The sequence below is a fragment of the Vitis riparia genome, chromosome 9, assembly GCF_004353265.1.
Source record: "Vitis riparia cultivar Riparia Gloire de Montpellier isolate 1030 chromosome 9, EGFV_Vit.rip_1.0, whole genome shotgun sequence".
Taxonomy (NCBI): Eukaryota; Viridiplantae; Streptophyta; class Magnoliopsida; order Vitales; family Vitaceae; genus Vitis; species Vitis riparia.
The window spans coordinates 7,493,714-7,637,892 of NC_048439.1; the positions used below are offsets into that span (position 1 = coordinate 7,493,714).

General features: G+C 32.7%; 6 protein-coding genes across 10 annotated transcripts; 2 read left to right on the forward strand and 4 right to left on the reverse strand.

The window, feature by feature from the left end:
- The first annotated feature begins 13,655 nt into the window (after window positions 1-13,655).
- On the forward strand, window positions 13,656-38,386 carry LOC117922171 (cis-3-alkyl-4-alkyloxetan-2-one decarboxylase). 2 transcript variants are annotated; one of them, XM_034840206.1, is made up of 12 exons: window positions 13,656-13,965; window positions 16,246-16,321; window positions 16,426-16,511; window positions 18,004-18,097; window positions 18,201-18,277; window positions 18,471-18,598; window positions 31,335-31,406; window positions 34,291-34,361; window positions 35,413-35,488; window positions 36,951-37,094; window positions 37,176-37,295; window positions 38,015-38,386. In XM_034840206.1, exons 1-11 carry the CDS (start codon window positions 13,678-13,680, stop codon window positions 37,213-37,215), a joined length of 1,152 nt encoding a protein of 383 aa, XP_034696097.1. In that variant the 5' UTR covers window positions 13,656-13,677; the 3' UTR covers window positions 37,216-37,295; window positions 38,015-38,386. The 2 variants fall into 2 exon arrangements, with proteins under 2 accessions (XP_034696097.1, XP_034696098.1); XM_034840207.1 differs by lacking the exons at window positions 16,246-16,321; window positions 16,426-16,511.
- Window positions 38,387-39,092: 706 nt separating this feature from the next.
- On the reverse strand, window positions 39,093-42,359 carry LOC117921752 (pentatricopeptide repeat-containing protein At4g14050, mitochondrial-like). The gene has a single exon (XM_034839713.1). The coding sequence runs from the start codon at window positions 42,357-42,359 to the stop codon at window positions 39,093-39,095; it is 3,267 nt and encodes a 1,088-aa protein (XP_034695604.1).
- An 800-nt stretch (window positions 42,360-43,159) lies between these two features.
- Window positions 43,160-68,700, reverse strand: LOC117922115 (formamidopyrimidine-DNA glycosylase-like). 3 transcript variants are annotated; one of them, XM_034840142.1, is made up of 10 exons: window positions 68,107-68,687; window positions 67,700-67,751; window positions 65,694-65,751; window positions 52,481-52,549; window positions 52,254-52,379; window positions 46,645-46,695; window positions 45,657-45,734; window positions 45,452-45,551; window positions 43,980-44,014; window positions 43,160-43,891 (listed from the first exon to the last, which is right to left on the reverse strand). In XM_034840142.1, exons 1-10 carry the CDS (start codon window positions 68,333-68,335, stop codon window positions 43,448-43,450), a joined length of 1,242 nt encoding a protein of 413 aa, XP_034696033.1. In that variant the 5' UTR covers window positions 68,336-68,687; the 3' UTR covers window positions 43,160-43,447. The 3 variants fall into 3 exon arrangements, with proteins under 3 accessions (XP_034696033.1, XP_034696032.1, XP_034696034.1); XM_034840141.1 differs by lacking the exon at window positions 45,452-45,551 and adding an exon at window positions 45,295-45,397 and having other exon boundaries at window positions 68,107-68,683; XM_034840143.1 differs by lacking the exons at window positions 43,160-43,891; window positions 43,980-44,014 and having other exon boundaries at window positions 45,305-45,551; window positions 68,107-68,700.
- Window positions 68,701-77,638: 8,938 nt separating this feature from the next.
- On the reverse strand, window positions 77,639-92,306 carry LOC117922116 (formamidopyrimidine-DNA glycosylase-like). Of its 2 annotated transcripts, none has more exons than XM_034840144.1 (4): window positions 91,759-92,306; window positions 91,357-91,408; window positions 89,353-89,410; window positions 77,639-77,828 (listed from the first exon to the last, which is right to left on the reverse strand). In XM_034840144.1, the coding sequence occupies exons 1-4, from the start codon at window positions 91,985-91,987 to the stop codon at window positions 77,817-77,819; spliced, it is 351 nt and encodes a 116-aa protein (XP_034696035.1). In that variant the 5' UTR covers window positions 91,988-92,306; the 3' UTR covers window positions 77,639-77,816. The 2 variants fall into 2 exon arrangements, with proteins under 2 accessions (XP_034696035.1, XP_034696036.1); XM_034840145.1 differs by lacking the exon at window positions 77,639-77,828 and adding an exon at window positions 87,502-87,530 and having other exon boundaries at window positions 91,759-92,305.
- A 25,158-nt stretch (window positions 92,307-117,464) lies between these two features.
- LOC117921549 (protein TSS) lies at window positions 117,465-130,308 on the forward strand. Its single transcript, XM_034839460.1, has 23 exons — window positions 117,465-118,040; window positions 118,142-118,203; window positions 118,318-118,410; window positions 118,534-118,606; window positions 119,825-120,115; window positions 120,215-120,279; window positions 120,736-120,867; window positions 120,979-121,020; window positions 121,118-121,651; window positions 122,018-122,172; window positions 123,812-124,304; window positions 124,542-124,604; window positions 124,697-124,798; window positions 125,030-125,347; window positions 125,422-125,521; window positions 125,664-125,758; window positions 125,850-125,954; window positions 126,422-126,555; window positions 126,786-126,969; window positions 127,066-127,197; window positions 127,586-127,698; window positions 127,787-127,868; window positions 128,358-130,308. The coding sequence occupies exons 1-23, from the start codon at window positions 117,971-117,973 to the stop codon at window positions 130,032-130,034; spliced, it is 5,115 nt and encodes a 1,704-aa protein (XP_034695351.1). The 5' UTR covers window positions 117,465-117,970; the 3' UTR covers window positions 130,035-130,308.
- Window positions 130,309-139,545: 9,237 nt separating this feature from the next.
- Window positions 139,546-140,389, reverse strand: LOC117922383 (VQ motif-containing protein 11-like). The gene has a single exon (XM_034840522.1). The coding sequence runs from the start codon at window positions 140,220-140,222 to the stop codon at window positions 139,662-139,664; it is 561 nt and encodes a 186-aa protein (XP_034696413.1). The 5' UTR covers window positions 140,223-140,389; the 3' UTR covers window positions 139,546-139,661.
- Between the last annotated feature and the right edge of the window lie 3,790 nt (window positions 140,390-144,179).

Below are 144,179 nucleotides of genomic sequence, written 5' to 3' on the forward strand. Positions count from 1 at the left end.
AATACCATGTTGAAAGAGAGAAAGAGAAAGAGAAAAGCTTAATTCTCATTCATATATTTAACTTCTTACAATAGAGAAATATACATACAAGGCTAGGTTGAACTAACTACCATATATGTGACCTATATTAAGAAAAGAAAGAAAGATTGTACACTATAAATACATTATATTCAACATAACCATTTACTAAAATAGAAAATTTCACAATAGAGATGTACAATTTTATCCATTTAATCCATTTCTACCCAAAGCCCATCTTTCTAAGCACTGCAAACAAGAACTTCCAATTCACATGATCATACGCCTTCTCTATATCCAACTTGCACAATACACCACCTTCATTGCTTTTCAACCTTGAGTCCATGGCCTCATTTGCAATCAAAATTGTGTCTAAAATCTGTCTACCCTCCACAAAGGCATTTTGGGACTCTAAAATCACTTTACCCATTACCTTTTTAAGTCTATTAGTCAACTCCTTGGCCAACAACTTATAAAGGCCGCCCACAAGACTAATCGGCCTAAAATCTTTCAGGTTTTCTGCACCTCCCTTCTTAGGAACAAGAACCAAGAAAGTAGCATTCAAAGACTTTACAAATCTACCCCCCTCATGGAAGTCTCTAAAAAAACCCAAAACCTCTACCTTCACAACTTTCCAACAAAAAAGCCAAAATGTCATGGTAAAGCCATCCGGACCTGGAGCTTTGTCCTTGCCTAGATCTGAGAGAGTTGCAAACACCTCTTCTTCCAAAAAATGAAGCTCCACCCTCTCAGCCTCACTACTATCTAGCCCCACAAAAGTCAACCCGTCAATACAAGGACGCCACCCCCCTTCTTTTGAATAGAGGTTATGAAACGTCCCAACCACACAAGCTTTTAAATCATTCTCCTTGGTATGCCAACTGTAGGACCTCAAGCGTTACCAACTCTCTTAAAAGCAATTGTTGTTAAGAAAGGCGCATACCCTAACCTTATAGTGTATTCACCCAAGCACCCATGGCGAACACAAGGGGAGTTGATGGACGCGCTCAACCCTCCGATCTGCCAACAATCTCCCCCCCAGCGACACCCCTGGGGTTTGAACCCGTGACCTCGGCTCTGATACCACTTGTAGGACCTCAAGCGCTACCAACTCTCCTAAAAGCAATTGTTGTTAGGAAAGGTGCATACCCTAGCCTTATAATGCATTCACCCAAGCGCCCACGGCGAACACAAGGGGAGTTGATGGACGCGGCCAACCCTCCAATCTGCCAACACCAACAACCATTCACTTTCACCTTGGACAACCAATTTCTTCTACTATGAGCATTCGCCATCCTGTGGAAGAATTTGGTGTTATTATCTCCCTCCTTCAACCACACTTTCCTTGACTTTTGTCTCCTAGAGATTTCTTCCCTCAAAACCCAAGTCTTATAAGACTCCCTAGCCTCATTTTTGGCTTCACATTCTTCCAGATTTAGGGCTAAAATTTTCTCCTTCTCGTCCCAATACACAACCTGGCTGAAAGCTTCTCCCTTTTTAGCCTCAATGAAACCGAACACTTCTTTATTCCAAATCTTCAAGGCAGCTTTTAAGGCTCTCAATTTTGCGTCTAAAAAAAAGTTGAGAGCCCTAGTAAAATTAAAGCTCCTCCACCAATTCTTTACCTGATCTTTGAACCCCTCCTCCTCCAACCACATGTTCTCAAATCTGAAAAGAGAGGGTCCCCTCCTCATACCTCTTCCATCTAGTAGAATGGGAAAGTGATCAAAAACCAATCTGGGTAAAACACCCTGCACAGACCCATTAAACAGGTTGTCCTAGTTATCTATCAGTAGAAACCGATCAAGCCTGGATTGGGATTGGTTATTCAGCCCACCCCTCCAAGTAAATGGACCCCCCTACAAAGGAATGTCTCTCAGCTCCAAATCCTCTAACACTTCTGAAAATCTCCTCATTGTTGCAGATAACCCTCCTCTCCTACTACATTCCCCTGGAAATCTTATCCTATTGAAATCCCCACCTACACAACAAGGGTCGCTCCATAAACCTCTTATTGCCCCAAGCTCTTCCCAAAAGTCCTCTCTTTCCCTTTTGCACACCGGACCATACACACCAGTATACACCCACACAACCCCATCCTCACAGTTCTTGAAACGGCACGAAATTGAGCATTCCCCTTCTTCCAAGTCAACCAACTCAAACACCCTATTATCCCAAAACACCAAAATGCCACCAATTGCACCCCTTGAATTGACTGCACTCCAATCTAAATGTCTTCCCACCCCAAGGCTACGCACAAGCCTAGTAGTCATTTCTTTAATTTTGGTTTCCTACAAACAAACCACGTCCACCATTCGAGATTTTATCACTGACTTTATTATCTTCCTTTTATCTCTGTCATTTACCCCTCTCACATTCCAGGATAATATTCTTAGCTTCATTTGCACTCCAACATAGAAGCCCTTGTAGAATTACCCAATCCGGTATCAACCCTAGTTTTTTATAGCTCACTGTCCACTCCAACTTCTTGAGTTCCCTAACAGATTTTGAAGACAATGATTTCGTCTTTCTAGACGCTCCATCATGCCCTTTCTGATCAATTCTCCCCTTCATCCTCCTCAAAAGGTACAAAATTTCCTCTTCAAAACCTTTCGTCGGCATACCAAGGCATCGACTGAACTTCGTGAGACAGCTAGAGTTCCACCCTTCGTCCTACCCCCCTTTTCCAGTTGAAAATCAGTCATCTCCACCAATGGCCTCGCAAAAACCGACCTAACCGAGACAATCGCAAGCTCAGTCGCACCATCGATGCCTACCGAACCACAAGGAAGCTCTTTCCGACCATGGAGGACCAAATTATCTTCAAAAGGCACTACTCGTAGAGGATCCCAGTCCATAGCCACTGCCATTGCACCTTCCAACCCATTAGAAGCCCCTTACGGCACCAACAAAGCTTCATCAAGCCCCAAGAAAAGAGTAGAAGAAGAATCTCCCCAAAACCCCAAAGAAAAAAGAGAAGGAGTGAGAAACAGGGTACTTGAAGGCTTCATCCATCAACACCTTGTCGATGAGCATCGGTCAACCTAAGAGCGACCCCCCGGCGATGAAGTCTTCATCGGCCAGCACCACCTGGTCCATTCCCATTGCTCCCACGACGGTCTCTGGGGGAGCCCTAAGGCAAAAGAGCCGCCCAAAAAGGAAAACAGGGGGATGGGCCCCTTTTAACTTGGGCCCAATAGGCCCCTTAAAGCTCTTAGCCAAGCCCATACCCACAAGACTAAAGGGGTTAGAGCCCACAGCCCAGCCCGCTCCACCCGTGGGCTTTTCTTGAACCCACTCACTTGAGCCCAAAACCTCTTCACCCTTTTTCTCCGCACTACCAGTTGTCCTAAACCTAGGCTTAAGAAAATCTGAGTCCAAAAACAGTACCCTTAGCCGACCTACATGCTGCACCAACTGCACTCCTATTCCTTCTTCCGTACTCAAACTGCTCCTCTGACCCCAAATTTTGAACCACAGGTTGAGTCTCCCACACGCTTTCACCAGCGCATGAGCCACCCACAACTTCGTCCCTAATCTCTCGCCCTGCACTTTTACAAAACTCAAACCGAGGCACTACCTGAGAAACCCATGGAGGGGTTTCCCACTAAAGATGAAACATAAAACAAGTGAGACTGGTCACCACCTGCGATGACCTTGGCAGATCCTTCTCGGTGGCTCTCACCAAGATACGTGTCCATTGCAGCTAAGAAAAAAGAGTTGTTTCCTCATCTACAGCCATAAAACCCCCACATCTCTCCTTAATCCTTTTGAAAACCTCTTTGCTCCAAAAATGAAGAGGGAGTCCTACAATCCTCACCCAAACTTCCTTGGTTTGAACTATCACCAAAACAACCAACCAAGGAGCAACTTAACTGCTCTTCCATGCAAAGAAGTTCTTGATCCCTTACATGCACCCATAAAGACTCTCCTAGTTCCCCTGTCCTCACCCTCATGACATTTGCATAAGTTCCTTTCACTTTCTCTTTGAAACTACCCCTAACCTTTTCAAAGTTGGGATCACTAGGAAAACTTTGCTCATTCCTAGAGTGGATACTCCTAGGGCCCTCAACTTCTTAGCCAACAAGAACCACCCCTCAACTAAACCTTTGCCCTCTGGAAAAACAAGACAACACTTTTTAGCTTCCACATCTCGCACAGAGCAGAGTAAAAACCTACCAACTTCATTTGATCAACACTCCAGCCTGAACTTTCTTCCCCCATCTTCCCAAACTTTTAGACACCTCAAACTTGACTCTCCTCTACACCAAGCTTCCACACCTTCCAACAGGTTGCTCAAACTCCTTTCTCCAAACCTTATCCAAGAGGAAAAGCCTTTGCTCCTTTCTAGAATAATCCCTCTAGGTTTGCCTTGAACTACTTTAATGGAGATATCAAAGGTCTTGGATTCCACTGCAAACCAACATTTACCACATCTCCAAACTTGTAGTGTTTTCTAGAGAAACACTTAGAGGTGATTCTTCTAAAAACACTTCCAGAGAAAATCTTCTACTAAAAACACTTCAAATAAAAATACTGTCAAATGCACTCTTAATACTATAATGTAGAACAACCTATGCTTGCTTAGGAATTGGAAGTTATGTTATTTATGGATCTTCAACTCATCATTTACGCAAAGCTCAAATTTCCCAATGGAAATGAAGCAATCTGATATATTCATGGCAACTGAAGGCACAAATCCATTCTGTAAGATGGAAGCTTACTGAACAAATTGGAGTGATTGCCAAAGATTGGAAACAACACAAATGGTTAAAAATGTGAATTTTTTTTTTTTCCTAAATCCTAAAATCCTAAAAATGTATCTATGCATAAAATGAAGCCATTCAAATGGGCAAAAACATGAAATGGATTTGGTTTAAAACATGATAGCATTCTTCAACTTCAATTCGTTGTTACATTTTCTCAAATGTCCTTGTTGTAACTTTTATTCTAATAGACCTCTCTCTCTATCTTTTCCTTTTTATTCTGCAGCATGGGTCTTTTATATGAACACTTGACAATAATGTATTGGAAGAAATTCGCAACTTCAAGAAGTGCTTAATAATGATGTTTGCGAAACAAGAGAAGGATCCAATGTCTCTTGAAAGAGTGATGGGTCTCGCATAACAACGCCATCATTGTTTGGTTGAATGCATCCCCTTGCCCCAAGAAACAGCAAAACAAGCTCCTCTTTATTTTAAAAATGTTAGTTTTATGTTAATCTCCTTTAATATGTCAATTAGTCAATTATTCTGCTTGCCTGTTGATTTGTGATGTCCTTTATAATCATAATATCCAACAAGTGTTGAAATTTTCCGAGTTCATTCATTTGAAAACCCCTTATTTTGGTGAAACAACAAAGATTACATTAAGAATGTAAATTGCATACAACAAAATATGTGGGAGATTCCATATGGGCCAGCAAGAGTTATATGATTAGGGTAAGCCTTCTATGGTTTAGTATGTTTATTAAATTTTGTTTTGCCTTGACAATTCTAAGGCACATTCTCATTTCCTATGCTCATGTAGATCCCCTTCTACAGAAAATAGGATAATTAATATCACTGTTACTAATAATTTAGTGCTTCTTATTATAAGGTGGCCTTGGGTGAACTTGATATCAAAGTTAAAGAGATGTTTGAAACCATTGTTAACTTGTTTATTGCTATTGTCTTTACTCCTCGATTTAGTCATTTCTTCATCCTAGCAAGTCTCTAGTATATATTTGATTTAGTCTTGTGTGTGCGTGTGTGTGTTTATCTTTTATTTTTTTCTTATTTTTTTATTTGGCTTTGTACAAGTTTCTGACAGAAGTTCACTCCAGACAATTGATGAAGCTAAAGAGTGGAGCCAGCATAATGCAAAGAAGCTTATTGATACAAGTGAGAAGAGATAGCGTGGTTCAATCCCAAAAGACTTCCATACTTTCATGTAGAGTTTGGTCTAAACAAGGGATTTGTTCATGTTATTGATGATAAAAAAAAACACTTCAAAAGCAACCTTGGCCTTGATGTTATAAGAGGTATGCTACGTTTACCAGAGGAAGACATGTACTGTCATCAGAGGCATGAATCAGTGGAGGCACAAAAGTAAGCTGTCACAAATTTTGCCCAGGATTGGGAGCCTTTTGACTGGACCAAACAGCTTGATTGAGAACATGAGCCATACATGGTTCTGGGAATCATGGCTTTGCAGTGGGGAAATGATTTTGCATATGTACAAGTGCTTTTATAAATGTTTGAGGTAATTTTTTTATTTTGTTTCTGGTTTTCAGTTGATGAAGGGAAATTTGGATGAAACAAAGTATAAATTTATATTGTAGATTTTCCCAATTACTATTATTCAAAAATAGGGAATTTAGGATTCAAATAGTAAGGTGTTGTTTGTTTTGCATTTCTAAAAACAAAAAATGATGGTAATTTTTATATAAAATACGAGAACTCTTTGAGACTTAGCTTATAAAGATGACTTTTAAATAACATATCAATAATAATTATAATTATTTTTATACATTGAATTTAGTATATAAATTTAATTAATATTATAATACTTTTATTATTTAAATATATTATTAGTTAAAATATTATTAAAAAATAAGAAAACATGTAGTATCAATTTTTTTGGGGAAAACAATTTTCCCAAGATTCATCATCTCTTCAAGAAAAAAATTTTGCTTGAATTTTCTTTATTTTTTAAAATTTTTAGAAATCACCTTTTCAAGAAACCATTTAGGCTTCTTTTTTTCTTTTTTTTTTAAAGGTGGCTTTATTTTTAAATTTTTTGAAATCGTCTTTTGAAGAGATGATTTTTGCCTATAATTTTTAAAAAAAAAACGCCTTTTCAAGAGATGATTTTTGCTTTAATCAAGTTATGTGACAACTTTTTTTTCTTAGTTGGCAAAAATTATGGTAGATTTGGAAATATTTTTTCTACTGCCGTATTTAACAAATTATTTATCATATAATTTTCAAAACCCCGGAATAAGGGCTTAACATGATAATATTTCGCATCTTAAAATTAATCAAAAGTGAAAGAAAAAAAAAAGGAAACAATGGGATTTGAACAAAATGGGAAGCAGTTTAAGACTTAAGAGAACATGAAATAAAGACCAGAGAGGTAAAGAGAGCGAGAGAGAAAGAGAGAGTGAGCGGATGTGCGTGTCAGAGAGTTCCAAGTTCCAACATGGTGTAGTTGGAATTTCAGTCCCACAAGACTCACAAAACCCATGGTACACAACACTGAAAAACACACAATGCTCTTCATATAAAACGACTTTTATAACTGCCTTCTCCATTTAAAGCTCACGCATTCCCAAACATACGCTCTTTCTTCGCATCTAACCCCTTGGTCTTTGGCCACATCATGCCATCCAAGGTGATTTCCATTTTATTTATCAAATTTTTATTGTTTATTTGATCTCTTTATTGTTTCATGATTTCAATTCGCCTTTTCAGTATTTGGTGATTAGCCCAAATCTGTAAGCCATGTTTGTTTTGCTTGGTTGAAGTTGAATTTTGTGTTTATTTTTAGCTTTGGGTACAAATTTAGGAAAAATAATGTGTATATATATTTGTGTGATTTTTTGGGTGTTTTGGTGTAGAAGAAATAGAATAGAGAAAATGAGACGGCTAGGGTTTTTGGAGATGTCTTTTTTCAGGAGTTTGCTTGGCTTTTCTTTAGCCTAGCTCCTCTAGGATTCAAGGTTACGTTGGGCGGCATAATTGGTGGCAAGTCTTCAGGGTTGATTTTTTAAGGTAGTATTTTATTTTAATGTTCCTTTCCATTCTTAGGTAATCCATGCTTATGTGATCTTGTTAAGTTTGTTTTATTTCCTTTGTGTTGTTCTTCAATGGTTTCATTAAGCATTTTGCAAGGAGCAACACTATGTTTTTTAAAATTATAGACCATGCCCTTATATTGGATGGAGGGACCATTTGAAGATTCTATGGAAGCATAAGAATCAAACTAGAAGTTGATGAGACAAATGATTAAAGTACTAGCAATATATAAAAATTAGATATAATCTTTTAGGAATTGTTATATAAACAATAATGCATCTGAGTTAAAACCTTATTAAAAGAAAATAATCTTAATAAGTAGATGATGTGTGGGCAAAAATCTTTGGAAGGATCATATATTTGAAAATTAGGTGTCATAAATTCATTTCTTGAAATGCAAATTACTTTTGCACATTATAAGAAGAGAACTGTAAATCAAATTTACTAACTTTAGAAATTTCTTTAATTTATCCCATAAAAAGTTGGTAGATGAGATACTATAAGAACATTAGAAATATTTATAATACCAAGACAATGTTAAATATCAAAGATATTATAGAAAAAGATGTTTCCCACATTTTTTTTTTTTGGTGATAACTAAATGAGATGTTTTGAAATGAGCACCTTTTCTGACAAGTAAATGAGCTGTTTTGAGGCGAGCACCAAAAGGGTATGCAACCCATGTACTCGAGATGTATATAAGAAATAAAGAAATGACCAAAAAAAACAAAAGGATTTGTAACACCTCAAAGACCATCCAAAACATCAATAAGTTATTAGTTTTTATTTCTAATTAGTTTCTATTTAGTGTAAGGAATAAAGGATCCTTAGGATTAGTTTCTATTTTATTTAGTATCTATTTAGTGGCCTGTATAAAATATGGAGAGTGTAATGGGAAAGACATGAAAAAATAAAACAATAAGAACAATTTATTCTCTCAATTTTGCATCTTCTCTTTGGGTCATAAGAATTGGTACCAAAGCACGGTCTTGGCACCGATCATGGTGAAAGGGACTAGAGTGCAAGAATAATGTAAACTTGGAGATACTGTTAAATAATTCAAGGACTCATCAAGTAAACAAGTAGTCACCTTATCAAAACAATTGAAGATGATGACAGCCATAAACTTGAAATTCAAAAACATGACTCCCAGAATAGAGGAGTCAAGTAATGGGGACAGTGTTTCAATCAATAGAAGCAGGACAAACTACCACTCACATGGTACAAACTACTTTCAAACTAGGTTTTCCAAACTCAATTTTCCAAATTTTGAAAGTGAGAGTCCTACTGGATGGATTTACAAATGTGATAAATTTTTTAAAATTAATGGAATCGAGGATCATGAGAAGGTAGGATTCATTTCCTTACATTTAGAAGGAAAGACCTTGGAATGGTTTCAAGGAACAAGGCTAGTAACAAGAAAATCAATTGGACACGGTTTTCTATAGATGTTGTTTCTAGGTTTGGCCCTAGTGTTTATAGCAACCCTATTGGGCAAATAACCAAATTGAAATAGGTTTCTATGGTCAAGCATACCAAGAGCAGTTTGAAACTTTGATGGCCAGAACTAGTAAGTTGTCAAAGGAATTTTTGTTTAGTGTTTCATTAGTGGCTTGAAAGAGGCAATTAAAAATCAAGTCATCATGTTTCGACTTAACACACTAAGCCAAACCACTGGGTTAGCCTTGTTGCAGAAAGGGACAATGAAGGTAATTCTCAAGGAAGTCAAGAACTCTAATGGAAGTGGGGGGAGTATAGTGAACTCTACGAGAATATTTGTTTCAATATCTCATGAGACCATGAGGATACGTGGCAACATCAAGAAGAAGGTCGTCACCATACTAATTGACTCAGGAAGCACTCATAACTTCCTTGATCTCATAGCAGCCAAAAGAAAAGGATGCTCAATATAAACTACCAACCCCATGAAGTTGGTAGTGGTGGATGGAACTAGAATTAGTAGTGATGCAATTTGTAGGCAATTGACATGGAACATGAAAGAGAAGGAATTTCAGGCAAAATTGAGGCTCACACCTTTGGGTGGGTGTGATGTGGCATTGGGAATTTAATGGCTAGCTGAATTGGGACCCATATTGTGGGATTTCAAGAATTTTATAATGGAATTTATTATTGATGGAAGGAAATTCATGTTGAGAGGTGCAACTACAGTTCCCACCAAGTTAGTTTCAACAAATCAGATTCAAAAGGATTTAAGGTGTGTGTCTCGAGCATCTATAGTTCAAATTTTATCTATGCAAGGGGATGAGGAAAATATAGTTGAAGAGGAACAACAGGGCAGTTGTTCAATGGCCCATACACTAGTCCAACTCATTTCCAGAGAACGCAACATAGAAAGATGCTTACAAGATTCAACAAAAGTTTCCACGGTCTCAACCTTGAGGACAAGGCTTCTTTTGATGGCGAAGGGAGTGTTATGACCTGATTGAGCGATTCTTAAGATCCCTCAACCTTTAGTTTTTATTTCTAATTAGTTTCTATTTAGTTTAGGGAATAAAGGATCATTATGATTAGTCTCTATTTCTATTTAGTAACCTATATAAAATAGGGAGAGTGTAATGGAAGAGACATGGAAAAATAATCTCAATAAAAACAATTTATTCTCGCAATTTTGCATATTCTTCTTGGGTCATAAGATTCAAACAGAGAATTTGTACAAAAAAATTTTAGTAATGATTATGACTAATCGAAACCACTGAAGATTCTATCATTGTGTCATTCCAAATACACCAGTATAAGCATTGTGGAACTTACTCACGATTCTTTTATTGTGGCCATTCCAGATACACCAAAATAAGCAAGTAGGTCTTCAAGTTAATTTCTCTCTTTAAATTATGTAAGAAAGTGTAAAAATGCAGATAGTGTGATCTGGATTGAAAACTATCAGTTTTGTTTTTTACAGACATATTTTTCTCATCAGAACTCTAATGCACCCTTTGGTTGCTGAGAAAGCATAGGAAAAAGAAAGAAAATTAAAATTTGAATTTTAAATTGTTCAAAATGAGCCCAATGCAGGTGTTAGAGCTTAATTTAGTCAATTTGTTAATTATCTTGGAAACTAAACCAACGTATAAATAAAACATAAAAAGTTCAAACTTTCTCATCTATTCTGTTTTCTTTTCTCTGCTTTTTCCAGCAACCAAACAGAGGGTAAGCACTTTTCTACTCATCAGAGTGTACCGAAATTGAAAATGGTATCAACAAGTAAACCCTAAAACAGAATGTACGGAGTAATTGTAGTCTTTCGCGCATAGAAACAGGAAATTTCGGAAACAGAAGGTAAAAACCAGGAGAGATGAGGAAGGGCTTACAGAGATTTCGAGATTAGGGTTTGGCGAAAGCGGATCGTTGCTCGGAGAAAAGGTGTTACCGTCGGTCATGGTGGCGTAGAGGTTCACGCGCCTTGTATTTTGTCATATTTACATAATGAGTTTTTAAGATTTTAAAAAGCCCAATCTAAGACTTTTTTTTCATTTTTTTTTTTTTTTTTTTTTTTACCGAATGAAAATAATTGAAATTTTTATATTAAAATTTTTCCATAAAAAAAAAATTAACGATAAATTTTGAATTTTTACATTCACATAAAATATTTGAAAATAATAATTAAATTAAATAATATTAAACACTCAAAATTTATTAAAACTTTGAATATAAAATACATACTACTCTAATTATATCATAATTTTCCCATATTATTAGGTGACATATGATAATTAAATGTAAATATATATATATATAATAAATAATTAACTTTTTCGCTTTTTTATCTCTTACGTGGAGAGGCGATTTGATGTATCAAGAGATGGTTAATATTAATAAAATGTAAATGCATAGTTAATATGAATTAAATGTAAATATATACTTTGGTTTGTCTAATTCATTTATAGTGACTTTATTTGATCGGTTTAATAAATTTGGCTTTGTAGGTTATTGAATGATTTAAAACCATCTCATTTGCTTTAAGGGTAACAATTCGTATTGGTGGATCATGTTTGTATCGTGTCAAAGTCTAGACATTTTATTATACAGCTCAACACAGATAATAATCGTGTCAAAAATATAAATTGAAATACTATTTGATTATTAGGCAGGTAACATTGATAGCCAAATAGAATACACTCAAACTTCAACTCTCCCAAACCAAACTATTCAAGAACTCAGCTCCCAATTAGTTACAACAACCCAAGGAAGTTAGAACGGCTGTATAGTAGAGTAGTTAGTGTAACAGTTGAATAAATTGATGTAAAAACCATGATGCTGCTATTATATTAAAGTGATGAAATGAAAAACGCAATTTCAGTTCAGTTTCTATCAAACATATCATGTAACCTATTTAATTTATTTAACAATCAAGTCTTCTTATTTAATAATTATGTTGAGTTGGTTTTTTTATATATCAAATTGATTAATGTTTTTACCAAATATGTTTTATGAATCTATTTATTTAAAAACAAAATTAGAATTAGTTAAATAGATTAAATATATAATTCAGTTGATAACAAGATGATTAAATATGTCAATTTAAGTCAAATTCGTATTATACAAATTGACTCAAAAATTACTTATTTATTAAACGAGTTATATAAGTCGAATTTGACCTAAACCTATTTATACCTAATCCAAATCCGTAAAAGACATGTTGGGTTTATGTTGTGTTGATCAATCGTATTAAACTTCGTTATCCTTAATTTAACATAAAGTACCGCATGTCTAGTAATTTATCATTACATACAAATTATAAGATTTTTTATTTAAGAGCACTGTACTATATTTCAATATTAATTCATTAGTAGGTAATGATTGATTGATCTTTGTTATAGGGTAAGATTATATGTCTTAATTATGAGAGTAGATTCAATATCAAGATTGTTTGATCACATTAGGAAGCTCGATTATTTCATTAGCATAACCTGTTGATCTCCTCTTGATTCGTGGTTATAGTATGACGTGTTTTGTATAGCTCAACAATCACGATATTTATGAAAAAAAAATAAAAATTTCCATCACCAACTCACCTATGAGATGGTAAAAAGGTTGAACATTTTCTTTTTCTTTGTGTTCCGTCATCAAATATATAATTGAATAAAAAAATGATGGTGAATAGGGGTGTAAGTAACATCAAAGAATTGATATATTGAGTTGAATCAACTAAAATCGATCAAGTTCGATTTTTTAAAACAAAAAGATCGATTCGGTTTGAGAATTTTAAAAATTGATTTTGTCGGTTCAAATTTTTTTTTATTTTTGTCTTATAGTGATAAAAATTGAATCAAACCGTTATTCTAAAATTAATATATAATTGTTTGATATCTGATATATATTTTTATATATTAGATTCTATTAAAATAATTTATTATTTTTCTATTATGATAAAAAGAATTCTAAATGTATTTAATATATTTTTAATATCAAATTCAAGTTGGTTTCAATTAATTTTAAAAACTGGTTAGACTTGGGCCTTAATATAAATTTAAATTAATCATATTTTATTTTAAAACAAATACAAATCTTAATATTAAAAAAGTTTATTAAGTTGAGTCAAAACCGATTGACAAAAATCGAATTAAATCGATATTAAAAGATTTGATTTGGTTAGATTTTTTCACTTCAAATTTGGTTGATTCGTTTTTTAGATTCGGTTAATTTTTCATTAAAAAACCGACTGAATCCACTTATTTACACCCGTATTGGTGAATGTGAAAAATTGAAACTCAAAAGACAACATATGCCACGGTGGAGAGTGGAAGACAGCATATGTAAGCTCCAAAACCCCCTCGTCCACAAACTCCCGAGTAATATAAATACAAATAAAATTAAAAGGAGTGAAATGTGGTGGTGTCCGTTCAGTTCAAACTCTCAGCCAATGGCTTCCTCTTTCCCCTCTCCTCTCCTCAATCTCCCACTCTCTTCTTCTTCTCTCTCAAATTCCACCGCCGTCGGCGCTATCACCACCAGCGTCTGCTGGAGAAGTGGTGGAAGAAGAAGTAGAGGGAGAACAGTGATAGCTAATGCCACGGAGAAGGAGGAAGAAGGCAAGGACTCGCCGGCTTTCAACCCATTTGGGTTCGTCACCGACAACCCCTCCAGCCGCTCCGCCATTCAGCTTCCCGAGAGTCCCGCCGAGGACGGCAATGTCGGCCAAATGCTCTACGTGAGACCACTTTACTTTCTATGACTTTGGGTGGTCTTCATTGTTTTTTTCTGATGTAAATTTTATAGGTTGTCCTGTTTCTTCATTTTTTTATGAATTCACTGGATTATCTACCTAAGATGTGTAATTCAGTTCTTCTACACCATCTTTTTAGATTTTCCTTTTTGCCCAATTTCCTGAATTGTTTGCTTAAGCTGTGCAATTCTGGCTTCCAAATGTGCTCTTTTGTTAATGTTAGAGGTTTCTTTATTCCATTATTGAATCCCCAAATCGTGTTCTTGAATTTAAGTCTCAACCTGTTTGGGAAGTATTCATTACTTTCTTTTTATATGCTGCTTGTGATAATTTGTAGGTGTTTTTTTTTTTTCTTTCTATTTTGGTTTGAATTTTTAGAGTAATTAATGAAAATTTAGTGTTCCATATTTTTTTTCTTCAGAATTTTAATATTAATTTCCCGTTTCCTTTTTACTTGATTTCTTTGCCAATTAATGCCTGTACCTTTTCTAAACCCAAGTTTGGTGGACTGATGACATCATACCAATGAATTAAGCATTAAAATGGTTCACAATTTGGTTGTTTTTAATGAAATTATCAGGAGTAACTTGAGGAAATCCAACATGAATTTGAGATAAGAAAAGCAATGCATGTTAAGAAAATAAGAAAGTTGCATTGTTATTCCATAATTATATGGGAATTTACTAAATAGCTTGGGATAGTCACTAATTGTTTACTTTCCCAGATAAATTCAGGTTTCATGCATTTGGTTAAACATTTCTGATAACTTTAGAAAATTTAGGAATAATTCAAGAATTTTGTTACTTCGACATGGTTTCTTATGAAATTCTATGTTTTCAGGGAGAAATTGATAAATCCCTAATGTCTCTTTTGTTTGATTTATAAATTTATGTAGTGAGAAAACTTTTCACTCCTTGGTAATTTGCTAGAATCATATTTGAAATTTTTTATTTTTAAAATTTTCAGGATTTTTTCTCCACTGAAAATTGAAATAAAAGCCAACAATCCAGTGCCATAAATTGATAAAATGTTGTATTCGTTGAACTACCAATTTTCCTAAAAGCTTAACTTTGCAGGATTTAGACTCAATATACATATCATTTTTCTTAACAGTCTTAATGACCAACTATACATCAAAATTTTATCTTCTTTGTTTTGATAATGGGTTTCGTTGAATTTAATTTGTTCTGGAAGTTTATTCATTAATTAGGAATACGGTTTTTCATATCTCAGAATCCCAAATATTTTTGTACATGACTTATTGTGCAACGATTCTTGGGCCCCTCACATTCTGCCCATTGGATTGAGAATAATGACCTTTATGCTTAATAGCAATTAGTCTATCTCAAAGGAATAAAGTTATCAAACAGATAACATAAAATATGAAATAATTAATTCAACATACTTTGAACATTAATGTATCATATAGTTGCATGAAATGTAAGTGCAAACACATATCATAGTGCCACCTCCATTGACTTGGATATACGACATATCCCTCATATTTTATTAACCTGGTCATGTATCATATTACTCCTAGTAAAGCTAGATTCAGTAAATCTATTTCTGGTTGGTTTTATTTCACGGATTTTTACATGTAACTTATTGCTTTTTCATCCATGATTTGCATTGTTTTCCTTTTTATGTTTCTTAGATCTTTGGACTAAAACTCGTGTTTGCTTTTTTAATTATAGTTTCCACTTATTTGTATGTGTAAAATTATAGGTAAACAAATCGTGGAGTTAATTTGAGAAGGAAAGTTTGAAGACATAACACTGACTAAACATCATTTATTCATGCAGTGGTACCATTGTTTGTCAAAATATTGTGTGAATGGCCGAAATACCTTGACCTTGAGTTTTGTATATTATATATAGACTCTACAAGGATGCTATACATGGAAAGCAAATAAAAGCAAATAAATTCCCGCATGATTCTAGCCCTATACATGTAAACTATAATCTGTCAAATAATGTATGCTAACTGTACAGAATAATAAATAGAGAAATAAGGAAAGAAGTGTGGGCTAAAATAAGAAAAGAAGTGTGAACAGCAAAGCTGTCCTTTGACATTGTCATGGTTGCTGCCATATGATAGTTATTTATTTTGAACCCCTCATATCATTCTTGATGAACATCATCATCAGTAGTGGTTCAGGAATATGTTACTGCAAATATATTTGTATTGTGTAATATCATGATTAAGAAATCAATCTTAATGTCTCCTATCACCAAAAATTAATAATATTCATGCATTCTATTCTAGAGGATAGAAGACAAGGGAAAAGAGTATGGTTCTTACATCAGGTCTGGGGAGTTTGTATGGTTTGTGAGGGAAACAGGTAAATGTTTTAATAACATTGTCAATTGCCTTTTTCTTTTCACCATAAATTTAAAAAGTAATTTTTTTCATTGAAGTTAGCTGACAAGTAAATTTGGCTTACAGGGTCTCCTGATAGCCGGAGAGGAACCATCGTATTCCTTCATGGGGCTCCAACACAGTCTTATAGCTATCGAGTTGTTATGTCCCAGGTTTTGTAGGGGGATGTTTGTTTACTATATCATATCATGGCTCTTGTTTTAATGACATCAAGGATTCTAAATAACATTTGCCTTTTATACATATAACATTTCTTTGTAGAAGCATAAATAATTCTATATGTTTAGTAAAGAAAAGGACATTGACTATATTTGAATTAATGAATAGCTAATTGCCAGCACCAAACAGACAATATTTGAGTTATGAGTAGCCAAGGGCCAACTGTCAATGTACTATTGTGTGAAGATCTGGGGGAATCTCTCTGTTTATCTTGTCTTCATAGCTTATATTTTTATTCACCGAGCATATATGCCCTTACATATAAAATAGACTATTCAATTAGACCATCCAGTTTTCTTATCTGACCACTTGTTGCTATTATGTACTCTGCTACTCTTGCATTTGAAAGCTAAAGCCTTGATGTAAATCATTAGCCACGTATTAGTTTTAGGTTTGCTTAAATTTTTGAGAACTGCACCCTAGCAGACTGTTTCATGATCATTTCAAACCCAGGACATGCACTTGTCAACCTTGTTCTATTCTCCTACTCAATGTTTTAGGATAGAAGTTTTATCACTGTGTCACCATATGCATGTCCTGTAGGCTTGCTGGAGCTCTCACTGTCTGCAGGATGTCAAACCCGAAACCTTCAAGGACTTATCCTCCTGGGGGGGTTTACTTTTTTTTGAGCCACAAAAGCAGAATGATGCCTGCACCTTTTTGCCTTGGGCTTTCGTCTTTTCTGCTGTTCAAAGATCTCTCTGAATCGCATTAATTTTTTTTTTTTTTTCGCGATTTGTTTTAGCCAGCCAGGAAATAAAAAGACAGGAATTAAGGATTGAATTAGGATAGGAATTCAATCTGTCAAAGCTTAACATGTTTGCTTGGAAGCTTTTTTACCATGCATTACCTTTGCAATTGCAATCTGTCCCCAACCTTGCCTCCCATTTATTCTATTCTGAGACGGAAAATGAGTAACTTCTCTTTTTCCGTCTGTGGGTTTACCAAATGAATTACCTGTCATTTCATCGAATTTATTATTCAGTTCTTTCAGAATTATTTGCATCTTTTTTGGAACCTATACTTACAGCATGTAACACTATAGATGTATTTAAAGACGAATTACATGAGGACTCTTGGTTTCCTTCTCCTTACACCAAGCAATACTGGTTTTTGATATTAGGATTCAAGCTTCCTTGAGGCTTGACATAGAAGGTAACCTATGATTACTTTTCTGAGTTCCTATATGGGTCTTTTGTGTAAAAGCTGAAATGGGAATGTATTCATTCCAAGAGAGGAGCAAAAATTAATTTCTCATGAAAAGCTATCAAATATGGTTGTTACAAATCCAACAATATGTACAGACCATTCAATCTAGGTATACAGGGATGCCTACTAGTATGCATAGTGGATTTACCTATTTCTGTTGTCCTTTATTAATTGTTGCTATCATGTCTAAATAAAACTGTTTTGTTTCTTGAATAGATGTCAGATGCTGGGTTTCACTGTTTTGCACCTGATTGGATAGGCTTTGGTTTCAGTGAGAAGCCATATTCAGGATATGGATTTGACTATACAGGTCTTTTATTTTTCATATGGTAATCTTAATTATGTTGTCAGTTGTATCATTTTTTGTTATATAATGCTCAACTTTATGAAGTTTTTTCTTCTTACTGTATCAGAAAAGGAGTTCCATGATGAATTCGATAAATTGCTTGATGTGTTGGAGGTCAAATCGCCATTTTTACTTGTAGTTCAGGTTAGAATGTAAGACTGGAGATTTATGAGTAGTGTTTACAATGCAATCTATATGTGAGCCATCTGTACAACTGGTTTTGCACTACATGGTTTGTTAAAAATTTAGATGCCATATAAAGTAGTGATTAAAACTATGTCACAAATATTATTTTAATGTAGATATCTGATATGTTCTGTTCACATTTGTCTTGCAGGGATTTCTTGTAGGCTCATTTGGATTGACTTGGGCCTTGAAAAATCCAAGCAGGATATCAAAGCTTGCTATTCTGAACAGTCCATTGACAGCTTCATCTCCGGTTCCAGGACTGTTTCAGCAGTTAAGGTTTGGTATTTATGATATCCACTGATGAAATGCTTATACTTTTTTTTTTTTTTGATAGGTAAATAAGAATTGTATTAAAAGAAAGAAAGTATACACGTCGTATACAAAGAAAAAAGGACAAAAAGGCGCGTAGACACAAAAACCTGCTACCGCTCCCTATCATGAGCCTACCCAATCCACAAAGTTTAACAATGATAAAGATCCACCCTCAATGTACAATCTAACCCAATCCCAAAATAGATACAAAAAATAACTTTTAATTGTTTGATCCGTGCTTTCAAAGTTGTCAAAAGCCCTCCTATTTCTCTCCCGCCATAAAGCCCAAAACTGATGAAATGCTTATACTTTGTCATCGGTGAATATTCTTTATACTACACAAAGTCAAACTCTTCTCCACGATGCCCAAGTTTTTGGCTAACTTACACATTATATATAAGGGATCCTCTGGTTAAAACTGCCAATGTATTTTAATATTCTTATCTCTGCTTTTTATTTTTAGAACGACTTATGTGAGATATTTGTGTGATGAGCCAAGTGAATTATCAGCTCCTGATCAGTCTTTCAGTTGAAAAACTGTTACTGCCACACAAGTGTGAACTATCAATCATTATGCAAAACCATATTCAGATTTGGGTTAATTAGAAAGTATAAATAGTAGAAAATTGACACAAGAGTATAGGAAAGAGACTGCAAGAATTTTATGTGGTTCACTCATTTATCAGTCTACTTCCATGGGCAAGTGGATAAGCAATCTTCATTACAAATGGAGATCACAGGAACATGATTTACCCCAAATCTAATTAGACAAATTTTGAAGCGATTTCTTGAAGGAACACCAACCTAAAACTCAAAGAAGCCCAAAAATTAAATAAAAATTTCAAAAATCTCACACCCAATGCTTGTAGTTGCAATCCCAAGTCCCAAGAAGGCAAGGTGTTGCTCCTTCAATTCCTACAGGAAACCTTTCCTGTTAATTGAAAAATAGAAGAAAACTTTATGAAAAGAAACTGAACTAGATTGGGACTTGAGATAAACCCTAATAAAAACAAGTGATACCTTATTGTTGCTACTAACTTATTTGGAAGTATAAACTTTTGATTAACCTAAATCCTTAATTGTGCTTTTTGCCTACTTACACTTGTTCGCATAAAATAATTACAATTTTTTTTCTTTCTTATCATGCTTATGATGATGGCATAAAGAACATCATAGAAAGCTTGAATATTGTGGATTAGTTGAAGAATCAACCTGTATCTGATTTCTTGGCATAATTTTTGCATTTAGATCTTGGAATTAAGTTGATATTGCTTTTTTTTAGGTAGTGCACACAAATTAACAAGTTCTTCTGAAAACTAGTTTTGATGGATATCCATCTTCACTTGTGTAGTAGACTTCATGGGTCTAATACGTTGTGGCTAAAATTGAAGTGAGCTTGAAATACATTGTTGGTTCACTACCTAACAACTTAAGCTTTTAGAAAAATTGGTAGCTTTAAACATGGTATAGAACCTTCCTTTAGAGGAAGGTCTAGAATAGGATAAAAAAATGTTGTATATTAATTGAATAAGGGAAACATGCTTCCTTTTATAGATAAGCTACAACAAGTCAAACTAAATCTACAGTTTTACACCCAGATTTCTAAGAACAAAATAAAATCTCTAAATTTAAAATATACAACAACTTATTCCTAAAAAACAACAACAAATTATCCCTAAAAATTAGGTAACAACTAGATCAGAATTTATTTGATTTGATTGAGATTCTCAACACTCCCTCTCAAGCTGGTTTGAAGATGTCATTCATGGCTAACTTGCTTACTAAATCATCAAACTGCTTTTTTGGCAATTTCTTAGTGAGTATATCTGCAACTTGTTCAACCGTAGGTATGTAGGGCATAACAATCAGTCCATTTTCTAATTTCTCTTTGATAAAATGTTTATCAATCTCAACATGTTTAATTCTATCATGGGGTACTGGATTATATGCAATGACAATGACAACTTTATTATCACAAAAGACCTTCATAGGTAAACTTCACAAAACTTCACAAATGCCATGAGCTATTGCTCTAAACTTAGCTTCAACACTACTTCTAGCCACAACATTCTGCTTTTTACTCCGCCAAGTCACAAGATTGCCTCCAACAAAAGAACAATACCCTGAAGTTGATCTCCTATCAATTACACTTCCTGCCCAATTTGCATCAGTAAACACATCCACTTGGAGATGTTCTCGGTTCTCATATAGAAGTCCTTCTCCTGGAGTCCCTTTTAAGTACCTTAAAATTTTGTACACAACATCAAAGTGTCCCTGATTGGGTGAGTGCATGAATTAACTCACCAGGCTTACCACAAATGCAATATCGGGACAAGTATGAGAGAGATAAATAAGTCTCCCAACTAGGCGTTGATATTTCTCTTTGTCAATCACCTCTATTGGACTTGCTGGTTGGAGTTTCGAATTCGGTTCTATAGGAGTTTTTGCACCCTTACACACAAGTAAACATGTTTCACTTAATGAGTTAAGTATATATTTTCTTTAAGAAATGAAAATACTTTTTTTGGATCTAGCAAACTCCATACCAAGAAAGTACTTTAGGGGACCCAAATCTTTTATCTCAAATTCACGAGTTCAAACTTTCTTCAATCTCTCAAGTTTTGGACTGTCATCACCAGTTAGAATAATGGCATCCCATAAACTATCAACACAACAATCTTTCCTTCTCTTGAGTGTTTATAAAACATTGTATGGTCAGTTTTACTTTGAATATATCCTTGAAGCTTGATTACGTTTCCAAATATCTCAAACCAAGCCTCAGGAGACTACTTAAGACCATACAAGGACTTCTTTAATCTATAAACCTTTTTTTTTCCTAGCTTTTCTTTGAAACCCGGTTGTAAATCCATAAACACTTTTTCCTCCAAATTGCCATTTAAGAAAGCGTTCTTCACATCTAATTGGTGTAAAGGCCAATTAAAATATACTGTAAGATAAAGTAAAATCCGAATGGAATTAATCTTTGCAACAGGTGCAAAGGTCTCTTAGTGGTCAATTCCATAGGTTTGTGTGAAACCTTTGGCTACTAACCTTGTTTTGTATCTTTCAATAATACCATCGGGCTTACACTTGACTGTGAAAACCCACTTGCATCCCACTGTCTTCTTCCCCTTAGGTAAATCAACAATTTCCCATGCTCTATTTTTCAGAAGAGCATTCATTTCTTCTTGAACTATTGACCTCCATTCCGAGTGTCCGAGTGCTTCCTGTATAGTTCTAGGAATAAACAAGTAAGAGACATTTGAAGTGAAAGCTCTCTATTTTTTTGAGAGTCTTTGATAAAACAGATATTTCGCAATGGGATATTTGATACAATTCCTAACTCATTTTCAGATTTCAATAGGGATATCAAGATCAGAAAGAGGTAAAAGAGTGGAGTCCATAGGAAGATTACCTGGATTTTGAGAACTAGGAGGTGATGATTGACCATGCTCAAGATTGACTTGATTATTCTCAGTATTAGAATTAATCATGCGCCTAGTATAAACACGGAGCTCAATGAACATAGGTTGTAGAGTTTCTCCTTCTGTTTGTGATGTAATTTCATTTGGCATAGATAAATCATTATTTCCCTCTTTTTCACTAATTAAAACATCTGTTTTTTGATTTATTTCAAGATGAAAAATACTGGGTTTTGGTTGTTCTTGTTGCTAAAACTGATCTTCATTCGAGCTCTCCCCTTGAAGAGTAGTTTTGCTATAAAAAGGAATATTTTCAATAAAGTTTACATCCATACTAATATAAATTATCTTAGTGGTAGGATTAAAACACCTATACCCTTTTTTATTAGGAGCATAACCTAGAAAAATATATTTTCCGATTCTTGGATCATGTTTGGATCAGAGATGAGTTGGCACATGGACGAACATTGTACAACAAAAATTTTTTGAGGGTAAATTTGAGGTGAGGCATGTGTTTGGAAAAGTATTCTTAAGAGTTTGTAAAGGTGTTTCATAGTTTAGAACCCTTGTAGGCATTCTATTAATCAAATAACAACTTTTTAAAATTGCATCCCCCCAAAGGTGTGTAGGAACATTCATATGAAATATAAGAGTTCTACCTACTTAAAGTCAATGTCTGTTTTTACGTTCTGCAATTCCATTTTGTTGAAGAGTGTCCCGACAAGTTGGTTAATGTAAAATACTTTTTTCTAGCAAAAAATCACCTAAACGATCATTATAAAATTCTGTTCCATTGTCACTTCGAAGAATACTTATTTTGGTTTGAAATTGGTTTTCAACGATAGAATAAGAATCCTTAAAAGAGTTTTGCAACCTCAAATTTAGAGTTTATTAGATAAAGCTAGCATAGGCGTGTGTGATCATCAATAAACATCACAAACAATTTTTTCTCAGTTAAAGTAGTAATCTTAGGACCCCAAACATCATTATGTATCAAATAAAAAGGATTTGAGGCACAATACGGTTTTATTTTATAAGAATTGCGATGACTTTTGACCAAAAAACAAGTTTCAGAATAAATAAAAAAGTACAATCCAATCCTTTAAATAAACATAGAAACAAATGTTTTAAATAGAAAAAATGAGGATGTCCTAATCTATTATGCCATAGTATTATTTGATCATGCACAAGGATTGAATGAACACTACCAATAAAACCTTGAGCTTGTTTATTCTCAAATCGGTTATCATCAAAATAGTAGAAATTGTCAATCAATCTAGCACTGCTAATCATCATCCCCAAGTTTAAATCCTGGAATTCACAAAGAGAGGCACAAAAGACAACACGACAATTAGAATCCTTAGATAAACGACTTACGGATAAGAGATTACAAAAGGGGGATATGTAAAATAGATTGTAAAACAATCTTATTGGATAAACGAATAGAGCCTTACCCAACAATAAAAGATAAGCTTCCATCTGCAATACGTACTTTTTTATTTCCAAAACAAGTTGTATAAGAGATAAACAAATGAGATACATTAGTCATGTGGTCAGAGGCACCTGAATCTATTGAGCAAAAAATTCTAGCAGGTTTAAGCAATGATTAGAGTTGCCTTGCTTGTTAGTCTTCCATTCAATAGGCTTTCAATCAGCTGGCTTCCCATATAATTTCTAGCAGGTTTCACGAGTGTGTTGTGGTTTATTACAATGATTACACCAAACTCTTGGCTTGTCATTTGGACGACGCTAGTTATTAGGATTGCGAGAAGTCGTTGCTACAGTGCCCAATAAGGCCGAGTTTTACACAGGTCCATAGAGCTTCTTCCCAATCATAACATTCCTTCGGCTTTCCTCACAACGCACTTTAGAGAACACTTCACCTAGAGAAGGAAGAGGTTGCCGACCAATGATACCTTGAACTTCATCAAACTCAACATTAAGTCCAACTAAAAATTTGAATATCCGTAAACTTTCTACCATCTTCTTAAAATAGTTACAATCAACCGGATTTTTTCACTTATAGTCATTGAATAAGTTAAGATCCTGTCATAAACCCCTAAGCATATTAAAATATTTGATAACCGAATTCTCACCTTGACGAATATCGCCCAGTTTGAGTTACAACTCATACATTTAAGATTAATTTCCAAGGTCCAAATACATTTGAATAATGTTGTCCCAAAGAGCTTTGGCAGTAGGATAGCATATATAATTCGAGCTAATCTCCTCCTCTATGGAATTTACCAGCCATGTCATGATCATGGAGTTTTCTGCATCCTGAGTGGCATAGGTAGGGTCAATCTTTGTTGGTTCTTTGGTGTCACCAGTCAAATAACCAATTTTGCCATGGCCCTTAATGTACATCTGAACATATTGTGACCACCTGAGAATGGAAGGAGTAGATTCGGAAATTTCTGACATGGTAAAGAAATAGCAACAGAAAGGGAAAAGGAAGAAGAACAAAATTGGAAAGAATGGGACAAAAAACAAAGGGAATGGCCAATTAAGTCAGCTTTGATATCATCTAGAATCAGGTAAAAAAATGTCGTATATTAATTGAATAAGGAAGAGAAACATGCTTTATTTTATATATAAGGTACAACAAATCAAACTAAATTTACAGTTGTACACCTAGATTTCTAGGAACAAAATAAAATCTCAAAGTTTAAAATATACAACAACTTATCCCTAAAAAATAATAACAAATTATCCTTAAAAAATAGGTAACAACCATATTAGAATTTCTCTTATTTGATTGAGATTCTTAACAGAAGGTCATTACAAGGTCATGAGTTTGAACCTCATCACATGTTTATTTCACTCAATTTATTGAGCCCTTATGTAAGCCTAAAGAAGGCTGCTCATGACACAAGGTGTTAGGGGCCTTCAGGCTAAAGCCTAAATTAACTTGATAGACAATGTTAGTCCACTATTTAACAATTTAAGCTCTTATGAAAATTGGTTAACTATATTAACTATCTAATGATAAATGATTACCTTATCACCTGTTTTATTTTACACATGATTTACTTAATCTATCTTATTACTTTGTATATTATTTTCTTAATATGTGTTTTAAAGATAAAACCAATTCACTTTTCTTTTATTCCCCTCTCTTTTCTATCCATGAATTAATGGTTATCTGTACTTTTGTATTATCGGCATGTTGAAGCTTATACCTTAATATCTCTCTCTCTGATGGATACTGTACTCTCTCCTCTTCCTCTTGCCTCTCATGCTATTACTAAATTACTCACATAAATCTTTCTTGGGTGCCTTCAATTCCATTTCCATCCATATTGATTGACATGACTCATGATTATTCAAGATGCTTTCTATATTCAAGGATTCTTCTTGTGTGGCAAAAGATAAGTTTGCTTTGTGTTGAGTAATCGATTTTCTTAAAAACTTAAGCTATTAGAATTTGAACCCATAGTATATATCATACTTTAACACCCCAATGTGCAACTCTATGTAGGAGGCATAAACATGGGTATCTACAGACTAATGTCAATTTGTGATTAATAGATAATTAGGCATATAAATAGATGGGGAGAATATTTTAACTTGAGATGTCTAGTTAATCAGTGCTTTAACATTGAAGAATTTCTGAACTCCTTTATCGATTTATTCGGTACACACCATACACATATATATACACAAATGACTGAATAAGAAAATATCTATCTAGCTTGATTCTCTCCTAAAAAATAGGAAACTGAATCCTAAGGAAATATTCTAAATGATCTCTCCTTTTTTATTCCTAAAATACTTTCCTAAGTTAAAACCCTAACTTTGAATGCCGAATTTCAACACTCCCCCTCAAGCTGGAGAATATATATCATATAATCTCAGCTTGCAAGTTAAGTCTTCTAAGTTAGGCCTAGGTAAAGCTTTGGTGAGGATGTCTGCGGTTTGGTGCTTGGTAGGAATGTAGTTCAATTTAACCGTCTCACTAGTCACCTTCTCTATGATGAAGTGTCTGTCAATCTCAACGTGCTTGGTCCTGTCATGATGCACGGGATTCTTTGCTATGCTTATAGCTGCCTGATTATCACACATCATCAGAATCGGAGATGAACTCGTTTGTCCCAGTTCACTAAGAACCCTTTTTATCCAAATCCCTTCACAGATTCCCTGTGCTAGAGCTCTGTACTCAGCTTCTGCACTACTTCTGACTACAACTAATTGCTTCTTACTCCTCCAGGTAACAAGATTTCCCCAGACAAAAGAACAGTATCCAGAAGTGGACTGCTTGTCAATGATGTTTCCTGCCCAATCCGCATTTGAGTATACTTCAGTGTCACGATTCTCTGTCTTTCTAAAGAATAGACCTTTCCCTGGTGTCATTTTTAAATATCTAAGAATCTTGTAGACTGCTTCCATGTGTTCCTCAGTGGGGCTGTGCATGAATTGACTTACAGCATTCACTGCAAAGCCAATATTTGGCCGAGTGTGTGAGAGATAAATCAAGCGCCCGATGAGTCGCTGATATCTCCTCCTGTCTACCAGTGTACTCTCTTTCTCGATACCAAGTTTCTTCTGACTATCCATAGGAGTATCAATTGGTTTGCATCCAAGCATACCGATCTCCTTAAGAAGGTCGAGTATGTATTTTCTTTGAGAGACTACAATTCCCTTCCTTGATCTAGCCACTTCCATACCAAGGAAATATTTCAAATTTCCAAGGTCTTTAACTTCAAACTCTTCTGACAAATACTTCTTCAAATTCTGTAATTCCTCCATATCATTCCCAGATAGAATAATATCATTGACATAGATTATCAATATGGCCATTTTCCCGGCATGAGACTTCTTGACAAATAGAGTATGATCAGTCTGACCTTGTTTGTAGCCCAGCTTCAAGACTGCCTTTGTGAATCTATCAAACCAGGCTTGGGGAGATTGTTTAAGGCCGTACAAGGATTTTTGGAGTTTGCAAACCTGATTCTTTGCCATACTTCCTTCGAAACCAGGTGGTATTTCCATGTAGACTTCCTTTTCTAGGTCACCATTTAGAAACGCATTTTTTATGTCCAGTTGTTGCAAGCACCAATCTTGATTGACAACCAATGAGAGAAGAATCCTGATAGTGTTCAGTTTTGCAACAGGAGCAAAAGTCTCCTGATAGTCTATCCCATAGGATTGTGTAAACCCTCTAGCTACCAAATGAGCCTTGAATCTCTCGACTGATCCATCTGCTTTGTATTTTATGGTGAAAATCCACTTGCACCCCACGGGCCTCTTCCCAACGGGCAAATCTGTGATAGTCCATGTCCCATTCTTCTCAAGTGCATCAATCTCATCTTGTACTGCCTTCTTCCATTCTGAAATTTTGAATGCCTCTTGTATTGTGTTGGGAACCTGAGTATCATCAAGAGAAGTAGCAAATGCTCTGTAAGATGGTGATAGCCCTTCATACGTAACATAATTCCCAATTGGATGATCTGTACATCTCCTAACACCCTTCCTCAATGCAATCGGCAGAGTAGAATCATCAATGCTGGGAGTTGACACCTCTCCAGCCCTATCCTCACCTATGTTCTCCTCAGGTAGACTTGAAATGGAGTCAATATATTGGCCACATGTTGGCTGTGATCCGTGCTCTAAGTCCTGTCTTTTTCTCCTCCTAATGTATACTTGTAAGTTCTCATTAGTAAGTTGTGGGGCTATAGGTTGAATAGGCGTGGGAGACTGGATGGTCACGGGAGAAGGAACATTTGTGGGCTGGGCTGACTGGACTGATGACGGCATGGGTGTGGACAACTCAGTGGGCGCGGATTGGGAAGGATTTGGTGACTCTGAGTGAGAAAAAGGTACAGCCTCAAGAAGAGACTCCCAAACTTGATGTTCATTCATGCTCTCCCCCTGAACATGAGATTTGGGATAGAAGAAGACATGTTCAAAGAAAGAGACGTCCATGGTGGTGTAAAATCTTTTGTTGGTTAGAGAATAGCATTTGTACCCTTTTTGGGTTGGAGAATACCCTAGGAAAATGCACTTATTGGCTCGAGGAGCAAATTTGCTACGATTTTGAGGATATACATGAACGAATGCCGTGCAACTAAATACTTTGAGTGGTAAATCAGAAGAGGCTGCACGGGTGTGAGGGAATTTTTTTAAGAGAAGTTGACGTGGGGATTGAAAGGTAAGCACTCTGGATGACATACGGTTAATCAAATAGGTAGTTGTGAGAATGGCTTCCCCCCAGAAATAGTTTAGAACATTAGAGGAAAACATAAGGCACCGGGCAATCTCCAAGAGACGTCTATTCTTGCATTCAGCCACCCCATTTTGTTGTGGGGTGTCAACGCAAGAACTTATGTGGATAATGTCGTGATTTTGAAGATAGGTACTGAGACTACTAGTAAAGTATTCCTTTACATTATCTGACTTGAGGACCTGAATTTTGGAATTGAATTGATTTTGAACCATAAGATTGAAGGTTTGAAAATGTGCCCGACCTCTGACTTTTCTTTCATAAGGAAAACCCATGTTACCCGTGTATGATCATCAATGAATGTCACAAACCATTGAGTGCCAGAAATATTTTTTATCCGTGAGGGACCCCACACATCACTATGTACTAAAGAGAAAACAGTCGAAGGTTTGTATGGGATTTGAGGATATACTATTCGAGTATGCTTTGCAAATTGACAAATTTCACAGTGATAAGATGCTGGATTTTTATTGATAAATAATTTGGGAAACAATTTTGCAAGGTAAACAAAGTTAGGATGACCAAGGCGATAGTGTAACATTATAATCTCACTATCTTTATTGACCTTAGAATTTGACACAGAATTGAAAGACTCTAACAGACTCTGAGACTGTACACAACTTGCTTGAGAGACTTGGTTTGAGAATTGGCCACATGGGAGGAGGTAGGGCCCGGAACACAGTTCAGCACTGCCAATCATCTTTCCCGATTTCAAGTCCTGAAAAACACATGAGTTTGGATAAAATTTAGTAACACATTGGAGATCACAGGCCAATTTGTTAATGGACAAAAGATTACAATCCAAGTTTGGAACATAGAGGACAGAGTCAAGATACAATTCTTTAGTAAGTTTTATGGAACCTGTCCCGACAATTTTTGACTTTGAACCATCAGCAATATGGATGGATGAATGACCATTACTTGGCTTGTAATTTTGGAGAATGGCAGCATCTCCTGTCATGTGATCAGAAGCACCTGTGTCCACTATCCACGACTTCATTCCTCCTCGATTAGCAGTGAAGGCTGTCCCGGTAGTACTGCCACTGCCAACTTGGCTTAATAGTTTCTGTAGCATCTCCATCTGCTCTTTGTTGAATGGACTCGGCTCGGGAACAGATGTGCTCTCAGAGTTGGCAGCCACGTGTGCTCTGCTATCTCTGTCAAACCGTGGCTTTGGTTTCCAATCAGCCGGTTTGCCATGAAGCTTCCAGCAAGCCTCCTTATAATGGCCTAGTTTCTTACAATAATCACACCAAGGCCTATCCCGTTTCTAACGATCTCCACCACTACTATTAAATGACCGAGCAACAAGGGCAGAGGCATCCAATGTTGGGGCAGGTTGCTCTTTAGATCCCATCATCACTTTCTTTCTACTTTCTTCACGCCTAACCTCTGAAAAAGCCTCCTTGAGACTTGGCAGGGGTTTAATGCCCATGATTCGGCCTCTAACATCATCCAATTCCCTGTTTAGTCCTAGGAAAAACTTGAACAGTCTCTTTTGTTCCACAATCTACCTGTATGTTGCTGCATGATCCGAACATTTCCATGAGTGAGTCTCGAATAAGTCAAGTTGCATCCAATACCTTGTGAGTGTGTTGTAATACTGAGTAACTGACTGCTCTCCTTGGCGGAAGTCATGTAGGGCTGATTCAACCCGAAAAAGTTCTGAAGTATTTTCAGAACTTGAGTAAGTTTCTTTGGCTGCATCCCATATGTCTTTTGCAGTCCCAAACAGTAAGAAATTTTCACCTATGTCATTGTTCATGGAATTGATAAGCCATGACATGATCATGCTGTTTTCAATCTTCCACTTCCTGAAACCCGGTTCTGTAGTTTCTGGCATGGCTGCTTCTCCAGTGAGGTACTCATCCTTTCCTTTACCGCAAATGAACAGCAACACAGATTGTGACCACTGTAAATAGTTATGGCCATTTAATTTGTGTCCTGTGATGAGAATAGGAGAGGGATCACTGCCACCAAGGTTTGGAATTTCAGAACTGCCCCCTGATTCTGGTGTCGTGATGCTGGATACTTGTGATGATGCCATTCCGTATTTTGTCATGGAGATGAGGAAGACAGCCGAATATGGTTGCTGGAAATAGGGAAGAGGAGAAAACCAGAGATACCGGCCTGAGAATAGGGACTGATGGCCGGAATGAGAGATGGCTAGAGAGAGAGATGGTCGGATTGAGAGATGGCCAGAGAGACTTGGCCAGAATGAGTGATGGCCAGAGAGAGAGATGGCCGAATTGAGAGATGGCCAGAGAGTTTTGGCTGGAATGAATGATGGCCTGAATAAGAGGCGGCCAGAAGGGATTAGGGTTTCAGAAAATTGGCTCTGATACCATGAAGAATTTCTGAACTCCTTTATTGATTTATTCGGTACACACCATACACATATATATACACAAATGACTGAATAAGAAAATATCTATCTAGCTTGATTCTCTCCTAAAAAATAGGAAACTGAATCCTAAGGAAATATCCTAAATGATCTCTCCTTTTTTATTCCTAAAATACTTTCCTAAATTAAAACCCTAACTTTGAATGCCGAATTTCAACAAACATCAAGTTGAGTAATTAATTTTCCTAAAAACTTAAGTTGTTATGATTTGGGTCCATAATGTATATCATGCTCTCACAATGTGTATAATGAAATAAGAAACAATTGATTGATAAATCTAGGCATAGGTTTTTATACCTTTTTCCATTAAAATTAGTGATTATCTTGATAGTATTTAGTTTAACCTTTTATTGGCATTATTGTGTTTGATTGTGAAACTATATAGAAGGCGTATAGTAGTCAAATCATACCTTTTTTTTTGTGAAATGATGTATAATGCAATATCTTTTCCTTTATCTTCTTTCATTTTAAAATTTTTTTTTAATTTCTTTGTTTTCTTTTATGCTTGACTAATACCCTTTCTTTCACTCTATATTATGAACATTAACTAAAAGCTTGCCTATGAACTTCTTTTTGGTTTAATTTTTTGAAACTTATCAACACTATCATGCTTCTTTATTTGATTGAATTAATTTTTCTTTGTATAATCAGAATTCCTCTTTACGGTGAATTTACATGCCAGAATGCTGTTATGGCAGAGCGTTTCATTGAAGCAGGTAGCGCGTATGTATCCACTTACATCTAGTACTTTGAGAAGTTTCTAGATTTAGGCTTGCATTTTAATCTTTGATCATAAAATAATTTATTATTGTTGGACTTTATGACTGTTTTGTTGCTAGCTATCTCAATCAATAATGGAAGCTTAGAATGTTCTACAAGGTTACATTAATTTAATCTTGTTCTCTTTTATAAAGTTATAAGGAAAGTACATTCTTGGTAGATTTCTAAATCAGAAATATCATCATCTTTTGTATGTTGCTTCTTATAATGGTGAAGATCACAATTAGGGATATCAATAGGGTGGGTTTGGAGTCTTATCCTTACCTTGACTTTGTCTTGATTATTTAAACCTATTTCTATTTTTGTCTAAAATAAAAACTTTAGACAAGACGAGATGGGTCAAGCAAGCATGGGAATTTCCATACCCACCCTGCCCTGTCCTATTTAATATTTTTATTAATTTTTAAAATTATAAATAAATAAATATTATAATTTTTTATAATTTATTTTTATAAGAAGTAGATTTATTTTTTATTTTGCATTTACCTAAACTCAACTTGTTTTTTATTTATTTTTTATTTTTTTATTTTAAATTCCTAAACCTGCCTCTAATCTGTTTAGATGTCTTCCAAACCCGTCCTATTAGGGGCGAGGTAGCGCGAATCCTTGAAAATACCCAATCCCATTGTCATCCCTAGTCACAATGTCCTTTATGCATTAGTGAAAAGTGTCGTACATAACTATCAAAGATAAAATGAGATGTTATTATTACCAGAGTTATTAACTCGAACAATGGATCATGCATCGGGCCTTTTTTTTTTCCGTCATATTATAGCATATTGTATCTTATACCAATACCATTCATATAAGTATATGTCTATCTAATTTTTCATTGTGAAGCATTAGTTAAAGTTGTATCCCATATTGCTTTAATAGTGCATCAAATATGGTTAAAAATATTCATAAAATATTATTAACAAAATAGTATGACACCAGTACAAAAAAATATGATACCAATACTAAACAATATGGTAATAGTTTATACATATGTAAAGTAATATATAACTAATTTCATAAAAGATAATAGGATTAAAGGACTAATCCATGTCTATGTCATACTATATCAAAACATTAAATACTAGAGTTTTGAAAAGTTGAATTTAACAAAATATGAGTTTGATGCATATGTTTATCATAAAGTCCACAAAAATAAACATTTTTGCAATTTCATATATGATTTTTAGTCTCAAATTCTAACTAGGTTTGTGTACTTATATGTGTTGTGGATATGCATGTCTTTGTGTCATCTTCAAAATTCCAACTTTTCATGTTTGTCATCATTTTTTTCCAATTGAAAAAAAAGTTAATATATTAAGTAAAAGTTTTTATTCATCAATTATCATCATTTTCAATGTCAATATTCTATTTTTTTATTTTTTTTGGGTAGACATCAACATTCAAATTATTCAAATAATATCTTCCCCAATAGTCTTTGACAACAAGAACGAAATTTGTCATATAGAATTATTTTACCTTTCTTTGCCTTTTATGATCAATTTCCAACTTTATAGTACATTTTAAACAATTAATATAACAATTCTTTTAAGACAAAATATTTTGAATTTGATTTTTCTTTAAAATTATTAAAAATAGTTGAAGGTGTATATATTTTTGTGTCGTGTATCACATCATGTATGTATCATAAGATACAATTAAGATAAAATATGGTTTGCGATATGCATTGATTTCGATTAAAAATGTATTGTATCGTAAGTTTTTAATCACTATGTTTGTTACTAGTTAGGACACAAGCCATAATGTTCTTGGGTTTGTAGTTTCTTGGGAGTGCACTTTTACTATTTCATGAACTGATAGTGCTATGGTCTATTTTTGAATGATTACATAGAAAACCAACATCCTGCACACATCACTCATCTCAGCTCCACTTGTTTTGTTTTCGTTTTTCTTTTAAAAGGAAATAGGATTCAGGCATATAATCATCATGACTGCTTTCACCTTTTTACCTACTAAAGAAACAAAAATGAGAAGGAAGTGATTGTCATCACCCTTTCTTCGTTTATGAATCTTACTGTTGTAGAAAAAGAAGAAATGTTGGGATTTTTGCAGGCTCTCTTATATATATATTGATGAGTGAAGGTAACAATGCACTTCATGCATTACAAGATCAATATGCATTTCATGCGTTAGAGGAAAAGCGTGTTACCTAACAATCATAGATAGACCAAGAGGTTAGTATTAATGGTTGGGGAACGGGCCATAATTTTCTTGAGTCAGCACTTTCTTGGATGTGCACTTTTACTGCATGAACTGAAAGTGCTAGGGTTCATTGTCACATGATTACATAGATAAAAACTAACACCATGCATACACCACCTGTCTCAGCTCAAATTGTCTTTTAAAAGGAAATAAGAATGAGGCATATAATCATCATGATTGTCATCACCTTTATCACCTGCCTAAAAAAAAAAAAAAAAAAAAGGAGTGATGTCATCGCCCTTGGTTTACAAAGTTCAGCATTGTCGAAACAGAAGGATGTTGGGAATTTAGCATATTATATATATTATATATGTTGTTGGAGTGTGTTTATCAATTGTTTTGTGAAATTATTGAACTTACTATAAAACATATCAGTCTTGGGCTGGAAAAATAATGTTTTGAGAGTTTTCTGGAGTGATTCCTCAATCTCCTCATCCATTGCACCAAATGCTTTCCCTTTCTGATCTCTTTTACTTCATTATGCGAATATATTGTCTTTACATTCTACTATTCTGTAGTTCTTTCTTTCAGTGGAGAAGACTTCTACCTACTAACTCACAGGTGCCATCTCTGCTCTTCTTTGTGGATAACCTCTCTTTTTTCTTGACAGTTATGTTCTAAAGCTGGAAAAGGCTGATGTGTATCGATTACCATATTTGTCAAGCAGTGGACCTGGATTTGGTTCGTATTTCACTTTTGCTTTAAGTACCCTAACATATGAAAGCCCTGGAGTTACTCACAAGGACCAAGGAACTGCATTATCAGCTCGTCATATAGTAGACGTTAAAAGAAATGGAACTAGATTCAGTTTTCATTAGCTCATTGTCAGCCTCTAATTATCTACTTATAATATCATGAGGAGGCTGTTTTTGAATCGGTCACTTTGCTCATCATTCAGGAAAGTCAAATCATATTATATTGCCAAGCACAAAAGAGGAAGTCTGTTAACATTACTAGAGGACCAAAAATTTTCCAGTAGGTTCAAGAGAGTGCTGGATTGTGGCAGCCAAATTAGCCTGCCACTTATCCAATTTAGAAGAGAAACAAGGGGGGTTGGCAGCATGGGTTGTAATATTAACATACGAACTTAAAAAAAGGAGAGGAGATGGTGTTTCTTGTTTTATAAATAGGAACTATCCCACTTAACCATTGGATACATGCAAGGATGATTCTCTGGGAAGTTTGCCCCTACCACTAACCTAGAATAAAGCAATCTTGATTTCTGAAATGCTTAATACAGGATTAAACTGTTTATGCATTTGCAAAAGCTTTGGGTACAGTTAGAAACTTTACTTGACAAGCTAGGCATGGTGAACCCAAGTTCACCAGATTGTTGACAAGTGTTTCTGAGGCACTTATTATTGGTTTCATGTAAAACTATTAGGTTTGCTAGTTTGATGGACAAAACTTACTACTTAAAGGGACAGTTTTAATTCTTTGGATTCTCATTGATTGGCAAAATGGCAGTGGAGGAAAGAGACTCTTGAAACCTAGAATTCCATACTTCTCTTTATCATTCAACAAATATCATCATCAAGAATTGCATGTGAGGACTTTGACTATTTTGTGCTTAAGAAAGCATTGGTTCTTAAAGCTGCATTTTAAATGAGTGAAAATATTGGAATAAAATAATGCCTTTCCTTGATTGAAAACTAATTAGATCATGCATAATGACAGATGGGAGAAAAACTAAGATTTGCATTATTAGAAAAAATTTTACATTGTATTTCAGCTCTGCTTGAAGCTGCAAGGAAAGCAAACTTCAAAGATATAGCAAGCCAAGTAGCTGTTGGATTTGCATCTGGAAGGTATATAATTTTAGTAAACTTGTGCCTATCAGAAAAAGAAAAATATTTTAATGAAATGGAAAATCGTCTTCTTACATGTTAGTACCAGTGTAAATGTTGTTAAACATATACATTCATTCTCTGTTGGATTAGCAATAAAGTGCTAAAATGGAAATTTCAGCCATTTAAGTTATTCTTGACACAATCATCACTCTTTGAATGGGCTGCTGGAATATAAATAAATTGCTTCTCTGACATAACCTTGAGTGATTATGGTATCTGCAGTAGATCTTGAGTTGGACAGAATTGTAGAGAATCTATGTCAACCTTGTGGGAGTTTTGGATTTCTATGGGCTGAAAAATAAGAGGTTGATAATCTGGACTATTTTTCATTTTTTTTTTCTTTTTAAGGCATACAGTAAGCATAAGAATTTCCTTAGGAAGTAAAATGAAGCTGGCGGGAGAACAGATGGCATAGTGTTTTATGAGGATTCCAGCACAATACAATCTTCTAGGGAAAAGAAAAATGTAAATAAAAAAAAAAAATACTAACTGCTAGGTGATATGGATTATTATTATTTTTTTTTCCAGAAGTTCACTCTGAATCATGGCATGGCAAAGTGTTCTTTTTTTTTCATCGTACAACAAAGATATGTATATGTTTGTATTATATGGTTCAGCTATTTGATTATTAACAATCTGTGTCCACCTTAATACTACATCTTGCTGCAGTGGTTTACTAGATAAAAAATTACAACCTTTCCATCATCATAAAAATTATAAAAGCAGTACACTTGAGATTTAAAGCTCCACAAAAATGCTTATGTATGAAGCAATTCATGTGGTTCAGTGTCATCTATGAGGTGTGAAAACATTTTTCCTTGTGGCTGAGTAATTATTAGTAAAATGCTGGTAGATGTTGCAAATTGGCAGGTATCTGCAATCGGTACCTTTGCTGAGGTCCATGCATCTTCTAGCTGCTGTTTTGAGTGTATTTGAATACCTGCCCAATTGTATATTATTTTGTTTTCTTTGGTTCTAATTTCCATTTATTTTGTATTGTAAATTCAAAACCTTATGCCTCCATTGCCATTCAATTCTGACGTTATTGTCATTGCATGATTCATGGAGTGGGATTTGGTATTTCTGTATTAGCTATTTTTTATTGGTTGAGCATATAATTTGGAGTGTGCTTCATGGGCTTGACCGAAGCTGAATTGCATGGCGATCCTAAGCCCATGACCAAGAAATGCATGTAATTTAATGCGGGATATATTGCAGTTGTGTAGATACAGCCATATAAATTGCTTTCAGTATCCATATGGAAGGGTTCACATTAGCTTGATGTTGATCAATTTCTGTTTCAAAGTTTGAACAGCATATTTTGTGTATTTTCAAAATTCACGTGTAAACTATTCTTCATGCTGCTGACCTTGCCTTTTATTTTACCATGAATTATGAACGAATGACTTCGGGAATTCAGGTGGGATAAACCAATACTAGTTGCATGGGGAATATCAGACAAGTATCTGCCTCAGTCAGTGGCAGAAGAGTTTCAAAAGGGAAACCCTGATTACATAAAACTTAAGTTGATAGAAGGTGCTGGTCATATGCCACAGGAGGACTGGTAATTCACTTCTGAACTGCATTTATGTTAGTTAAGCTTACTTTTGCCTTTTAACTTTTTAACAGTATACTGTTTTGGCAGGCCTGAGAAAGTTGTTGATGCTTTGAGAGCATTCTTTTAAATTCAATGCATGTCAACTGTGTTACCTCAATGTGGGTTATTCCATTGTTAGAATTGAAGCACAGAACTATTCTTGTGAAGGTAAGGAATGCTTACTCCCCATAAGTGTAAAACTGTCATTCCTATCATTCGTGCCTTGGTGCTTTATTTTAATCAACAGAATGCATCTCTTAATAAATAACTTTCAAATGTTTTTAGACTAAACTATGCGATCTTTAAGGAATACCTCTTTCAGGACTGGGGGGAAGGAATAAATCATCACTTCTGCCTGTTCCATCCATATCAAAAGTGTTGGTATGAATGTTCAATCTATACACACTAAAAGACACTAAGAGGAAGTTCTCTCTGATGATCCTAATTATTTGAATTCTTTCATTCCTTTATTTTTTTCCCATGGAAAACCCAGTCCTTCTATGATATTACTAATATATAATTGAAGAAAATGGATCAAGTAATGCACAGGCACATCATCACAGCTGCTATTCTCAGGGACACATCATATGTAAATGATGTAAAATAGGGACATTTTTGTGGGACCCAAAACAAAATTCCCCCTCAACCAAACTCCTCCCCATCCACACACGTATGTTGCACTAATACACACACCCCTGTGTCCTTTAAATCTCTTTATATTTCAGTAGTTATGTTAATACATATGGTGTAGTGGTAGTATTGATGCATTATCTTTTAATTCACACAAATTGGATTCATTTGAACAAATGAAGCTGTTTAATGCTTAAGGATTCTTCTGCAACAAGAGTTGCTAGATGTATAATTAGTTTGTTTTTGAATGCCTGCAGAACAAAGTAGCAGGATATACAACAGGCACTGCACAAAGGATCCTGGACTTGGTTTGGCAATACATGTGTAAAGTATGTGAAAGTTCTTGAAATAAGTTTCATCTGTATAAATCACATGGCTACCATTTTGAATCAAATTTAACATTTTTTTTGCCCATTTATCAAATTCTCATGTGTAAGCTGAGGTCTTAACAACCTCAGAATTGGATGAATGTAATTTCTAGCTTTGAGGTGCCCTAGAAGTTCCCATGTTGAAAACTTCTATTTCTTTTCAATTTCTTGATTAAGATGAACCTGGTTTTCAGTCACTGGGACTAGTGTAAACAAAACAGGAATTTGCTCTTTTCTAATTTGTAAATGTTCCCCACCTAATTGATTTGCATTCCCACCAATTGGGGGTCAACCAATTTTTTCAGTTTCTACAAGTTGGATACTCATAAGATGATTCAGATCTTTCAAGAACAGAAAGGTGGCTACATTATGAAGTATGAATGCCCAACACTGACTTTGTTCACAAACATCGGTAGAATGCTAATGCAGCTGTTGAACTGTAGAACTGTGTGAGTCTGAAATGCATTTTTCAATAATGCTTTGTATTTTACATGATTTTTCTGATATTTCGCTTCATAAAAGGTATATGCATCATCAACATTGTTATGATTTTCTACTCACGTTGAAGCTAAATGTAAGAGAGAATGCATATCTGAAGGGGCTTTCTCCAAGAGTTGATTTGTAAAGCTTCCTGACTCCAAGTAAACTCTTAGCAAATGCTACCCAAACTAATGAAAAGATGTTCAAAACCCCCTACAGCTTACTCTGAGTAAACCTTGTACACCAAATTCTAAGCCATTGACCTCTCCCAAAGCCTATACCCAAAGGGGAACAGGAAACATTTTCAGGTTTTCCCTTTTTCTTCTTCTCGAAATAAATGGTTAAATTGTCCTCTCAAAAACTGGCTGAAATACCATGAAAACAATTACTGAAGAGCACAATGGTATGTTCTATTATAATTTGCAGTCACATAATCCATTTATCAAAACTTTTCTTTCTGTAGTAATACACATTTTACAAGCATATACTACCAGTAATCCCCACAAGAACATTTTCCATTTTCAAAATGATGAAACCGGTTTGTATCCCTTACAATGATCCGGCGGCCTGTGATCTTGGAAATGAACTTGGTTGCAGTGTGACAATCACCACATATTCGAAGGTTTTTGAAAACTCGGATTGTGGATTTCTCAGGTAAGCTAATGAGGCCCAAACTAAGTGCCAATCGTTCACTGTGTTGCAGCAAATACTCTTCTTCTTCCACCTCCTTAATATCCTTGACATTTTGAAGAATAAAGCTAGTGTCTGGGATATATCCCAAACCCTTACTTTGCAAGGTCAAGTGTCTTAAATTATTGTAGATTTCCTCTGTTTTGGGATGTGTCTTTGATCCAGCATGAAAAATCTGAATCTCACTGTTAATCTCAATCCAGCTAACACCTGCGTCTTTCTTCACCCCTTTCATTTTCATCATTTGCCTTATATCTTCAACCTCCTTCCATCTTCCTGCTGCAGCATAGATGTTGGACATTATAACATAGGGCCCTGGATTTTGTGGGTCTAATTCAAAAAGGCGTTGAGCTGCCAGCCTCCCCATATCCATGTCCTTGTGTACTCTGCAAGCTCCCAATAGGGCACCCCATGTGGATACCTCTGGCTCAATTGGCATTTTCTCAACAAATTCCTTGGCATCTTCCAGTCGTCCAGCACGACCAAGAAGATCAACCATACAAGTGTAATGCTCTGCCTTTGCTTCAATGTTGTAATCCTCTTGCATGGAGGTGAAAATTCTCAAGCCTTCCTCTACCAATCCAGTGTGACTGCAAGCTGAAAGTATAGCCAGGAAGGTGATTTCATTTGGATACATCCCTTTTTTTTGCATTTCCTCATAAAGAATAAGGGCTTCTTTGCTGCATCCATGCTTTGAGTAACCACTAATCATTGCATTCCAAGAGACGATGTTTTTCCCATTCATATTGTCAAACACTGTTCTCGCTTTTGTTATGGCCCCACATTTTGAGTACATGTCAACCAAGGCAGTCTCAAGAACTACTGAACAGTTTATAAATCCCTTCTTGATAATAAGGCTGTGAAGTTGGTCCCCATGTTCAAGGGCTGGAAGGCTAGAACATAAGTTGACAATAGTCACCATTGTTAAGACATCATATTCAATATCACTTTCCAGCATTTCTAGAAAGTGATTGAAGCTTTCCTTTTTCAACCCTCTGTTTGCATAACCTGCAAGAATAGAATTCCATGAGGCCGTGTTTCTCTGTTCCATCTGATCAAACAAATTTTTGGCATCATTTACTCTCCCAGAGTTCACAAATGCAGAAACCATTACATTGTTGAGGATGACATCTTTCTTTATTGTCTGATCATAAACTTTCCATGCATAATCCATCGACCCACACTTTGCAAACATATCAACAAGCACTACTTGTAGGATCCCTTCCTCTTCCATGGTGTTTCTTACTATAAAATTGTGGAGCTCTCTCCCTTTTTGAGAGTCAGAAAGACTTACACATGAGGAGAGCATACTAGATAGAGAAAAACAATCTGGTTTTATTCCATTGAGCTGCATTTGTTTGAAAAGTCGCAAAGCTTCCTGAGTTTCGCCATTTTGCTCATACCCCTCAATCATCGAATTCCATGAGTAGGCATTCCTTTCTGCCATCCAATTGAAGATCTCCTTAGCATAGTTCAATCTTCCACACTCTGAATACATGTGAACCAATTCAGTTTCTACAATTATATTCTTTGTGATATTTGCTCTAATAAGGTGTGCATGGATTTGCCTCCCTTGATTATCGTTCCCTTGATTGGCACAAAGGGTCAATAGAGTAGTGAATGTAAATTGATCAGGTTGAATACCATCCTCTGATTGCATATCATGATAAAGTTCGAGTGCTTCTTCCGCTTTACCCTCTTGAACATACCCTGCAAGTAGAGCATTATATGAAACTTCATTCCTCTCCAACAAACTCCTAAAAACCTGGTGAGCTTCTTCTACCATCCCACATTTTGAGTACATATCCACTAATGCACTCCCCAGAAAGATGTCAGAATTGAGTAGATTCCTGACTAAATGGCCATGCAATTCACGACCCTTTCCAATGTCAGCCAAACCAGCAGAAGCCATGAGAATGCTTCCTAAGTTGAACCTATTGCTCTTATAACCCGACTCCTGCATTCTCAAGAACAACACCAGAGCATCATTAAAATGTCCAAACTGTGCTTCTGCTGATATAATCGAGTTCCAAGTAACTTGATTCCTCTCTCCCATTTCATCAAAAACCTTCAAACAACTCTCTTCATCACCACATTTTGCATACATATCAATAAGAGAATTACCCACAAAAGTGTCACCCTTAAATCCACAGGCAATCAACTTAGAATGCACTTGCTTCCCTCCGTCTCTAGATCTCAAGGCACCACAAACCCTTAATGCAGAAGCACAAGTGAAATTATCCGGGCACACACCAATCTTCAGCATCCTGTCAAAGATTCCCCAAGCCTCCTCCCAACTCAATATCTTAACATACCCTGCAATGACTGCATTCCAAGTAACTACACTGGTTCCCTCAATCTCATCCAATGAAGTGACTGCATCATCCATCCAACCAAACCTAGCATACCCATCAACCAGCGCCCCGCCCACGAAGAAATTACAATTCAAGCCTGCCTTAACAACCGAACTCTGCAGCTGCCGAACCCCACCCATGTCTTCCATGGCAATGCACGCCTTGATCACACTTGGAAACGTAAACTTATCTGAAAAATTCCCTGAACCTCGCATTCTACCATACAACCTCAACACTTCCATATAATCATCGACACGTGCATACGCAAGGATCATGGTATTCCAAGCCGTCAAGTTTCGTTCAGGCATTTCTTCAAACAGTTTCCGCGCGTAACACAAATCATCTAAACACCCACTTCTAGCATAAAGCATAAGAATTTTAGTCATTAAATAGGCATCTGGGTTATACCCATTAGAGATCATCTGGGTATGGATTGATTTTCCGCGCTGGAACGAGTTGGAATCAATGCAGTCCTGGATGAGGGAAGAGTAAGGTAATGGGTTGACGTCGGAGGCGGGTTTAGTGTGAATTGAACTGGGTTTTGGAGAATCTGGGCCATTGAATTTGAGTTTGATGGTGGTGGTAGTATGGCCGAAATGGGCTGAGAAGGACTTGGAGTTGGGGTTCGGAAGGAGAAAGAAATGGCGGGAATAGTGACAGTTAAAGTGGTTGAGAGATGGTTGAAAGAGGTAGTTAATGGATAGGTTCATGTTTGTTTGTTTTAAGACATTCGACTAAATGGAAGGTGGCGCGTTGTATTGGGACTCCTCTGATCTACCCATCAATATCTTACATTTTGGGCCATGATCCTGTGAGAAATGATTTAACACATGATTTTACAGGGTTTTGATGGATACCCCCCAAAAAGCTCAATATGTATTCAATTGAATATTAAGCATGTAAATTCAACCAATACCAATCTAAAAATATTAGACTTGCCTCTTTTAAAAGATGAACATCATATACGCTCACTGATTGAACATAAAAAAATACAGTGACAAGTGCAGGCAGACCTTTCAAAATAACACATCTTACACCTAATACACTTTCTTTTTCTTCTTTTTATCCAAAAGCTCTCAAATTAGTAAAAAAACTTCGCACTATTTTTGCATTTTTATTATTTTATATACTACCAAACAATTTAAAGTGAAACAAGGAAAAAGGCTTAAGGCTAAAGCAAGTGCAGTAAGAAATTGTTCAAAGAGATTTTAGAATGCAACACTCTTTTCTACACAAGCATTTCCTCCCCTAAAGAAGCAATTGCAATTGGGAAAAGTGTGTTTCTATGCACTCGAATGAAAAAAAATCATAAAATAAAAACTTAAGTTTATAAAATACAAATTTCAAGTAATTATAAAAAAAAAAAAATTAACATTTTATGCACTTTTTGATTACTACGTTTAACCAAAATGAATGCATAAAACTTAAATTACTTTTAGAGAAGTCCTATTTTATAATTATTTTCATATGAGTGTATGAAAACTCCTTAGAAATGCAGTAATCTCCATGACTCAATCCCCAAATATGAGCTCCTCAGAATAAGGCAAAATGGCAAAATGCACTTACATTCAAAGGAAAAAAAAGGAAAAGAAAAAATCAAACAGTTTGGTTCCAACCACATATTGCATTTATACAGGCCATCAGCGCCAAAAGATGGTTAAAACAAAAGCGGGATTCATGCAGTGTAGAATTCCAAAAGAAAAAAATAAGCTGTAATATGGCCAGGAGCTGAATAACCGAAAATATTACTTCCTTGTTCCATAACATGGAACAAGGGTGCAGGTATACAATTTGCAACCTACTTCACTTTTTTCTTCATCGGCTTACGTTTCTGACTCTTTTCCACTTTCTTCTTGGTTGTCTTCTCCACCTTGGTTTGCTTATTCTTGGTCACCCTCTTTGCCTTCTTTTGATCACCATCCTTGTCTTCATCATCATCATCATCATCATCATTGTTGTCATTGTTGTTATCATCACTATCATTGTCGCTTTCCTCAACCCTCCTTTTTGCTGGGGGCTTTTTACCTCCACCTTTGGGATTCTGCCCTTTCTTTGATTTAGCACTTTTAGTGTTTTTCTCTTCCTCACTGGCGGGTTCATCAAGAGCATCATCATCATCATCATCATCATCTTCATCATTCTCTTCCTTTTTTCTCATGGGTGTTTGTTTTCTTGGTTTAACAGATGCTTTTGCAGCTTGAGTTCCACTTAGCTTTTGCAGCTCTGGAACATAGGCTGTTGTCTAAGACCAAAAACACAGGCTGTTTGAAGCAACTACTTCATATAACAGTTTGAATCACATAAGAGACTGCATTTTTAGAAAGACATACCCTGCCACCGGCACTGATGAAATCAATTTTCTTCCCTGACATCAGATGAAAACCTGTTAGCTTTTTATATGGGTCAATTTATGACATCTAAAGAGAGATAGGAGGATTGGGCTTAGGAGAAAAATATAGAAGATAAGATCTGCTAATCCATGGCTCATGAATCCTACTGCTTATTTTTATCTATCATACATACTTGCATGGAATTTTGGAAACCACAAGCAACAAGAGGATCTTTGTGTGTGTGTGTGTGTGTGTGTGAGAGAGAGAGAGAGAGAGAGAGAGAGAGAGGCCACTGTTCACTGGAAGGTAAAAGTCTCCAGAGCAAATGTGCGGCTTTGACTCTTGAGAATAGACACAAAGCAAAAAGCTGGAGGTCCAGCTGTAGCCAACAAACTTATAGGTTGTTGCTAGCTGAGATAGAGAGTATAGAGGTAAAACTCTCAAGTGTACATATGCAGGCTCAACTCCTGAGAATGGACAGTTTGTGGAAAATGCTAGAGGTTAAGCCGCCTCCAACTCACTTCTCCTGAGATATATGTTATCAGTACTACACAAATGGGACGAACCATAGTCTTTGCCCCTGGGTGCTTATAAATCATGTCCACTTTCTCTATTTTCCATTTTATATTACAACCAATTCTGTTAATCCCTGCACTTAGCCGTCTCTCCTTGTTCACCTTTCGTAACATACCCATTTTCTTCCTTGCAACCTTACCATTGACCAATCCACCACCATTTCTCATTCCTAACTTCCCCAAACTATGCATCTATATTTCTGCATGATTATATGGTACTAAGGGCTGCACCTAGAACCTTCTGAGATGAATAAAAAACTCATGGTCATAGCTAGAACCAGATTCACTGAATGTCTGAAAACATGCGGATGATCTTTTTTATGAAAAATGAGGAAACCAGATGGGTAGCAGGATATATTGTGGATGCTTCAAATTTCACATTGGTCTCAAGATATCTCCAAACTAGCAGGCAAAAATCCACTCAAAACAACTGAAAAGGTATTCAAAATCATGCAACTAATAGCTGGCATCAAAGTGCATGCTGCAATGTGCAAGCCACTTTGTTCGAGTTTGCTGTGATCATTTCATCAAGGAAAATTGCATCAAGTTAATGAGCGGATAGCGATCTCCATCTTCAACAAAAATACATGAGAAATATCACAGATGGCATGATATATTCCTATCATGTTTGATGTTTCACACATCAACTCAGGCATGGCAACTAATATTAATTTGAAGTAAAAACAGATGAATCAAATGTTATGTTGTACAGGACTATCACATGAGGTCAGGAGCCAAACCATCGACAAAAGCCTTGCCAGGCTTCTTTTCGCGGGAATGGAAAATCCAATTACTAGGAAACTGACTACTATCTGCCCCAACTTCCATTGCTTTCTCAATGACCTGTAAAATCAATTGCTTTTGTTAAAATGATCACAAGTATAGTAACCATCTTACCATTTACTTTTCCAGGCTTTTTTCCCCAGCGAAAATGAAACAACCATTCAAGTGGAAATAAGCTGCATTCAGCATCAACTTCAACAGCATATTGAATAACCTACAAGTATTTTCCTCTATACTTTCCATAAAGCATGTTATTTTTAACAAAACAGAAGTTCAAGTCCCACAAGCAAATAGTCCATATAGAAAGAAACTCGCCTACCTGTTTGATGCACTGATGCAAAGTTTCACAGCTTTCTCTGGTTAAGCTAGAAGCTACTTGCAATGGATGAATTCTTGCCTGCAGGGATGGAAATAACCATTAGTTACTCCATCATTGAACATAGACAAGATCACCGATATGAAGCTCCAGAATCGATAATGATGTCAAACCTAAAATCTAGATTCACTTGAAACAGCATCCAATGAAGCAGAAATTTTTAGGTTGAAAGGAAAAGCTGAAAGAAAAAATGCAACCTAAAACCCAACTAATTTGGGCCAGCATGGCCAAATTATCTATTATAACAAATGCCTATAACTTATTTTCTTACTGCACTGTTTTTGCCTTCATCTTATACTTGTAACGTGACTAACGTCTTCATCCTGAAACAACCCAATCCTTACAGGTGCAGTAGTTGGTCTCTGTTTGACATGACTGAACTATCCAAAAAGAGTTCCCCTTCATAATGTCCTCAGTTGATGCTAATTCCTGCTTTCCAAAAATGCATCCACTTCTAATTCTACCTTTTCTTGTATTCTCTTTGAACTTTCCTAATAATATCTCAAATTCAGATATCCTAACCTTCCCCCTCATGCCCCCTGCATGAAAAGAAAAATTGAAAAGAAAATATTATACCAAATTGAGACTCTCACAAAGCTTCCCATCTCTATGGCATAAAACCCTGCAGATCCAATCCTCGTTCTAGGTAGCATCAAGCTAATCAAATACTAAAAGAGATCAAAACAGCTAACTCCAGCAATTTATGATCCATCCCTCATCTTTCTCAAAGTTTGATGAAAAGGAGAAAAAGGTACAGATTTTTTTTATTTTTGAATAGGCAAACAAAAAGATACAGAAATATGCACAGAGTTCTTTATAGAATAGAGATTCCACTAGGGAGTTGCCTTTGTCCATATGCAAATATCATCCTACAGTTCTAAACCATAAAAAATGTTAAAGGATAAGTTTGAGAAAAAAAAAGTAGACTGACATGGTAAAGCACTTCATCAGCTAACCAATTGCCAATGCCTGCAATATAACTCTGCAAAGTTGAAGCCAATTACAATGTTAATTTTTACACCAACGACAAGCAAATAGCGTTTGAAACAGTATTTGAATATAGAGTTAGATATTTATGATGACTACATATAGTTCATACTGCAAGGCAATCTAGAAATTAACTTCAAAAACCCGAAACACTTTTTAGTACACTAATGAGGTAAATGGCATTGGAAGGAAACATAAAGTAATATAATATAATCAGCATCTTAAGCCACATCCATTCCTTGAACTAAGGCAAGTAATGATGGAGGGTATCTTACAGGATCTACAGTACTTCCTTTTCTTTTTTGGTTTATCATGAATCCCCAAGACTTTTGAGTACTCTTTTAACAGGTGACAACAAATAAGCCAGTCACTATGTATATGAATGCTCCTTTTACAAGTAGTGGTAAACAAGTCTTTCCACCAAAAAGTTTAAAGGCGATCAACAGTGGCAGTTCGACTTCAATAAGTTGTGAGATTCTAATAATGCAATTTATTACCCTTCAAGGGAAGTCTCCTAGAATTTTGCTTGTTCTTTTACTATTGCAGTGTGAGTAGAAATACATAACTGAACTTAAGTAAAAGCACATCATAATTAATTGGGGTGGGGTACAAATTCAAAATAACCTATTTAACCTTTATCAAGGGAGAAAATTTTCCTGTTACTTAACATTTATTATTCTCACTGCCTCAACATACATGATATATCCTTTGGGGCCTTCCTCTGGTCACTGTAGAGCCTTCATCTTGGACCATTTTTCTGTTAGTTAATATTGACTCTTGTCATTACCTTTACACAGATGGATACATCCTTTTGGGCTTTGCCCTTGTTGGTCTAGAGCCTTCATCTCAGATCACAGTGTTCGTCAACTATGTACCACAGCTACTTTCAAATAGGACCTTATTCAATCAAACACAACAGTTGCTGGTATGCCAGAATACATGTCAGACACTTCCCTGACATGACCTAGAAATTTTAAAACAAATTTCTTTACATTGCACAAATGGCTGAAAAAGCTCAAACAAGCAAGTGAAACATCATTACATAGAGATAGACAGACATTCATTACAAACATGTAGTCAGAGAGTCATTGTGATTTGCGAAAAGCTCAGACACTATATTTGTGTTCTGCTGTGTCATGTCCATGTCCCACGTTTTTGTCCATGTAAAATAGTTGCAAATTATCAAATAAAAAGCCTTTATTCTTTGAGGTATATTTTTTTCTCTCTCTACTTCTCTCTCTCTCTTTTTTTTTTCTCTCTTGTTCTTTTTTTATTTTTTGGTGGGGTGGAGGGGAAGGGAATGCTTGGGTTGGGATTATATGAATCAAACAAGGTAACTTAGGCCCTTGGTCTTTTTGCCAAGAAAACATATGAACAACTTCTATTGCTATTAGCTTGATGATGGAGAGGAATTTTATTAATTTCAAAAAATAATATGAAAAATTCTTACTCTAATAAAACTTCATCACTAAATAATAAGAACTCTAAAATAAATAACGACATAAAAACATTATCACTTCCTGTATTTATGCCTAACATAAGTGCGTCATTTAACATCTTTATCTGTATCATTTACCCACAATTGAAAAAAACTCTACTCTAGTCAGTTATGTTGCAAATATTGCTCCAAAAGATCAAGATCAAGTTGATGGAACTCAATGACAATAATTCAATTATCATCAATAGAATGATGACCCTCCCATCGAACAAGGAGGCATTGACAACCCCCAGATGGAGAAATAACATACTGATATGCCAATACATCGACAATTACATCGGTTGGCACCAATGAAGTAGGAGCATGATGAACTGAATTACAGGATTGCCCTATAAAAACAGAAAAAGGCAAAACTAGGGGCTTGAATATGCCTTGGTAAGGAAATAGATCTGCCACTTTGAAAATTGGGCTTCTATTTATACATGATGGCAAATCAAGCAAATATGCATTAGATCTAAGCCTTCTAATGATAGGGAATGGGCTAAGCGGGTGGGCATGAAGTTTCTTGGTCAAATTTATAGGGTAATGTTCAGGACAAATATGAACTAGAGCATAATCACCCTCTTTGAACTCTTTATACTTGTGATATGCTGCATATGCATCAGTAGTAAGTTTATAATCTGCATTATTGAAAGCAATTTTCTATCATATCTCGGCATGTAAGTCACACATACGGTCATCAAAGGCCTAGGTGGAATAAGAAGGACAATAATCAGTATACAAAGGAACAAGATTAATGGGATGGCATGGTGAAGAATCATGTAATCCCACAATTTTATTCAAAAACAACTTTGACACATGGGAAATATCAGTAGCGCTCTTGGAACATTAGACAAAATGAACATCTTAAAATATCCGTCCACAACTACCAAAATGGAATCATGACTTCTAGTAGTCCTGGGACAAAGTCCATGTTAAGATGACACCAAGGTGTATGTGGCACACGTGGTGGAGTGTACAAACCTTTGTTTTGCTTCTTAGCCTTACCTAACTGACAGGTACGAAATTGGGCTACTATTCTAGCACATCCATTTTCAATGAAGGCCAATAAAACCTATCTTCAACTAGAGCTATGGACTAATCCTTACCAAAATCTCAAACTAGGCCCCCAATGGATAGTTTCTAACTAAGAACTCTCCAAGTGAAATACGAGTAATGCACAATTTTGAAAAGATAACCATCTCAAAGAAAAAAGTTGACATGATTTCTATTGTGGCTATCTAAGAGGTCCTTAAAAATAGGTATCAAAATTTGGACAAGTGGGGTTACCCATCCTTAATTTGTTCAAAATTCACTACTTTATTACTTAGAGTGGAGGATAGTGACAACACGGCTAAGGGCCTCAGCGACCTTATTTTCTATACTAGAACAATGTTTGAGAATGAATGTGTAGTCTTGAATGAAATCAACCCACTCAACATGTCTTTCACTCAACATATGTTAGGAACTAAGGTATCTAAGGGCTTGATGGTCAAAATAAAGGATAAACTCCTTTGGTAACATATGGTATCGTCAATGATGAAGAAACTGCACCACGACATCAAACTCCTTGTCATACGTAGAATACTATTGTTTTACCTCATTAAGTTTCTCACTAAAGTAGGCAACCTTATTTTCTGTCCTAGAACGATGTTTGAGAATGAGAGTGTAGTCTTGGAGGAATTCAACCCACTCAACATGTCTTTTACTCAAATTATGTTAGGAATTAAGGAATCTAAGGGCTTGATGGTCAGAATAAAAGATAAACTCCTCTGGTGACAAATAGTATCGCCAATGATGAAGAAACTGCACCACAACATAAAACTCCTTATCATATGTAGAATACTATTGTTTTGCCTCATTAAGTTTCTCACTAGAGTAGGCTAAAAGAGGACCATCTTGACTTAAAACATCATATGCCTACCGAGAAGCATGACAAACTATGCCAAAAACTAAAAGATCACAATGTTACAAAACATGAGTCTCAATCATCTTCTGTTTAATCGCAAAGAAAGCATTATGGGTTGCATAATCAAAGAGGGGGATTATTTTATGGTTTGCATTTGTCTTGAGCAATACCCTAAAAATTCTATCAAGAAATTCCTTGCCCACTCACTTGGCCCATTCCTTATCCTCAAAGGCTTGGATCTAATACATATTTGCTTGATTTGTCATTGCACATAACTATAAGTCCAATTCTCAATATGGCAAATTTATTTCCTTTTCAAGGTATATTTGAGCCTTCAATTTTGCTTTCTTTTGTTTCCACAGGGCAATCCTCTTGATGCCTTGTGCTCCTTCTACTTCATTGCCTTCAACTAATGTAATTGTGGATGTATCAACAGATCAATATGTTATTTCTCCATTTGGAGATGGTTAATGCTTCCTTGTTCAATGAAAAGATCATCCTTCTATTGATGATACTTGGATTACTAATGAGGAATTTCGTCAACTTGATCCTGATCTTTTAGAGCAATATCTACAACATAACACACCAAAGTCAAGTTATTTTCAATTGTGGGGAAATGATTGAGATATAGATATTAAATTACCCACTTATGTTAGACGTAGATATAAGAAGTAATGATATTTTTATTTTGTTATTTATTTTAAGGTTAATATTATTTAGTGACAATAAAAAGATCGTGGGGTTAAGGTGTCAAAGGGAGGGCAAAAATCCATGTCCTCTTCGCGTCTTGAGAAGGAAATTCGAAGGCTCGAGTACTCAATCAATTACAATAGTGATCCATCCACAATAAAAAGATTGGGGAGGGAGGTGGGGACTTAGCGATAGGGGTCTCTGTAGGCCACTGGTGGTAAATTTGTTCTACTAGGGGTTCTTTGTTTGTTTCGGGAAGGGTTTTATTCTCTTTTTTGGTTTTTGCTAAGGGGATTCCAGCCCTTCAGGGAGCTGGGTGTTAGTGGGAAGGTGGGTTTGAATCTTTCTCTTCTCTTTTCTTGCTTGCCTCTGGGCCATATTTGTATACCCCGTGTGTACTTTGTTGCGCCTTTAATATATTAAGCTTATTTACCTATAAATATATATATATATATATATATATATATATATATATATTATTTAGTGACAAATTTTTTATTAGAGTTAGAATTTTTTATATTGTTATTAGAATTATTTTCCTACTCAAGTTAGGATTGTCTATCTATATATAAGTCTAATGACATTAAATATTTTACACTTTTGATTAATAATATTTATAATTATTTACAATTTCTCTTTTCAATTTCTATTCCTCTCCTCTATATTTGCTTCTCTCTACTATTTTACATTAATCACTTATCACATGTACCTACATAATTTCTTAAAACCATTCTAATTTTACGTTTCTCCATATGAAAGTTTGAAGTCGACAACCATATTTGCTCAACCTTTTCCGCTCCGTAGAGATGAAACAAAGCATAATCTTAGGAAGCACCCAACAATAATATGATAGAGCTTAGTGGTCTTTTCTTTTGTTGGTCTTTTGGTTCTTCCCCTTTCTACATGTTAATTGTTATGTAGCATATGTGCCAAGTTGTGCCTCACTTTTGATGCCTTCGATATACTGGTTTTACTATTCAACCAAAAACCAAAAAAAGAAAAAAAAAAGAAAAAGAAAAAGAAAAAAGAAAAAGGTTTGTTGGCTTATTTTTCTGATGTTAAATATGCAGCATGTGTGTCTGTGCCCTCTCTTTATGTCTAAATAAATAAACAAGTCTTTCAAGAAATTAACTACCAAGATTTCCATCCAAATTCATTGATCATAGATGCCCATTTGCCAAAATCTCATAATATAATGGAGATCTAATGTAAATAGAAGTTAATCCACAATAAAAAAAAAAACACACAACATTATCACATGATAAAACATGATATTAAAGCACAAAATGCTGGTGCATCAACATTCACTTTTTTTTTAAAAAAAAAATGGTCAAGAAATAATTGGGACTATTAATCCAAGCATATATTTTTTGAGCTGCCATCTCTTAAATTAGACGGATCAACACCCTATCAACCACATTGGAGGATGTCTAAATCATTATAGAGTAAGGATAGAAATGAGAAAATTAGCTTTAACCTGATCAAGTAGTAAAGCCTTAATTGCAATCTTCTTCTTGCTCAAGGATTTGATAAATTCATCTATTGTCATTGGCTCCAATAGGGCATCCGGGCCAAGCTCTGATATTGGGGGCACAGAAGCTGGCTGTACCAACAAAATTGTTGTGACAAAATAAATTAGGGACATATAATTTGGAGTACAAAAATATGAAAATTTGTGTAAATAGACAAAAGATATTGCAGTACATCTTCGAGCAAGCGAACTTTAGCAAATCGCCTTTTATCTGTGAAAGATAGCTCCAAACCATCATCTAGCTGTAGAATTGAACATGCAATTTCGTTATAATCATTGATAAATAGACAAAAAAAAAAAAAAAGATATATCCGTTCATTATTGTCCCTTCCTATGTGTGGGGTACTGTATTGACATAGCTAGGGAAAAAAAGCAAGATTTCATTGAGACAAAGTTGATAATACACGACCCATAGATCATGTGCGGATGCTCCATAAATGCCATATTTGTGAACGAAACACATTCAGAAGCCCACCACCTAGTTACAAATTTCACTAAGAAAATAACCAAGAGTGTATGAATCCATATGCTCTATGAGACCTTATATTTGGATCTTTTATTTTTATAAATTGGGCTTTCCTACTTGCAGTTTTAGAGAAAATGGGTTTTGACCAAAAGTTGATCGGTTGGGATACAATTCGGTACTCAATCCTCATGAATGGTACTCCTATTAGCTTCTTTAAAAGTTCTAGGGATTTTGAAGTGCAGGGATGCTCTTTCTCTTTATTTATTCAATGTGGTGATGGAGGCTCTTAGTTGTCTTCTAAAGAGAGTGAGTGAGGGAGGGAGGTTTTCTTTGTGGGTTCTACAAGGAAAATCAATAAAGAGGGGTGCTGAACATAGGGTGGTGTGAATGGTCTAAAAGAGTAGCAATTTCTCAATTAAATCCTATTAATTTTGGATGGAGCATGAGAGATTAGACCTTTTCCAACGGATGTTATTTGAAATCCATGATTCAAATATAAGTGAGTTGTTTTTCCTAGGAAGCAATTTGGAAAGAAATTTTGACCATGGATAAGTTGAAGAGAGGATGGGCCTTGGTGAAAAATTCCTTATCCACAAGATTGTACAATCATACATATTGTACTCCACAACTTAAACATGTACAAATTGCCATAACCTTCTATCCAAAGGCAAAATTGAGTTAAAACCCTTTTCATGACAAACACAATTCAAAGAATAAACTATATAAACTTTGTCGCATAACAAAGTTCTTAAACTTCTATTCAAATGCCATATCCATGGATTGCACTCAACAACAATAATTCGGTTGCAGATGCGTCAGAACCCCAAATTATGCTTGAGCATTGAAGAGAAATGCCATGTTCCTCTGAAACTTCAGTTAACTAATTTGACTCCATCAAATATAACAAAGCCAAAAAGGAAATTTCATTTGAAAGAACAGATCCACATTATGCTGACAATATAGCATTAACATTCTCTACCAGCAAATTACATGGATAACTAATTTAAGGATACTTTGATAACTCAAACCTTGAAAAGTAAGACACTGCTATGGTGGGGACACAACATTAAATGAACAAAATAAAACATAAATTTTTCTCATAATCACATTATCTACAACAAATTAATTTTCAATTTATTAATTTAAACTAGATAATAATAGAATAAGCTTCTTACTAAATTTATCACCGAGTCTCAATTATCATTCTATGAGAGCTAATAAAAGAGAATGTTGCACATACACTGACAAGCAAAGTCAAAAGGCATGCACACGTTGTATAAGTCAAGAAGTAATAAGATGAACCAATGAAAAACATGTTAATTAACCATTATTGTTTATAATACAAGAAACTATATCTATAAATTAATATTTCCTTTTGCTCCATTGCCGACAACTAAAAGACCAATTCAAATATAAGAAATTATTATTATTTTCTATAGTATATGATAAAAGCTTGGATACACTTTTGTTATGACTGTTTTTTAACATTATTTTCTTTAAATGACTGTTTTTCAACCTTATTTTCTTTAGATATTTACTAAACTGTTATTCCTCTTAAAGCATTGTTCATTGATTGACCCATTAAGAATGACATTCCTATAATTTCACCCCAACTCTAACCCCTTTTCCTACAAAAAATAAAGCTGCTTTTTTGGGAATACAGAAGCATAGGCATTGGTGTAGGTGAAGTTGTAGAGGCCAGACAAGGAGATTGATGGAAGTGGTGGAAGCAGGCACCACGAGGGTTTTGGGGTTGAAGAGGAAGGGGTTGGTGATGGCTAGGTCTTGAGGGAAGAGGTAGAGGAGTGGGGATTGGTGGTTGTTTTGGCGGAGGAAGATTAGGGCTTTGGAAGCGGGCACCGCACTAGGGATTTGGGGCTAAAGAGAAAAGAGTTGGTGATGGCAAGGTCTTGAGGGAATAGGTAGAGGAGTTGGGATAGGTGGTTTTTTTTTTTTTATCAAAAACAAAACAAATATATTAAATAAGAAAAGAAACATGAGAAGGATGAGGAATCTTCCCCATGATTTTTTTTTTTTTTGATAAGTAAAAGTAATTGTATTAAGAAAGCCTGAAGTACACCTGAAAGTATACACGAAGTATACAAGGCAACAAGGCCAAAGGGAGAAGAAAAAAGCAAAAAAATCCCTTACTTACAACCCAATCAATCAATGAAATCGAAAATGGACCATGAAGTACAGTCTACATGCACCCTAACCCAATCCGAAAACATGTACAAAAAAAACCGTAAAATAGCTTAATCCGCTAATTTAGTATCTTCAAAGATTCTTCTATTTCTTTCCTTCCATAAAGTCCAAAATAAACATAAAAGGGGCTGCATTCCACACCTTTTTTCTTTTCTTTCCAACAAAGGTGTCGTTCCAACCAAGAATGGTTTCCTTGATAGAATTGGGCAAAACCCAATGAACACCAAAAAGAGCAAAAATAAGGTGCCAAATCATAGCTACCTTGGGACAATGAATAAGCACATGATTTGCTGATTCTTCATCCGCTTTACACAAATAGCACCTACTTGGTAAGACCCAACCCCTCCTTTTTAGTTGATCCATAGTTAGAATTCTTTCCCAAATAGCCTCCCAAGCAAAAAAGTTGACTCTCTTTGGAACCCAAGGATTCCAAATTAAGCTTGAACGGAACTCTCTACTGATGCATGGAACTAGGGATGAGAAGAAAGACTTAACTGTAAAGAACCTTTCTTTGAAACCCTCCAAAACATGACATCCTCATCACCCCTTCTAAGCGCATGACCATGTAACCTATTGCAAAAAGTTTCCACCTCTTCCATCTCCCAATCATTGTTAAGTCTTGTGAATACAAGGTTCCAATGACCCAAATTCCCGGACTGATCCCATAACTGAGCTACCCAAGCATCCCTGGAGGAGGCAAGAGAGTACAAACTTGGAAAAGCCTCTTCCAAAGAATCCTCTCCACACCACCTATCCTTCCAACACCGCACTCTTCTACCATCCCCCACCTTAAAAGCCACCCTTTTACTAAACTCCATCCACCCGTTCCTAATCGCCTTCCAAAGCCCTACTCCATGACTCACCCTTGAAGTGCTAGAACACCAACGTCCTTCTTCCTCTCCAAATTTCCTTACAATCATTTGTTTCCATAAAGAATCTTGCTCCGAAGCAAATCTCCAACACCATTTTCCAAGAAGAGCCTTATTCAGCCTAGAAAGGTTTCTGATACCTAAGCCCCCATCCTTTTTCTCCATGCAAATAATAGACCAATTCACCAAATGCGGCTTACTTTGAGAAGCTCCTCCCCCCCCCCCCCCCAAAAAGGAAGTCTCTTTGAATCTTTTCCAACCTTAGGCCCACCTTGCGAGGAATGATAAATAACGACATACAGTAAATTGGGAGGCTAGAAAGAGTGCTCTTTACCAATTTACCAAAGTCAACCTTCCTCCTTTGGACAAATACTGTCTCTTCCACAAAGCGAGCCGTTTTTGAAATCTCTCTTCCACTACATCCCAAACCCGAGATGATTTAAAAGCAGCTCCCAAAGGCAGACCCAAATAACAAGAGGGAAGAGAACCCACTTTGCAGCCCAACACCCTAGCCAAGTCCTCAAAATTAGGAACCACCCCCACTGGAAACAACTCGCTTTTCTGAAGATTGATTTTTAGCCCGGAAATTGCTTCAAACCACATAAAAGGCCAACTTAAGACCTCCACATGCTCCTTGCTTGCATCACAAAAAACTAGTGTGTCATTAACAAATAAAAGATGAGAAACAACCACACCCTCACCTCCTCTCCCACCAGCCATGAAACCCTCAAGAAAGCCTCCTTGTAAAGCCCTCTTCAATATAGAAGACAACACCTTCATTGCTAAAATGAAAAGGAAAGGATAAAGAGGATCTCTCTGTCTTAGGCCTCTAGAACTTTGGAAAAAGCCTACAGGAAAACCATTAAGCAAGATTGAGAAACAGGTTGGAGAAATACACCACCTCAACCAATTCACCCATTTAGTCCCAAACCCCATCTTATCCAAGATTGCTAATAAAAAACTCCAATTCATATGATCATACGTTTTTTCAATATCCATCTTGCAAATAATACCACCCTTTGCACTTTTTAGTCTTGAATCTAAGGCCTCATTTGCTATAAGGACAACATCCAAAATTTGTCTATCTTCCACAAAGGCATATTGGGAGTTCGAAATCACATTTCCCACCACTCTCTTCAATCTATTAGCCAGAACTTTAGCTAGAATCTTGTAAAGACTCCCTACCAGGCTTATAGGACGAAAATCCTTCAAATTATCTGTACCCCCTTTCTTAGGAATGAGAACAATAAAGGTGGAATTTAAGCTTCTCTCAAAACAGCCAAAACTGTGAAATTTAGCAAAAAAGCCCATTACTTTGTGTTAGACTATGTCCCAACAAAATTGCTAAAAAGCTAATGTAAACCCATCTGGTCCAAGGGCTTTATCCCCATTCAAACCAAAGACTGCAGTCTAGACCTCTTCCACAGAAAAGGCCTCCTCGAGGAGCCCCGCCTCAACACTATCCAAGGAAGAAAAAGGCAGTCCCGAAATACTTGGTCTCCAATCCCCTTTTTTTGACAAAATATTATGGAACGCATTAACCACCCCCTCCTTTTATCTCAGTCTCCTCAGTCAACTTCCTACCATCCACTGTAATAGAAGATAGAAAATTCTTTCTTCTTCAAGCATTAGCCATCTTGTGAAAAAACTTTGCCCCTTTTTCTACACTCTAAACTTCAAAACATAGTCAAGATTTCATTTTTGAAGCCATCCACCGACAACCCCACGAACCTACTGAACGATAGCAATCTTCCAAAAGTCTCATCAGAGAAGGCGTCCTCGATTGCACCTTCCTTGCTTTCGTTACCCCTGAAACACACAAGGTGAGAGGGCCACTGAACCTCCGAGCCATCTAGTTGGGCAATACACAAAGGCCTTGGCTCCAAAGCATCACCATCCATCGAAAAGCCACCCGAGTCCTCCCAACAAACCAAGGGTCCCAAGATTTTAGCGCCGTAGGGCAAAGAAGAAGGAGAGGGAGTAAAAGAGAATAACTTGTCCCCCCCGAGAGAAAGGACAAAGGGAATCTGACCTGGAAAGCGAGCGGCCTCCTCCATCAACGCGCCATTCATGGCGTCTAAACTCAAGGCATAAAAAACAAGAGGAGTTCGTTGCTCAAGAGCAAGCTTGACATCTTCCACAGAAAGTTGGGACTCACGAGGTTTGCCTTCATCTCCCTGTAACGAAACCACTCTCTGCGAGATCACAGAGGCCCTTTCAAAAAAGGGAAGGATGTGGGCCGGACCTTCCAACCTCCTAAATGAGCCCTCTGAGCCCACTAAGGCCCCTTGGGCTTTAGTCAAACAATCCATCTCATTCCTCCATCTTGACTTTGGAAAAAGGCCCATCCCAATAACTTGGCCCAAATCCTTGTTCTGGACAAAGGCCCCTAAAGACCTCTCCTTCACACTTGGGCCAACCCCAAGCTGTTGGGTCGTTTCCCCATCCGAAGATAGGCCCAACTCCGTCTTTTCAAACGGTGGCTCAGAACCACCCCTCTGCAGTGCAGGATCAGAAGACCAGAGCTATGTCACATCACCAGCTCCCCTACACTGCTCCAAATGCGACACACAGGCTAGACCTTTTTCCTTTGAGAAAGTGGCCAACTCCATTCTTGCCCTCGCGCGTGAAGCACACTTCAAGTCATCCCCAACCTTCAGCTTATGGCCACCTCTGCATGGTTCCACCACCGAAACCCGAGGGGACAACTCCCACCATAAAGGAATGGAAAAACAACACTCTTGCACCACAACCTGCAAGCTACTAGGAGTGTTCTCACCAACTATTCTCACCAAAATCCTCGCCCAGTTTAAATTCCAACACCCAATAGTGTCCTTATCAACCGCTACAAAACTCCCACAAGCATCGCCAAACTGTTTGAAAAAGGCATTGTCCCAGAGAAAGAGGGGAAGGCCTAACAATCTTACCCACACTTCACCCACCTCCACACCTTCTCTGACACAACCAGCCTCAGGGACCCATTTATCTAGCCAAAGCCTTTTCCTCCTGTAAAAGTAAGGTCCTTCTGAGAGAATCCGCTCCGTCTCCGAGCAAAGTTCAAACTCAAAGAGAATGAGAGTGTCTCCAATAAAAGCAAGGTGACTCTCCCCTTTCAATCTCCAGAAGGCCTTGGCCCAAATTCTTAGGGAAGACAAAGAAATGAGCTCCTCCTCTCCCCATTTCTCCACAAGATAGTCCCTTAAATCCTGTAGTTTGCTGAAAGAGTTTATCCCCCCAATTTGGAGCCACACTTTCTCTCCTACTCCCCTGCGACCAAGCTTGGTTGCTTCAGCATAAGACAAACCTCTAATAAGACTATTAGTCAAACCTGGAGAGGAGACGACCATTTCAGGTACTTCAGGGCTAACAAAAGGAGGCACAATCCTAAGACTTCTGAGTTTATTGGCTAGCAAGACCCACCCTCCCACCATCACTCTTCCTTCAGGGAACACAAGGGAAAACCTTCGTCCTTCCGTAGAGCGGACAGAGCAAAGTAAAAAGCGACCAGCTGAATACCTCCTTAGTGCCAAACAGAAACTTCTTCCTCCTTCTAACCACGTCTTAGAGACCTTCTTCCTTTCGGCAATGTTGCAAAAGTCCTCTACCCCTTCCAGTAACTAGGACAGGCTTTTAGCACCAAATTTAATCCACTCCACAAAGCCTCTTCCCCTCTCTGTGATCGTACCCACTAACCTCCATCCCGCTTGATCAATCGAAATCTCAAAGGATTTCGATTCTATCGCGAACCAACACCTACTTTCAGACACCTTCATCCTTCTGCTTCTTATCGTACCCACTAACCTCCCTCCCACTTTCACCAACTCAATATCCAGTCTTCGCATTCTATCCCCTCCCCATGATGTACAAACCTGATCAAAAGAATTAAGTAAACCTCCACTAACCAAGGAAGGCTATACAAAAGGTACAAAAGGCCTATACAAGCATAACATCTCTTGACCCTCTAGTCTCAACCCTAGTGTCACGGACTTAGTCGTTCACTAAGCTCGTGCAGCACTTAGGCAAGTCAAAACGCTTGATCTTGCTAAGTCAGCCTTGCTCCCAGTGCTTAGCTTGCTAGGCTAAGACGCTCACGACTCGAAAGCTTAAGAAGCTTAGTAGGCAACTCTTTAAAGAATGGAAGCTCTTATTAACTCAAGGAAGCTTTTACAAGTGCTTGGAAGCTCACTTGCTTGGTTAGGAAGTGATTTTGGGTGGTGCCTTGGCCAAATGAGGCCCTCACCTATTTATAGGCACCAATGGAACTCTCTGGAACCTTGGAGGGTTCCTTACAAATCAAGAATATTCTAGAACTCCCTACACTAATCTATGTACAACCCTATGTACAAGAATATGCAAGAGATCTTTAGAATCTTCTAGAAAGCCTTGGACTCCTCTCATGCCTTCCACCATAGTGTAGAGATGTGTGGACATCTCTAGGCATCTCTAGAACCTTCCACACTCTTCTCACCAATGGCTTAGTGTAGATGGCTCCAGGAGTCTCCAAAAGCTTCCCTCCTCCTATATAAGCCCATGAGGAGGGTCATTTGAAGCATCCTGTGACACTAGGGTGTACATATCGAAAGTCAATTAAGCTGAATTACACTCTAAGGATAGGGTTTAAAAATGTCTGTACAATGAGCCCAAAAAGAAACATAGAAACGAAGCTGATCTCGCATCATCTTCGGCGTCTTCCAAATGTCCTCGAAAATCCTAGCATTCCTCTCTTTCCACACAATCCACAACACAGAGAGGCACACGATCCTTCAAAGAGTTTTGCCTCTAATAGAATTCTTAAAACACTTGAAAGAAATCACCATCATATCACAAATATTGTTTGGCCAAACCCACTCCATCTAAGTGTGTGAAAAAATTCTATGTCACAATCCCAAAGTAATCAAACAATGCAAAAAGAGATGATCAATGGTCTCTATGCTCCTACAAAGGATGCACTAATCCGGGCTAAAGGTTTTGAAAGGCCTTCTCAACTGTAGCATGTCATTGGTATTTACTTTCTTATGTGCCACTAACCATGCAAAGGCCTTGACCTTAGAGGGGACTTTTGATTTCCACAAAAAATTAGCTGGGTAGAAAGGAACAAAATTTAAGACATTGGATAAGGTTGAAAAAAACGATTTTAAGGCCATGCAAACGATTTTACTGAGAAAAAACCCTAAGAGGATTGGTGGTTGTTTTAGCAAAGGGAAATTAAGGCCTTGGAGGGCAAGAATAGTTTCCATGATTTGTAGATGGATTTGAGGGAAGCAAGGCATGAGCATGGAATCATGGAGAGAATTATAGCCAACCCGTCATTCGAAAGCTTGGAATTAAGGTTACATTTAGGGTTAGGGCTAGGGTTTCATCAAGGGGTGGTGATGAAGATGAAAATATGTAACAAGTTGGGAGTAGTCTGAAAATTGCAAAAAAGAAAATATAATAAAAAAACAACAATACAATGATAAGTATTTTCTACTTAATAAATTTTATATAGAATGATAGTTTAATGGTATACTAAATTATTTATTATATTTTGAAAATAAAGTAAGCACTACCATAATAATTTCCAACAACATGGAGAAGAAAAACAATTAACAGAGAAGAAAATAGATAAATCATAGGGTATGAGATAATTACACTTATTTGAATAAAAATAATATATTTTTGAAAAATAGAAAATCCCATTCATATGCTCTATTCCATTTTTATTTTTTAAATAAAAATGAAAATCGATATTTATCAAATGCAAATATTAATAATTGTAAAATTAATATTTACCAAATATATAAGATTGAGATATAAACCTTTTCTAATCTAAAATCTTAATTTTATTTTAAATGAAAAGGTACATATGACATAATAAAATTTGTACACATAAATTTAAATTAAAGAATGAGAAAATATCAAGTTTATATTTAGTATACTCTTCTACCTTTTTTTTTTTGGTGTCAATAACTGCCTCCACTTCTATATCTAGCTTTGATACATTTTGTAGAAGATTGTGATTGAAATATAATTTCTTTTTATTTTAATTTTATAAGAGCTAGAAATCCCATCTAAATATGATTATTATTTTAATTTTCTAAAATTCTAGGAATTTTGTGTCCAAGAAATCCATTAAAATAGGATTAATAATTTTTTTATTTCTTGAAATTTTAGGAAAAAATCTTGTCAAACAAATCCTATGTAATTAAGTCGTACTCACCATCATACGCTCCAACGAGTAATAATGTATGCTTGTTTATTAAATAATAAAAAATTAATCATGTATATTTATATTAATTATGATTAAATACTTTAATAAAAAATTCAATTACTTTTTATTTGATATCTAGATTTTTTATTATAGAATAAACATACGCATAGAGTTGTCATGATGTTGTAATATATTTTTAAACATAAATACTTCACTACTTAAAAATTTAACAATTTTGTTTCATTTTTATTAAATTATATTTTTATTAAATAATTTTAAAAAATGATATAATATTAACTTTAGTGGCTAGGCTCCTTTCATTGATGGCTTAATCCTAGTGGTGTACATACCGAAAGCCAACTAAGTTGAATGATGTTTAAAGGAATGCCTTTAAAATCATCAGTACAAGAGGCCCACAAAGAAGTAAAGAAATGAAATAATTCTCATAATGTTTCAAATGTCCTCCATTTATCCTCAAAGATCCTAACATTTCTCTCTCGCCACACCATCCAAATCAAAGTGAGACAAGCAATCCTCAAAAGTGTCTTGCCTTTTAGTTGAATTCCCAAAACCCATAAAAGAAATATTCATCATATCACAACAACTCCTAGGCTAAACCCACATCATCCCTCCCTATATAAAAGGTCGATGCCACAAACCCAAAGTGAACGGACAATGTAGAGATAGGTGGTCACTCATCTCCCCACTCCCCCTTACATGGTATACACCAATCTGGACTAAGGGCTTTGGAAGGTCTTCTCAATTGAAGCATGTCATTGGTATTACCTTCTTGTGTGCCACCATCCAAACAAAGGCCTTGACCTTAGATAAGACTTTTGATTTCCAAATAAATTTAGTTGGATGGAAAGGAACTAAATTTGATAATTTTGAGGGTAATAATATTTGTACCCCTTCTTGTTGGTGAATAACCAGTGAATACACATTTAAACGCTCAAGGATCAAGTTTGCCACAACTTTGAGCATGAATATGGACAAAGGAGGCACACCTAACCACTTTAAGTGGGATCTAACTCATGAAAATGAGGAAAGAATTCAAAAAGAATATTTATTAGGACTTTTTTTCCCAATACTTTAGAAGATAACCAACTGATTAAGTAAGAAACAATTAATACTGCTTTCCCCAATAGGATTTAGGCACGTTTGTTTTCAAAACATAGGGCATGGGTTACCTTAGAAGATGGTGAATTTTTCTTTCTTCAACTCCATTTTGTTGTGTAGCATCTGTATACAATGACCCGTGTTTTATTCCTTCTCTCTCAAGGTAACAAGATAGAACTTGGTTAAAGAATTCATTCTTATTGTCAAATCCGATAGTCTTTATTTGAACACCAAATTGGGTACTAATTATCTTGTGAAAAGTAGATAAAACATAACTAACATCAAATTTGATTTTCAAAAAGTATAACCAAGTGACATGAGAACAATCATCAATAAAGGAAACAAACCAATGAGCTTCAATGATATTTATAATTTGAGAGGCTCCCCAAACATCAATATAAATAAATGTAAAGGGATATGATAATCTATTATTTCTCCAACGAAAAGGAACTCGATGATGTTTTTCCAATTGACAAACTTGACAATGAAAGTCAATTAACATCCAAATTCCAAAATAACAAATGAAGCATATACTTTAACAAAAGAAAAGATAGATGTCCTAAACGTAAATGATGTAGCCAAATTTAGACTTCATTGGATGAAAAACTTGAAAGATGATATAAAGATATGTGACCACTTCTGTTGTCACTTCCAACTTCAAGATAGTAGAGCCCTCCTATTCCCTCGCATGACTAATCATCCTCCCTATATCCAAGTCTTAAAAAACACAGTAGGATGAGAAAAATGTTACTTTGCAATTTATATCTATGATAACTTGATGAATTGACAAAAGATTTACTAAAAGTTTAGGAACATGTGATGCAGACTTTAAGGAAAGAGATGGGGTAATGGTAATAGTCCCTTGCTGGCCATAGTAGCTAAACTATCATCAGTTACTTTTATTTTTTGGTTTCTAGAATGTAGGTTCTAGGATGAGAAATGATGAGAGTTATAGATCATGTGGTTGGTAGCACTTGAGTCTATAACCTATTTTTCGTGCCAACAATCTTTTGAACATTAAAAGAACTAGTCATGGAGTACTTACCTGATTTGGACAATGAGCATGATGCATTGGGCTTGTCTAATAAAGTAAGGAAACTCCAAAGTCTTTCAATCTCTACCTTTTTGAGTCCCTCAAACTTAGAGCTGTTTGAATTCTCATGGCAGGGTTTCTCCTCCAAAAGTGTGGTGGTTGTTTGGCTTCCTTGCTGTTTGGATGTCTACTATTTCGGTTTCCACCATTCTTGTCAAGGAACTGTGGTTTACCATGCAATTTCTAGCACATCTCCTTTGTATGACTTGGTTTTATTGCAATGAATGTATGCCTACTACAGCTTTGAGAGCTCAAAATAGCAAGAGCAGACCTTTTACTTACTAAAGTGTCCAACACTACACTTCGCCTCCCTTCTTCAGGCCTTATAATTGAGAATGCCTCATTCAAGGATATCAATGATTCTTTCCCAAGTACTTGAACACATACTTGATCATATTCCATGTTAAGTTCAACTAAATATTTAAATATTCACTATCTTTCAATAAGCTTAAGAAACATAGCAACATCCTCAGTATCCTTCATTTTAAGATTGTAATAGTAGTCCGGTTTAAATCACAATCACTTCATAACATTATAGTAGTCAATTATAAATAAGGTACCGTACTTTGTAGAGTGAATCTTGGTCTTTATCTCGTAATTTGAACATCATACACTATCAAATAAGTCTGTTCCACTCTCCCCTAGATTTCCTTTGTCATAGTCAGGAACATACACATTCTGCTGATTTCAGATTGCATCATGTTCCATAGCCAAGGCATGACCATTGAGTCCTCATCCTAGATGGCAAACTTGGGATCATCTTCACTCAGTGTTGATACACTAAAGTGGTTGAACTTGCCTTTTTCCTTTGATAATGTGCACACATGCTGAGACCATATCAGATGGTTTCAGGCGATAAGCTTGAATGAGGGCTAAAGGTTTGGCATTGTCTGGTAGGTGGTTGCAACTAGAATGCAGGATTTGAGGTCGGATTTTCTTAGGTTTCGTTTTCTGAGCTTTTCAACATAGTGGGTAGCAAAATAGAGACAAAACTTAATAAATATTGGTGTGATTGCTGATGAAAAAACTGTTGAATTATAACAAAAATTTGGAAATTATCATCAATAAAGAAGGTTGCTAAGAGGAGAGGAAAAAAAATGGTAAAGGCAATGACGGCCGCTTTAGGCAGAGAATAATGGCAATGAAAGCCACTGGAAATCAGCGATAATGAAGATCGCAAGTTAAAAATTAGAAAAGAACCTATAGACCTTGAACAGACTTTGATACCATTTTTTTCAAGATCTATAACGTAAAATCCTACAAAATTAGGAAACTAAATTACACAAAATAACAAAGTTGACTAATAATCCTTTATCCTACAAATTAGGCAAATGAAACAGAAAAGGATATGACCATATAATCTTGAAAATCAGGAATTAATTTCCTAGTAATTTCAATCAGATTGTCAACACCATAGATTTAGGAAAAGAGTAACAATGCTTACTTCAATAAATAACTTGGAATATTTGGATGGCCACTCATCAGTATCCTTGACAGCAGACCTGTAATCAAGACTCTTTACATTATTATGACCCATAATTGCAAACTGTTTTATAGAGGAGAATACACTCAATAAGCATCAGATATGAAAAACTTAAATCCATCACAAGTCATATTTTGAATAACAAAGCAAAAGATTTTGATGAATCAAAATTCAGTAAAACAATAAAATTTACATTGAGCACTTCACGCCAATCATCTTCTTTTATTGATCTTATACTGCCAAGAAGAGACTACTATTTGCCATACCACAACTTTTCACTCCTTTGCTTTGTTTTTTGTTAGTTTCATGTTAATCATATCTAGTTATCAATCTTAACCATTTATCACTGCCTTCAACCTCTTGACAACCAATTACCTAACATTTCCACTGGAAAATTCTCCCTAGCAAGAACTTATCCTGCATCTCATTGCCAAAGATCACACACTAATCTCACAAAACATAATATTACCATTAGATGGTGGAACAATCAAGTTTCACCCATATTAATCTCCTTGTCACTTCTTTCTATCCTTTGTTCTATCATGCAAACTTTTCAACCCATGGCCAGCCTTCCATGATCCCAATTTTATCCCTAAACCGTACCCCTAATCACAAACCTTAGTATTACCTTTACTATCTTAGTGCAAAACCCTTATTTTCCCTTGCCTTCCAAGAATACTATCAAGCTTTTTCTTATTTTCAGCCCATAAAATTCTAAAAACATGGCCAATTTGGCCGTTACTAAAACCATATACCCTGCTTTCACCTTCTTATCCATTATAAACCCTAAAAATCACAGCAATAACCAACTGTAATTTATTAAAGGCAGCTTTACTTGATCTTTAAAGGGTTTGTCCTAATCAAGGATGTTTACAAAGAAATTAGAGCAGTGTGCAATCATAGATATATTTTATAGCATAGATCATAGAGTATTTACGATACAACATGTTGAGAACATAAGGTGAAATGAATAAATCAGAGAGAGGTATATTAGTAATTGACCTAACCTTCAAGATTATTGCAAGAAATGGTTGTACGTAGACTATAACCTACTTTTTTCTGCCTGGAAGTCTAAGAAGTTAGTGTTGCAACAACCAGTGGCCCAGATGGAATCTAAAAGAAATGCACTCGTGATAAGTTAAAGGTAGTAACCACTGACATTAGGATGGAGGAAAAGCTTGTCTAGGATGGTTTGACCATTAATAGCAAAGACCAATGAATTCACCAATATGAAGTGACTCAGTTCAAATGCAAGTCAGCAAAGCACAAAAGGACAACAAAAAAGAATTTCAGCTAAAGATGGCTTGAAAAGACATGATCACCAAGAATGCAAAAGAGGATAAGACCCTAAACCGACATGAATGTCAAAATTAAAATATAGACTTCTCCGATAAAAGTACTCAGGCTTAGGACTAAAAATTAATATGAGTAGCATAGATACTTTTTCCCTTTGGTGCAGATTTTTTCAAGCCCATTGAAAAAATGTTTTCAATGCAGGGAGGCTTCCTTCAATCCATAAGATTTTCTAGTGTCAAAAATCAACAACCATGAACAATCAAGCATGACATGAGGGGTGTGCAAAGATTATTAACCAATGGCAATAAAAGCATAAAAAAAAAAAGGGAGCAACCTAGAAGAGATTTTTTAAAAACTCCCATAATTCCAAGCAGGCAACAAGGGAAGTTGAAGCACAGTGATAATAGAATAAACTAAATCATTACCATTACACCTTACAACAATTTTTTAGATCATAAAGAGCAAGAAATTTATCAGAATTCTGAATAGAACTATTAATTCATACGATGATCAAATTAAACTACATTATATCACCTATCCATATTTCAAACCAATTTTTAGGGACACCCTCAAGATGCTAATTGGATGACAACAAGATAGCATCCAGAAATATCCATGGACGCATTTTGTTGAAATTCCATGAACATGCACAAGAACCCATGGAAACTCACCTCTTATATTTTGTAACTGCAACACCCTTTATATATACAGCACCCGCCATTCCTGAAACACATCAAAGATCATTTTCTACAAGTAATAATACACTATCTGGTACATTACACTTTAAAATCATAACATGGAAAATCAGTAAAATCGCATATTTCCATGAACGGTGGTCTGTCCCTCCATTGTCAGTCATGGAGTTTCAATCTTCACACCAGTTTCTAGAACCGTGAAATCAGCAAAACCACTTAAATAAAGCTAAATACATCTATATTTTTTTTAAAAAAAAATTTCGCATTTCGCAATAGAACTTCATTTAATGATCAAAGGCCCATATTCTCACATGGGTCCACTGTTCCACAATAAACCCTAAACTAAAAAACCCACATTTTCTCATCTAGGGTTGGAGCCGTACCGAACTGGAAGGAAGGAAAAGGAGGGGAATCGAGCTGGAGCCACATGTTTTTGCCCTTTCTGTGGGCAGAGACAATGGTTTTACCGAGAAGAGAGGCTTCAAAATCTGAAGGAGAGACTCCATCGATGACCTTTGAGTCATTAGCGATCACAGCTTTCGTGATCTTCTTGCCCACACAGTGCTCTTCGACGGCTCTTCTCGCGGCTTCTACCTCTGGAAGTTCAGGCATGGTGGTTTTTTTTTTTTGGCGCGCTTTTGTGGGCTCACTCTGAGAGCTGTCTGTCAGGTTTGCAGCGTTTGGAAGATAAGAAAATAGGGAGGAATTTGGGGTTTAACTTGGGTTTAACGCGGGGTTGGGCTTGGGTTTCTTGGGTTAGGTTGTGAATTGAGTCCAGAATCACATGAAATGGGCATCTGATTCTTTTAGAAAAAAATTCCATTTTAAAGATTTGAGCCCAACTGTTCTTGAACAGAAAACCTTTTTCTGATTAGACAGTTTTGCTCAGAGTTGTATTAACAATTCAAGAATTCTCAAGCTTTTCACAACCAGCTTCTTCCAAAGAGGATTTAGGCTACCAGCAATACTCTTTTCTTCCCCCTAAGTTCATCAAACAAACAATATCTACTAATGCTTGAATATTAGAACAGATGGCTTACCCATCTACCTTCTTATAAGCTACACACAACCTTCATCTTCCAAGAAATTTAAAATTTAGAAAACCTTTTTTTTTAAAATTAATTTTTATTTTCTATTTTTTCATTTTTTGAAAATGTATTTGGTTAAAAAAAAAAAGTGAAAATTAATTTAAAAAAATAATAGTTGTAAAATCATGTTTGGTTTTTTGTTTTCAACTTTTCACTAACCAAAAAATTGTGAAAAAAAATATGATTAATCAAATAAATTAATCTAATATAAAAATATATCCATTTATAATAATACATAATCTAGTAAATGAACAAAATTATACAATATTTAATTTTCAATATATATATATGAAATAATGGTTTATAATTATCATTCAAACATGTTTTCAAGTTTGATTTCTATTTTTATTTAGAAAATAATTGAAATAAATAAATATGACATAATCTTATCACCTAAAAAGACTCTGTGGCACTCACAATCTAGAAAGATTAGGGCAGATGGTTCATCCCCTCTACCTATTTGTAAGTTGAGTATCACTCACAACCTATAGAATTCCAGGAATATTATAGGATGCGGCCTTGACAAAAGTTCTCAAACAATTTTTTTAACACTAAGAAAGGAGAGAAGAAAAGAAAGTCAGAAGTTATATTTAAGAAACAATAGTTTTCTAACTTAAAACAATGCCTCTGACAAGTTTTGTGTTTGTTGAATATGAATTTTTGATTGATTATGAAAATGTATTATTTTCAACTATTTTTTTTATAGAATATTTTAAAAAAATTTACATCATACATCATCTTCACAAAAAATAATAATTTTTCATATTTGAATTCTCAAAATATTCATTATTAATATCATTTTGATGCATAATATAAAACGTGATTTTGTTACGCCTTTTTCAATTAAATGGGCCAACATAAAATAAGGTTTTTAACCTTAACGATAGGAATGACAATGAAATCGATTTTTTCAAGTACTCATCTCATCTTGCCCTTAATTGGACAAGTTTAAAATTTAAATAAATGAGTTTTGAGATTTTTTTTTTTCAAACACAGGATGGATTTCGGGTGGGTTCAAGTATTGTCTTATCTCGTCCAACCTCGATTATATATAAAATTAATTAATTTAATTTTTATTTTCTTATTTTTAATACATATATAATAAAAAAAATAATAATAAATATTTTTTAATAAAATAAGTTATAAAAAATATAATAATTTAATTATTTATAAAATACATTTTATTTTAATGTAATTTAAATTTTAAAAAATACTAAAAAAAAAAAAAAAGTTAAAGAAGGTGTTAGTGGATATGGGGATAAGGATGAGAATTATTTTCACTAAATGGGATGAGGTTGGGATTGAGGCAACCTGTCCCATTGCCAAAGTCTCTCTCTCATTTCTTTTCCTTATCGTTTTCTTAATTTTTAAATTATATAGGTACTTTTTGGTTTATTATTCTTATTAGAATTATAATTAATTAATTAAAGAAGACGAAACACTTTCAAATTTGTAAAGTAACATTGCAAGCGTTTGAAAAATAATTCATTTTTTATATAAATATCTTTTAATATTTGGATGATTTTGTGTAAGATTTTCAAGAGAATTTTACCTTTATAAGAAAATATGAAGGTTTTATATATATATATATATATATATATAAATGAGTTATTTTTTATAGTAAAATTTATGGAGGGTTGATTTGTAAATTTGGAATTATCCCTTTTAATCCAATAACCCTTGTTATTATAAGAATAAATAATTAGATAATTACATAATCAATTTCATAAGTGGGCTTTGTGCTTCCTACTCTCTTTTCTTCTTTCCCATATAGTTTGGGAGAATTCTATGATACCATGTGGATAGACACTGATGAATTATTTTGAACTCTCGAATGTGTTACATGGCATCCTGATAATTTGTATTCATGTCAATATCCCATTAGAAAATATACGGAGGTATGGTATCAATAAGTTGTTTTTTCATTGTGTGTTTTTTGTAATCTTATTAAAAATTTCTTATTATTCAAATTACAAGTAAAATATTGATTTTCGAAAAATACTAATAAAAGAAAAGAATTTCAAGAAAAATAATTTTCTCATGTTTAACTTTTTTATAAAAAAAAAATATGAAAAAAATTAAATATAATTAAATTTAATTAAAATTTTTAATATTTTAAAATTATTAAATTTCATATAATGAAAATAAATAAATAAAATAAAATTTTAAAAATAAATTAAATAATTTATTAATTTTAATTTTAATTTTTTTTCTTCCACTTTTCTTCTATCCTTTCTCTTAAATTTTCTATAACCAAACATAGTTATGACCTCCTCCATGTCTTTTTTTTTTTTTTTCTCTTTATTTTTTGTTTTTTTCAGGAGAAGGCACAAAATTTAATTTCGTTAGTTCCCAAAGTCATGGGATCAAATCACCTTTAAAAAAGACATTGAAAACTAAACCCCACATCACTTCCACACCTACCTCATTGAAGTCATTCTCAAATCCTATCATTTTAAAAGTCTTTCCTTATTATTATTATTATTTTATTAGGAGAATTATCTTTTAAGGGTAGTTGGAAAAACATATGATCGAAAATGATGGGTATATTTAATAATTCTTCTTAAAGGTAGGGTGAAATTATGATAATTCTTCTAAATGCCTTCTTTTGTTTAAATGCCAAGACTACCCTTAATAAGTGAAAAGCAATAGCAAAAAAGAAAAAGGAAAATTATGTTTTGGGGGTAGATGGGCCCCCAAATTAACAAAAAGTCCATGTAACTCTTCAAATTGAGCTCAAGACCCAATAAAAGTATGAAAATTGAGTTGAAGGATATCATCCTTCAGTATTTCCAAAAATGCCCTTTGTTGATTTTGAGAAAAAAAATTAATGTTTTTGAAAAATACTTTTATTTAATTTAATATTTTAAAAAAAATACTTTTATGTAATTTAATATTTTTTAAAATACTTTTATTTAATTTAATATTTTTTTTAAATAAATTTATTTAATTTAATATTTAAAAAAATTAATTTAATATTTTTTTAAATACTTTAATTTAATTTAATATTTTTGAAAAAAATTAATTTAATATTTTTGAAAAAAAAAATTATTTAATTTAATATTTTTGAAAACTACTTTTATTTAATTTAGTATTTTTGAAAAAAAAAATATTGAAAAAAAATTATTTAACTTAATTTTATAAAATATTTTATATGTGTTCTTAAAGGGTATATTTGTCCGTTACTATTTCATATCCTTCAACTCAATTTGAAGAGTTATATGGACCTTTTGTTAATTTGGGGGTCCATCTACCCCCAAAAGATAATTCTCCCAAAAGAAAAATATTCTTTAACCCAACTGCAGCTCGTCGATATTGAAGAAAAAAAAAAGGAAAAAACTCCAGCACTTCAGGTTATGATTTGAAACCGTCTTCACAAAGCTTGTATTTTTGTGTGAATCTAGTAAGAAATCCATTAAAGGTAAAAAAAAAAAAAAAAAAAAAAAAAAAAAAAAAAAAAAAAAAATTAAAATGTCAAAAAAACAAAAATACGTTAGTTTATGCAAATAAATAAATAATTTAAAATTAGGATTGAAGGAACGAACTGTTAATAATTTTAACAATGTAGCTCTAAAATATTAGATCTAAAATATTGAAAGAGGTTTTGATAAAGAAATTATATTTTTTGTGTAAAATGTTATTTAAATTTATTTTTTGAATTTTTTTATATTATTTTGGTCATATTGAAGATATGTTTTTATTTATAATTTATTTTCCGAGTGGGTTGTTTAATATGATTATTATTGATTTCCATTGAAAAGGTTTACACTTTAGTTTTTTTGTTGAGACTTGTTTGACATGGTAGAAGAACAAATTTTCTCAGTTGTTTCATGCTTGTTTGGAACCACTCTGTTTGAGTATTTATGAACATATTTGGATTTTTATTGAAAATTGAAAATTATAATCAATTGAGACATATTTTATATAATAAAGAATAATATTTATTGTATATTAGACATGTATATGCCAAAAAACCCACAACTACTCAGTTTCATAAAAAATTTAAAATTTTCAAAATTTTACCTTATCGTAATAATGTATCGTAATGTTATTGTATTTATATTATAATTGTAGTATATTTTTATATTTTTATATAAAAAAACCCACAACTGCCCAGTTTCATAAGAAATTTGAAATTTTCAAAATTTTACCTTATCATAATGTTATTGTATTTATATTGTAATTGTAGTGTATTTTTATAGTACATTTATATTTTTATATAAAAAATTGATTTTATAGAATTTTTTTTATACATCAACAACTTTATGTATTGAAATTACAATAGTGTATTTTTGTTGTCTTTTTATAATTTTGGCTTGCAAGGATGCTTTATGATAAAAAGACAACATAATAGCCTAAAAATGCTAGTTCAGTAAAAAAAGAATTTAATATTTTGTCGTTTTGGTATATTGTAATGTATCCTAATATGAATATTTTTTTCATTATAACTATATTGCATTTGTATTGTATTTATACTTTATAATTGTGAGGAAAAAAAATGTACTTCTCAATTGGTAAATGGACTTGAGAAATTCAAGGTAAATTGGTCTAATAAAAATATAAGGCCTTCATAAGAATTATCAAATCTATCTACCATTTTTAGTAATTTTTTTTCCTAGCCTAAGGTAAATCTCCCTATTTTATGTATATATATAAAAGGAAAAAAGTGATTTTATTGCATGGAAAGTAATTTTTGGGAAGCAGACATCGCTTTTTTGGCCGGTGATAATACGATTTGTATGCAAGTAGAAATATGTTAATTTAATTATGGTGAAGATTTATTTTAAGTCATCAAATAATCAAACATTATAAAATTTTATTTAGAAATAAATAAAAATCTAAAATGCTAACTGGGCATCATTTTACAGTTGTAATAAAAATCAAATTGTTTGTTTTTTTAATATTTAATTTCTATTAAATATTAAAAAATAAAATAAAAAACCAATATATTTTTTTTAGTATTTAAAAAAATTAAATATATGACTTTTTTATTTAGTAAAAAATTTTAAGACTTAAATAATAAGTTAACAAAAAATAAATAAAAAAAATCTAAAATTTGAAAATATATTACCCAACACCACCTCAATCTCAGATTGAAGGAAAATAGAAAAGAAAACTGAATCGAGCATTAGAAAGAAATAATTTTTTTTCTCACATTTAATTTTTTTTTATATAAAAATCTAAAATACTAATCGGACATCATTTTAAAGTTGTAATATTAGGAGGTATTTTTTTTTTACTTAATTCAAAATAAAACTTAAAAGTAGATAATAGTATTAAAAATTAAATTGTTTACTTTTTTAAATATTTTATTTCTATTAAATATTAAAAAATAAAGAAAAAATAATATATTCCTTTTAGTTTTAAAAATATTAAATATATTGGCTTTTTTATTTAATAAAAAATTTAAGAAATAAATAATAAGTTAACAAAAAAATAAACAATAAATAATTTAGAATTTGAAAGTATATCACAGTAAAAAGTTTAAAAAAAAAAACAAATATCATCTACCAAAGAAAAATATAAAAAAAATTAAATCGATAAAAAAAGAATTAGAAAGAAATGATTTTTTTTTCATCATTTAATTTTCATTTTTTTATCATCCACCACTTTTCTATATTTGGGACCCTAAAATTTTCTAAAAAATATGTACTTAAAAGGGTTGTGGACAAGAGAAGATTTAGGGTTAGGTAGCAGTCGTATTTAAACAGCGTTAACATGAGAGAATTGTGAGAATCATTCATGAACCATGTGATGCACACCATCTCAATGTTTATCCCGTTTTAGAATTGTAGAGGGTTGAAGAAGAGACGCATATATATGTTGTTTTCTTAGCTTTAGTCGTCTCAAAGGTTGGTCCAAAAAACACACTCTATTCACTCTTTGACAACATTTGGAAAGAAAAAAAAAACAAAAAACAAAACAAAAACCCTTTCCAATAGGTTGTTTTTCATGAATGACTTAGTTTTTGTCCTTACCTCCTCATTTTCCACATTTATATGGTAGGAGGGTGTTTTCATAATAATACAAAGATGATGGCTCTTACGTGAGTGATCAAGAGTGTCCACTATAACAATGGTGGTGAGTAAGATAACATGTTTAGTTTTAAGTCGGAGCAAATGCGATTTATTCAATATTCTTAAAAAATAAAAGATAAAACCCAAAAGTCAAAAGAGTGGGGAAAATAATCTGGGATTTAAATTTATTTTTTTTCATATTTATTATTATTATTTTTCTCGTTCACTAAAATTTTCATGGTCTAAATAAGACATCATATTCCAACAAGACCCAAAAATGATTTTTGAGGATCCCTCAAAAGTTACGTTGGTTGCTTTTTCAACCCAATTCTCAAAAGTTTGGGCACCAATCTTGATTATGACTTTAGGGTTGGGGGTCAGTTTATTGCAACATGCCTAAAAGTACGCTAATAATACCACCAAATATTTTGAGAGTCACCTAACACTAAGAAAAAACTTTCTTTGAATTAGAAACTTTCACTAGTGATTGTGCAAATATTCATGCTAGAGTCGCAAAAGGAAACTAACTATTCGGGCTGTCATGAACTATCAATAATTGAATCACGATGCAAAGAGCACGAATTTGACATATTTTTTGTAGATCCTTCTCTTGATTTTCTCGCATAATTGTTGGGGAAAAAAATGGATGAGTTTTGTGTCAGCTGGTGAACAGTGGTTGTCTTCTTCCTTAGTTTTTTGACTTTTTTCATACTCCATGAGAGGACATCAGCACAAATCGGTAATAAAGACAAGGAGTGGTTTCAATTTTGGTTGTTGCTTGTCCACATTTCACCCATGTTAGTGTCCAAATGCCTCGTCCTATAGCCTAACTCAAGATGGGCCGGTTGCGTTTATATAAATCCATTCTCATTTCCATCTAATTTTAGGTCGGTTTCGTTTATATAAATTCATTCTCATTTTCGTCTAATTTTAGGTCGGTTTCATTTATATAAATTCATTCTCATTTATATCCTCACAAAAAATTAGATAGAACAGAACGAGATAGGACAAGTATAATAACTTTACATATTTATCATGTCATGTTCCATTTTAGTTTTTTAATTTTTTTTAAATTATATTAAATATAAATATGTTTTATAATCAAATTGATATTATAAATTTTATAACTTATTTTTTTTACAAGTGAATTTGTTATAATTCTATAAACATATTAAAAACGAAAAATAAAAAAAAAATCAAATGCAATATCTAACTCTGTCCTAAACTCAACCTAATTTCCAAAAAATCTCAAACCTAACTCTAATATATGTATTTTCATTATAAATTCAGATCAAAGTAAAATGAAACTAAAAAAAACCTAACCCATTATCATCCTTATTCATTGACAATTTGTCACGAGAAAGGTGACCATACGAACCAAGTTCCTCATTTACAAGCTTTAAATAAAGCTCAATAATTGAGCCACTCACTCTCAACCAAGAGTAGAGGAAAGTAATCAAGCCATACGAGTAGCTTTCATGGCAACACAACTTGTGAAGTAGTGCCAAAGATGATTTGAAAAGCATCACTCCACAAGTGTATATGAAAGGTGGGTTAGGCCAATGGATAAGGTGGCTTATTGATTGCGACCATGGTTCGGAGATAGAGGTGTCCCAAAACTTATACAAATTTTAATTAATATAATAAAACCTTTTGTAAAAGGATTATTTGATTAAAAGCTACATTAAAAATACAAGTTCGAAAACATAATATTCATTTTTTTAAAACATGAAATATAATATTTTTTTTAAATAAAAATACCCTCCAACAATTTTTTAATAAAATTGTTTTTTCCAAATACGGGTATTATCCTATCTCTTTTAATCAAATATTTAAATAGAAATTCCTAAGCATATGAAATAAATTATATATCTTATTGTAGAAATTTTATATTTACCATTTAATTTTATGTTTGATTTTAGAAAATTAGTCACAAAAAAAAAAAAAAAACAAAAATGTCAAAGAATTTTTTTTTTTATTTTACAAAATATAAAAGAAAATAAAATATAATTAAAATTAATTAAAAATCATAAAATTTTAAATTATTTAATCTTTATATAGAATAATTAAAACAAGTTAAAGGAGTTTGAAGTTCTATATATAAATACTTTATTTACTTTAAATCAATTTTTTATTTTTTATTTTTTTTCTACTTCTCATTTCAAAGTCTTTTCTATATCAAAATTTCTAAAACCAAAGGTGCGCTTAATAATTGAAATCCAATTGAAAATAGGATTCAAAATAGAAAATTTTGTGGAAATTTAAGAAATTGTCACATTTTTGGACTTGAATGCCTAAAAATAAATGTTAACTAATTTATAAAACTCAAATTTGCTTTCAAAACATATCACCGTCCAAAAAGTAAAGATATAATACCTTGGTTGTATCTTTCATGTATGTGTGTATATATAAATATAAAAAGAGAGCCTATTGTGCGTATTAAAAGATTATCATCATGATAATGACCAACACTTAAGTAAGGAGCTAATAAATATAATCAATGTATCCATGCAACATCGTAGATATTTTCAAGGTCAACGTGATTTGATTATATATAAAATTAATAAAATTTAATAAATTTCTTTTATATTTTCTTTAAACATACATAAAATTAAATTTTTAAGTGTATTTTTCATAAAATTTGTTAAACCTTAAACCGCAAAAAACCAAATAATAAGATGCAATATGCAAAAACTAACACAAGAATTCAATCATTAGTGTAATAAAAGAAAACAGACATATTATTTACGTGATTTGATCAATTTAATCTATATCTACAAAGAAGGAAAGGGGACTTGGATAATGTACTATTATTGAAAAATTATACCCTCAAAACTCTTATATGAATCAAGCTTTTATGTACACAGCTTACCATACAACAATAACTAATATCTCCCTAAGAAATAAAATAATTAATCTTGTCTCCTTTAGCACTTTTTTTTCCCTCTTGGCTATTCTCACCCCTCTATCACACTAAAAAAAAATTCTTCACACATGTTCCTGAAACGGTAGAGAAAAATGTCATAACTCATAATAAAGGTGCATGTTGGTAACCACCCATTCAAATTTATCACATGTGAGTCACATAACAAAAACAAAGTAGAGAAACTTAACAAAACATTATTTGTTTATTTATAAATTATATTTATTTTAGTATAATTAAAATTTTAAAAAATAATTGAAAATTTGTAAATGCAATGAAATGGGGTAGGATAAGAATTTCCCATGCTTAACTTGATTTGCACAGATTTAGGGTTAAGATTGGAATAAAAATTTATTTAGATCACGGACATTGGAATAAAAAATGAGAATAAGAAATTTTTTGGTTTTAAAATGGAAATAAAATTTATTGCGATTTTTTATAAGCATTTTTTTTTTTTTGGTGAATGCCAACTATATTATTTAACTTTTATTTGCACATTCGTTATCAAGAAATAAGGAAGGCAGGGCGTAGTGTTTGGTCACGTTAATAAATTAAAGTTTTTCTAAAATTTATTACTTTTTCCAATGAATTAAATTTCATTTCTAGTGTTATGAAACCCTCAAGAAAGCCTCCTTGTAAAGCCCTCTTCAATATAGAAGACAACACCTCCATTGCTAAAATGAAAAGGAAAGGAGAAAGAGGATCTCCCTGTCTTAGGCCTCTAGAACTTTGGAAAAAGCCTACAGGAGAACCATTAAGCAAGATTGAGAAACGGGTTGAAGAAATACACCACCTCAACCAATTCACCCATTTAGTCCCAAACCCCATCTTATCCAAGATTGCTAATAAAAAACCCTAATTCATATGATCATACGTTTTTTTCAATATCCATCTTGCAAATAATACCACCCTTTGCACTTTTTAGTCTTGAATCTAAGGCCTCATTTGCTATAAGGACAACATCCAAAATTTGTCTATCTTCCACAAAGGCATGTTGGGAGTTCGAAATCACATTTCCCACCACTCTCTTCAATCTATTAGTCAGAACTTTAGCTAGAATCTTGTAAAGACTCCCCACTAGGCTTATAGGACGAAAATCCTTCAAATTATCTATACCCCCTTTCTTAGGAATGAGAACAATAAAGGTGGAATTTAAGCTTCTCTCAAAACAGTCAAAACTGTGAAATATAGCAAAAAAGCCCATTACTTTGTGTTTGACTATGTCCCAACAAAATTGCCAAAAAGCCGATGTAAACCCATCCGGTCTAGGGGCTTTATCCCCATTCAAACCAAAGACTGCAGTCTAGACCTCTTCCACAGAAAAGGCCTCCTCGAGGAGCCCCGCCTCAACACTATCCAAGGATGGAAAGGCAGTCCCGAAATACTTGGTCTCCAATCCCCTTTTTTTGACAAAATATTATGGAACGCATTAACCACCCCTTCCTTTATCTCAGTCTCCTCAGTCAACTTCCTACCATCCACTGTAATAGAAGATAGAAAATTCTTTCTTCTTCAAGCATTAGCCATCCTGTGAAAAAACTTTGAATTTTTATCACCTTCTTTCAACCACAATTCTCTTGACTTTTGCCTCCAAGAGATCTCTTCCAAGACTGCCCACTTGCTGAACTCCTCCACTGCCTGTCTTCTGGCCTCACAATCCTCTAAAGAGAGACCACAGTCTCTTTCCTTGGCGTCCCAGAAACCCATTTGACTAAGAGCGATGTTTTTATTCAAAGAGACATTTCCAAACACATCTCTATTCCACACTTTTAGATCCTGCTTTAGAGCCTTTAACTTACAAGCAAGAATGTGACTATAGGATCCGCTGAAATTGTAGCAAGTCCACCACTTCCTGACCAAGTCTTTGAACCCCTCCACTTTCAACCACATATTTTCGAAGCAAAAAAGGGTTTTTCTGCCTCTAATTCCTCCTCCATCCAACAAAATAGGAGAATGATCAAAAGTGGGTTTAGGCAACAAGCTTTGAGAAAGGTTGGAAAAGTAACTCTCCCAGTCCTCTGAGAATAAAAAATGATCGAGTCTAGAAGCTGATCTATTATTTAAACCGCCACACCAAGTGTAAGAGCCCCAGCGAGAGGCAGATCCCTCAACTGCAACTCATCAATTACCTCTGAAAAACGCCTCATTGCCGAAGACAAATTCAAGCAATTTCTCCTTTCGCTGGGCAGTCTAACCACATTGAAATCACCACCGACGCACCAAGGATCACTCCACAAACCCCTAATATCCCCAAGTTCAGACCACAGGAATTCTCTCTCAGAATAATGGACTGATCCATAAACACCAGAAAAAATCCAAACGAAATTGTCATCGCAATTTTTGAACCAACACAATATGGAATATTACCCTGTTTCCATCTCAAGAAGCTCCAACACTCTGCAATCCTAGAAAACTAAGATGCCCTCTGCCTATCCTCTGGAGTGCACACTTCCCCAATTCATGAATTTACCAAAACCCAAACTTCTCACTACCAAATCCGACATGAGTTTGCATTTTGTCTCCTGCAAACAAACTAGGACTGCCCTTTGCAACCTTAAAAATGCTTTCACTACCTTTCTTTTATCCTTATCATTTATTCCCCTGACATTCCAAGAGAGAATTCTAATTAACATCAACACTTCTTGAACACTCCCCAAGAAATTTCCCACTCCTTTTTCTTGAACCTAAGGGGGACCCATACTTAAAGGAGCACTCTAGCTTTCATAACTCTCTCTCGACTCTGGACCTAAGAAAGGGATTCTTTTTTCCTCCTTACACAAAATCTTTGCCCCTTTTTCTACACTCTAAACTTCGAAACATAGTCAAGATTTCATTTTCGAAGCCATCCACCGGCAACCCCATGAACCTACTGAACGATAGCAATCTTCCAAAAGTCTCATCAGAGAAGGCGTCCTCGATTGCACCTTCCTTGCTTTCGTTACCCCCGAAACACACAAGGTGAGAGGGCCACTGAACCTCCGAGCCATCTAGTTGGGCAATACACAAAGGCCCTGGCTCCAAAGCATTACCATCCATCGAAAAGCCATCCAAGTCCTCCCAACAAACCAAGGGTCCCAAGATTTTAGCGTTGTAGGGCAAAGAAGAAGGAGATGGAGTAGAAGTGATAACTTGTCCCCCCCCCCCCCCCCCCCCCCCGAGAGAAAGGACAGAGGGAATTTGACCTGGAAAGCGAGCGGCCTCCTCCATCAACGCGTCATTCGTGGCGTCTAAACTCAAGGCATAAAAAACAAGAGGAGTTCGCTGCTCAAGAGCAAGCTTGACATCTTCCACAGAAAGTTGGGACTCGCGAGGTTTGCCTTCATCTCCCTGTAACGAAACCAGTCTCTGCGAGATCACAGAGGCCCTTTCAAAAAAGGGAAGGATGTGGGCCGGTCCTTCCAACCTCCTAAATGAGCCCTCTGAGCCCACTAAGGCTCCTTGGGCTTTAGTCAAACAATCCATCTCATTCCTCTATCTTGACTCTGGAAAAAAGTCCATCCCAATAACTTGGCCCAAATCCTTGTTCTGGACAAAGGCCCCTAAAGACCTCTCCTTCACACTTGGGCCAACCCCAAGCTGTTGGGTCGTTTCCCCACCTGAAGATAGGCCCAACTCCGTCTTTTCAAACAGTGGCTCAGAACCACCCCTCTGCAGTGCAGGATCAGAAGACCAGAGCTGCGTCATGTCACCAGCTCCCCTACACTGCTCCAAATGCGACACACAGGCTAGACCTTTTTCCTTTGAGAAAGTGGCCAACTCCATTCTTGCCCTCGCGCGTGAAGCACACTTCGAGTCATCCTTAACCTTCAGCTTATGGCCACCTCTGCATGGTTTCACCACCGAAACCCGAGGGGACAACTCCCACCATAAAGGAATGGAAAAACAACTCTCTTGCACCACAACCTACAAGCTACTAAGAGTGTTCTCACCAACTATTCTCACCAAAATCCTTGCCTAGTTTAAATTCCGACACCCAACAGTGTCCTTATCAACCGCTACAAAACTCCCACGAGCATCGCCAAACTGTTTGAAAAAGGCATTGTCACAGAGAAAGAGGGAAAGGCCTAACAATCTTGCCCACACTTCACCCACCTCCACACCTTCTCTGACACAACCAGCCTCAGGGACCCATTTATCTAGCCAAAGCCTTTTCCTCCTGTAAAAGTAAGGTCCTTCTGAGAGAATCCGCTTTGCCTCCGAGCAGAGTTCAAACTCAAAGAGAATGAGAGAGTCTCCAAGAAAAGCAAGGTGAATCTCCCCTTTCAATCTCCAGAAGGCCTTGGCCCAAATTAGGGAAGACAAAGAAATGAGCTCCCCCTCTCCCCATTTCTCCACAAGATAGTCCCTTAAATCCTGTAGTTTGCTGAAAGAGTTTATCCCCCCAATCTGGAGCCACACTTTCTCTCCTACTCCCCTACGACCAAGCTTGGCTGCTTCAGCATAAGACAAACCTCTAACAAGACTATTAGTCAAACCTTAAGAGGAGACGACCATTTCAGGTACTTTAGGGCTAACAAAAGGAGGCACAATCCCAAGACTTCTGAGTTTATTGGCTAGCAAGACCCACCCTCCCACCATCCCTCTTCCTTCAGGGAACACAAGGGAAAACCTTCGTCCTTCCGTAGAGCGGACAGAGCAAAGCAAAAAGCGACCAACTGAATTCCTCCTTAGTCCCAAGCATAAACTTCTTCCTCCTTCTAACCACGTCTTAGAGACCTTCTTCCTTTCAACAATGTTGCAAAAGTCCTCTACCCCTTCCAGTAACTGGGACAGGCTTTTAGCAGCAAATTTAATCCACTCCACAAAGCCTCTTCCCCTCTCCATGATTGTACCCACTAACCTCCCTCCCGCTTGATCAATCGAAATCTCAAAGGATTTCGATTCTATCGTGAACCAACACCTGCTTTCAGACACCTTCATCCTTCTGCTTCTTATCGTACCCACTAACCTTCCTCCCACTTTCACCAACTCAATATCCAGTCTTCACATTCTATCCCCTCCCCATGATGTACAAACCTAATCAAAAGAACTAAGTAAACCTCCACTAACCAAGGAAGGCTATACAAAAGGTACAAAAGGCCTATACAAGCATAACATCTCTTGACCCTATAGTCTCAACCCTAGGGTGTACATATCGAAAGTCAATTAAGCTAAATTACACTCAAAGGATAGGGTTTAAAAATGTCTGTACAATGAGCCCAAAAAGAAACATAGAAACGAAGCTGATCTCTCATCATCTGTCTTCCAAATGTCCTCGAAAATCCTAACATTCCTCTCTCTCCACACAATCCACAACACAGAGAGGCACACGATCCTTCAAAGAGTTTTGCCTCTAATAGAATTCTTAAAACACTTGAAAGAAATCACCATCATATCACAAATATTGTCTGGCCGAACCCACTCCATCTTAGTGTGTGAAAAAATTCTATGTCACAATCCCAAAGTAATCAAACAATGCAAAAAGAGATGATCAATGGTCTCTCTGCTCCTACAAAGGATACACTAATCAGGGCTAAGGGTTTTGAAAGGCCTTCTCAACTGTAGCATGTCATTGGTATTTACTTTCTTATGTGCCACTAACCATGCAAAGGCCTTGACCTTAGAGGGAACGTTTGATTTCCACAAAAAAATTGGCTGGGTAGAAAGGAACAAAATTTGAGACATTGGATAAGGCTGAAAAAAACGATTTTAAGGCCATGCAAACGATTTTACTAAGAAAAAACCCTAAGAGGATTGGTGGTTGTTTTGGCAAAGGGAAATTAAGGCCTTGGAGGGCAAGAATAGTTTCCATGATTTGTAGATGGATTTGAGGGAAGCAAGGCATGAGCATGGAATCATGGAGAAAATTATTGTCGACCCATCATTTGAAAGCTTGGAATTAAGGTTACATTTAGGGTTAGGGCTAGGGTTTCATCAAGGGGTGGTGATGAAGAAGAAAATATGTAAAAAGTTGGGAGTAGTCTGAAAATTACAAAAAAGAAAATATAATAAAAAAATAACAATACAATAATAAGTATTTTCTACTTAATAAATTTTATATAGAATGATAGTTTAATGGTATACTAAATTATTTATTATATTTTGAAAACAAAGTAAGCACTACCATAATAATTTCCAACAACATGGAGAAGAAAAACAATTAACAGAGAAGAAAATAGATAAATCATAGGGTATGAGATAATTACACTTATTTGGATAAAAATAATATATTTTTGAAAAATAGAAAATCCCATTCATATGCTCTATTCCATTTTTATTTTTTAAATAAAAATGAAAATCGATATTTATCAAATGCAAATATTAATAATTGTAAAATTAATATTTACCATTTTATTTTAAATGAAAAGGTACATATGACATAATAAAATTTGCACACATAAATTTAAATTAAAGAATGAGAAACTATCAAGTTTATATTTAGTATATTCTTCTACCTTTTTTTTTTTTGGTGTTTATAACTGCCTCCACTTCTATATCTAGCTTTGATACATTTTGTAAAAGATTGTGATTGAAATATAATTTCTTTTTATTTTAATTTTATAAGAGCTAGAAATCCCATCTAAATATGATTATTATTTTAATTTTCTAAAATTCTAGGAATTTTGTGTCCAAGAAATCCATTAAAATAGGATTAATAATTTTTTTATTTCTTGAAATTTTAGGAAAAAATCTTGTCAAACAAATCCTATGTAATTAAGTCATACTCACCATCATACGCTCCAACGAGTAATAATGTATGCTTGTTTATTAAATAATAAAAAATTAATCATGTATATTTATATTAATTATGATTAAATACTTTAATAAAAAATTCAATTACTTTTTATTTGATATCTAGATTTTTTATTATAGAATAAACATACGCATAGAGTTGTCATGATGTTGTAATATATTTTTAAACATAAATACTTCACTACTTAAAAATTTAACAATTTTGTTTCATTTTTATTAAATTATATTTATATTAAATAATTTAAAAAATGATATAATATTAACTTTAGTGGCTAGGCTCCTTTCATTGGTGGCTTAATCCTAGTGGTGTACATACCGAAAGCCAACTAAGTTGAATGATGTTTAAAGGAATGCCTTTAAAATCATCAGTACAAGAGGCCCACAAAGAAGTAAATAAATGAAATAATTCTCATAATGTTTCAAATGTCCTCCATTTATCCTCAAAGATCCTAACATTTCTCTCTCGCCACACCATCCAAATCAAAGTGAGACAAGCAATCCTCAAAAGTGTCTTGCCTTTTAGTTGAATTCCCAAAACCCATAAAAGAAATAGTCATCATATCACAACAACTCCTAGGCTAACATCATCCCTCCCTATATAAAAGGTCGATGCCACAAACCCAAAGTGAACGGACAATGTAGAGATAGGTGGTCGCTCATCTCTCCACTCCCCCTTACATAGTATACACCAATCTGGACTAAGGGCTTTGGAAGGTCTTCTCAATTGAAGCATGTCATTGGTATTTACCTTCTTGTGTGCCACTATCCAAACAAAGGCCTTGACCTTCGATAAGACTTTTGATTTCCAAATAAATTTAGTTGGATGGAAAGGAACTAAATCTGATAATTTTGAGGGTAATAATATTTGTACCCCTTCTTGTTGGTGAATAACCAATGAATACACATTTAAAAGCTCAAGGATCAAGTTTGCCACAACTTTGAGCATGAATATGGACAAAGGAGACACATCTAACCACTTTAAGTGGGATCTAACTCATGAAAATGAGGAAAGAATTCAAAAAGAATATTTATTAGGACTTTTTTTCCCAATACTTTAGAAGATAACCAACTGATTAAGTAAGACACAATTAATACTGCTTTCCCTAAGGGGGTGTTTGGTACGTCGGAATAGGGAATGGAAATAATATTTTGTTTTCTTTCCTATTTCTTAGTGGAATGGAATGAATTTGATGATTCCATTTCTATCATTTGGATGAACTTAGGAATGCAAGATTGGAATGATTATTTGTTTCCATTCCAATGTTTGATAATAATAGGAATGGAAATGAAAAAGAAATAAATTTACAATAATATCCTTACATATAATTTAAAATATTTTTTTATTTTTACTTTTATTTTAAAAAAATAAAATTTGAGAGGTTTTTTGTTATTAAATAATAAGACTAAAAAATATATATATACTCAATAAATAAAAAATTAACCATAAAAAATCGTATAACCCTAATGCACAAATATTCAATTATTATTTTTATTAAAAATTTGAATAATTTGTCATGCTTAAGTAGTTATAAAATTATATTTTTCAAAAAAAATTATTTATTATAATATTTAAATTCTCAAAGCTAGCAAATGTTTTTCCTATTTTCAAAAGAGGAAATAAAAGAATTCAAATTTATTCTAATTTTCAACAAGTATCATATCCGATAAAATCCATAACCTTAAAAAATTTTAAATATTCGTTTTTTTTTATCAAAATTTTAAATAATTCAAATTTAGATTCCAAACATAAATTAATAAAAAAAATTAATCGATTTATAGAGAAGAAGAAACACATATAAAGAAGTAGAAGAAGAAAAGGAAAATAAGGTAAACCTGATCGAAGATATAGAAGGGAGTTTTCAAAACCTAGTTGCAGCAAACAATGACGAATCCTAGATCCAACAATCAAAATGAACATCCAAAACCCTATAAATTAGAAATTGATTTTTTTTTTTTTAAATATCTTGGAAGGTTTAATTGATTCAATTTGGAAGAATCACTTGTTGCAGAGAATTGAATGATGAGTGGGTCTCTAGCTTTGCAAAGAAGATAAAAAGTGGATGATGAATGGATCTCTACCTTTACAAAGAAGATAAACATCAGGTTTGAAGAACAAGATAAGAGGGTAAAATAGTAATTTAGGTTATTTTATATTATCAAATAGGTTTAATGAATCAGAATACCACCTACTTTTAATGAATGTAAATCCGACTCATAAGTTGGATTTGATTTCTGCCGGAATAATTTTTTATTTCATTTCCGCCTTCTTAACATTTATCCAAACATAGGAATAAGGGAGAAAATGAATGAGATGTCTATTCTCACTCCCTATTCCCGTGTACCAAACACCCCCTAATAGGATTTAGGCACATTTGTTTTCAAAACATAGGGCATGGGTTACCTTAGAAGATGGTGAATTTTTCTTTCTTCAACTCCATTTTGTTGTGTAGCATCTGTATACAATGACTCGTGTTTTATTCCTTCTCTCTCAAGGTAACAAGATAGAACTTGGTTAAAGAATTCATTCTTATTGTCAAATCCGATAGTCTTTATTTGAACACCAAATTGGGTACTAATTATCTTGTGAAAAGTAGATAAAACAGAACTAACATCAAATTTGATTTTCAAAAAGTATAACCAAGTGACATGAGAACAATCATCAATAAAGGAAACAAACCAATGAGCTTCAATGATATTTATAATTTGAGAGGCTCCCCAAACATCAATATAAATAAATGTAAAGGGATATGATAATCTATTATTTCTCCAACGAAAAGGAACTCGATGATGTTTTTCTAATTGACAAACTTGACAATGAAAGTCAATTAACATCCAAATTCCAAAATAACAAATGAAGCATATACTTTAACAAAAGAAAAGACAGATGTCCAAAACGTAAATGATGTAGCCAAATTTAGACTTTATTGGATGAAAAACTTGAAAGATGACATAAATATATGTGACCACTTTTGTTGTCACTTCCAACTTCAAGATAGTAGAGCCCTCCTATTCCCTAGCATGACTAATCATCCTCCCTATATCCAAGTCTTAAAAAACACAATAGGATGAGAAAAATGTTACTTTGCAATTTATATCTATGATAACTTGATGAATTGACAAAAGATTTACTAAAAGTTTAGGAACATGTGATGCGGACTTTAAGGAAAGAGATGGGGTAATGGTAATAGTCCCTTGCTGGCCATAGTAGCTAAACTATCATCAGCTACTTTTATTTTTTGGTTTCTAGAATGTAGGTTCTAGGATGAGAAATGATGAGAGTCATAGATCATGCGGTTGGTAGCACTTGAGTCTATAACCTATTTTTCGTGCCAACAATCTTTTGAACATTAAAAGAACTAGTCATGGAGTACTTACCTGATTTGGACAATGAGCATGATGCATTGGGCTTGTCTAGTAAAGTAAGGAAACTCCAAAGTCTTTCAATCTCTACCTTTTTGAGTCCCTCAAACTTAGAACTCTTTGAATTCTCATGGCAGGGTTTCTCCTCCAAAAGTGTGATGGTTGTTTGGCTTCCTTGCTGTTTGGATGTCTACTATTTCGGTTTCCACCATTCTTGTCAAGGAACTGTGGTTTACCATGCAATTTCTAGCACATCTCCTTTGTATGACTTGGTTTTATTGCAATGAATGTATGCCTACTACAGCTTTGAGAGCTCAAAATAGCAAGAGCAGACCTTTTACTTACTAAAGTGTCCAACACTACACTTCGTCTCCCTTCTTCAGCCCTTATAATTGAGAATACCTCATTCAATGATATCAATGATTCTTTCCCAAGTACTTGAACACATACTTGATCACATTCCATGTTGCGTTCAACCAAATATTTAAATATTCACTATCTTTCAATAAGCTTAAGAAATATAGCAACATCCTCAGTATCCTTCATTTTAAGATTGTAATAGTAGTCTGGTTTAAATCACAATCACTTCATAACATTATAGTAGTCAATTATAAATAAGGCACCGTACTTTGTAGAGTGAATCTTGGTCTTTATCTCGTAGTTTGAACATCTTACACTACCAAATAAGTCTGTTCCACTCTCCCCTAGAATTCCTTTGTCATAGTCAGGAACATACACATTCTGCTGATTTCAGATTGCATCATGTTCCATAGCCAAGGCATGATCATTGAGTCCTCATCCTAGATGGCAAACTTGGGATCATCTTCACTCAGTGTTGATACACTAAAGTGGTCGAACTAGCCTTTTTCCTTTGATAACATGCACACATGCTGAGACCATATCAGATAGTTTCAGGCGATAAGCTTGAATGAGGGCTAAAGGTTTGGCATTGTCTGGTAGGTGGTTGCAACTAGAATGCAGGATTTGAGGTCGGATTTTCTTAGGTTTCGTTTTCTGAGCTTTTCAACATAGTGGGTAGCAAAATAGAGACAAAACTTAATAAATATTGGTGTGATTGCTGATGCAAAAAACTGTTGAATTATAACAAAGATTTGGAAATTATCATCAATAAAGAAGGCTGCTAAGAGGAGAGGAAAAAAAATGGTAAAGGCAATGACGGCCGCTTTAGGCAGAGAATAATGGCAATGAAAGCCACTGGAAATCAGCAATAATGAAGATTGCAAGTTAAAAATTAGAAAAGAACCTATAGACCTTGAACAGACTTTGATACCATTTTTTTCAAGATCTATAACGTACAATCCTACAAAATTAGGAAACTAAATTACACAAAATAACAAAGTTGACTAATAATCCTTTATCCTACAAATTAGGCAAATGAAACAGAAAAGGATATGACCATATAATCTTGAAAATCAGGGAATTAATTTCCTAGTAATTTCAATCAGATTGTCAACGCCATAGATTTAGGAAAAGAGTAACAATGCTTACTTCAATAAATAACTTGGAATATTTGGATGGCCACTCATCAGTATCCTTGACAGCAGACCTGTAATCAAGACTCTTTACGTTATTATGACCCATAATTGCAAACTGTTTTATAGAGGAGAATACACTCAATAAGCATCAGATATGAAAAAGTTAAATCCATCACAAGTCATATTTTGAATAACAAAGAAAAAGATTTTGATGAATCAAAATTCAGTAAAACAATAAAATTTACATTGACCACTTCTCGCCAATCATCTTCTTTTATTGATCTTATACTGCCAAGAAGAGACTACTATTTGCCATACCACAACTTTTCACTCCTTTGCTTTGTTTTTCGTTAGTTTCATGTTAATCATATCTAGTTATCAATCTTAACCATTTATCACTGCCTTCAACCTCTTGACAACCAATTACCTAACATTTCCACTGGAAAATTCTCCCTAGCAAGAACTTATCCTGCATCTCATTGCCAAAGATCACACACTAATCTCACAAAACATAATATTACCATTAGATGGTGGAACAATCAAGTTTCACCCATATTAATCTCCTTGTCACTTCTTTCTATCCTTTGTTCTATCATGCAAACTTTTCAACCCATGGCCAGCCTTCCGTGATCCCAATTTTATCCCTAAACCCTACCCCTAATCACAAACCTTAGTATTACCTTTACTATCTTAGTGCAAAACCCTTATTTTCCCTTGCCTTCCAAGAATACTATCAAGCTTTTTCTTATTTTCAGCCTATAAAATTCTAAAAACATGGCCAATTTGGCCGTTACGAAAACCATATACCCTGCTTTCACCTTCTTATCCATTATAAACCCTAAAAATCACAACAATAACCAACTGTAATTTATTAAAGGCAGCTTTACTTGATCTTGAAAGGGTTTGTCCTAATCAAGGATGTTTACAAAGAAATTAGAGCAGTGTGCAATCATAGATATATTTTATAGCATAGATCATAGAGTATTTACGATACAACATGTTGAGAACATAAGGTGAAATGAATAAATCAGAGAGAGGTATATTAGTAATTGACCCAACCTTCAAGATTATTGCAAGAAATGGTTGTACGTAGACTATAACCTACTTTTTTCTGCCTGGAAGTCTAAGAAGTTAGTGTTGCAACAACCAGTGGCCCAGATGGAATCTAAAAGAAATGCACTCGTGATAAGTTAAAGGTAGTAACCACTGACATTAGGATGGAGGAAAGCTTGTCTAGGATGGTTTGACCATTAATAGCAAAGACCAATGAATTCACCAATATGAAGTGACTCAGTTCAAATGCAAGTCAGCAAAGCACAAAAGGACAACAAAAAAGAATTTCAGCTAAAGATGGCTTGAAAAGACATGATCACCAAGAATGCAAAAGAGGATAAGATCCTAAACCGACATGACTGTCAAAATTAAAATATAGACTTCTCCGATAAAAGTAGTCAGGCTTAGGACTAAAAATTAATGTGAGTAGCATAGATACTTTTTCCCTTTGGTGCAGATTTTTTCAAGCCCATTGAAAAAATGTTTTCAATGCAGGGAGGCTTCCTTCAATCCATAAGATTTTCTAGTGTCAAAAATCAACAACCATGAACAATCAAGCATGACATGAGGGGTGTGCAAAGATTATTAACCAATGGCAATAGAAGCATAAAAAAAAAAGGGAGCAACCTAGAAGAGATTTTTTAAAAACTCCCATAATTCCAAGCAGGCAACAAGGGAAGCTGAAGCACAGTGATAATAGAATAAACTAAATCATTACCATTACACCTTACAACAATTTTTTAGATCATAAATAGCAAGAAATTTATCGGAATTCTGAATAGAACTATTAATTCATACGATGATCAAATTAAACTACATTATACCACCTATCCATATTTCAAACCAATTTTTAGGGACACCCTCAAGATGCTAATTGGATGACAACAAGATAGCATCCAGAAATATCCATGGACGCATTTTGTTGAAATTCCATGAACATGCACAAGAACCCATGGAAACTCACCTCTTATATTTTGTAACTGCAACACCCTTTATATATACAGCACCCGCCATTCCTGAAACACATCAAAGATCATTTTCTACAAGTAATAATACATTATCTGGTACGTTACACTTTAAAATCATAACATGGAAAATCAGTAAAATCGCATATTTCCATGAACGGTGGTCTGTCCCTCCATTGTCAGTCATGGAGTTTCAATCTTCACACCAGTTTCTAGAACCGTGAAATCAGCAAAACCACTTAAATAAAGCTAAATACATCTATATTAAAAAAAAAAATCCGCATTTCGCAATAGAACTTCATTTAACGATCAAAGGCCCAAATTCTCACATGGGTCCACTGTTCCACAATAAACCCTAAACTAAAAAACCCACATTTTCTCATCTAGGGTTGGAGCCGTACCGAACTGGAAGGAAGGAAAAGGAGGGGAATCGAGCTGGAGCCACATGTTTTTGCCCTTTCTGTGGGCAGAGACAATGGTTTTACCGAGAAGAGAGGCTTCAAAATCTGAAGGAGAGACTCCATCGATGACCTTTGAGTCATTAGCGATCACAGCTTTCGTGATCTTCTTGCCCACACAGTGCTCTTCGACGACTCTTCTCGCGGCTTCTACCTTTGGAAGTTCAGGCATGGTGGTTTTTTTTTTTTGGCGCGCTTTTGTGGGCTCACTCTGAGAGCTGTCTGTCAGGTTTGCAGCGTTTGGAAGATAAGAAAATAGGGAGGAATTTGGGGTTTAACTTGGGTTTAACGCGGGGTTGGGCTTGGGTTTCTTGGGTTAGGTTGTGAATTGGGTCCAGAATCACATGAAATGGGCATCTGATTCTTTTAGAAAAAAATTCCATTTTAAAGATTTGAGCCCAACTGTTCTTGAACAGAAAACCTTTTTCTGATTAGACAGTTTTGCTCAGAGTTGTATCAACAATTCATGAATTCTCAAGTTTTTCACAACCAGCTTCTTCCAAAGAGGATTTAGGCTACCAGCAATACCCTTTTCTTTCCCCTAAGTTCATCAAACAAACAATATCTACAAATGCTTGAATATTACTATATTAGAACAGATGGCTTACCCATCTACCTTCTTATAAGCTACACACAACCTTCATCTTCCAAGAAATTTAAGATTTAGAAAACCTTTTTTAAAAAAAATTAATTTTTATTTTCTATTTTTTCATTTTTTGAAAATGTATTTGGTTAAAAAAAAGTGAAAATTAATTTTTAAAAATAATATTTGTAAAATCATGTTTGGTTTTTTGTTTTCACTAACCAAAAAATTGTGAAAAAAAAATGATTAATCAAATAAATTAATCTAATATAAAAATATATCCATTTATAATAATACATAATCTAGTAAATGAACAAAATCATACAATATTTAATTTTCAATATATATATATATATATGAAATAATGGTGTATAAATATTTATAATATTTATATTGATGGTGGGTCACACAAGTATGAAAATAGAAAAAATTATCATTCAAACATGTTTTCAAGTTTGATTTCTATTTTTATTTAGAAAATAATTGAAATAAATAAATATGACATAATCTTATCACCTAAAAAGACTCTGTGGCACTCACAATCTAGAAAGATTAGGGCAGATGGTTCATCCCCTCTACCTATTTGTAAGTTGAGTATCACTCACAACCTATAGAATTCCAGGAATATTATAGGATGCAGCCTTGACAAAAGTTCTCAAACAATTTTTTTAACACTAGGAAGGGAGAGAAGAAAAGAAAGTCAGAAATTATATTTAAGAAACAATAGTTTTCTAACTTAAAACAATACCTCTGACAAGTTTTGTGTTTGTTGAATATGAATTTTTGATTGATTATGAAAATGTATTATTTTCAATTTTTTTTTTTATAGAATATTTTAAAAAAATTTACATCATATATCATCTTCACAAAAAATAATAATTTTTCATATTTGAATTCTCAAAATATTCATTATCAATATCATTTTGATGCATAATATAAAATGTGATTTTGTTACGCCTTTTTCAATCAAATGGCCAACATAAAATAAGGTTTTTACTCTTGACAATGGGAATGACGATGAAGTGGGTTTTTTCAAGTACTTATCCCATCTTGCTCTTAATTGGACAAGTTTACAATTTCAATAAATGAGTTTTGAGATTTTTTTTTCAAACACGGGATGGATTCGGGGTGGGTTCAAGTATTGCCTTATCTCGTCCAACCTCGATTATATATAAAATTAATTAATTTAATTTTTATTTTCTTATTTTTAATACATAGATAATTTCAAAATAATAATAATAAATATTTTTCAATAAAATAAGTATTAAAAAATATAATAATTTAATTATTTATAAAATACATTTTATTTTAATGTAATTTAAAATTTAAAAAAATACTAAAAAAAGTTAAACAAGGTGTTAGCGGGTATGAGATAAGGATGAGAATTATTTTCAATAAATGGGGTGAGGTTGGGATTGGGGCAACCCGTCCCATTCCCAAAGTCTCTCTCTCTCGTTTCTTTTCCTTCTCGTATTCTTAACTTTTAAATTATATAGGTACTTTTTGGTTTCTTCTTCTTATTAGAATTATAATTATTTAATTAAAGAAGACGAAATACTTTCAAATTTGTAAAGTAACATTTCAAGCATTTGAAAAATAATTCACTTTTTATATAAATATCTTTTAATATTTGGATGATTTTGTGTAAGATTTTGAAGACAATTTTACCTTTATAAGAAAATATGAAGCTTATATATATATATATATATATATATATATATATATAAATGAGTTATTTTTTATAGTAAAATTTGTGGAGGGTTGATTTGTAAATTTGGAATTATCCCTTTTAATCCAATAACCCTTGTTATTATAAGAATAAATAATTACATAATTGCATAATCAATTTCATAAGTGGGCTTTGTGCTTCCCACTCTCTTTTCTTCTTTCCCATATAGCTGGGGAGAATTCTATGATACCATGTGGATAGGCACTGAGGAATTAATTTGGACTCTCGGATGTGTTACATGGCATCCTGATAATTTGTATTTATGTCAATATCCCATTAGAAAATATACGGAGGTATGGTATCAATAAGTTGTTTTTTCATTGTGTGTTTTTTGTAATCTTATTAAAAATTTCTTATTATCCAAATTACAAGTAAAATATTGATTTTCGAAAAATACTAATAAAAGAAAAGAATTTCAAGAAAAATAATTTTATCATGTTTAACTTTTTTATAAAAAAAATATGAAAAAAAAATTAAATATAATTAAATTTAATTAAAATTTTTAATATTTTAAAATTATTAAATTTCATATAATAAAAATAAATAAATAAATAAAATTTTAAAAATAACTTAAATAATTTATTAATTTTAAATTTACTTTTTTATTTTTAGTTTCTTCTTTTCCTCTATCTTTTCTCTTAAATTTTCCATAACCAAACATAGTTATGACCTCCTCCATGTCTTTTTTTTTTTTTCTCTTTATTTTTTGTTTTTTTAGGAGAAGGCACAAAATTTAATTTCGTTAGTTCCCAAAGTCATGGGATCAAATCACCTTTAAAAAAGGCATTGAAAACTAAACCCCACATCACTTCCACACCTACCTCATTGAAGTCATTCTCAAATCCTATCATTTTAAAAGTCTTTCCTTATTATTATTATTATTTTATTGGGAGAATTATCCAAGTAGGTTGAAAAAACATATGATCGAGAATGATGGGTATATTTAATAATTCTTCTTAAGGGTAGGGTGAAATTATGATAATTCTTCTAAATGCCTTATTTTGTTTAAATGTCAAGACTACCCTTAATAAGTGAAAAGCAATAGCAAAAAAGAAAAATATTCTTTAACCCAACTGCAGCTCATCGATATTGAAGAAAAAAAAAGGAAAAGAGGAAAAAACTCCAGCACTTCAGGTTATGATTTGAAACCGTCTTCACAAAGCTTGTATTTTTGTGTGAATCTAGTAAGAAATCCATTAAAGGTAAAAAAAAAGAAAAAAAAAATAAAATGTCAAAAAAACAAAAATACGTTAGTTTATGCAAATAAATAAATAAATAAATAATTTAAAATTTGGATTGAAGGAACGAACTGTTAATAATTTTAACAATGTAGCTCTAAAATATTAGATCTAAAATATTGAAGGAGGTTTTGATAAAGAAATTATATTTTTTGTGTAAAATGTTATTTAAATTTATTTTTTGAATTTTTTTATATTATTTTGGTCATGTTGAAGATGTGTTTTTATTTATAATTTATTTTCCGAGTGGGTTGTTTGATATGATTATTATTGATTTCCATTGAAAAGGTTTGCACTTTAGTTTTGTTGTTGAGACTTGTTTGACATGGCAGAAGAACAAATTTTCTCGGTTGTTTCATGCTTGTTTGGAACCACTTTATTTGAGTATTTATGAACATATTTGGATTTTCATTGAAAATTGAAAATTATTATCAATTGAGACATATTTTATATAATAAAGAATAATATTTATTGTATATTAGACATGTATATGCCAAAAAACCCACAACTGCCTAGTTTCATAAAAAATTTAAAATTTTCAAAATTTTACCTTATCGTAATAATGTATCAAATGTTATTATTGTATTTATATTATAATTGTAGTGTATTTTTATATTTTTATATAAAAAAACCCACAACTGCCCAGTTTCATAAGAAATTTGAAATTTTCAAAATTTTACCCTATCGTAATGTTATTGTATTTATATTGTAATTGTAGTGTATTTTTATAGTATATTTATATTTTTATATAAAAAATTGATTTTATAGAATTTTTTTTTTATACATCAACAACTTTATGTATTGAAATTACAATATTGTATTTTTGTTGTCTTTTTATAATTTTGGCTTGCAAGGATGCTTTATGATAAAAATACAACATAATAGCCTAGAAATGCTAGTTCAGTAAAAAAAGAATTTAATATTTTGTCATTTTGGTATATTGTAATGTATCCTAATATGAATATTTTTTTTCATTATAACTATATTGCATTTGTATTGTATTTATACTTTATAATTGTGAGGAAAAAAAATGTACTTTTCAATTGGTAAATGGACTTGAGAAATTCACGATGTCTAATAAAAATGTAAGGCCTTCGTAAGAATTATCAAATCTATCCACCCTTTTTAGTAAAAAAAATTTCCTAGCCTAAGGTAAATCTCCCTATTTTATGTGTATATATATAAAAGGAAAAAAGTGATTTTATTGCATGGAAAGTAATTTTTGGGAAGCAGACATCGCTTTTTTGGCCGGTGATAATACGATTTGTATGCAAGTAGAAATATATTAATTTAATTATGGTGAAGATTTATTTTAAGTCATCAAATAATCAAACATTATAAAATTTTATTTAGAAATAAATAAAAATCTAAAATGCTAACTGGGCATCATTTTAGAGTTGTAATAAAAATCAAATTGTTTGTTTTTTTAATATTTAATTTCTATTAAATATTTAAAAATAAAAAAAAACCAATATATTTTTTTTAGTATTTAAAAAAATTAAATATATTGACTTTTTTATTTAGTAAAAAATTTTAAGACTTAAATAATAAGTTAACAAAAAAATTTAAAAAAAAATCTAAAATTTGAAAATATATTTCCCAACACCACCTCAATCTCAGATTGAAGGAAAATAGAAAAGAAAACTAAATCGAGCATCAGAAAGAAATAATTTTTTTTCTCATATTTAATTTTTTTTTTTATAAAAATCTAAAATACTAATGGGACATCATTTTAAAGTTGTAATATTAGGAGGTATTTGTTTTTTTTTTACTTAATTCAAAATAAAACTTAAAAGTAGATAATAGTATTAAAAATTAAATTGTTTACTTTTTAAAATATTTTATTTCTATTAAATATTAAAAAATAAAGAAAAAAATAATATATTCCTTTTAGATTTAAAAATATTAAATATATTGGCTTTTTTATTTAATAAAAAAATTAAGAAATAAATAATAAGTTAACAAAAAAAAACAATAAATAATTTATAATTTGAAAGTATATCACAGTAAAAAGTTAAAAAAAAAAAAACAAATATCATCTACCAAAGAAAAATATAAAAAAAATTAAATCGATAAAAAAAGAATTAGAAAGAAATGATTTTTTTTTTCATCATTTAATTTTCATTTTTTTATTATCCACCACTTTTCTATATTTGGGACCCTAAAATTTTCTAAAAAATATGTACTTAAAAGGGTTGTGGACAAGAGAAGATTTAGGGTTAGGTAGCAGTCGTATTTAAACAGGGTGACATGAGAGAATTGTGAGAATCATTCATGAACCATGTGATGCACACCATCTCAATGTTTATCCCATTTTAGAATTGTAGAGGGTTGAAGAAGAGACGCATATATATGTTGTTTTCTTAGCTTTAGTCATCTCAAAGGTTGGTCCAAAAAACACACTCTATTCACTCTTTGACAACATTTGGAAAGAAAAAAAAACAAAAAACAAAACAAAAGACCCTTTCCAATAGGTTGTTTTTCATAAATGACTTAGTTTTTGTCCTTACCTCCTCATTTTCCACATTTATATGGTAGGAGGGTGTTTTCATAATAATACAAAGATGATGGCTCTTACGTGAGTGATCAAGAGTGTCCACTATAACAATGGTGGTGAGTAAGATAACATGTTTAGTTTTAAGTCGGAGCAAATGCGATTTATTCAATATTCTTAAAAAATAAAAGATAAAACACAAAAGTCAAAAGAGTGGGGAAAATAATTTGGGATTTAATTTTTTTTTTTTCATATTTATTATTATTTTTGTTCTCGTTCACTAAAATTTTCCATGGTCTAAATAAGACATCATATTCCAACAAGACCCAAAAATGATTTTTGAGGATCCCTCAAAAGTTACGTTGGTTGCTTTTTCAACCCAATTCTCAAAAGTTTGGGGCACCAATGTTGATTATGACTTTAAGGTTGGGGGTCAGTTTATTGCAACGTGCCTAAAAGTACGCTAATAATACCACCAAATATTTTGAGAGTCACCTAACACTAAGAAAAAACTTTGTTTGAATTAGAAACTTTCACTAGTGATTGTGCAAATATTCATGCTAGAGTCGCAAAAGGAAACTAACTATTCAGGCTGTCATGAACTATCAATAATTGAATCACGATGCAAAGAGCACGAATCTGACATTTTTTTTGTAGATCCTTCTCTTGATTTTCTCGCATAATTGTTGGGGAAAAAAATGGATGAGTTTTGTTTCAGCTGGTGAACAGTGCTTGTCTTCTTCCTTAGTTTTTTCATACTCCATGACAGGACATCATCACAAATCGGTAATAAAGACAAGGAGTGGTTTCAATTTTGGTTGGTGCTTGTCCACATTTCACCTATGTTAGTGTCCAAATGCCTTGTCCTATAGCCTAACTCAAGGTGGGCCGGTTTCGTTTATATAAATCTATTCTCATTTTCATCTAATTTTAGGTCGGTTTCGTTTATATAAATCCATTCTCATTTTCGTCTAATTTTAGGTCGGTTTCGTTTATATAAATTCATTCTCATTTATATCCCAATAAAAAATTAAATGGAACAGAACGAGATAGAACAAGTATAATAACTTCACATATTTGTCATGTCATATTCCATTTTAGTTTTTAAAATTTTTTTAAATTATATTAAATATAAATATATTTTATAATCAAATTGATATTATAAATTTTATAACTTACTTTTTTTATAAGTGAATTTGCTATAATTCTATATACATATTCAAAACGAAAAATTAAAAAAAATAAAATGCAATATCTAACTCTGTCCTAAACTCAACCTGATTTCCAAAAAATCTCAAACCTAACTCTAATATATGTATTTTCATAATAAATTTAAATCAAAGTAAAATGAAACTAAAAAAAACCTAACCCATTATCATCCTTATTCATTGACAATTTGTCACGAGAAAGGTGACCATACGAACCAAGTTCCTCATTTACAAGCTTTAAATAAAGCTCAATAATTGAGCCACTCACTCTCAACCAAGAGTAGAGGAAAGTAAAATCAAGCCATACGAGTAGCTTTCATGGCAACACAACTTGTGAAGTAGTGCCAAAGATGATTTGAAAAGCATCACTCCACAAGTGTATATGAAAGGTGGGTTAGGCCAATGGATAAGGTGGCTTATTGATTGCGACCATGGTTCGGAGATAGAGGTGTCCCAAAACTTATACAAATTTTAATTAATATAATAAAACCTTTTGTAAAAGGATTATTTGATTAAAAGCTACATTAAAAATACAAGTTCGAAAACATAATATTCATTTTTTTTAAACATGAAATATAATATTTTTTTTAAATAAAAATACCCTCCAACAATTTTTTAATAAAATTGTTTTTTCCAAATACGGGTATTATCCTATCTCTTTTAATCAAATATTTAAATAGAAATTCCTAAGCATATGAAATAAATTATATATCTTATTGTAGAAATTTTATATTTACCATTTAATTTTATGTTTGATTTTAGAAAATTAGTCACAAAAAAAAAACAAAAATGTCAAAGAAAATTATTTTTTTTATTTGACAAAATATAAAAGAAAATAAAATATAATTAAAATTAATTAAAAACTATAAAATTTTAAATTATTTAATCTTTATATAGAATAATTAAAACAAGTTAAAAGAGTTTGAAGTTGTATATATAAATACTTTATTTACCTTAAATCAATTTTTTATTTTTTTTACTTCTCATTTCTAAGTTTTTTCTATATCAAAATTTCTAAAACCAAAGGTGCGCTTAATAATTGAAACCCAATTGAAAATAGGATTCAAAATGAAAAAAAAAAAATTTGTGGAAATTTAAGAAATTGTCACATTTTTGTACTTGAATGCCTAAAAATAAATATTAACTAATTTATAAAACTCAAATTTGCTTTCAAAACATACCACCATCCAAAAAGTAAAGATATAATACCTTGGTTGTATCTTTCGTGTGTGTGTGTGTCTCAATATATGAAAAAAAAGAGTCTATTGTGTGTATTAAAAGATTATCATCATTAAGGAACTAATAAATGTAATCAATGTATCCATGCAACATCGTAGATATTTTCAAGGTCAACGTGATTTGATTATATATAAAATTTAATAAATTTCTTTTATATTTTCTTTAAACATACATACAATTAAAATTTTAAGTGTATTTTTCATAAAATTTGTTAAACCTTAAACTGCAGAAAAACCAAATAATAAGATGTAATATGCAAAAACTAACACAAGAATTCAATCATCGATGTAATAAAAGAAAACAGACATATTATTTACGTGATTTGATCAATTTGATCTATATCTACGAAGGGAAGGGGACTTGGATGATGCACTATCATTGAAAAATTATACCCTTAAAACTCTTATATGAATTGAGCTTTTATGTACACATCACACCATACAATAATAACAAATATCTCCTTAAGAAGAAAATAATTAATCTTGTCTCCTTTATCACTTTTTTTTTTTTCCATCTTGGCTATTCTCACCCCTCTATCACACTAAAAAAAAATTTCTTTACACATGTTCCTGAAATGTTAGAGAAAAATGTCATAACTCATAATAAAGGTGCATGTTGGTAACCACCCATTCAAATTTATCACATGTGAGTCACATAACAAAAATAAGGTAGAGAAACTTAACAAAAAATTATTTGTTTATTTATAAATTATATTTATTTTAGTATAATTAAAAATTTTAAAAATAATTGAAAATTTGTAAATGCAATGAAATTGGGGTGGGATAAGAATTTCCCATGCTTAACTTGATTTGCACAGATTTAGGGTTAAGATTGGAATAAAAATTTATTTAGATCACCGACATTGGAATAAAAAATGAGAATAAGAAATTTTTTGGTTTTAAAATGGAAATAAAATTTATTGCGATTTTTTATAAGCATTTTTTTTTTTGGTGAATGCCAACTATATTATTTAACTTTTATTTGAACATTCGTTATCAAGAAATAAGGAAGGCATGGCCGTAGTGTTTGGTCACGTTAATAAATGGAAGTTTTTCTAAAATGTATTACCTTTTCCAATGAATTAAATTTCATTTCTAGTGTTATGACATCCTTTATTTGATTTATTTTATTAAAAAAAGAAAAGATGGACAAAAGAAAAAAAAAACCCTTTGAAGTGGCTTCCACTACACTATTTCTCGTTCCTTCTCTATTAAATCAACGAATAGATTAAATTTTAACAATTGAAAATAAATAAATAAATAAAAGCAATTGCTATTCAAGTTCCTATACTTTAATTAAGGTTGCCTTACATGCGATACTTAGATCAATCAAACCAACTCTCATACGAGTTCCGACGATTCATTCATCTTATCATAAATTAAAGTCACTTTTGATTCTGAAATATTTTATTTATTAATCATTCCAAATTATTTCATTTCTATGTAAGGACTATTTCCTTCATGAGTACATTCATCTACTTCGACAAATACATATACACCCTCATGAGTTTTGCTTATATTGTTGATTAATTCCATGGTTTTACCCACTCCAACTCCTTCGAATAGTCTAATCCCCCCTTATTTCAAAAATAGATAATTTTGTATCTAATTGTATAAAGGTGAGCACAAATCTATGAATTAGGAGATATTATGTGAATATCTACACGACCTAAATTATTAACAAGCTCTCTAAGTACTTAGAGGAGCTCCCGTGTCAATCACTTCCATTCTTCTCATTATACCATTTGTAGCACTCATAGTCATAATTCTAACTCGATTATTTCCTAATAATTATGATACCTCATAGGTCATATTAATTTATCAATCGACAATATCTTGATTCTTAACTACCAGCACATTGTAAGTATTAGGCATCTTGCTCAGGGGAAAAACTATATCTACAATCGAACCAATGATTTGAGTAATACGCCCCAAGTTTTTTTTCAAGCATGGAATCCCAAGACTAGAAGTAATAAAATTTATTCTCATAATAATAATAATAAAATCAAATTAAACAATTTTTTTTTTGCGAAATTAGATGCCACATATTAAATTTTTTATATACATTTTTTCTATATCATTTGAAGTAAAATAAAATTAAGCTCTAGTGCTCTCTCTTAATTTACTAATTATGGACTAATAATATATATCAAATTTATATCAATATCAATGAGATTATCGGGTATATCTTATTAATTTCTTTACCAAACCAATTCAATATGATACTTGTGCTCATTGATTATGGGTCCTTTTTTGTCGATCGACAAATCATGCCCTCTCGATTTATGGACCACCGACAATTGAAAGATTTAGTTGTGTCCTAGTCAATTCAATTTTATAACAAACTAATTAAATATGGATATAAGAGGAGGATTTTATGGATTTGATATAAGCTTTTTTGCCTTCGATATTTCTATTTTGAGGGAAATTTGCTAATTATATTATCCTACATTAATTTTGTGTTAGATTTGTGGATTTATGCTTCTTAAAATGATTTTTTTTTTTTGTACACATGATTTTGATTTGAATAATATTATTTAAGAAGAACATTTTTTTTTAAATTAATATTTTATAAAATGTTTATAAAGGCTCGATACTTTTAAAATCATCTTTTTAAAAAAAACAAATTTACATACAAAAATTATATTTTTAAAATAGAATTTTAGTATGACCACAATTATAAATTTATACTAAAAATCATGTTTTCAAAATACAATTTTGATCGGACTATTTTAATGATAAAAATCATCTTTTTAAAAAATAATTTTAATATATATACAAATATTTTTTAAAAAATATTTATAAAAGCACGATACTTCTAAAATTATCTTTTAAAAAACTAAATTTACATACAAAAATTATCTTTTCAAAATGAAATTATAGCACGAGCACAATTATAAATTTGTACTAAATCATGTTTTCAAAATACTATTTTGATTTGAATAGTTTTTAAGATAAAAAAAAATCATATTTTCAAAAGAGGGCTTTAATATAAATACAATTTATAAATTAATATAAAAATTGTCTTTTCAAGAAGATAATTTTTATTTTTTAAAATAAATTCATAAGTATCATTATTTTTGGAATTTTTTTTAAATACATGTAATTTTGCGAAAAAGCAAAAGATTATTCTTATGAAACTTATGATAAGATGATGTATATATATACAATTAAAAAATATATAAAAAAATACTTGTCATTTTGTGTGTAAATAAATATAAGTCTAACATACTCTTTGATTAGGATGCCACACCAGTCAAACTCTTTTTTTTTTTTTAATTAATATAATGAGCTATTTTAATTCCTTTGAAAAGTAATAACGATTATTTTACTAGGGATATTTTTTTTTTCCTAAATATCACATTTATTAGAAGTCACTATCAAGAAAGGGGACAGGCAGAGGCTTCACTGTCTCTCCATGCTAATAAAATGAAGTTATTCTAAAATTTATTGCCTTATTCAATGAATCAAAATTTCATTTTCAAGCCAAAGTTATATCTATGACATCCTCTATTTATTTTTTTTTATTAAAAAATGACAAAAATGAAAAGAAAAACACTGGAAATATCTTTCCCTGTCTTCCTCAATTACACAAAACAATGGCTTAAAAACCAAAACAAAAAAAAAATAAAAACAAACAAAACATAGAAACAATTAACAGAAATATTTTTTCTAAAATATTTCTAGAAGAATCATATATGAAATGTTTTTTTAGACAGTATTGTAAATAATTTTTTGACTTTCAAAAATGTTTTTTTTTTAATTTTTTTGTTAAAAGTATGATTTTTGTTCAAAACACTTTTTGGGTTAGAAGTGTTTTTTAAAAACATTTTCAAATGAATTTTAAGAGTTTGAAAAATGTTTTTAAAATTAATTCTAAAGAAGAGTTTTTAAGAACAATTTTTGAAAATGGTTAATTAGTGTTTTGTAATTTAAGAACTTGATCTGTTTTTAATCTATTGTCTATGTTTTAAAATAAATTTTATTTATAATGGTTGATTTTTAATTATTCTCCAAATTTAAATGATTATTTTTTAAACAAATTTGAAAAAAATAAATACTCTATTTCATATTTTTAAGAATAGAATATTATTTTCTATTTTTTAGTTTTCAAAAATATTTTCCTATTTTTTTTAGTCTTAAAATCATAAATTGTATTTTAAAATAGTTTTCAAACATATCCAATATCTTAATCAAGGATGTCTTGAATGCCCTAGATTCAAATTTCCATTCATCTTTTGTCTATCATTCAAGGTAAATTGAATTAAGCTCTAGTTTTTATCTCTTTATTTACCAATCAACTTAAATCTTAAGACTTTTAAGTGATGAATTAACAACATTTATTAACTTTATTTGAGCTTTAGTAAGAACATGCATGTCATCTATTGAAACTTGATAAATTGAGGAAATTACAAGACTTAAATACCATATTATTAAGTTACCAATTATCCTAAAACTTAAAACTTTAAGTAGTGAATTAAAAATGTATATCAAACTAAGTCAAGTTCAATTAAATAAAAGTCGAGTCAAGTGAAAGCAGATTGACTAATGTCTTAATTTATTTGTTTTGATCACTTCTTAATCGAACCAAATTTAATATGCTTACAAAATTATACTTAAAGGTTCATTTATTACTGTTCTTTTTTTTTATTGGCATAATTTTCTTTTATTAGTAATTTATTAAAATTCCTAAACATATAATAATTGCATGCCAAGCTATGAAAGGGTACAGAAGTGATGAGTCCAAAAATTTAAAAATTTTGTGTCTTTATTTTTGTTCCTTTTGATTGGTTTATATCAAAAGAAGTAGCTCAACATCCTTGTCAAGGGATTTATTGAACACCAACTATTAAAAAAGTTCGTTGTGACATTAAATTTTTTAGGTTGTAAAAGGAAAAATATATTTATTTGCTATAAATATGAAAATAAGGGCTTTTATGTAAAATTTGCGAAAAATGTCTATTGATTCTTAGACGGGACGAAGGTTGGAGATTTCCTAAAAATATAGGGCTTGATAAATGAAATCAAAATTTCGTATCTAGAGATAAAATTTGTAACATCTGTCCCATGTTTGATTTATTATGAAAAATATAAAATAAAATAAAAAATCAAATATAATTAAAATTAATTAAAAACTTAATAATTTTTTTTCTTCTTTTACTTCTACCTTTTCTTTTCAATTTATTTGGCTTATATTTTCTCTTAAATTTTATAAGAATCATATGGTAAGACTTGCAAAAAGTTGGTCTTTTTTAATTAAAAAAATATTAAAAGTAGAAAAAATAATCAAAATGTAATAAAAAAATTCAATTAATTTGTATTGTATATTAATAGTGGTAAAAGTGATTGCATGAATATAAAATTTTTTGAGATTGAAATTATTAAGAGTCAGTTTGAATATATTTCTTGTTTTCTGTTTTTTCAAATAGAAAATTATTATTATTTTTATGTAAGATGTAAGAATTTGTAAAGGTTTATATTAATAAAAATAATAATAAGGATTTTAAAAAAAATTTAAACATTTGAGGTACTAAAAAAAAATTTACTTCTTTAAATTTTAAAACTTTTGAAAGTAATTTTAAAGGATATAATATAATTCTATACCTTTTGTATAAAAATTTCTACTTTTTACGTAGAAATCTTTATTAATTTGGATTTTAAGTATTGTGTTTGTACAAAAGTTTCAATTTCAATTATATGGCTAGCTAGGTATTTTTAAAGATTTTAAATTGGAAAAAAAGAATTAAGGTGTTAAATTGATATGTATTGCACTTAGATTTTTTTGTTGAAAATTATATGATGAAATTTGGACCATCCAATAAGGATTTAAAGAAATGAGATAAGAGTATATTTAAATGGGATCAATATGAAAACTTAAATTGAAATACAAAAGGGAATTCGAGACTTTACGTGTGATATAACAAATAACAATTAAGTAAAAAGTTACAAAATCCAAATTATATACTTAATATTAATTGCAGTGTTTCACATTATTCAAATAATGAATGAGAAATAGTCATATATGAAGAACTTTCATAACATGTTATTGAGATTTTTTATTGAGAAGAGTAGGTCTAATAAAAAAAGTAAAACCGAGACCAACTGGTGGGTTGTGTGTGCGCCACAGTAGACTTGAACCCGACAATATTGGGTAGAGAGTGAGACTATAACAGAATGGTATTACAATTGATCTTTAATTCTTATGTGAAAGTTTGTTGACTTCGTTACAAATATCTATATGTTTGATTTAACAATTTCATATAATACAACGAACATGTTACGTCTACACGAGAGGTGATTGCGTTGGATATGAAAGAAAATTTATAATTGACGTTATTTATGTATAAGCTCCTCTTAATCTTATAAACACGATTGGATGCAGATTTGATTGTGATAAAATTCAATTATATATATAATTTGTAAAAAGGTAAAACATCACATACTACTCACGGGGAAAACCTCCATAATGTGACACATGGCTTTTTTTTCTCTCCTTTTCTTTTAACTTTTTAATTGGATATATATTGAAATTTATATCTTTTATTTACTAATATTAAATTAAATAATTTTAGCCATGAAAGTTGAAACTTCACCTACTATTCACAAGGGAAGCCTCCATTGTGCAACACATGGCTTCCTTTTTTACTCTTTTTTTTTTTTTCACTTTTTCATTATATAGATATAGTACAATTGATATCTTTTAATTACTATTAAATTAAATCATTTTAACTTTATATTAAATTAAATAATTTTGATTTATTTTACTAGTCCAATTTTTTTATAATTTTAATATTAAATCTAAAATTTTAATTATTTAAATAAAAAATGTTCAAATAAAATATAAAATAATATTCATGATATGCATCCTCATTTACACGTGATGTAACACACTTATTTTGTTCCTGGAATTTACATTTCTAACCCCAATTTTATATTCGCTAGCCATCCTTGAATTGGGGCCGTACAAGTGGTCGGAGGGGTTTGACTCGCCAAAAAAACAAAATATATATGTGACATGAAATCAAATGCTGTATGCAGCTGTCACACCTTTCCAATCCTGGCCATTGTTCACAACTGTCTTCTACGTCTCCATGGGGTCACCTATGGTTGTGAGTAGTGACCACTTTTTATTTAGTAATATATATTATATAATTTTTTATAATTAAAATTTTCTTTTTCTTTATTTTATTATTTTTTGAAACGTGATATGACTTAATTAAAATGATTAAAAAATGTTCAGAGTGCTGCTCTCCATTATTTGGGTGCAGTTTTTGAATAATTGTGTTTCTTTTTCTAGCCAGCCAAACAGGTTTTTTGTCGTTTTGTAGAGGGCACAAAATCTGGGAGGCCCAGGTAGATTCTTCGTTCTCCTGTTTAAAGTTTCTTGTTTGTATTGGTGAAAGAGATTCTTATGTTGCTTGATGGGTTCACAGACTCGTGCCCTGTTTGATAAAGCTGTTAACTTTGGGGAAGAGCTCTTTTAAGAATAGTATGAATAGCAAATTGTGATTATACAAGTATGTGAAATTTTTTAAAGAAATAGAAATTAGGGCCTATTTGGGACGGTGTTTTACAATAGTTTTCTATTCTTCAAAATAAAAAAAACACAAAAAACATGTTTGAATATTTGATAATAAAAAATTATTTTCTCTTATTAAAAATAAAAAATAAAATGTTTTCGGTATTCATATATTTTCGGAGGGGTTATTTTAAAAAATAATTATATACATATATAAAATAATTAAAAATAAAACATTAGATATAAATATTATATTTAAAAATATTAAAAACATTTTAAGTTTTCAGACAACCTTTTTGTTATACAAAAATCAAATAATAATTTTTAAAAATTATTCTCAAAAATTATTTTTCAAAATTATTTTTTAAAACGGTTACCAAACAAACTCTTATAGTTTGTTAACACTATTTTTTAGAATAGTTTTCTGTAGTCCATAACAAAAAAACATTTGGTAATTAATTTTTTTTTCTATTTTGAAAAATATAAAATATAATAATGCTTTTTGAAATATTTTTCAGTTAGTTTAAACTCTTTTTTAAGTAAAAAATAAATAAAAACAAAATTATTAGATCAAAAACAGAAGTTTTTATTAAAGCTTAAAAAGACTTTGAGCTATAAATTCAAATAGAGTCTTCATGTTTAAAAAAACTTTACTATATCAATATTATATTGTGAAAATTATTATTATAGTAATTTAAAAAAATATTTTTAATTAAAAAATATAAAGTGTTTAGCAAATTTTATGAACTATTTTTAAAAATCTGAAAAATCATAAGTGATTTTTGAAGTTGTAGGTGATTCTTCCAAAAACATTTTTAGATAAAATATTTATATTAAAAACACTGTCAAACAACTTTTAGAACATGTTCAATAGTAATTTTATTCGAAGTGTTTTTAGTGAAAATGTTTTCTTAAGAAGTGTTTTTAGAAGAATCACTTATAAAGTGTTCATTCAAAAAAATACTACAAGTGATTTTTTAATATTATAAGTGATTTTTCAAAATATTAAAAATATTTCTTAAATTTTATTAAACACGAGTATGTTTAACAGTAATTTTAAAAAATATTTTTAATATTTTTAATATTTGAAAGATAAAGTTTTTTAAGTGTCACCTCTTAATGATACTTCCTATAATCACTTTTTTAGGTCAATAAAATACTTTTTAGAGAAAAAAAAATCAAGTCAATTAAAAGATTAGAAACACTATTCAAAATCTCTGTTAATTTTTAAGGATTTTCGAGTCAAATTTTTTTTTCAAAGTTATGTTATTAGCATCAGTTTGGGTATATATATATATTATAATCTAAATAGATTAAGAATTTATTTGCTAATGGTTTTAAAAATTACTTTTAATTTAAAAAATATTTTTGACTTGGAAAATTGACCCATTTATGAAGGTGTGACTTTTAATTTGATTTTAAGTAATACCGTTAAATCTTTTTCTACTCAACAAGCGAAGCATTGCTTTTGAAATCATAAAAATTAGAAAATTGAAATGGCATATAACATTAATTAGAACTTTGAGAAAAAATAACGTAGCATTTTTAGGTCGAAGCAAGTGTATAATAATTATTCCACACATAAAATAACATATCTTATAATTTTTATCATAATAAACAAATATTAATATGTAGGGTCCAAAAATTGATTCAACCAATACTCAAAAGCTCACCCCAATGTATCGCACAACCATTTGCCCATGGATCATTGGACATATCTATGAAAACAAGAATGAAATCATAGACTTGGATTTACAAAATAATTTGTATATTCAACGTTCCACATTATTATAACATAGTTCACAAAATAATAATAGTGGTAGAATGGTACAAATTTAGTGATTTCATGGTCCATTAGCCATCATGAATTAACTCCTCTTTTGTTTCTTTTTGGTGACTATGACTTATGATCATGCAAGCTCACGATCAAAAATAGGACAGGTGGCTCAACTTCTAATATAGAAGGAAAAAAATTATAAATTAATGTTATTTTGAAGTGACACGTGGCATTTAGTATTATTACATGAGGGGTGTCTTTTCAAGAATGTGAGTGGAACAAAATTCTTACAAAAATGATGAGTTTAGTATTTTTTACGAGAATGATTTTTTAAATATGATAATAAAAATATTCAAATTTGTCGGCATAATACATGTCATTCGTGTGTTCGGCAACATGTAGAATTTACCTCGAAGCAAGTCGATAATAACAAAGGAGTTTAGGATTGTTGTCGAGCAAGTTGTGATAAAAGAGTACGTTAAACTTTTTATTTTATCACTATTCACTCTCATGATAATATTTGGTTGCTTTTTAAAATAAAGTTTTTTTTTTTCCTCATTTCATTTTTGTTGGTCACTTTTTTTGAATTTGATATAAAATATTTTGAAGGGTCATTAAAAAATACATAAAAGACATCATATATTTAGGGATAGTTGGGTCATATTTTCTTAAATTTGTTTTTAAAAACTGTTTTTAAGTTAAGAAATAAAATTTAATTTTTAAAAGCAAATTTAAGAAACACATGGTCAAACGAACTTTAATAAACTTGTTTAATAATAATAATAATTTTATATAAAAGATAAATAATAGAGTATATGTTTTTTTTTTAAAGTATATAAAAACAATTATTACTTGTTTTTTAAAAGTTATTATCTATTTTACTTTATCTATAAAAACTGGAAATAAAGTGCAATAATCAAACAATATTATAAATTTTTAAAAATTATTTTCTATTTTTAAAAATTCCACCAATCAGACTCTTAGTTTATCAATAGTACGAAGTTTAAAAATTAAATTTAGTTTTTGAAAATTCAATTGTCCTAATTGATTTTCAAATATTTCATAATTCAAATTCTAAAAAAATTGAGATCTTTGACTCAAAATAGTACATTTTAAAAAAATATTCCAAAAACTAAACTTGTTTCCAAAATAATGTCCAATCTAGTCCGTTTGTGCCATATAAGCTGCTATGTCATAAAACCGTAGTTGGTAACTACGGTTTTATTTTTCTTAAATAGTTAGAAACCGTAGTCACCAACCACGGTTTTAACTTTAAGTTTAAAGCCGTAGTTGGTGATTACTGTTTTGACTTTTTTAAAAAATGGTCAAAGTCGTAGTCACCAACTGCGGTTTTAACTTTATATATATTTATATATAACTTTAATTTTTTAAATAAAATATTATATTATTTTGATTTTAAATATACTTATTTCATTATTTAAAAAATAATAATATATGAAATTAAATAATTGATATTTTTAATTTGATATAAAAATATATTTTTTAATTTTATTAAAATAATATGCACTATATTTAATATAAATATATTTAGTTAATTATATTTAAATATAAATAAAATATAATAAATTATGAAAGCCTATTAAAAATACAAATAATATAAATTATTATATTAATTAATAATTTTTTATATACTATATGTAAGTGGTATATAAGTTCAATTAAATTTAAAATTTATCATATCTTAATTTAAGTTCACAATATCATATCGATATGATAATAATTTATTTATATATTTAAATAAAAATGTGATAAATTTTAAACTTATGTGTGTGTGTGATATTATATACTACTTACATATAATATATAAAAAAATTATTAATTAATATAATAATTTATATTATTTATTTATTTATTTTAAATAGGCATTTATAATTTATTATATTTTATTTTAATTAAGTAATTATATTTATATTAAATATAGTGTCAATTGTTTTAATAAAATTTATTTATATATTTAAATAAAAATGTGATCAATTTTAAACTTAAATTAAACTTTTATATATATATATATATATATATATATATATATATATGTGTGTGTGTGTGTGTGTGATATTATATACCACTTACATACAATATACAAAAACTGATTAATTAATATAATAATTTATATATATATTTTTTCTAAATAGGCATTTATAATTTATTTATTTTAAATAAATATAATTTATTATATTTTATTTATATTTAATTTTAATCAACTAATTATATTTATATTAAATATAGTGCCAATTGTTTTAATAAAATTTTAAAATATATTTTTATATCAAATTAAAAATATATTTAATTTCATAAATTATTATTTTTAAAATAATGAAATAAGTATATTTAAAATCAAAATAATATACTATTTTTATTTAAAAAACTAAAATTATATATAAATATATATAAAGTTAAAGCCGTAGTTGGTGACTACGGCTTTGACAATTTTTTAAAAAAGTCAAAACAGTACCAATTACGGTTTTATGACATGACAGTTTATGTGGCACAAAAGCATTAGATTGGACATTATTTTGGAAACAAGTTTAGTTTTTGGATTTTCTTTTTAAATATACTATTTTGGGTCAAAGCTCAAAAATTGACATCCTCAAAGGTATCATAGAATTTAATACCATCAATAATTTAAATTATGAAAGCATATATTATAGGTTTTTTTTTTCTTCTTCATATTTTTATTAATGTTCCACCGAAATTTAAATCATAAAACTAATTCTTGTGTACAAGAAGTATCCACCCTCAAATCACTCCATAGGTAAGTCAAAATCAAGACATCTTATTCAAGTCATGATCATAATCCACGAAACACATGGGGCTAAGTTACTGTTTCTTAGGCAAAGCATTTTCTAATTGCATCACGCAATTACAATTGTTGAGTGATACTTTTAATGTCATTTTTATTTTTATGGTAGATTACAAATTGTGTTAACATGATAGGTACAAGTATGGCTTGATTTTAGGGGTTGGAGCAAGGGATATTTTAGGGATTAATTATTGAAATTGACTAGGGAGATTTGAAAATGAGAATAGTTGGATCATAGAGTAGGTTTCTTGTGACAAATTCATAGAAGCTAATGTACCATGAGTTCCATGTGGGCAAGCAACATGAGTACCATGTAGGCAAGCAAAATTGAAATGTGAAAACACCACTTGTTTCTATTATCAATTTGTGTTCAAATACCATTCTATTGCCTGTCACAAAAATATAATAAAAAATAAAAAATAAAAAATAAAAAATAAAAAAATCTCAATTGCATCTCAAAAATGAAAAAAAGACAAAAAAATTGTTCTTAGAATATAAGACTATTATACAAAAAATTGAGACTTGTCTTATGCTCTCTTGAAATATAGTTTTCAAAATTTGAGGAAGTAAACTCATTTTATTTCTTAAAATTTTAAAAATTAAAAAAAAAAGTTTTTAAAAACATAAGTATCTACTTTTTGTATAAGATGTGAAATTTTTATTTTTTAAAAACATAAAGTAATTGAAATTTCCTTCTTTTTTTTAGCTAATTCTTTATTTTACTTTTGTACCATTTGAAATAAAAAAAAGATGGAAAATAAAATAAAATAATTTGTAAAATTAGGGTGATTTAGAGTTCATTGAAAATAGGTAAGGTTTGTTTGGTAATTATTTTATAAAATAATTCTTAAAAATAGTTTTTGATAATAGTTTTTGAAAACTGTTATGTTGTATGATGTTTTATAAAATAAAAGTTTAATTAAAAACCCAAAATGTGTTTAACTTGATTTTAATATTTTTAAATATATTATAAAAGTAATATTTATGTTTAATGCTTTATTTTTAATTATTTTACAGTTTTGTATAATTAATTTTTAAAACATCTACAAGAAAACAAATGAAAACAACTTTAACATGAAAGTTAAGAAAATATTGTTTATTATAGATGTGATACCTCATATTGGATAGGGGAGAAAATTTCTAATACTATATAAATATAAACTCCTCTTAATCCTATTGACATGTTTTAAAGTCGTGAAAATCCCTTTTGATCTAGAGTGAACAATATCTGCAATTGGACATGAGTTCTTATAATAGAAGCTATATTTTAATATTATTTGAAAATTTTCAATTTGTACTTGATTTTAAATTATTACTTTGATTTTAAATTCTTAATTAAAGTTAATAATAAAAAGTTATTTCAAATCATCCAAAAGATAATTTCAAGGACTGCTATATTAAATTAAATCCTTACAGAAAAGAAAGAAAAAGACTAATTATCATTTCAACGATTTAATTTTTAAGCAATAAGTTTTTTAAACAAATTATTCAAATAAAAATAAAAACTTTATTGAACTTAAAATAAGCTTTCAATCTCTTAAAGCCAATCCAAATAAGAAGTAGAACACCACTTCTTTGATTTAAAAAGTAATGAAAATAAAAAAGAGTTTAATCCTATAAAATACAAATACTTTAAAGTAATGTCATTTTAATTTGGATTATGAAGAACCTTGGATCTTTCTTGTCTTGCAAGTCACCCTCAAATGTTCCTATGTCAAAATCCAAATCCAATCATCGGAGGATGTTCAAATTCACCCAACGATCGTCGTTCCAACAATATTCATTTCTACATTAAAGCAAATTTATTGTGATAGAAGAAGATGCTTATTTTATTTTAATTGCTTTAAAATATATTTTTTCTTGTTATTATTTTCTTTTATTAATTAATATTGTATTAATTATAGTAATTAAATGTCCATTTCATAGTATTAATTTCTTCAACAACCCAAATTATATTTGGGTATGAGGAGGCAGTTGGATGTTTCTGTTTTTGATTTGCTATCTTTTAATGTGCTCATGTTGAATATTTGATTTTGAAACAAGAATTATACAACATAAAAACAGTGGAATATTCTTAATTTTTATTATTTTTTAAAATTACATACCATGAATATTGTTTTAAGAATCAATTGATTTATAAATATTTTTTAATAAAATAACATGAAGATCCAAATTGAGAGGAACATAATTTATTTTCCTTTAATATTTATTTCATTCATTATAAAATAATATTTAGTATTATCTTAAAATTTTACATTGTTTGGATTTCTTATTTATTTTTTTGTTTTCCAAAATAGAAAATAATAGTTTTATTTATTTATTTATAAAATACAAAAACCCTTTAAGACTTACTTACATTTTAAAATTATATAAAAAATTGGGATATTAAAAAAATTTAATTACCTCAAGTTTAAAAAATTTTAAAATTAAATTAATAAAATTGCTATATTCTATATAAAAGTTAATATTATTTTCTATTTTTAAAAATAGAAAATTTTATTGAAATATACCTTTAATATTTATTTAATTTATTATAAAATATTTTTTTAGTATTATCTTAAAATTTTAACCCTGTTTGGATATTTTTCTTGTTTTTTTTTCCAAAATAGAAAATAATAGTTTTTTTATTTATTTATAAAATACAAAAACCCTTTAAGACTTACTTAAATTTTAAAATTATATAAAAATTGAGATATTAAAAAAATTTAATTACTTCAAGATTTTAAAAATTTTAAATTAAATTAGTAAAATTGCTCTATTCTATATAGAAGTTAATATTATTTTATATTTTTAAAAATATACCTTTAATATTTATTTAATTTATTATAAAATATTTTTTAGTATTATCTTAAAATTTTAATGCTGTTTGGATTTTTTATTTTTATTTTTTTTGTTTTCCAAAATAGAAAATAATAGTTTTTTTTTTATTTATAAAATAAAAAAAACCCTTTAAGATTTACTTACATTTTAAAATTATATACAAAATTGCGATATTAAAAAATTTTAATTACCTCAAGTTTTTAAAATTTTAAAATTAAATTAGTAAAATTGTTATATTCTATATAGAAGTTAATATTATTTTATATTTTTAAAAACAGAAAATAATAGTAACGTTTATATAAAATACAATAATTCTACGAGGCTTAAGGTGAAAAAATAATACATGTTAAAAAATAATTAAAAATCAATATATTAAAAAAAATTAATTATTTTAAAAGTACTTTTTTAAGGATATAAGTTAAGTATATACTTTTCTTGTAAGTTTTTATTTATTTTTATTTTTATAAAGAAGTTAATTTTTTAAAAACAAAAAATAGAAAATATATTAGAAGAATCATTAATCTTTTATTTTTTAATTAAATAACAAATACTCAACCATAATATAATTTCTTGAAAAAGAAAAGATTTGACACTTTCCTAAATTATAGATTTAGCCATCTGTCACATACCATAACCTTGTAAGAAGGATGGAATTCTAGAAAATATTTAGATCCATCCAATTAAAAAAAAAATCTTTTTATTTAAAAGAAAAATGATTTGTTTAAAATCAACTAAATTTTTTATTGCGTCTTAGTCAATTTTGATTTGATTTGAAGTAAAGGGTTTCAAAATTTTCAAGCTCCTATTTTTTTTTTGAGCACTTTCTTAATTTGCTAGAAGTTTAGAACTTGGGATTGTTGAGATCGTTGAGATGAACTAAAATACTAATTATAACATAACTATTAGTTTCTTCACCAAATCAATTTACTATAATAAGAATAAATAATTTATTGCTATGCAATAGTGCTTTCTAGATTCCCCTTGTGCCACCCACTACTTAAAAATTTGCCCATTTTTTTTTAAATATTACAAAATTTTGGGGAGTTTCTTCCTTCCAAATTTGATATGTGCCTATTATATCAAATTAATTTCAAATTTGATGCATTTACACAATAATGGAAGTATTTTTGAAAAATATTTATATCCCAAATCTAAGATGATTAGTCTTTTAAAAAGATTTCCAAACTGATAGATTGTGTAAAAAGTCAAATTTTATTACCTTTTTAACAGTTAAGTTTATGGTATGCTTCTACATGTTAAGTTTAACGTATTCTATCTTATACAAATAATTTTGAAATTTTAATAAACTTTAGGTTATGTTTGGTTTCTGAAAAAAAAAAAAATATTAAGAAATATAATTTTTTCATATTTGGTTATCTTATGGAAAATACAAAAGAAAATAAGATATGATTAAAATTAATTAGTAATTTATATATATTTAAATTATTTATTTTTATATTAAAAAAGTTAAAATATGAAATGAATTTAAAATAACATATAAAAATAAGTTACCGACTTTAAATTTATTTTTTTCTTTACACTTCTTAAATTTTTTTTTGGACAATCGAACATAACCTTAATGAAAATATTATTTAAAAGGAATCATTAGTGTGGTATTACGATTCAAATTCAATAGCTCAATCGTTCAAAGTTATATTCATAAATATGTTTTTGTAATCAAATAATCGAAAGATAATTAAAGTAGCGTTTAATGTATCTTCCTTGAAGTTAAAGTGAGTAAATAAAAATTAGGAAATAAAGTGATAGAAAGAAAGAAAAAGGGAGAGGATTTAAGGATTCATTTTTGTATCTTAAGTCACAATTCCAAAATTTTGGAGCCTAATTCTTTTGGATTTTTTTTTTTTTTTTTGATAAACAGCAGAGATTTTGATGCTAGTAGGTAAAAATACAAGCACATGTGGCCATGAAAAATGTGACAAGGTTGGGAGGATTGGGGAAAAAAAGGAAAAAGAGAAATAAAATAAGTGAAAAAAAAGGATGTTCAAAAGTTCCAAATTAGCATTCTAAGAAACACCAACGAAGTGGTGGGCAAATCTAGGGGTGCCAACACGTGATAAAACAAAAAGCCTCGGCCATGCTCATTACTCCGCCACTTGTCACCAAACAGTCCCCTATTTTCTCATTCGCCCCCACTCTCTCCTGTCATTTGTCCTCTCTCCCTCTCCCTCTCTCTCTCTCTCTCTCTCTCTCTCTCTCTCTCTCTCTAAACTCTCTCTCACGCTTAAACACCCACATCACATGTCCCATGTCATGTAGGGAGAGAGAAGAGAGAGAGTGTATGTGTAATCAGGTGAGCAGCAAGGAGAGGTCAGGATTTGCTACAAATCCGCAATTGGGTAAACCCCCCAAACCCCCCACCCTTATCCTATCTACTTCTCCTCGGCTCTCTGTACGTGTTTCTTCACTTCCCAGCTCCTTTTCTTTCTTTTCTCTTTTCTCTTCTCTTCTCTTCTCTTCTCTTTCATTTTCTGTTTCCCCCCTTTGCTTGGTTCACCACTGATTTCTCTCCAAGTACTGCCATTTCAAGCCCTTTCCGTTTTATCTCACCCTGTGCATGCTCACCATTTTGCTTCAATCAGTGGCCATGTACCAGTGGTTTTTCTCCATTTAGCTGCTTTGTTTCAACATTCTGCAATGTTTTTTTGAACTGGGTATTCAGTTTTTTCTCCAAATATAGCCATTTCATAGTCGAAAAAACATAATCAAAATGGCTCCAAGGTCAGGTAGAGGCAAAGGAAATAAGGGTAAAACAGAGAAGAAGAAGAAGGAGGACAAAGGTAAGAATTCCCACATAGTGCATAAAGAAATCTCAGGTTTAAAGGCCTTTCTTCTGATTTCCCTTTTGGGTAATTTTGCTTAAACTATTTTTGCTTTGCAGTTGTGCCCAGTGCTCTTGACATAACTGTCATCACCCCATATGAATCACAAGTCATACTCAAGGTAATTTGATGATACATATTTTTTTTAAATCTAAAAAAAAAAAAAGGAAAAGAAAATTATCATTCTTCACATTTCGCTAAAATTAATATGTGATTAATGTGTTTCTCTCTGAAGGGCATCTCCACTGATAAAATACTTGATGTGAAAAAGCTGCTAGCTGTCAATGTGGAAACATGTCATCTCACCAACTATTCTTTATCTCATGAGGCAAGCTTCAAAATTTTCTTCCCAAATTTGTTGAACTAAAAACACAATTCCCCTCCCAACCACCCCCCCTTTTTTTTACATTTATTATTAATTTAATCAACAAAATTAATTTTGTGTAATCAGGTTAAGGGACAGAGATTGAATGATAAAGTAGAGGTTATATCTCTGAAGCCATGCTTGCTGAGGATGGTTGAAGGTGGGTCACACTTTCCATAGTTTTATACACCAGTAGGCCAGTATTCACCACTGTGTGGGCCTCTCCATGTTCATTGGAAATGCTACTTCCAAGCATCTCCTTATTGATTCCATGAGAAATGCTTTTTTTATTCCATTTTAATATATTTTTTTTTCATATAAAAATAAGCATTAATTGTTTTATGTATTCCTGATTTCCACAAACCCTAAATTATTTTTATTCTTAAAAGAAGTGCCAATAATTTTTTTGAGGAAGAAACACGTTATTTGAGTAATAAAAATACCATACCCTTTTGTATTTTATTTATTGAATAATTGATTGACTAAGTGGAAAATAGTTAGGTTGGTAGCCTCCACTATTCTGAAATATTGTTGTACCTTGAAATCAAAAGGAGAGTCAGAGATGATGCAATTTTGGAGAAGTTAAAAATTCAAAATTCAGAGATCATATCATCGTGAAGACTTTTTTTTTTTTTTTTAATTTATACCCTAACATCAAGTTTATAATATGATTAAATAATAATAATAATAATTATTATTATTTTTCATTTATTTTTTAATATAATGGAGTTGGAGGATGGTTTTCTTTTATAGCTGACCTAATAAAATTCATTTATTGATGCACACACATAAGACATGAAACAACAATAGTTTGGAATCTTTTGAATAGTTTATTTATTCATTTTTTTGGTGCTTACCAATACTGGTAAAGATATTTTAAAAACCAGAATCAGAGTAACAAAATCCATGAAAGCTGCATATTGTTATTGTTGTTTTACTATCAAATAGGGAAAAAAAAAAGAGAATAAGAATCTGAGAGGGAAAGTGAATTCCAAATCTTTTTCCATGAAAATAAATTTGTGAACAGTGAATGCATAAGTTGAATGGACAAAAGGTTAGTTGTTTGTTGTAAGCTTCAAACTCTGACTTACTGCTCATACCTACTTTTCCAAAAGTTGATTTAATTTCTTAAATTTATGTTGGTTATGCTCATTGTTTTTTTTCTTTTAAAAAACAAACTCATAGTACTACTAAGATCAAATTCAATCTCATTTTCAATCTTGATGTTTAATCTAATCTTTTCTCTCAATGTTTAACATTATATGCTGTTATGAAAATTTATTGTATTTTGAAAAAATAACTCTCTGATAATTGAAATGAAAATGACATTGATGTCCAAGAATTATTAATTATCTACACAAATGCCATCATCTTTCAGAGGACTATACAGAGGAAGCCCATGCAGTAGCACATGTGCGTAGGCTCATGGACATAGTTGCATGCACCACCTTCTTCAGCAAACCCAGGAACACCAGATCACCACCTGCAGCCACAGAAGCTCGGAGCAGGAAGACCTGGAACCAGAACCTGGATGGCGAGCTCAGAAGCGGGTCTGCGGTGGAGCCTTCTATCTCAGAGAGATATGACATGGCTGCCATTCACCCCAACCCAAAACTCTCTGATTTCTATGAGTTCTTTGCTTTGTCTCACCTCTCTCCCCCTATTCTAAGTGGGTTTTGCTCTGTTTTTGGTTTGGTTTTTTGTTGGTCATGGAAATGGGGTGTGTATGGTGTTAATGGGGTTCTGTGATTTGGAATTGTGTTTGCAGATTTGAGAAGAAGCGACAGGAAAGATGGAGGAGAGAAGCAAGAGAGTGACTATTTTGAGATTCAGGTGCTTTTCTCCCCTTTGTGTCCATGTGTAAAATTTCACAAAACTTTGCTCATAATCAATTTTAATTTAGTAATGAATTTTTAGCATTTTACGCAAATTTTGTAGAACATGATAAAATTTCCAATTTTCTCTTTTTTAGACAGAAAATCAAAAGTTTCAAGATATTTTTTCCTAATCTTTATTATGGTTTCTTTTTATTGCAGAAGCTTTAAGATACATCAATATTTTCCTAATTTTTGTTATTTTTTTATCATGGAAATCGGTTTTCTTCCAAAATCAAGAAATCAAGATAATTGGTTTTCTTCCCAATTCCACATAGGACTCATAAGGCATGTTGATCACCAGCATAATGGCAGCATAGATCAGTAGTACTAATTTTTTTCTTCATTATCAGTTCATTTTACTTCTTTCCTTAAACGATATTTTGTAGTGTTTAGTAATTGTTAATGCATACAGGTTAAGATCTGCAACGGCAAGCTAATACAAGTGGCTGCTTCAGTGAAAGGGTTCTGCACCAGGGGAAAGCAATTTTTACAAAGCCACTCCCTGGTGGATCTTCTGCAACAGCTCAGCCGAGCTTTTGCCAATGTGGGTGCTTCGAGCTTTTCCTTTATATACTGCTTTGAGATACTCTAATTTCATACGCATACTTGCATTTCTGCGGTGTAACTAATTTGTGTGATCCTGTGATAAATTCAGGCATATGAATCCTTAATGAAAGCTTTTGTAGAACACAATAAGGTAATATTCTTTATTGACAAAATTTTTTTCTAGTGTAAATTAGTTCTGTTGGAACTACAAATCTCTAAGTTCTTGCTGTATCATTTTCTTCTTCCAGTTTGGTAATCTTCCATATGGATTTCGTGCAAACACATGGCTGGTCCCTCCATCTATTGCTGAAAATCCTTCAAGTTTCCCATCCCTACCATCAGAGGATGAGAGTTGGGGAGGCAATGGTGGGGGCCAGGGAAGAAATGGTAAACATGATCTTCGGCCATGGGCAACGGATTTTGCAATATTGGCTAGTCTTCCTTGCAAAACTGAGGAGGAGAGGGTGGTCCGAGACAGGAAGGCTTTTTTGCTTCATAATCTATTTGTTGATGTTTCTATCGTTAAAGCTGTTTCATCAATTCGCCATGTCATGGATTCTAATGTGAATTCAAAAGACACATCAAACTGTTCTTCAGGCTCAATCATGCACAAGGATCATGTGGGGGACTTGTGTATTACAGTAAAGTGGGATTCAGCAGATGCAAGGTCGAAGTCTGAAGGGAAAGTTAATGGCAGTTACTCACCTGGCATGTCTGCTAAAGAAATTGCTCAAAGGAATTTACTTAAAGGTGTGACTGCAGATGAAAGTGTAGTTGTTCATGTAAGTAACATTCTACCTCTGCTAGCTCCAAGGTTCTGTTTCTTTATTTGATAGGAAAAAATGTCACTACAATCGGGAAAACTGTTTTGAAAGTTTAGTAGGTTCCAATTTCATTACAACTAGGGATCCTGTTTTTAAAGTTTAGTAGGTTTACTTGGCTTCCCATTTCAGCTTGCTTCTTTTATTAAGATTTAGCCTCTTGATTGCCCTACATTCTGTTGCAGTAAGCATCATTGCTTTTTTAGCTATCTTTAAAAGGTTATTTTGATAGATATTTGTTCCGTGCTGTAGACCGGATTTTCTAGAGGCATAGATTTACGATCTCTGTCATAAATATGACTGAACAACATAGGAAGCTTTTTGCAGGATACTTCCTCATTGGGTGTTGTCATTGTAAGACACTGTGGATACACTGCAACTGTACAAGTTGCTGGTGATGTGCAGAAGGGAAAACTCATGGCTCAAGATATTGAAATTGATGATCAACCAGATGGGGGAGCCAATTCTCTCAATGTTAACAGGTTTGAATCTGTAATCTAGCATTTTGCACCCAAAACAGAACTCATACATATTATGTGATTCTGTAGATGGTATAAGCACTCTGTAGTTTGTAGAGAGGGGTGTTGCTGCTGTTCCACTGAGATAAAAATCTCTGAACCATGGGCTTTTAGTGTGAAATATTTTGAAGAAAATTTGTAATCCGCTGATCTTCCAATCATATATTTGATTAGTAAAATGAAGAAGCAAAACACAAGTCCATTTTGGAGATACCTCTCCTCTAATGGCATGTTTGGAAATCGAGTTAGTTCTTCTTCCCCTGTTAAGAGGATGAAGACTCACCCTTCATGTTATCATGCATTTAATTTTATCTGCACCGCATTGTCCTTGTTTTATTGAGTTGTAGTGCCAGCGAAAGCTTTGATGCCAACAATATTAGTTCAAGAACACAAAGATAAAACAATCACATATACGGTACACGAGGTTTTAACGTGGTTTGGCCAACCATGCCTACGTCCACGGATGAGAGATAATGATTCCACTATACAATAGAGAATATTACAGAGGATAGAACCAAATACAACTATTGGGTTCTCGAAACATCCCATGTTTCCCCACTTATTGTATCCATACCTTACTACGAGCCCTCTCGCTCCACCGGGTACCTCCCGTTCTTCCTCACATCTCTATCCACCTTGTATAGTTTCTACAGACCCATCTCCATCTCATAACTTTTTTCCCTCATGACCTAGAATATTTATAGAGATATTTCTAACAACCTTCCTTATTCTATAAGGAAGTCTAGTATTACAATAATATATCAACCTAGAAATATTCTATATAATATTCTTTACAAAAAAGGAATCTATACTAATTAGGAATTTGGGACACTTCCTAACAATCTCCACCTTGGACCAAATTCTATGAAGTTAATCTTCAATCTCTCCATGACACAAACCTTTTTGTATCATATCACCACGAAAGAGCAATCGACTCCACTTTCAGTGAAAATTCCTTTTATTTTCATCTTGTGTGCTTTGTGATCTTTTACTCTTCCAGAAATCTTCAACCCAAGCTCTGATACCAGTTGTAGTGCCAGCGAAAGCTTTGATGCCAACGATAGTAGTTCAAGAACACAAAGATAAAACAATCACATATATGGTATACGAGGTTTTAACGTGGTTCGGCCAACCATGCCTACGTCCACGGATGAAAGATAATGATTCCACTATACAATAGAGAATATTACAGAGGACAGAACCAAATACAACTATTGGGTTCTCGAAACATCCCATGTTTCCCCACTCCTTATATCCATACCTTACTACGAGCCCTCTCGCTCCACCGGGTACCTCCCGTTCTTCCTCACATCTCTATCCACCTTGTATAGTCTCTACAGGCCCATCTCCATCTCATAACTTTTTCCCCTCATGACCTAGAATATATATAGAGATATTTCTAACAACCTTCCTTATTCTACAAGGAAGTCTAATATTACAATAATATATCAACCTAGAAGTATTCTTTACAAAAAAGGAATCTATACTAATTAGGAATTTGGGACACTTCCTAACATATTGTAGCATGTAGGATTCAGATGTATGCTTGCTTTTAGTTTCTTTTAGCATCTCCATGGACTCATTAGGTTTTAATCTTATACAGTTTACGGGTTCTGCTTCACAAGTCATGTAGTGCTGAATCCACTGGAGGATGTCACTCACCTCAGGCCACTGTGGATGATCAAGAAACTTCTAGATGTCTGATCCGGAGTGTAATTGAACAGAGCTTGGCTAAGTTAGAAGAGGAGCCTGCTGTTTCTGAAAGGTCTATCAGATGGGAACTCGGATCTTGTTGGGTGCAGCATCTACAGAAACAGGAAACTCCAGCTGATAACAGTTCTAAAGACCGCAAGGATGAAAATGGGACTGAACTTGCTGTCAAAGGTCTTGGGAAGCGATTTAAACTGTTGAAGAAGAGGGAAAAGAAACTGACTATGAATGGCACAGATGTTAAGGAAGGAAATGATTCTCGGCCCAGCAGCATAAATGGTGGAATAGATGGAGGGGAGTCCAACAGTGAGGCTGAATTGAAGAAATTAGTTAGCAAGGAAGCCTACTTGCGTTTGAAAGAAACGGGAACTGGTCTTCATCTAAAGGTTTCTTGGACACTCTTTTCAATAACCAAAAACTTTTCATTGACTAATATTATTGATTAATAGAACTGAGAAAAGAATTTCAATAGGTTAGTATACAAATTAACTTTTATTACAAGATAATTTTAGGGATGCATCATTCACTAGATAGCATTGGATTCTTAATGTGATTATGATTATGGGTAGTTGTGGGAGTGCTTTTCAAGATACTAATTGTTTTAAGTTTGCTTCTTGAAACAGTCTGCCGACAAACTTATTGAGATGGCACACAAGTATTATGATGAAATCGCTTTACCAAAGCTGGTAAGATTCTTTTTATACTGTCATTTGTATTAGATAAAAAACTAGGAGTCTTATGTGCTGCTTTTTATGGATGCCATATCTTATTTGTTTAGGTGACGGACTTTGGATCACTTGAGCTTTCTCCTGTTGATGGCCGCACGCTAACGGATTTTATGCATTTAAGAGGACTACAGATGCGCTCTTTGGGTCGTGTGGTTAGAAACCAATTCCTCTCTATATAAAAAACCTATCCTTTTGCTATCTGAAGCTAAATTAACAGGACAAGTTGTCTTAATCAGGAATTTTCCTCTGGAAATCTAATTTTTTGGTGCAACTTGTAGTGTTTGTTAACTCATCATATACTTCACTTCTGTAAAGGCTTTTAGTTATTTATATATGAAAGTCAAGAATTTATTGTTTGATTCTAATCACTCTTGATAAACCAGGTGGAACTTGCTGAGAAACTTCCTCACATACAGTCACTCTGTATTCATGAGATGGTTACTCGAGCATTCAAGCATGTACTCAAAGCAGTTGTTCGTTCTGTTGAGAATGTTGCAGATTTGCCTGCAGCAATAGCATCATCCTTAAATTTCTTGCTGGGATGCTGCACCATGGAAGACAGTGACCAAAACTCGAGACATGAAAATGTTGTCAAATTACAGTGGTTAAAAACTTTTCTTACCAGAAGATTCGGTTGGACACTAAAAGATGAGTTTAAACACTTGAGGAAGTTCTCAATTCTTCGAGGACTTTGCCAAAAGGTATGATGCCTCTTGACTGCTTCTAGCTATTTATCTTATTCAATACATTATTTTACTAAAAATTATTTTGGCAGGTTGGGTTGGAGTTGATTCCAAGAGATTATGACATGGAATGCCCAAACCCCTTCAGGAAACATGACATTATCAGCATGGTTCCTGTGTGTAAGCATGTAGGAATCCATTCTCTCACCCTCCCTCCGTTCCTCCGTCCCTGCCCTTCCTGAGAATTTTGGTGTTGAGTTGATTTCCTTCTTGGTAAGCCAGCTATTAATAGCTTCAAATCAACCTGGATGTTTAAATTATGTACAGCATGTAGGGTGCTCTTCTGCAGATGGTCGGACTTTATTGGAGTCATCGAAGATTGCGCTTGATAAAGGAAAGCTAGAGGATGCTGTTAACTATGGAACAAAGGTACCAAAATCATTCAATATGTATTAAATGTGAATTCTTTGTCTAAATAGAAATTCATGGATCCTTTTTATTGTATTCCTCTCACTTGAAGGCACTGGCAAAGATGATAGCTGTATGTGGTCCATATCATCGAACCACTGCAAGTGCTTACAGTCTTCTAGCAGTTGTTCTTTACCACACTGGGGATTTTAATCAGGTAATACAATCTTTCTTGGTGGCACATGAACTTTAGTTTCAAGAATCTGAGTTGAGATTATTCCTTGAAGCAGAGATATTTGTCTTAACAGTTAAAATAATCTATTGAAAAGAGTGTGATGGGATATAGGGTAATGAAAATTCAAATTAATACCTAACTATCAAATTGAAATCATTATAAAATAAGGATCACAGAATAGGAAAGTTCAACTTCTTGTCTTCAGAATAAACCAAATACTCCTTTTCAAGGCTAAAATAGCTTGTGCATGTTCAAAGGCTGAGGCAATCAGTACTTTTTGTTGATCATTCTAAAATGCTTCCAACTCATGAATATTGTGTCTACTGATACACCCACATTTGAAATTTCTTTTCCAGCTGCTTGGTCTCGTTGGTTTTCTGTGTTGTATGTCTGCAAGTGACTGGTCCAGTTGCTTTATTCTCTAAACTTAAATTTTCTTCCTTGTCTAGGCAACTATATATCAACAGAAGGCTTTGGATATCAATGAGAGGGAACTTGGGCTTGACCATCCTGATACAATGAAAAGCTATGGAGATCTTTCAGTTTTTTACTATCGTCTCCAACACATTGAATTGGCTCTGAAGTAAGCTAGAAGTGGCCTGGCCTTCTGTTCTAGCTTTCAAAACTTAACATTTTAAAGTTTCTCGTAAATAGTTACTTAAAAAGAGTGAAGTTCAATTCCAACTAACATTTTCCTGAATCTGTTGTTTTATTCTGGAGCATTCTCATTCATTCTCCTAGCATGGCATCTTATGGTGTTGATCATATTTCTTTTCATCGAATCGCTTGATCATCCCTAAGCATTATTGGCAGGTATGTCAACCGTGCTTTATATCTTCTTCAGTTTACATGTGGACTGTCTCACCCCAACACAGCTGCAACATATATTAATGTGGCTATGATGGAAGAGGGCATGGGAAATGTTCATGTTGCTCTCAGATACTTGCATGAAGCACTTAAGTGCAATCAAAGATTACTAGGAGTGGATCACATACAGGTTTTTCTCTCTCTCCATCCCTCTCTCACTCTCTCTCTTAGTGTAAGTTTGATGTATTGGGAGCTAAATTTTGTATTTGAACTTCTCATCCTGCAGACTGCTGCCAGCTATCATGCCATAGCCATAGCACTGTCTCTGATGGAAGCATATTCTCTCAGTGTGCAACATGAGCAGACTACACTTCAGATACTCCAAGCAAAACTTGGGCCAGAGGATCTCCGTACTCAGGTACCAAGATTTTCCTAATCTTGACATTTAGTCAGTTCCTTGTCTCTGAAATAATATTTTAATTGCAAAGAATATAGCCCCTTAAATTATGAGTACTGTAAAAAATTGACCATTGCTTCATTTTTCTTGAGTTACTTGACCACAATAAAATGATGTCACATGCATTGTTGTTTATCTTATAAAATCATTTCTGATCTCGTCATCTGGTTAGGCACCTATGATTGCTAGCTTTCTTGACCGCATGTGAGAAGTATTTTGAAATGTGTTAGATTGTTGCTGATTTTCCTTTATGCGACAAATTGAGCTAAGGGCATGTTTAGCTAAACAATGTCACTATAGATACATAAAATGGAGTCATCAATTGACGGGCGTGTGTGTTCTCATGCAGGATGCTGCTGCATGGCTTGAATATTTTGAATCAAAAGCTTTAGAGCAGCAAGAAGCAGCAAGAAATGGAACTCCAAAGCCAGATGCATCCATTGCAAGCAAAGGCCACCTTAGGTATTGATATGGTATTCCCATATTACTTGGTTTTTATGCTGTGTAACTATTTCTCGGAACACCAAAACCTTTGACCCTTTTTTTGCAGTGTATCAGATCTCCTTGATTACATTAGTCCAGATCAAGATTCAAAGGGGGGAGATGCCCAGAGAAAACAGCGGCGTGCAAAGGTAGTTACTTATCTTACTCTCTTTGTTTTTTCACTCATCTGGACCAAATTCTGTAGCATTTGGTCCTAATGCTTTTGTGCTGTTGGGATAACCCATTTATTCTCCTTTCCTCAAACCATCTTCCTATATATCTACCCACAAATTCAGTGGGTTTTACAGAATATGTGTGATATGGTTCAATTTCTGAACTCTTGTAAGTCTTTATGTTGATTCTTGTGCAAAAAGTCATCAGATAATGAAAATCAAGTAGAATTGGTAGAAATACAAAGTTCAGCCAATGCAAGCTTGAACTGTAGGTTTTGCTAGTACGGAAGCAAGAGAGCCTTAAGCCTTCCCAGCCTATTTTGACTTACTCTGAAATACCACTAAGAGTATTGTTAAACCCTGAACTTAGCTAACACTTCCAAACTGAAGAAAATGTGATTGATGGAAACTTAATCATGCATTCTAGCGAGCATTGCTGAAGATTTTGTGTGCTGTTTCTATCAGGTGGTGCATGTTAGTGATAAGTTCCATCAAGCTCAGACTGATGCAATGACCAAGGACATTGTTCTTCATGATAACAGAGAGAAAACTACAGCTGTGGTAGAAGAAAATACTGAAGAAATGAAGTTGGACACAGTTCCTCCCAAAGAACCAACAGACAATGGTAACACTAGAACCGAGCAGACAGTTACATTAATTGAAAGTATCCAAGAAACAATCTCAGATGAGGGATGGCAAGAAGCCAATTCAAAGGGGCGTTCTGGAAACATTTCTAGTCGGAGAATATCCAGGAGAAGGCCAGAGCTTGCTAAGCTAAACGTGAGCAGGTCTGAGTACTCTAATTTTAGAGAGAACAGCCACAGACGGGAAATCAATACATCTGCCCAAAGAACAACCCCCAAAACTGTTTCAACTCATTCAGCTCCATTGAAGCAACGAAAGGTTATTAGCCCATGTTCTGGAGAGGATTTGAATAAACCGCAGGTGAAAACTCCAGTTTCCAAAATTTCCTCAGCACCAGCAACTCTCACTGCCATGGCTTCAAAATCTGTATCTTACAAGGAAGTTGCTGTGGCGCCTCCAGGTACGATATTAAAACCATTACTGGAGAAGGTGGAAGAAAAAACTGAAGAGAAAACTGAAATCCAGATGTCTAACACTCTTGAGACATCAAAGGGGGAAGAAAGTGACAAGGTCATGGTAGAAGTAGAAGAAGCAGAAGCAGTACCAGATGATGAAGACACAAAAGGTAGTGCCGATGGAAGTGTAACTGAGTCGGAGAAACCTGCCTCAGAACCTGAAGAAGTGTCCTCTCCAGATGATCAGGAAAAGCCCATGGAAACAAATGGGAGTAAGCTTTCAGCTGCAGCTCCACCGTTCAATCCAGGTGCACACTCTCTGATTCACACCCTAAGCTCAGCTGCTGTCACTAGTGTTTATGATGTAACAGCCAGCCAAGGCATGCTTGCTGAGCCTATGGAACTCCCTCCTGTTGCTGCAAGAGTTCCTTGTGGACCAAGATCACCCCTCTATTATCGAACAAATAACTCTTTCCGCATCAAAAATGGATATTTGAAATACCAAAACCCTGTCATCGGACGAAGCGGATTTGGGCCTTCAAGAATCATGAACCCACATGCACCAGAGTTTGTTCCTAGAAGAGCTTGGCAAACAAAAACTGCAAATGCAGATTCACAAGCTCCACCTGAGTCGGATTCTTTTGTTGAAACCAATAAAGAGCTTCCCACAGAAGAGGAGAATCTTGATAAGAAGGCCACCAATAAAGCCAAAGATGGAAGGAAAAAGAGTACCTCTGATTCGGAGAAGTCGGAGCTGGCAAGGCAGATACTGCTTAGCTTCATTGTAAAGTCAGTCCAGCATAACCTGGATCCTCCAAGTGAGGCTGCAGTCAATGAGAAGCACGAATACACTGGAAGTTCTTCAGAAGCCATTGCAAACGACAGTGCAATTATAAAAATCCTTTACGGGAACGAGGGGAAGACCAACTTAGTTTCTGAATCCAGTGACGGTCAGCAGGCAAAACCAGATGTAAATAAGAACAATAACGGTGATGGTGAGGGATTTACAGTAGTCACAAAGCGGAGAAGAAATAGGCAACATTTCACAAACGGAGTAAATGGGCTGTACAATCAGCAATCAATCTGCGCTTCGGTCCGCTGACAAGAACTGAAAATGAGTAAAATGAGAGAGGTGTTATCTTGTTCATCAAGCAGTTGTAGTGTGATAGAAGCATCTTTGGATCCCATTTCAACAGTGTAAAAAATGGTTGAGAAATAAATGATAGAAGGGAAGTTGCAGGTATCATATGAGAGTTGGAACTCTACATGTAGGGAAGCCCACGTCGGATGTTCTAATAATCCATGTAGAAATTGTTGTTTTCTCTTGTTTAGAGATTTTGTTTGATCAATGAAAGGCTAATTGCCTCTTTCAATAATTTCCTCCTTTTTCTCTTTGTTTTTGTTTGTTTTGTTTTGTTTTGTTATGCACGTCCTTTTGGGAGGTATTTCACTTTTGTTCAATCAAAACTTGACGAGAAAGGTGTTATATCTTATGTTGGACAATAATTTTAAAAAATGTTTTTAATTTTTTTAATATACGAACATTTTTATCATTAAAATGTTAAAAAAAATAGAAATATTTTTTAAAATCAATGTCAAACACATTCTTAATTCGGTTTAGGAACTATAACACATTTTATAATCTTTTGATAGAAAATAGGTTTGTAAGAATTTATTTGAAAATGGAATGTTTTCTTAGAACATATTTAACTATTTTTAAGTTGTTTTTACTTATTTTCAATAAATTGTTTTTAAAAATTATTATATAAATATGGAACATAATTGAAAATAAAACATCATATATAAAAATTATTTGGAAAAAATATTTGAAAACTCAAAAAATTGAATGGAAATATTCTAAATTCTCAAAATAGACATTTTTATTATAAAAAACATCATAAATTTATTTTTGAAAATTGTTATTAAAATCCGTTTTTTGAGAATTGTTTTCGAAATTGTTCTGCCTAGGTTAGAATGGAAAATAAATTTGACATACTATCATTTTTTTGGCATCATTTGAACAAAAATATTCTTATTATTTTCGTGTAAAAATAATTATCTCTTTTAAAACTTATTTGTAAATAGTTGAGATAATAAATGATATTTATATAAATAATGGGTTACTTTTCAAGAAAAATATGAGAAGAATTAGATTCATAATTTGAGAATTATTTTATGCCTTTTAGTCAAATATATAATTATATAATTTTTCTGATAAAATAATTGCATTGTTGAAGATTTGATGTCAATGTATAATTTTATAAAGGTTTTTAGAAAATTCCAATTTTCATTTGTGAGTGTAATAGAATATTTGATAAGATCTATAATTTACATAATAAAATTATGTTTAGAGCACGTTTAGTCATGTGATTTAAAATAATTTTCTGTTTTTACAAATTCTTAATACTATTTGTTGTTGTTATTTAGAAATAAATTTTTAAAATAAACTGAAATAGTGAATAGTTTTTAGAAAATAAGTAAATGTAATTTTCACTTCTGCTTTAAAAAGGAAAAAAATATAAAAAATAAATAAAATTGAATATGATATCATTCAATTTTTCTCTCCAAAATTTAAAAAATCTTCAAATATTATCTTCTTTTAAATTACATTTACTTTTTAAAATTTCTTTTAATTTTTCATCAAGCAAATAAATTTCAAATCAAATTGTCCTTGATACATGAAATTTTTTAATTTTAAAATTAATTTAAAACTTAAAAACTAATTTAATTAATACTAAAAAGTTATGAAACTCAATAGCATTAGTAAGTCATAGACTGAAATTTATTTTAAATGTTACACATAACTTTTTTTTTTTGTTTATTTCTCCCGATAAGATTTTAGACTTTTTATTTTTTTTAAATAATAAAAAGAAATCATCTCTTAAAGAGACGATTTTAACCTATAATTTTTTTTTCAAAGAACTTTTAGAATTATTATTCCAAAAGACAATTTTTACCTATAATTTTTTTTGAAAAGAAAATAAATGTCTCTTCAAAACTTCATTTTTATTTTTCTCTATCCCAATTCACAAAAACTACATTAGATTTAAAAATATTTTTTCTAATACGGTAATTTACAAATTATTTTTTTAAACCACCATATACTTTTAAAAAATCCCTTGAATCACATATTAATTTATAGAAATTCTTTTTCATGCACACTAACCATGAATTTAAGTATTAAAACTCACTGTAGGTATCAAAATTGCATACGAGAATCAGTAACCACACATAAGACATAAGATCAAGTACTACTGCTATAGAGAGTTCTAATACCACACCATCATATTTCGGATTTTGGGTGACCCAAAAGTCAAACTTGCTGTCCTAGAGTCAAAGGTTTGTCCATGTGGGTTAGTTAAGTTGTCCAAAGATAGCAATCAATTAGTCAACCTCTTATTTAATTTAAAAAAAATTAATTAAAAAAAATTTAAGATTTCCATTTTAATGTTTGGTTAAAGTTTAGAATTTGAAACTCTACCAACTTTTTTTACCATAACATTTGATCATCTTAGGATATAGTCTAGAATTAATGTAAATTTACTTTACAACCCCTTATTGGGTGTATTTATAAATAGAAAAAAAAAAGAAATAAAAATAAGTTGTCCACTTTCCCTTTCTCCTCATGCCCTATAATTGGAATAATAAAAAAGTACCAAACCCTCCTTTGGTGCAATTAATATTTTTCCATATTTTTTGGTTAATTAAACACAAAAAATAAAGAAAAAAGAAAAGAAGAAGAAGAAGAAAATACAAGGTGAATATGGAAAAAATTATGTACTTATCCCCCTTATATCATTGTCTAAGACCTTTATTTGCTTCTTGTTGTACAAAGAATGAAGACCATAGAGAACTTCCAAAATGTCAAAATAAAATTTCTAATTTCCCAAAAAAAAAGAAAAAAAGAAATTGAACTTACAAAAGAAATATGGTAAATATGTTAGAACATTTTATTAAAGTATTTAAAAAAAAAATGTATAGTAAAAAATAAAAATAAAAATAAAAATAAACAAATATAATATTATAATAAGATCATAATATATATAATATATAACAACAACAACAACAACAACAACAACAATAATAATAATAATAATAATAATAATAATAATAATATATTATTATTATTATTATTATTATTATTATTATAGAAAATAGTGTTCATTTTCTTTAATCAAAAGCATTTTTAAAAATAAAAATAAAAATAAAATAATGATATTCACATTAAAGAGCAATATGGAAAACAATTAATCTAAATCATCAATATCAATGTTACCTTGATAGTTTTTGTAAATATAAAGGTTTTAAATGATTTTGATTTTCAATTTATTTAATTTCAATTTTATCTTTCTATAGATTTTTTTTTAATATGTATCATGTGAATATATTACTATTAGAGATGTCTCCCGATTCTTTCTCATAAATTGTTGTAAATGCTTTAGTTTGTTTAATTTTTGAATTTGTATTTTAAGTTACAACTGTACACTTATCTTTAGGGATACGTTTTCAATCTGTTACAATTTTTGTATTTATATATGCTATTTTAATGAGAAGCTGTGTGTGGCATATTCCATTTCTTCTGTTCCTCTGTTTCTCTCATTATTATATGGTATCAGAGCATTTAATTGTTACTGCTCTCTTCTCTAGCCATAGTACCATGACAACAACCAATAATTCCAATTCTCCACCTGTTATTCAAAACACAAATGAACCAAACACATCTCTCATATCCATCAATATCTCTGCCCAAGTCCCATTCAAACTCACCACAACCAATTACATCTCCTGGAAACTTCAATTCCACACTCTCTTTGTCGGCTATGACCTCTTAGGATATATAGATGGATCCAAACCTTTTCCACCCTCCACTATCACTCAAAACAACACCACTGTACCAAATCCTGCTCACAATTCCTGGATTAGACAAGACCAATTGATCCTTAATGCTTTAGTTGGATCTCTTTCTCCCACAATTATCCCGTTCATTGCTAAAGCCAAAACATTAGCAGAAGCTTGGTTGATCCTAGCAAACACATATGCCAAGCCATCTCGAGGGCCATCAAGCAAGTAAAGAATCAAATTAAAAATCTAACCAAGGGGTCTCAAACTATTACAGAGTTTCTTCAATTGGTGAAGTGTCAGGTTGATGAACTTGCTATTCTTGGGGCACCAATGAATGAAGATGACCGCACAGACAAAATTCTTGATGGTCTTGGGGATGACTATAAAGAGCTTATACGTGCAGTTCAAGCCCGCGATACCATGATCATGTTCGATGAGCTCCACGAAAAGCTTCTAAATTTTGAAGCATCTCTTCAAGGTACAAAATCTGAACCCTCTCATTTTCCAGCCTCAGCAAATCCTACAAATCGTAACACTACAAGTTGGCGTCCATCTTTCAACTTTGGTAATACCAACAATAATTGGCGTCCATCAACACACTCTGGTAACAACAGAATAGATTAGCGTCCCTCACCTAATACCAATAATCGCTCCCCCGCATTTCCTAACTCTGGACAAAACTCTTCTCACAGCCAATGACCTCCTTCTCGACCTTATCTTGGTTATTGCCAGATATGTGGAATACAGGGGCACACTGCCAAGAGATGTCCCTTTTTTCGCTTGGTGCCAAATCAACCCAATACAACTCCAGTTGCACCAGTGAACAACACTCTGACACCATGGCAACCTCGAGCTCATTTTGTAGCCAACACTACTCCCACCACTTCGCAATGGCTATTGGACAATGGTGCTTCTCATCATGTCACTGCCGACTTGAGTAATCTATCTCTCCACACACCTTACACTGGTTCCGATGACATTATGATTGGCGATGGATCAAGTCTTCCTATAACTCACACTGGTTCTACATCTTTTACCACTCATAACACATCATTTAAATTAGACAATGTTTTGTGTGTCCCTAGCATGAGAAAGAATCTAATTTCCATTTCTTAATTTTGTATGTCTAACAATGTCTCTGTTGAATTCTTACCATCCTCTTTTCATGTGAAGGAACTTTGCACGGGGGCAATCCTTTTGAAGGGTCACACGAAGGATGGGGTGTATGAATGACTGGTTTCCTATTCCCCAACAGCTCCATTAGTAGCCTTTTCTAGTGTCAAAACTTCTTCCTCTGAGTGGCATCATAGATTAGGTCATCCCGCTTTTCCCATTTTAAAACACATTGTTTCACATTATCAGTTAGACTTGTCTTCCTCTCTTATCTATGATTTTTTGTGTAATGCTTGTCACTGCAATAAAAGCCATAAATTACCTTTATCTACATCTACTGTTGTCTCTTCTCAACCACTTGAAATTATTTTCTTTGATGTGTGGACTTCCCCTATTATCTCCCATAACGGTTTTAAATATTATGTCATATTTGTTGATCACTTCACTAAATACATATGGTTTTATTACATTCAACAGAAATCTGAAGTTAAAGACGTGTTTATCAAATTTAAAGCCATTGTGGAAACACACTTTCAAAAGAAAATTCATACACTTTATTCCAATAATGGTGGTGAATACTTGGCTCTTCAAACTTTTCTTACTACCCATGGGATCACTCACCTTACTACTCCACCACACACTCTTGAACACAATGGGTACTCTGAAAGACGTCATTGTCACATTGTCAAAACAGGTCTCACTCTCCTCTCTCATGCATCACTTCATTTAATGTTTTGGACTCATGTTTTTGCCACTGCTGCTTACCTAATAAATCGTATGCCCACTCTCACACTAAATCTATCATCTCCCTATGAAAACATTTTTGGCTCTCTCCCAAACTACTCTAAACTTAGGATTTTCGGTTGTTTGTGCTACCCATGGTTACATTCCTATTCATCTCACAAACTTGAGTCTCGTTCCAAGCCTTGTATTTTTCTCGGCTATTCTCTTACTCAAAGTGCTTATCTATGCTATCATCCTCCCACATATAGAATGTATGTCTGTCGTCATGTCAAATTTGTTGAGTCTGTCTTCTCCTCTCTTACTTTATCGATGCCATCTGCCTGTCCACAACCCGACACTGTCTCCACATGGATTCCTCCCATCATCACAGTTCCAACCAACCAGGCTTCCATCGGGACATTCAACCCATCATCTATAGTTCAACCTCAAGGGCAACCCTCATGTGATGCTTCGTTCCTTGCTACCAACACAACCCCACACATATCACATGAGTCTACTATTCAACCAACCATCTCTCTGCCTTCACCTGAAATCCAACCAACCACCTCCATGCTTTCACCCAACACCCAACCAAACACATCTATCCCTGTCCATAACACAACTTCACAGCCACCACCCATACATTCAATGACCACTAGAGCCAAAAACAACATTCGAAAACCAATCCAGAAACTTAATCTCTCCACACAACTCTCTTACCCTTGTGATGTAGAACCAACCACTGTGACCCAAGCTCTCAAAGATCCAAAATGGCGTCGGGCCATGTCTGAAAAATATGATGCTCTTGTTTGAAATGGGACATGGAAGCTTGTCCCATCAGATTCTAGTTACAATATAGTTGGATGTAAGTGGATTTTTCGAACTAAACGTCACTCTAATGGTTCTGTTAATAGGCACAAAGCACGCTTGGTTGCGAAAGGCTTTCATCAATGACCAGGAATTCACTATCATGACACTTTCAGTCATGTGGTGAAGCCTACTACAATCCGTTTAGTTCTTAGCCTTACTGTGAGTCATGGTTGGTCTCTACGACAACTGGATGTAAACAATGCCTTTTTGCAAGGTCATCTCTCTGAAGATGTTTATATGTCGCAACCTCCAGGTTTTGTTGATTTAGATAATCCAACTCATGTTTGCAAGCTTCGGAAAGCAATTTATGGGCTTAAACAAGCTCCACGAGCATGGTACCACGAGCTTCGCAAATTCCTTATTACTTGGGGTTTCACAATTCTCATGCCGATACATCTCTTTTTGTTCTAAACACTGGTGGTAACCTTCTCTATCTTCTAGTTTATGTGGATGACATCATTCTTACCGGTAATGATGATACTATGGTTCACAAGTTTATGCAGCTGCTTGCTCACCAATTTTCTCTAAAAGATCTAGGGCACTTATCATATTTTCTTGGTGTGGAAGTTATTCCAAATGATCATGGTATACTCCTCTCTCAACGAAGTTACATTGTTGATCTTCTTACTCGCACAAAAATGATGGATGCTAAACCAGTACATACTCCATTACCTACCAGTCCTCCCATTACATTGCACTCAGGTTCTCCCCTCAAGGATCCCATAGAGTATAGAACAATTGTTGGCAACTTACAATACTTACTGATCACACGGCCAGACATTGCCTTTGCTGTTAACAAGCTTTCTCAATACATGCATCAGCCGACTACAGAACATTGGATCCTTGTGAAACGTCTCCTGTGCTATCTATGAAGTTCCTCTAGTGATGGCATTCAACTTTACCATGACTCCCCCTTCTCTTTACATGCCTTTGCTGATGCAGGCCCGCTTTCTCTACATGCCTTTTCTGATTCTGACTGGGCTGTAAACAAGGATGATTTCACATCTAATAGTGCCTATGTTGTCTACATTGGTCGTAATCCTATCTCATGGAGTTCCAAGAAGTAAAGAATAGTTGCTAGATCCTCCACGGAGGCTGAATATAGGTCGGTAGCTGCCACAGCTGGAGAGCTTAACTGGGTTAGTTATCTCTTGACAGAACTGGGTGTTGTTCTTGCTCAATCCCCTGTGATTTATTGTGACAATATTGGGGCCATCAACTTGTGCTCAAACCTAGTTTTTCACTCCAGGATGAAGCATGTTGCCATTGATTTTCATTTTATTCGTGAGCAAGTTCAAAATGGCACTTTACGTGTTTCTCATGTTTCAAGTGATGATCAGCTTGCTGATACCCTTACCAAACCTCTTCCCAAGTCTCGGTTTCTTTCACTTAAATCCAAGATTGGTCTCGTCACACGATCCCAATCTTAAGGGGGCATATTAGAGATGTCTTCCGATTCCTTCTCGTAAATTGTTGTAACTGCTTTAGTTTGTTTAATTTTTGAATTGTATTTTAAGTTACAACTGTACACTTATCTTTAGGGATACGTTTCCAATCTGTTACAATCTTTTGTATTTATATCTACTAGTTTAATGAGAAGCTGTGTGTGACATATTCCCTTTCCTCTGTTCCTCTGTTTCTCTCATTATTATAATTACATGTTTATTTCAAGGGTCATGCCAACAACCAAAATTGAAAGGAGGCATGATCCCTCCAAAAGAATTTTTCATTAAATTATTTTAATATAATCTATAATTTAATAAATAAATAAAATACTTATATGCATAATAATATTTTATTTTTATTAATATTTCTTTTGTACATGTAACATTCATATTCCTTTTCTACTACATCATAGGTCTTTTCTACTATATCATAGGTCCATAAGCTCCTTTATATGATTTCATTTTCTAGCTTGGCTTCAATTTTGTAGAAACAACTTCTCTTAGATTAAAAGTTCTTCATTTGGAGGAAAATTTCTATACACAAGTCATTAGGACTCTTTATTGGGACCCAACCCTCGAGTTGTTAACATCCCATGACAATTTCGGGTAAATTTAGAATATCACGAGTGATAGAATTTGAACCTAGATCCATGTGCCATTTACTATAATCACACATTCCAATGTTTGTTTTGACCATAAGAGTTATCTTGACGAGTTCAATTGCTCTATTTTTGAGCTCAATTTTTTATTTTTAAAAAAGAACCAACAAAATTTGTATTTGGTTAAGAAAATAAAAACAAAAAATAACCTAAACAAACAGAGCCTTAGGAAAATATTATTAATTATTTTCTTACATAACAATGATGTTTTTGGCATCATTTTCCATCGGAGCAATCATGTTTTCGGTTGTGGTAAACAAGCCAATGATGTGAAAAACCAAAAAAGGAAGATGGTGGGTAATTCCATAAAGAAAAAGTTAAAAAAGAAAAAAAAAAAAAGAGAAAAAAAAGGGAAAATGTTTCCCACTGTCGTTTGTATACAACTTTCTGGCTAAGACTGTTTGGGAGGAAGAAAAGTAAGTCATTTTGTCCTTTTCTTGTAGCACTTTAAAGGCATGCCCACTTCTCTGTCTTTTCCATACTAAAATTCCAACTTTTTCCTCCAAAAGTCAACATTCCCACTATTCCAATTCCATTTTCGATTCCCATGTAAAACATTTTACCACCCCTTATCTCTACCCATCCAAACATCACAGCTAGAAAAGAAAAAGCTAAACTACCAATGTGAGCATTTAATCTCGTCCGTCAATGTCTCTGACTTTACAACCAACAGCCAGGATGTCCCAATAATTTTGAATCTGTAAACACCAGAACAGCATCCGAGGACTCAGACTGCCACATTGATAGCGGTCAATAATGTCAAAGTCCTGCCAACATTGTATTAAATGCTCAAGGACAAATCCAAGCCGTTGGTTTGACAATGACCCCTCTAGAGTAGTCAGCTAGATGTCAATAAATCCAACGGCTGCTGCTATCCCGATATGAAAAATTAAAAATTCAAAAAAGAAAATACAATCACCACAACAAATCCACGCGTAGGAAAGCGCGTTTGAAACACGCACAAGCCATAAGAACAAGCCGTAGCATTCTCAGAGAAAGTGATGAAATTTCATTGAAAAAAAAAAAAAAAAATACAATTGAATTTGGTTGATCTTGGAGAAACAAGAATTTGATAATTTAAGAGGAAGAAGAAGAATGATCTCTGGGTGAATGGAGAGGAAACAGAGGAAGAAGCTCAGGCTCAGAAGTTCTAGGCGTGGAGAGTGGACTGGGGTGAAAGTAGAAGCCCTTCTCGGCAATGGCTCTTTCTTCCTCTTCCACAGGCGAGCGTGGGGTCCTGGGACTAAACAGCTCCAACGGCGACACCGGAGACACCATCATCATCTCGCCACCAAGCCCGACAAAGCCTCTATGCCTGGCAGAAGAAGGAGATGGAGCTGTTGAAGATGGAGCAATGGCGTTGCCGAGCTTGATCTCGAGTTTTCTGACGCTCTGTCTTCGCTCGTGGAGTTTGAAGGGCGGTCTCCGGGGACCCATGTCGGCGGAGGTGGGCCTGGGGGCGGCAAGGCGTGTAGGGAGGGTGACAGGGAGTTTAGGGGAGGCGGAGTCCGGAGAGGCGCCCGTGAGGTGCTGGACGACAGCGCGGAAATTGGACGGGTCGGCTTGGACGAAGGTGGTGTTGTTGGAGGAGGAAGAGTGGTCGTGGGCGGAGGGTGGTGAGGCGAGGTTGGAGGCCATGGGAGACTGAGAAACAAAGCATCAAATGTGAGGCTTTTAAGAGCAAACGGGGGGAGAGAGAGAGAGATGGTTTGAGGTGAAAATATCAATAATGATGGTGTAGCCGGTGGCTCTGCTTTATGGGGCACTGTGCATGAGATGTCAGGCATCCACAGTGAGAGAGAGAGAGGAGAAACTCAAAGAGGTAAATATAACAGTGTTGCTTCGTCCACTCTATCCTGCAATGTGTAATTCTGTCTAATGGGGGGTATTATTAGCTTTTGGACTAACTACTGTTTGATCATTACACGTTCCTTTTTGGATTTCAGCCTCTTGTCTTTTGAAAATATATGCTTTGATCACAAGAGTAGTACTATTGATGTATTCACCGAAACCATTAAGGAAAAAAGGGACTGAATCCCCATAATTTTCAATGTTCATGGAATAACAGCTATGATTTACGTTGACTTGCAACACAAAAGCTTCGATAATGAAAGCAAATAGTAATAATTATGAGTTGAAAGGCAAAGAGAGTAAGTGGAAGCAGTCATAATGAAGAAGAAGTGGGTTTGAAATTTGCAAAAAGGGGAGATGCGGTATGAGAAATGAACTGGCAATGAACAATGAATGCCCTCAAACCTCTCATTTCTAGGCTGTTTCTCCCTTTCCTTCCTCTGATTGTAAGTGGTCAACTTGTTTTCTCTTTCACTCCCTTCCTTGGCGTGAGGGAAATGCACTTTGACATTGGAAAGTAAAAACAAAGAGGGAAAAGCTTTCATCAATCCCACTTCTCTTTTTCTCATGTACTTTTTGGATTTGCTTGTTGAAGTATGATTGCTTTACAGTTTCATCTTGCTTTATTTCTTATTTCATGGGAGTTGTGTTTGTTATCTTGTGAGGGCTTTCTTGGGGATGACACAATCCAATCATGCACTCCTGGAAGGCATTTTTTCTTCAAATATTGGATTGGCCGTGTAAAAAAGGCACCATTAATAATGATAATGGCTGACCTGCTTCATAGACTTTATAGAGTTTCATATTTTATAAAACATTTTCAAACAAAATGTCATGGTACCCACTCTGCCCAACTTCATATTTGTACCATTAAACTTTATAATTCCACTTCTATTGTTAAATTAAGGTGAGAAGAAAGAACTTAGGTTAAAAAAACAAAATTAAAATATATTAGTGTATTTTGTTAGTTGGTAATTATTTTTCTTTCTTATTAATTAGGAGTGATTTTCTTCCATGGGTTTTATTTGTCTCAAAACAACTTCTGAGTTAATCGGATTCAAATTTGGGTTGTTTGGGGGTGTAAATTTTAAGGTAAGTAAGTATTTATGAGTGGTAAAATTTTTTGAATCACTAATATAAGAAATTAGGAAAGAGATTATTTTGTGTTTCCTAATTTGGATTTTACTATGTTTTTAATTCCAAAATTATTTTTAGCAGATTTTAAAATTATGTTTATCTCTAAAATTGGTCTAAAATTGGTTTTTAATTGATTTTAAAAAGAATTTTAGGAATGTTTTAAAATTAAGAAACTCTTCATAATTAAATATTAGAGTTTTATAAATATAAATAGAAATATTTTATAAAAATGTGTTAACTTTATGAATCCAGAGCATTGCTATTAATCATAAAAAACTTGAACCTCAATTTCTTTAATCCTTAAAAAATTTATCTTTTTTGAATATTTATGTGAAAGAAATTAAGATGTACTAAATAAAAATCCGATGGGATGAAATTCAATTAATTGAACGTCACCTTGAATTAATTAGTTGAAATAATGAGGGGAGATGAAATGAGAATCTTGACTCATTAATGATTCTATTCTTTGGATTGAAGTTTCTTTTCCTTCACTTATGTTTTATTTATTTTTTTTAATCTCAGAAATATTTTGAATTCTATGAATTAAATTATTTTAATTTTCTCTATAGCCTGGTGAATATTTAAAATCATAATTTTAAAAGTTTCTAGGTATTCCAGGAAGTGTTGAAAGTACCCAATCTTGTTTTTTTTGGGGAATTTAGGGAATTATTTGAAATTCCTTGTGACCATGGGGAATTTTAGGTTTTTAGATTCTTTTAGCTTCCTTTTGATCATAGGGAATTTAGGATTTACTTTGAACTTTCTTGTAACCATAAATTATATATTAGAAAGTTGGGTCAATAGAATTTAAAGCTTCATGAAATTATAGGTTTTTTAATGTATTAGGTTGAGAGAGAGAATATTTTGTTGTTAATATATCATGAACAACTAATAACAAGTTTCAATTCCTAGACTAGAACTCAGGAGAGACTTCATGCTCCTATTCAGTTTGTCAAATCCTCTCAACTAATAACTACTGTTTGATCAAAGACATCATTCTTTTGAAAGTTTACAAGTCTTCATGCATTGTTTGAAATACGAGAGGAAACTCTTAATATTGGTCCTAATAGATATGAACAAAGCCTAACAATATCTATTTAATAAAAAGATAACATAAGATAATTTCAATTAAAACATAAATGTACATATATTCCTAAGACTAATACACATCCTTATCATTTTAGTTTTTATTTCTATAAATAAGAGGGTTGACAAATTGAATAGGGAGATATTTTCTACATATTGACTAACATGAGTAGTAGGGTCCTTACATCAAGCATGCTCATTGTAGTTATTTTTTATAGGTCTCAAACATCTTGTTCCTAGGAGCTCTAAATTATTTTTATAAGTTTTTAGACTCATCACAAAGCAGATCTAGAGAGTTTCATAATTTTGGGAACTCTTTTAATTAGTAAGAAAAATTAAGAATTTGAATGGTATTTTAGTAGGCTCTATTTTGGGGAAAATCTAAGACTAATTGACATTGAGGCTTAGTTGATGGTCTTAGAGACAATTTGATTTAGTTATTAATTTTCAAGGTATGGACTCAAAGGCTTAAGTTTTACTCGAGTGGGACTTCCTTTGCCTAGTTTCTTATTCTTAGAATGTTCATAGATTTTCATTTAGGGTTGTTCAAGTGAGATTAGATTAGCAAACTTTAGGTCTTAAATTCTTTTTGGTTTGAGACTTGTAGATCTATAAGTTTCATTACTATCTATTGTTAGGAGAGGACATGAATCTTGATGAGCCATTTTTCTATGAGTTTTGTTGCACCTTTGATTGTGACTCATATTGTGAGTAATTGTATGGTGAATGCTTTTCAAATTTCTTTAAAAGAGAATATCTTTGATCTATTCTTAATATTTCCCTATTTTGTTAAATGCATGAAATATGTTGAAACGATTGTTTAGTCAAAGATTTTTTCTTTTTTTGGAAGCGTTGATGTATTTAATTGTTATTATTATGTGATATGTGATATGATTATTGAAATGATAAGCGTGTGATTATTTTAATTTTGTAATACTCGAATTATATCAAGAGTGAATGGGATAAATTGATAGTCGATTGACTTAGTGGGTGTTTAGTAAAACTTAATATTTATTATTTAATGATTAACTTTAAGTTAAATTATTTTTTAGTTATTCATTTAAAATTTATTACTTATTTTGTATCTAAGTATTAAGGTTATTTGAAAAAATCAACTTAAAATCGATACATTTACCCTTATTAATTTTAGCCTATATTTATTTTCATTAATTTCAAGCAATAAGTTATTTATAAAACATCTATATTTTTGTAGATACATAAGATAACCATAGAATATTTACTATAAAAAATGAGTTATGGATGTAGAATTATAATTCTAAAATATACACTTATGAGTGTGGGTAAATAAGACAAAAATGATTTGAGATTAAGAGTAAAGTTAATTATTTTGACTTAAGACTTCAAGTTAAAAATAACTTTAAGTTGCAATATTAAGTTATTTTATCTAACATGCTTAATTTACTTAACGACTTAAATTAAGTTATTAAGTTGATTTATCAAACACCCCACTAGTAATATGTTGAAAATGGAGAGCATCCATAACAGATAATGTGTATGTAT

What these genes read in the sequence shown, in the direction of transcription:
- LOC117922171 (XM_034840206.1), top strand. Translation starts at nt 13,678, where the DNA reads ATGGCTTCCTCTTTCCCCTCTCCTCTCCTCAATCTCCCACTCTCTTCT. An exon ending in ATGTCGGCCAAATGCTCTAC is followed by an intron (nt 13,966 to 16,245) that starts GTGAGACCACTT and finishes ATTCTATTCTAG; the next exon opens with AGGATAGAAGACAAGGGAAA. An exon ending in ATGGTTTGTGAGGGAAACAG is followed by an intron (nt 16,322 to 16,425) that starts GTAAATGTTTTA and finishes TTTGGCTTACAG; the next exon opens with GGTCTCCTGATAGCCGGAGA.
- LOC117921752 (XM_034839713.1), bottom strand. Translation starts at nt 42,359, where the DNA reads ATGAACCTATCCATTAACTACCTCTTTCAACCATCTCTCAACCACTTT.
- LOC117922115 (XM_034840141.1), bottom strand. Translation starts at nt 68,335, where the DNA reads ATGCCTGAACTTCCAGAGGTAGAAGCCGCGAGAAGAGCCGTCGAAGAG. An exon ending in AGGCTTTACTACTTGATCAG is followed by an intron (nt 46,696 to 52,253) that starts GTTAAAGCTAAT and finishes TCAACTTTGCAG; the next exon opens with AGTTATATTGCAGGCATTGG. An exon ending in TCATCAGTGCCGGTGGCAGG is followed by an intron (nt 43,892 to 43,979) that starts GTATGTCTTTCT and finishes TTTTGGTCTTAG; the next exon opens with ACAACAGCCTATGTTCCAGA.
- LOC117922116 (XM_034840144.1), bottom strand. Translation starts at nt 91,987, where the DNA reads ATGCCTGAACTTCCAAAGGTAGAAGCCGCGAGAAGAGTCGTCGAAGAG. An exon ending in TTTTCCTTCCTTCCAGTTCG is followed by an intron (nt 91,409 to 91,758) that starts GTACGGCTCCAA and finishes GATGTGTTTCAG; the next exon opens with GAATGGCGGGTGCTGTATAT. An exon ending in GCAGTTACAAAATATAAGAG is followed by an intron (nt 89,411 to 91,356) that starts GTGAGTTTCCAT and finishes TCTTGATTACAG; the next exon opens with GTCTGCTGTCAAGGATACTG.
- LOC117921549 (XM_034839460.1), top strand. Translation starts at nt 117,971, where the DNA reads ATGGCTCCAAGGTCAGGTAGAGGCAAAGGAAATAAGGGTAAAACAGAG. An exon ending in GTGACTATTTTGAGATTCAG is followed by an intron (nt 120,280 to 120,735) that starts GTGCTTTTCTCC and finishes TAATGCATACAG; the next exon opens with GTTAAGATCTGCAACGGCAA. An exon ending in AATTCTCTCAATGTTAACAG is followed by an intron (nt 122,173 to 123,811) that starts GTTTGAATCTGT and finishes AATCTTATACAG; the next exon opens with TTTACGGGTTCTGCTTCACA.
- LOC117922383 (XM_034840522.1), bottom strand. Translation starts at nt 140,222, where the DNA reads ATGGCCTCCAACCTCGCCTCACCACCCTCCGCCCACGACCACTCTTCC.